Below are 137,500 nucleotides of genomic sequence, written 5' to 3'. Positions count from 1 at the left end.
TGACTGGGACAGTTTCCCCATGACTGGGACAGTCTCCCTGTGACAGGGACAGTCTCCCCGTGACTGGGACTGTCTCCCCGTGACTGGGACTGTCTCCCCGTGACAGGGACGGTCTCCCCGTGACTGGGACTGTCTCCCCGTGACAGGGACTGTCTCCCCGTGACCTGGACGGTCTCCCCGTGACTGGGACGGTCTCCCCGTGACTGGGACACTCTCCCCGTGACTGGGACAGTCTCCCCGTGACTGGGACAGTTTCTCCGTGACTGGGACAGTCTCCCTGTGACAGGGACAGTCTCCCCGTGACTGGGACAGTTTCCCCGTGACTGGGACAGTCTCCCTGTGACAGGGACAGTCTCCCCGTGACTGGGACTGTCTCCCCGTGACAGGGACGGTCTCCCCGTGACTGGGACGGTCTCCCCGTGACTGGGACAGTCTCCCTGTGACTGGGACAGTCTCCCCGTGACTGAGACAGTCTCCCCATGACAGGGACAGTCTCCCCATGACACGGACGGTCTCCCTGTGACTGGGACTGTCTCCCCGTGACTGGGACTGTCTCCCCGTGACAGGGACAGACTCCCCGTGACTGGGACAATCTCCCCGTGACTGGGTCAGTCTCCCCGTGACAGGGACGGACTCCACGTGACTGGGCAATCTCCCCGTGACTGGGACAATCTCCCCGTGACTGGGACAGTCTCCCTGTGACAGTGACAGTCTCCCCTTGACAGGGACGGACTCCCCGTGACAGGGACGGACTCCCCGTGACTGGGCAATCTCCCCGTGACTGGGACAATCTCCCCGTGACTGGGACAGTCTCCCCGTGACAGGGACGGACTCCCCGTGACTGGTACAGTCTCCCCGTGACAGTGACAATCTCCCCTTGACAGGGACAGTCACCAAGTGGCAAAGATTAGTGGGAGACTAGAGGATTGGGAAATCTTTAGGGGGTAACAGAAAGCTACTAAAAAAGCTATAAATGAAATGAAATGAAAATCACTTATTGTTACGAGTAGGCTTCAATGAAGTTACTGTGAAAAGCCCCTAGTCGCCACATTCCGGCGCCTGTCCGTGGAGGCTGGTAAAGAAGAGTAAAATAGATTATGAGAGTAAACTTGCTCAGAATATAAAAACAGATAGTAAAACTTTCTACAGATATATAAAACAAAAAAGAGTGACTAAGATAAATATTGGTCCTTTAGAGGATGAGAAGGGAGATTTAATAATCGGAGATTAGGAAATGGCTGAGGAACTGAACAGGTTTTTTGGGTCGGTCTTCACAGTGGGAGACACAAATAACATACCAGTGACTGATAGAAATGAGGCTATGACAGGTGAGGACCTTGAGAGGATTGTTATCACTGAGGAGGTAGTGATGGGCAAGCTAATGGGGCTAAAGGTAGACAAGTCTCCTGGCCCTGATGGAATGCATCCCAGAGTGCTAAAAGAGATGGCTAGGGAAATTGCAAATGCACTGGTGATAATTTACCGAAATTCACTAGACTCTGGGGTGGTCCCAGCGGATTGGAAATTAGCAAACGTGACACCACTGTTTAAAAAAGGAGGTAGGCAGAAAGCGGGTAATTATAGGCCAGTGAGCTTAACTTCGGTAATAGGGAAGATGCTGGAATCTATCATCAAGGAAGAAATTGCGAGGCATCTGGATCGAAATTGTCCCATTGGGCAGACGCAGCATGAGTTCATAAAGGGCAGGTATTGCCTAACTAATTTAGTGGAATTTTTTGAGGACATTACCAGTGCAGTAGATAACGGGGAGCCAATGGATGTGGTATATCTGGATTTCCAGAAAGCCTTTGACAAGGTGCCACACAAAAGGTTGCTGCATAAGATAAAGATGCATGGCATTAAGGGTAAAGTAGTAGCATGGATAGAGGATTGGTTAATTAATAGAAAGCAAAGGGTGAGGATTAATGGGTGTTTCTCTGGTTGGCAATCAGTAGCTAGTGGTGTCCCTCAGGGATCAGTGTTGGGCCCACAATTGTTCACAATTTACATAGATGATTTGGAGTTGGGGACCAAGGGCAATGTGTCCAAGTTTGCAGACGACAATAAGATGAGTGGTAAAGCAAAAAGTGCAGAGGATACCGGAAGTCTGCAGAGGGATTTGGATAGGTTAAGTGAATGGGCTAAGGTCTGGCAGATGGAATACAATGTTGACAAATGTGAGGTTATACCCATTTTGGTAGGAATAACAGTAAAAGGGATTATTATTTAAACGATAAAATATTAAAACATGTTGCTGTGCAGAGAAACCTGGGCATGCTCGCGCATGAGTCACAGAAAGTTGGTTTACAGGTGCAACATGTGATTAGGAAGGTAAATGGAATTTTGTCCTTCATTGCTAGAGGGATGGAGTTTAAGACTAGGGAGGTTATGCTGAAATTGTATAAGGTGAGGCCACACCTGGAGTATTGTGTTCAGTTTTGGTCTCCTTACTTGAGAAAGGACATACTGGCTCTGGAGGGTGTGCAGAGGAGATTCACTAGGTTAATCCCAGAGCCGAAGGGGTTGGATTATGAGGAGAGATTGAGTAAACTGGGACTGTACTCATTGGATTTTAAAAGGATGAGGGGGGATCTTATAGATACATATAAAATTATTAAGGGAATAGATAGGATAGATGTGGGCAGGTTGTTTCCACTGGCGGGTGAAAGCAGAACTAGGGGACATAGTCTCAAAATTAGGGGAAGTAGATTTAGGACTGAGTTTAGGAGGAACTTCTTCACCCAAAGGATTGTGAATCTATGGAATTCCTTGCCCAGTGAAGCAGTTGAGGCTCCTTCATTAAATGTTTTTAAGGTAAAGATAGATAGTTTTTTGAAGAATAAAGGGATTAAGGGTTGTGGTGTTCGGGCGGGAAAGTGGAGCTGAGTCCACAAAAGATCAGCCATGATCGCATTGAATGGTGGAGCAGGCTCGAGGGGCCAGATGGCCGACTCCTGCTCCTAGTTCTTATGTTCTCATCATCCTCACCCCCACACCACCCTCACCCCCACTCAACCATCACCCCCCACACCACCATCACCCCACACTACCCTCAACCCCCACACCACCCTGGCCCCCACACCACCCTCACCCCCACACTACCCTCAATCCCCACACCACCCTCACCCCCACATCACCCTGACCCCCACACTACCCTCAACCCCCACACCACCCCCACCCCCACACCACCCTCACCCCCTGCACCACCCTCACTCCCACCCTCACCACCACTCCCACCCTCACCCCCACAGCACCCTCACCCCCACACAAACAGAAAAGGGGCAGTTGTATACCTGGCCTCCACCCAGACACCAGAAAGCGAGGCGCTCCACCATCCCGTTCAGGCCGCAGACGTGGGCGTGGTCACACATCCCTGTGGTGACACATCGGAGCCTCCGGATCCACCTGAAACTCAGTAAAGCACCGAACACAGGGGACAGATCAGAACCAATCTTCAGACCACACGGTGCTGACTAGCACTAAACCTCCAAACACAGCGTACTGACCAGCACTAAACCTCCCAACACAGCGTACTGATTAGCACTAAACCTCCCAACACAGCGTACTGACTAGCACTAAACCTCCAAACACAGGGTGCTGACTAGCACTAAACCTCCCAACACAGCGTACTGATTAGCACTAAACCTCCCAACACAGCGTACTGACCAGCACTAAACCTCCAAACACAGCGTACTGACCAGCACTAAACCTCCAAACACAGGGTACTGACCAGCACTAAACCTCCCAACACAGCGTACTGACTAGCACTAAACCTCCCAACACAGGGTGCTGACTAGCACTAAACCTCCCAACACAGCGTACTGACTAGCACTAAACCTCCCAACACAGGGTACTGACCAGCACTAAACCTCCCAACACAGCGTACTGACCAGCACTAAACCTCCCAACACAGCGTACTGATTAGCACTAAACCTCCCAACACAGCGTACTGACTAGCACTAAACCTCCCAACACAGGGTGCTGACCAGCACTAAACATCCAAACACAGGGTACTGACCAGCACTAAACCTCCCAACACAGGGTACTGACCAGCACTAAACCTCCCAACACAGGGTGCTGACCAGCACTAAACCGCCAAATACAGCGAACTGACCAGCACTAAACCTCTCAACACAGGGTGATGACCAGCACTAAACATCCAAACACAGCGTACTGACCAGCACTAAACCTCCAAACACAGGGTACTGACCAGCACTAAACCTCCCAACACAGGGTGCTGACTAGCACTAAACCTCCAAACACAGGGTACTGACCAGCACTAAACCTCCAAACACAGGGTACTGACCAGCACTAAACCATCAAACACAGCGTGCTGACCAGCACTAAACATCCAAACACAGGGTACTGACCAGCACTAAACCTCCAAACACAGGGTACTGACCAGCACTAAACCTCCCAACACAACGTACTGACCAGCACTAAACCTCCCAACACAGGGTACTGACCAGCACTAAACCTCCCAACACAGCGTGCTGACCAGCACTAAACATCCAAACACAGGGTACTGACCAGCACTAAACCGCCAAATACAGCGAACTGACTAGCACTAAACCTCCCAACACAGCGTGCTGACCAGCACTAAACCTCCCAACACAGCGTACTGACCAGCACTAAACCTCCAAACACAGGGTACTGACCAGCACTAAACCTCCAAACACAGGGTACTGACCAGCACTAAACCATCAAACACAGCGTGCTGACCAGCACTAAACCTCCAAACACAGGGTACTGACTAGCACTAAACCTCCCAACACAGGGTGCTGACCAGCACTAAACCTCCCAACACAGCGTACTGACCAGCACTAAACCTCCCAACGCAGCGTACTGACCAGCACTAAACCTCCCAACACAGCGTACTGACCAGCACTAAACCTCCCAACACAGCGTACTGACCAGCACTAAACCTCCCAACACAGCGTACTGACCAGCACTAAACCTCCCAACACAGCGTGCTGACCAGCACTAAACCTCCCAACACAGCGTACTGACTAGCACTGAACCTCCCAACACAGGGTACTGACCAGCACTAAACCATCAAACACAGCGTGCTGACCAGCACTAAACCTCCCAACACAGGGTACTGACCAGCACTAAACCTCCCAACGCAGGGTACTGACCAGCACTAAACCTCCCAACGCAGGGTACTGACCAGCACTAAACCTCCAAACACAGCGTACTGACCAGCACTAAACCTCCCAACACAGCGTACTGACCAGCACTAAACCTCCCAACACAGGGTGCTGACCAGGACTAAACCTCCCAACACAGCGTGCTGACCAGCACTAAACCTCCCAACACAGCGTGCTGACCAGCACTAAACCTCCAAACACAGGGTACTGACCAGCACTAAACCTCCAAACACAGGGTACTGACCAGCACTAAACCTCCCAACACAGAGTACTGACTAGCACTAAACCTCCCAACACAGGGTGCAACCAGCACTAAACCTCCAAACACAGGGTGCTCACCAGCACTAAACCTCCAAACACAGGGTGCTGACTAGCACTAAACCTCCAAACACAGGGTGCTGACCAGCACTAAACCTCCCAACACAGCTTACTGACCAGCACTAAACCTCCCAACACAGCGTACTGACCAGCACTAAACCTCCCAACACAGGGTGCTGACCAGCACTAAACCTCCAAACACAGGGTACTGACTAGCACTAAACCGCCCAACGCAGCGTGCTGACCAGCACTAAACCTCCCAACACAGCGTACTGACTAGCACTAAACCTCCCAACACAGGGTGCTGACTAGCACTAAACCTCCAAACACAGGGTGCTGACGAGCACTAAACCTCCCAACACAGCGTACTGACCAGCACTAAACCTCCCAACACAGCGTACTGACCAGCACTAAACCTCCCAACACAGCGTACTGACCAGCACTAAACCTCCAAACACAGGGTGCTGACCAGCACTAAACCTCCAAACACAGCGTACTGACCAGCACTAAACCTCCCAACACAGCGTACTGACCAGCACTAAACCTCCAAACACAGGGTGCTGACCAGCACTAAACCTCCAAACACAGCGTACTGACCAGCACTAAACCTCCAAACACAGCGTACTGACCAGCACTAAACCTCCCAACACAGCGTGCTGACTAGCACTAAACCTCCCAACACAGCGTACTGACTAGCACTAAACCTCCCAACACAGGGTGCTGACGAGCACTAAACCTCCAAACACAGCGTACTGACCAGCACTAAACCTCCGAGCACAGAGTGCTGACTAGCACTAAACCTCCCAACACAGCGTACTGACCAGCACTAAACCTCCCAACACAGCGTACTGACCAGCACTAAACCTCCAAACACAGCGTACTGACCAGCACTAAACCTCCAAACACAGCGTACTGACCAGCACTAAACCTCCGAGCACAGAGTGCTGACTAGCACTAAACCTCCCAACACAGCGTACTGACTAGCACAAAACCTCCCAACACAGGGTGCTGACCAGCACTAAACCTCCCAACACAGGGTGCTGACTAGCACTAAACCTCCCAACACAGGGTACTGACCAGCACTAAACCTCCCAACACAGGGTGCTGACCAGAACTAAACCTCCCAACACAGGGTGCTGACTAGCACTAAACCTCCCAACACAGGGTGCTGACTAGCACTATACCTCCCAACACAGCGTACTGACCAGCACTAAACCTCCAAACACAGGGTGCTGACCAGCACTAAACCTCCAAACACAGGGTGCTGACTAGCACTAAACCTCCAAACACAGGGTGCTGACCAGCACTAAACCTCCAAACACAGGGTACTGACCAGCACTAAACCTCCAAACACAGGGTACTGACCAGCACTAAACCTCCAAACACAGGGTGCTGACTAGCACTAAACCTCCAAACACAGCGTACTGACCAGCACTAAACCTCCCAACACAGCGTGCTGACCAGGACTAAACCTCCCAACACAGCGTGCTGACCAGCACTAAACCTCCCAACACAGCGTGCTGACCAGCACTAAACCTCCAAACACAGGGTACTGACCAGCACTAAACCTCCAAACACAGGGTACTGACCAGCACTAAACCTCCCAACACAGAGTACTGACTAGCACTAAACCTCCCAACACAGGGTGCAACCAGCACTAAACCTCCAAACACAGGGTGCTCACCAGCACTAAACCTCCAAACACAGGGTGCTGACTAGCACTAAACCTCCAAACACAGGGTGCTGACCAGCACTAAACCTCCCAACACAGCTTACTGACCAGCACTAAACCTCCCAACACAGCGTACTGACCAGCACTAAACCTCCCAACACAGGGTGCTGACCAGCACTAAACCTCCAAACACAGGGTACTGACTAGCACTAAACCGCCCAACGCAGCGTGCTGACCAGCACTAAACCTCCCAACACAGCGTACTGACTAGCACTAAACCTCCCAACACAGGGTGCTGACTAGCACTAAACCTCCAAACACAGGGTGCTGACGAGCACTAAACCTCCCAACACAGCGTACTGACCAGCACTAAACCTCCCAACACAGCGTACTGACCAGCACTAAACCTCCCAACACAGCGTACTGACCAGCACTAAACCTCCAAACACAGGGTGCTGACCAGCACTAAACCTCCAAACACAGCGTACTGACCAGCACTAAACCTCCCAACACAGCGTGCTGACCAGCACTAAACCTCCAAACCCAGGGTGCTGACCAGCACTAAACCTCCAAACACAGCGTACTGACCAGCACTAAACCTCCCAACACAGCGTGCTGACTAGCACTAAACCTCCCAACACAGCGTACTGACTAGCACTAAACCTCCCAACACAGGGTGCTGACTAGCACTAAACCTCCAAACACAGCGTACTGACCAGCACTAAACCTCCGAGCACAGAGTGCTGACTAGCACTAAACCTCCCAACACAGCGTACTGACCAGCACTAAACCTCCCAACACAGCGTACTGACCAGCACTAAACCTCCAAACACAGCGTACTGACCAGCACTAAACCTCCAAACACAGCGTACTGACCAGCACTAAACCTCCGAGCACAGAGTGCTGACTAGCACTAAACCTCCCAACACAGCGTACTGACTAGCACAAAACCTCCCAACACAGGGTGCTGACCAGCACTAAACCTCCCAACACAGGGTGCTGACTAGCACTAAACCTCCCAACACAGGGTACTGACCAGCACTAAACCTCCCAACACAGGGTGCTGACCAGAACTAAACCTCCCAACACAGGGTGCTGACTAGCACTAAACCTCCCAACACAGGGTGCTGACTAGCACTATACCTCCCAACACAGCGTACTGACAAGCACTAAACCTCCAAACACAGGGTGCTGACCAGCACTAAACCTCCAAACACAGGGTGCTGACTAGCACTAAACCTCCAAACACAGGGTGCTGACCAGCACTAAACCTCCAAACACAGGGTACTGACCAGCACTAAACCTCCAAACACAGGGTACTGACCAGCACTAAACCTCCAAACACAGGGTGCTGACTAGCACTAAACCTCCAAACACAGCGTACTGACCAGCACTAAACCTCCCAACACAGCGTGCTGACCAGCACTAAACCTCCCAACACAGCGTACTGACCAGCACTAAACCTCCCAACACAGGGTGCTGACCAGCACTAAACCTCCAAACACAGGGTACTGACCAGCACTAAACCTCCAAACACAGGGTGCTGACTAGCACTAAACCTCCAAACACAGGGTACTGACCAGCACTAAACCTCCCAACACAGGGTACTGACCAGCACTAAACCTCCCAACACAGGGTACTGACCAGCACTAAACCTCCCAACACAGGGTGCTGACCAGCACTAAACCTCCCAACACAGCGTACTGACCAGCACTAAACCTCCAAACACAGCGTACTGACCAGCACTAAACCTCCAAACACAGGGTGCTGACTAGCACTATACCTCCAAACACAGCGTGCTGACCAGCACTAAACCTCCCAACACAGCGTACTGACCAGCACTAAACCTCCAAACACAGGGTACTGACTAGCACTAAACCTCCCAACACAGGGTGCTGACCAGAACTAAACCTCCCAACTCAGCGTACTGACCAGCACTAAACCTCCAAACACAGCGTGCTGACTAGCACTAAACCTCCCAACGCAGCGTACTGACTAGCACTAAACCTCCAAACACAGCGTACTGACTAGCACTAAACCTCCAAACACAGGGTGCTGACCAGCACTAAACCTCCAAACACAGGGTACTGACCAGCACTAAACCTCCAAACACAGGGTACTGACCAGCACTAAACCATCAAACACAGCGTGCTGACCAGCACTAAACCTCCAAACACAGGGTGCTGACCAGCACTAAACCTCCAAACACAGGGTACTGACCAGCACTAAACCTCCAAACACAGGGTACTGACCAGCACTAAACCTCCCAACACAGCGTACTGACTAGCACTAAACCTCCAAACACAACGTACTGACCAGCACTAAACCTCCAAACACAGCGTGCTGACCAGCACTAAACCTCCCAACACAGCGTACTGACTAGCACTAAACCTCCCAACACAGCGTACTGACCAGCACTAAACCTCCCAACACAGCGTACTGACCAGCACTAAACCTCCCAACACAGGGTGCTGACCAGCACTAAACCTCCCAACACAGCGTACTGACTAGCACTAAACCTCCCAACACAGCGTACTGACCAGCACTAAACCTCCCAACACAGCGTACTGACTAGCACTAAACCTCCCAACACAGGGTACTGACCAGCACTAAACCTCCCAACACAGGGTACTGACCAGCACTAAACCTCCAAACACAGCGTACTGACCAGCACTAAACCTCCCAACACAGGGTACTGACCAGCACTAAACCTCCCAACACAGCGTGCTGACCAGCACTAAACCTCCCAACACAGCGTACTGACCAGCACTAAACCTCCCAACACAGCGTACTGACCAGCACTAAACTTCCCAACACAGCGTACTGACCAGCACTAAACCTCCCAACACAGCGTACTGACTAGCACTAAACCTCCCAACACAGCGTACTGACCAGCACTAAACCTCCGAGCACAGCGTACTGACCAGCACTAAACCTCCCAACACAGCGTACTGACCAGCACTAAACCTCCAAACACAGGGTACTGACCAGCACTAAACCTCCAAACACAGGGTGCTGACCAGCACTAAACCTCCCAACACAGCGTACTGACTAGCACTAAACCTCCCAACACAGCGTACTGACCAGCACTAAACCTCCCAACACAGCGTACTGACCAGCACTAAACCTCCCAACACAGCGTACTGACTAGCACTAAACCTCCAAACACAGGGTGCTGACTAGCACTAAACCTCCCAACACAGCGTACTGACTAGCACTAAACCTCCAAACACAGCGTACTGACCAGCACTAAACCTCCAAACACAGGGTACTGACTAGCACTAAACCTCCCAACACAGCGTACTGACCAGCACTATACCTCCCAACACAGCGTACTGATTAGCACTAAACCTCCCAACACAGCGTACTGACTAGCACTAAACCTCCCAACACAGCGTACTGACTAGCACTAAACCTCCCAACACAGGGTGCTGACGAGCACTAAACCTCCCAACACAGCGTACTGACCAGCACTAAACCTCCAAACACAGCGTACTGACTAGCACTAAACCTCCCAACACAGGGTACTGACCAGCACTAAACCTCCCAACACAGCGTACTGACCAGCACTAAACCTCCCAACACAGCGTACTGACCAGCACTAAACCTCCGAACACAGGGTGCTGACCAGCACTAAACCTCCAAACACAACGTACTGACCAGCACTAAACCTCCAAACACAGCGTGCTGACTAGCACTAAACCTCCCAACACAGCGTGCTGACCAGCACTAAACCTCCCAACACAGGGTACTGACCAGCACTAAACCTCCCAACACAGCGTACTGACCAGCACTAAACCTCCCAACACAGGGTACTGACCAGCACTAAACCTCCCAACACAGGGTACTGACCAGCACTAAACCTCCAAACACAGGGTACTGACCAGCACTAAACCTCCCAACACAGGGTACTGACCAGCACTAAACCTCCCAACACAGCGTACTGACTAGCACTAAACCTCCGAACACAGGGTGCTGACCAGCACTAAACCTCCAAACACAGCGTGCTGACCAGAACTAAACCTCCAAACACAGGGTGCTGACTAGCACTAAACCTCCAAACACAGGGTGCTGACTAGCACTAAACCTCCAAACACAGGGTGCTGACTAGCACTAAACCTCCAAACACAGGGTGCTGACCAGCACTAAACCTCCAAACACAGGGTACTGACCAGCACTAAACCTCCCAACACAGCGTACTGACTAGCACTAAACCTCCCAACACAGGGTACTGACCAGCACTAAACCTCCAAACACAGCGTACTGACCAGCACTAAACCTCCAAACACAGGGTGCTGACCAGCACTAAACCTCCAAACACAGCTTGCTGACTAGCACTAAACCTCCCAACACAGCTTGCTGACTAGCACTAAACCTCCCAACACAGCGTACTGACCAGCACTAAACCTCCCAACACAGCGTACTGACCAGCACTAAACCTCCAAACACAGGGTGCTAACCAACACTAAACCTCCAAACACAGGGTGCTGACCAGCACTAAACCTCCAAACACAGCGTGCTGACTAGCACTAAACCTCCAAACACAGGGTGCTGACCAGCACTAAACCTCCCGACACAGAGTACTGACTAGCACTAAACCTCCCAACACAGCGTACTGACTAGCACTAAACCTCCAAACACAGGGTGCTGACCAGCACTAAACCTCCCAACACAGCGTACTGACCAGCACTAAACCTCCCAAACACAGCGTACTGACTAGCACTAAACCTCCAAACACAGCGTACTGACTAGCACTAAACCTCCCAACACAGCGTACTGACTAGCACTAAACCTCCCAACACAGCGTACTGACCAGCACTAAACCTCCCAACACAGGGTGCTGACCAGCACTAAACTTCCCAACACAGAGTACTGACTAGCACTAAACCTCCAAACACAGCGTACTGACCAGCACTAAACCTCCCAACACAGCGTACTGACCAACTCTAAACCAGAGGCTGCCAAACATCAACTCAAACACAAAACACTTTGTAAACCCATTGGCAGTACAAGAAGAAGATTGATGAGAAGTCTGGGAGAGCTAACTCATCCCAGCACCAAACCAGAGACTAAAGAAACAGCGAGAAGCAGGGTCGACACAAGAAGGGGAAAAGTTTGCGGGTGACACTAAAATAGATGGTATTGTAGAGAGTGAAGAAGGTTATCAAAAATTGCAGCAGGATCTTGATCAGCTGGGAAAGTGGGCCGAGAAATGGCAAATGGAGTTCAATACAGTGTGAGGTGTTGCATTTTGGAAAGTCAAATCAATGTAGGACTTTCATGGTGAATGGTCGGACCGTAAGGAGTATCGTGGAACAGAGGGCCTTAGTTAGGCCTCATCTCATTTGGAATATTGTGTACAATTCTGGTCACCACAAAACCAGAAGGATGTGGATGCTGCGGAGAGGGTACAGAAGTGGTTTACTTTGAAGTTTCCTGAGATAAACACGGTCTGTTCTCACAGCAACGACGGAGGTTGTGAGGCGGCCTGATAGAGGTCGACAAGATTGAGTGGAATGGACAGAGTGGATAGTCAGATGCTCTTTCCTGGGGTAGGAGAGTCAAGTACGAAGGGACAAAGGTTCAAAGTGCGTGGGGAAAAGTTTAGAACAGATGTGCGAGGCAAGGTTTTTACACAGAGGGTGGTAAATATATGGAACGCGCTGCCTGGGGAGATGGTTGAAGCAGGTATGATAGCGGCATTTAAGGGACAACTAGACAATATATGAATAGGGTGGGAATGGAAGGATACAGACTCCATATACAGAGGGATATGGGCTGAATGCAGACAAATGGGGTTCGCTGAGATGGGCTTTTTGGTTGGAATGGATCAGTAGGGGCCCAAGGGCCTATCTCCGGGCCTGTCTCCGTTTCTACCTAAAAGGAAGGAGCTGATGAAGGAGCTCTGAGATCACGGACAGGTCCCCACTCGGCCCCTGGAAGGACCCCATAGCATAGATGGTCAGGGAAACCGTCACCTTGACGGCTACCAGGTATCCTCCCCCATATCCCCAAGGAGCCAGGTTTGCCTTCATCTGACAGATATGCCGTACGGTCCGGTCCCGCTGCTCAGCTGGAGTCTCCAGCGGCCGTCCAGCCCGGCAGGTCCTTGAATGACAGGCGCTGACGGTACACACACGCCCTCATGTGGCACCTCCTTTGTACCTTCTCCTCCTCCACCTCGTCCTCGGCCTGTTGAGCGGCCGGCTGTCCATCTTCACTGGCTGCCTGCTGTTCCTCTGGGGCAGGACTCACTGCTACAGGCTCCTCCTCCTCGAGCAGCTCCAGCTCATACCACAGGGCACCCATCATTGGTAGGAGGAAGGCCACCATTGCTGGTTGTATTCCATATCCATTGTCTGCAGGGGGTGAAATGCCAACATGTCAGCATGGTGCGAACCCCCTTGCTCAACTAGGTCCGCCGTTCCCATCGGTGGGATTTCTGATCCCACTGACAGTGGGGCGGAGGGTGTGAATAATGGGAAACCCCATTGGCTGTGATTGGACTGACAGATCCTGCCGCTGGCCAATGGCCTGTGCAGCCACAAAACAGGCTGCAGGGGGGGTGAGGAAAGTCCTGCCCCGTGTCCTGTACCGTCTTTGTCAGATTGTCACAGTTACACAGATCACCGTGCGGCCCGACAAGACCTTTATCAGGACTGTTATCCCCCAATCCACATCAACTCATAAACAACAACAGCTGTCAATTAGAAACTGGTTTCCATCAGCTTTCGATTTGTGGTTGCCATCTGCTCGGTCAGGGTGATTAAACTGGGTGTGAATGTGATTGTGAAACTGGGAAAGCAGCACTCCACGTCAGAAACCGGGATTGGGAGTGACAGGAATAAATAGAAATACACAATGCAGACACACCGTACAGGGGACACCATCACGTCTGCACCATCTGCCTCACTGTTGGGTGAACTTTGTCCGGGTCCAATCCTTATAAGTAGACAGAGGCTGTCATGGAATGTGTTCAACACTGAGCAACAAGCAATCTGAGTGAACCTCCTCCAGCTGACACGGCAACACCTCCTGAGGCTCCGGTAAGCAGTCAGGTATGAATTAGACGCTGAGAAGGTTGTCACTGTTTTTAAACATTCGCTCAGGTTTTTGTAACTCCAGTCCCGATACAGATCTCATTAATGAGCTGTGTCTGTGAGGAGACTCGAAATGCATCTGGAGGATTTACTCCATAGAATTTACAGTGCAGAAGGAGGCCATTCAGCCCATCGAGTCTGCACCGGCTCTTGGAAAGAGCACCCTACCCAAGGTCAACACCTCCACCCTATTCCATAACCCAGTAACTCCACCCAACACTAAGGACAATTTTGGATACTAAGGGCAATTTATCATGGCCAATCCACCTAACCTGCACATCTTTGGACTGTGGGAGGAAACCGGAGCACCCGGAGGAAACCCACGCAGTATGTGCAGACTCTGCGCAGACAGTGACCCAAGCCGAAATAGAACCTGGGACCCTGGAGCTGTGAAGCAATCGTGCTAACCACTATGCTACCGTGCTGCCCCTACTCAGCAAGTCACAAATCAAACACGGTTTAATTATTGGTGTGGGGAAGGGGAGGAGTGGGCTTGTGGTTTGAACCAAGAAACATGAACATGTTGGGGTCAAAGTATAATAAGAACGTATGAACATAAGAACTAGGAACAGGAGTAGGCCATCTGGCCCCTCGAGCCTGCTCCACCATTCAATGAGATCATGGTTGATCTTTGGTGGACTCAGCTCCACTTTCCGGCCCGAACACCATAACCCTTAATCCCTTTATTCTTCAAAAAACTATCTATCTTTATCTTAAAAACATTTAATGAAGGAGCCTCAACTGCTTCACTGGGCAAGGAATTCCATAGATTCACAATCCTTTGGGTGAAGAAGTTCCTCCTAAACTCAGTCCTAAATCTACTTCCCCTTATTTTGAGGCTATGGCCCCTAGTTTTACTTTCACCCGCCAGTGGAAATGACCTGCCCACATCTATCCTATCTATTCCCTTTATAATGTCATATGGTTTTATAAGATCCCCCCTCATTCTTCTAAATTCCAATGAGTACAGTCCCAGTCTACTCAACCTCTCCTCGTAATCCAACCCCTTCAGATCGGGGATCAGCCTCGTGAATCTCCTCTGCACACCCTCCAGCGCCAGTTTGTCCTTACTGTAGCGACATGTATGACCGACTGGTAGAAAGGGACGACACCGTACTGGACGCAACAAGAAAGAAATGGGGATTGAGATAGGGTGGGGACTCTGGAGCGAAGCACTGCATAGGGTCAACTCCACCTCCACGTGCGCAAGGCTCAGCCTGACGCAACTGAAAGTGGTACATAGAGCCCACTTAACAAGAAACCGTATGAGTAGGTTCTTCCCGGAGGTGGAGGACAGATGTGAACGGTGCCAAAGAGGCCCGACCAACCACGCCCACATGTTCTGGACTTGCCCCAGACTTGTGGAGTACTGGACAGCCTTCTTCGAGGCTATGTCCAAAGTGGTGGGGGTGAGGGTGGAGCCATGCCCGATAGTGGTTGTCTTCGAGGTTTCAGACCAGCCAGATCTATTCCTGGGGAGGAGGGCGGACGCCCTTGCCTTTGCCTCCCTGATCGCCCGCCGTAGAATCCTGTTTGGCTGGCGGTCAGCAGCACCGCCCAGAGCTGCAGACTGGCTGTCCGACCTCTCGGAATCTCTCCAAATGGAGAAAATCAAATTCGCCATCCGAGGGTCGGACGACGGCTTCCACAGAACGTGGGAGCCATTCATGCAATTGTTCCGGGACCTGTTTGTGGCCAACGAACAAGAGGAAGAATAGTCGGGTGGCCAAGAATCAGGGGAAAATAGACGGGAATCGGGGGAAGGTAGCCGGGGTGGGGAGGAGGGCTACGGGTTCGTTATGGGGGTTTGTTTGCATGGTTTTACGCTTATTTATTTTTCTTGTTAATTTATTGTTTTTGTATTGGAGGGGAGGGGTTTCTGTTTTTCTCTGTTGTGATAAAATTTGTTGTTGAAAACTTGAATAAAAATTATTCCAAAAAAAAGGAAGGACAAAGCGGCAAGCGACAGTCTGATGGCAAGCTAAGGCCCAAAACCAAATTGTAAATAAATGCCTATAAACATGTGCCTCGGCCATATTGGGGAATGTAAAATATGTATGCCGGTTAAAGGGGGTGGCCACAGTTGATATTATGAAGATGCTTACCTGTAAATATACATGTTAATTTTTGCGTGTTTCTTTTCCCTAATAATTTGTAATTTGTTGGATATAAAATATGAAAACTCAATAAAAAACATTTCCAAAAAAAAATTCCCACTCTTTGCTTTCTGTTAATTAACCAATCCTCTATCCATGCTACTACTTTACCCATAATGCCATGCATCTTTATCTTCTACAGCAACCTTTTTTGTGGCACCTTGTCAAAGGCTTTCTGGAAATCCAGATATAGCACGTCCATTGGCTCCCCGTTATCTACCGCACTGGTAATGTCCTCAAAAAATTCCACTAAATTAGTTAGGGATGACCTGCCCTTTATGAACCCTTACCCCGTCTGCCCAATGGGACAATTTCCATCCAGATGCCTCGCTCTTCCCGTGCCTGTTTCGGGCCGTCGCATTTCACGACGGTGTGAACACTTTGCTCCATTTTGGGAATCGCCCCCAATTTCTACTATCTGACTCCCAGAGAGAGAGAGACTTCACTTACTACAGATAGACAAACTCAAGGTTTACTATCCCACTCCCAGGGAGATAGACTTCACTTTCTATAGGTAAATAAACTCAATGTCTACGATCCCACTCTCAGAGAGAGAGACTTCACTTACTACAGATAGATAAACTCAAGGTTTACTATCCCACTCCCAGGGAGATAGACTTCACTTTCTATAGGTAAATAAACTCAATTTCTACGATCTCACACCCAGAGAGAGAGACTTCACTCTCTTTAGGGAAATGATCTCAATGTTTACTATCCCACTCCCAGAGAGAGAAATTTCACTCTCTATACGTAAATAAACTCAATGTCTACTATCCCACTCACTATTTCACATTCTCTATTATTTTCCCATCTCCGGGATTGTCTCTAATATGGATTGTCCATTTTCAATTTTAGAATATCACTGAGAGATGAAGACGTTGTTGTTGATTCTGGGCTATCTGAGTAAGTAACTTTCATTCAGGACACCAAATACAATTGTGTTCATTCAGTATCATTCCCGGAAAATAGATGGAGTAGAGAGGAAGAGACATTTTCCCTTGCTGGAGTGATCAATGACCAGGGGGCAGAGATTTCAGGGAAGAACAAGAACAAAGAACAAAGAAAAGTACAGCACAGGAACAGGCCCTTCGGCCCTCCAAACCTGTGCCGACCATACTGCCCGTCTAAACTAAAATCTTCTGCACATCCCTGGGTCCGTATCCCTCTATTCCCATCCTATTCATGTATTTGTCAAGATGCCCCTCAAATGTCACTCTTGTCCCTGCTTCCACCACCTCCTCTGGCAGCGAGTTCCAGGCACCCACTACCCTCTGTGTAAAAAACTTGCCTCGTACATCTCCTCTAAACCTTGCCCCTCGCACCTTAAACCTATGCTCCCTAGTAATTGACCCCTCTACCCTGGGCAAAAAGCCTCTGACTATCCACTCTGTCTATGCCCCTCATAATTTTGTAGACCTCGATCATGTCGCCCCTCAACCTCCGTCATTCCAGTGAGAACAAACCAAATTTATTCAACCGCTCCTCATAGTTAATGCCCTCCATACCAGGCAACATCCTGATAAATCTCTTCTGCACCCTTTCTAAAGCCTCCACATCCTTCTGGTAGTGTGGCGACCAGAATTGAACATTATACTCCAAGTGTGGCCTAACTAAGGCTTTATACAGCTGCAACATGACTTGCCAATTTTTATACTCAATGCCCCGGCCAATGAAGGCAAGCAAGCCATATGCCTTCTTGACTACCTTCTTCACCTGTGTTGCCCCTTTCAGTGACCTGGATCTCTCTGACAGTCAATACTCTTGAGGGTTCTACCATTCGCTGTATATTCCCTACCTGTATTAGACTTTCCAAAATGTATTACCTCATATTTGTCCAGATTAATCTCCGTCTGCCATCTCTTCGCCCAAGTCTCCAAACGATCTAAATCCTGCTGTATCTTCTGACAGTCCTCATTGCTATCCGCAATTCCACGAACCTTTCTGTCATCTGCAAACTTACTAATCAGACCAGTTACATTTTCTTCCAAATCAGTTATACATACTACGAACAGCAAAGGTCCCAGCACTGATCCCTGCAGAACACCACTAGTCACAGCCCTCCAATCAGAAAAGCACCTTTCCATTGCTACTCTCTGCCTTCTATAACCTAGCCAGTTCTGTATCCATCTTGCCAGCTCACCCCTGATCCCGTGTGACTTCAGCTTTTGTACCAGTTTGTCATGAGGGGCCTTGTCAAAGGCCTTACTGAAGTCCATATAAACAACAGCCACTGCCCTACCTGCATCAAACATCCTTGTGACCTCTTTGAAAAACTCTATCAAGTTAGTGAGACATGACATCCCCTTTACAAAACCACGCTGCCTCTCGCTAATACGTCCATTTGCTTCCAAATGGGAGTAGATCCTGTCACGAAGAATTCTCTCCAGTAATTTCCCTACCACTGACGTAAGGCTCACCGGCCTGTAGATCCCTGCCCCCTTGTGAGGAAATGTGAGGGAAACCTTTCCACCCAGAGGGTGGTGGGAGTTTGGAACTCGCTGCCTGAAAGGGAGGTGGAGGCAGAGACCCTCATAACATTTGAGAAGTATTTAGATGTGCGCTTGTGATCCCAGGGCAGACACGGCTATGGGCAAGTGCCTGGTAATGGGATTGGAATAGTTAGCTGGTTGTTTTTGACCGGCACAGACCCGATGGGCCGAAGGGCCTTTTCTGTGCAATGTGACTCTGACTCTAACAGCTCTTGATATTCGGCTCAAAGATCTGATCAAAGAACTGCATTTTTATCAGAGAAAGAGTTTTTTGAAAAAGTGAAAATCGCTTATTGTCACGAGTCGGCTTCAATTAAGTTACTGTGAAAAGCCCCCAAGTCGCCACATTCCGGCACCTGTCCGGGGAGGCTGGTACGGGAATCGAACCATGCTGCTGGCCTGCTTGGTCTGCTTTAAAAGCCAGCGATTAGTCCAGTGAGCTAAACCAGCCCCAGCCTTTGGAGAGGTTTTATTGAAGGATGTGTATTTAGGAGGGAGTTCAGGAACGAGAGGAAGGTGGGGTGACTGAGAGTTTTCGGGAAGTCATTCCTCAGCTGGAATGTTAGGATGAGGTTCTGGCCTCCAGTGATTGGGTGGAGGGAATGGGTGTTGTGATGGGGGTGGAGGGATGGAGCCTGAGGATCAGGGACATGGATTGGGGGTGGAGGGGATGGAGTTTGAGGATCAGGGACATGGATTGGGGGCGGAGGGGATGGAGTTTGAGAATCAGGGATATGGATTGGGGGCGGAGGGGATGGAGTTTGAGGATCAGGGACATGGATTGGGGGCGGAGAGGGTGGAGTTTGAGAATCAGGGATATGGATTGGGAATGGAGGGATGGAGTTTGAGGATCAGGGACATGGATTGGGGGCGGAGAGGGTGGAGTTTGAGAATCAGGGATATGGATTGGGAATGGAGGGATGGAGTTTGAGGATCAGGGACATGGATTGGGGGCGGAGGGGATGGAGTTTGAGAATCAGGGATATGGATTGGGGGCGGAGGGGATGGAGTTTGAGGATCAGGGACATGGATTGGGGGCGGAGGGGGTGGAGTTTGAGGATCAGGGTTATGGATTGGGAATGGAGGGATGGAGTTTGAGGATCAGGGACATGGATTGGGGGCGGAGGGGGTGGAGTTTGAGGATCAGGTACATGGATTGTATGGCCAGAGGAGATTGGGACAAAACGTATGGTCTGAGAGGATTTGAGTTTGAGGATGGCCGGGGGAGTTCACACAATGACCTCAGTCAGAGAGTTTGCCGTCGGAGCTGGCAGCTTTGTTTATCTGAGGGACAATGTTGAAAAAACAAACGCTCTTTATTCTGTTTCCATTCTCTCCCGTCTCTGTTCAGGCTATCTTCTACTGCGGGGACAAAGAGAGGGAATTATGAGCTGCTCACTGAGGTTCATGGAGTGGGGGGGGTTTGGGGTGGGGTGGGGGGGCAGGTTGGGGTGGAATCTGTGGGAAACACTGCGAGACATAAAGGGGTTGTGCTGCTGGGTGCCAGGGGATTCTGAGGAACATGCTTGAAGGTGAGATGTGGGGATTTGGAGAGGGTGTGCTGTGCCAGCAAGTGGATTTGGAGGGGGGGGGGGGGGGGGCAGTGGGGAGGGAACTTGAGGGGTTTCAGAACTGGTGCCAGGAGAGAGGTGGTAACTTACCCTTGTAGCTCGTTAGAGGTTGTTCATCTTCCTCCGACATTGGACACCACCTCCTGGTCATGCTGCCCACACTGGCAGCCTCTGCCACCACCTCCCAGGCTGACCCTGCAGCTGGTCCTCCGACCCCCTCCGGAGACCAGCGTGCCCGCCTCTCATCAGCAGCGAGAGATCCCTTGTCAGGTCGGCATCGCCAAAGCGAGGGGCAGGTCTGCGTGCTGCCCTGCTTGTGTATTGACTGGGAGTGAGTCCTGAGGGAGCAGCACTGTACAGCACGGACTGTAAAAGCAGCGTCCCCTTGTTAGCAGCGAGATGCTGCGGCACGAGTTGGACGAATCAGACGGCGAGACAGCCACTGATGTTGAGATTCTCGTCGTGATCTCACCAACATGGACGCCACAAAACACACACCAAACACACCCAAAAGTGGAATTTAACATTTGTCCTCTGAATCGGACCCCCTAACTCTCCCCACAGATGCTGCCAGACCCGCTGAGTTTACCCAGCATTCTTTGTTTTTAATTCAGAATTCTCCCAAACTCAGCATTGAGTCAATGCAATGAGCCAATCTCAGCACTTTCTGCGGAATAGAATCTAACAGACTAACCACACTCTGAGAAAAATAATGTCTCCTCCTCCCCAGCATCAAATGAGCATGGCTCATTCTCAAACTGTGCTCCTTGTTTGAGTCTTCCTCACCAGCGGAAACATCCTCCTGGTGTTCATCCAATCAAATCCCCTCAGAATCTGACTCGGTTCAATGAGATCCACTCTCACTGAGGAGAATCCCAGTGGATTTCTGAATGATGTGTTCACATCCTGAACATTAGTCAGACCAATGGGGCAGGGATTGAATACAGGGAAAGGGAGGATGTTGGTTCTACAGAGTAAACCACTGGACACCACAGACAGCAAGTGTCCCAGGGAGAGATCAAGGAAGGGGGGCAGGGTGAAATCCCAAGAAGAGGAACAGAAATTCAAGCTCCAAGTTAGAGAAAGGGTACGGGGAAGATACTTCAATAGAATATGTTTCAGTGAGATTGGTTTACTCTGTGTGATTAATTTCTAAGTGGGTTGTTGAGAAATCCGTGGAATCTGCTTTGGTCACACCTGTTATTTATTGCACATGAAGTTTGTCTGATAACATTTGCATGAATATTGATTCACAGGTACCTCTTACTTAGCATGAATGTTCGAGTATGAGAAATATTTTGTAAATTGTTTTACCTTTCTGACTTTCTATGATGTTATTGTTCCCTAACGGGATTCAACCAGCAGTGTGGGCTATTGCCAATGATTGTAAAATACCTGAGCAGCATTTGCATTATTTAACTTTTGTACAGTAAAACTTTGGTTTTAAATGTGATTCTTTCACTGAATTACCAGGAGTTTCAATTTATCTTTAAAAGCTAATAGCCTCCCTTTTCATCCGAACATTCTGTTGGTGGGAAACTCTGGCTCTGTGTGATGAATATAGAAATTGTAACATATTATATTTTATATCGTGTTTCAGTAATGTTATTAAAAATCGTGCAATAATATACATACAGGGCATGTCTACTAAATCTGTAATTAAAGAGTCATAAAAGGTGAGGTATTCATTAATTCCAACCACTTGGATACAGTTGAAGGGCTAATGGAATAATGCTGTGATTGATGGAGATTCCCTGGAGTGTCGATAATTAATGAGGGAGTGTATTTTTTCTTGGCTAAGCAGGTCATGGAACTGAGTGGGATATAGATGATGGTATTAATGGGAGGAGCCAGGTATGCTTGTAGTTTTGTAGTCTGTTTGAGGATTTTAAGTTGAACTGCAGTTTTGCCAACTGCTGTTAGGTTGAGCAGACGTTTACTGGATCTGTCCTTGAAAGGATCTCTCTCCAAATGTCTCCACACAGAGAAGCAAGTAAACCCGTTTTATTAACTTAATTTATCAGTGGCATTTGATAAATGTCTTGGGTTGTTGAATTGGAATTAGTAGCAGGTATAGATCGTAAGTTAAAGTTTTTTCTTTTGTTTAAGAACTGTTTAACTGATAGATGTAAAGTTATTTCTTTGATGTTAATGTGATTAATTCTGTGTTTAACGTAAACTTTGTTTAAACATAAAAGATACCTTTTGGTCAGAGTGACCACTCCTGGAGTGAAGTGTCCTTTCCTCACAGTTTTACACATTGAAAATTATTTGGGGGTCTTGTCTGGTATCTGCGATGTCCACAGTTTGTGTTGAGCTGCAGATCCAGTGTTGGGTTCTACATGCTCCATCCCCAGGGTCACAGATCCCCAGAGACGGAGCTGGGAAATGAGCAGTAAACTGGTTTGGAGAAGGAGCAGAGATTCCAGCTTCCATTTCAGGGATTGATAGCAGAGCAGTGGTTGAAAATGAGGTTGTTTCAATGCAGACGATTCAATGTGTAATATTTCCCAATCTTTATTCTAACAATAAACATCTTTCTGTCATTCAGCTGCCGTCTCCGTATCTGTCGACCCGTGTGTGAATCACAAAGTTCTGGACCAGCCATGGAGGAGCGTAAAGTGTCTGAATCAAAACTGTTCTGATTGGCAATGTGACAGCGGTATTGTCGCTGGATGGTACAGATTCAATGGGTAAGACCCAGGGTAAAACAAGATTAAACTCATCAGAGAACCTGGGATTGTTATTCAGAGCAGTGGGGCAGGGAGGGAATACCGGGAAAGGGAAGATGTGGCTTCTACAGAGTGAAACATGGGAGATTCCCAGGGAAATAGAGCAGAGATAGAGGGCTGATCTTTCCCAGATGCAGTGGAGTTGCAGCATGAGGGCCTGGGGCCGCTCCCAGGGAGGAGGCCATCGAGCTGGGGCACTGACCCACCAGGGGAGACGGTAACAGCTCTGCTCAGTGCCAAGAGCCTGCAGAGTAGGACAGGTACCCAGCGCCGGAAAGGGTGAGTTACCATTTCCGTTCTGCCAGGGTACGTCACTCCTCCCATCACGCGCGCACTCACATACTCACCGCACCTCTACAGGGAGCTCACTCACTGACACCACCAATCACTCTCCCACGCACATCTGCATCTCCCCCCTGCATCTCAAAGACCAATACAGCACAGGAACAGGCCCTCCAAGCCTGCGCCGACCATGGTACCTGGCTAAACTAAAACAGTATGCACTTACGGTGTCCGTATCTTTCCATTCCCACCCTATTCATATCTTTGCCTCGTTGCCCCTTAAATGTCGCTATCGCACCTGCTCCCACCACCTCCCCAGGCAGTGTGTTCCATATATATACCACCCCTTGTGGAAAAAACATCCCTCGCACATCAGATCTAAACTTTTCCCCACGCACTTTAAACCTATGCCCCCTAGTACTTGACTCTGATGTTAAATAAAATCGTGTTGCATCTCATCAAGTGTTGGAAGTCTGTCTCTCGCTACACTGCATCAAACGCAGTCCATATAGACCCAGCCTACCCAACACATCAAAGGTCACAGGTCATTAAGGAGGACGTTCGATCAGGAGAGGTGAAATGCTTCACAAGAACGCCATAATAGGAACATTGGCCATTGAGAGAGAGAGCATAGAACAGTACAGCACAGAACAGGCCCTTCGGCCCTCGATGTTGTGCGGAGCAATGATCACCCTATTCAAACCCACGTATCCACCCTATACCCATAACCCAACAACCCCCCCCCCCCTCCTTAACCTTACTTTTTAGGACACTACGGGCAATTTAGCATGGCCAATCCACCTAACCCGCACATCTTTGGACTGTGTGAAGAAACCGGAGCACCCGGAGGAAACCCACGCACACACGGGGAGGACGTGCAGACTCCGCACAGACAGTGACCCAGCCGGGAATCGAACCTGGGACCCTGGTCCCAGGGTGTAGGAGAAGCCCCATGTCCATAACTTCTGACAGGAGGGGCTTATTTCTGGTATATTTCTTAGCTTAGAGAGAGCAGCCATTAGCCAATCAGGAGTCTTTGAAGGTATCTGCACTGTCCTCACTGCCAATCATCATCATCCTCTTGGAATGTAGTGTCTCTGGGCAACCGTTTCCTCTCCATCCCACGAGCTTGACTGTCAGACAGAGAGCAATGCTAATAGAGGGGAGGTCAGGGTGGTGGGATGTACCCAGTACTTTATCTCATCTCCATCCATCAATGGGGCGGCTATGAGTGTGTCCCGAACTTCTCTACCCTATCTGGTCTTCGACTTCATGGCGGACCACCTCACCCTCCAGGACCTCCTTTTCTTCGTCCACCTCGCCATCTTCCTCATCCGAGGAAATGTGCTGCTCCTCCATCTCCTCCTCAGGCAGTTCCCCGCTCCTTTGGGGCGCCAGGCTGTGCAGAGTAGGAACAGGCGAGCAGCGCCCTCTGCAGACTGTACTGCAGTCCTTCACCAGACCAGTCCAGGCTCCACAACCTTAAATTCAGCATCCCTCTGGTCTCACATGAGTGTTGTTGCATCTGGTCTGTACTGCGCTCTGTGACCTCTGCACTGACACCATCAGCCACGCCCTCAGTGGGTAACCCCCATCTCAGTGGAGCCAGAGCTCCGCACTGACACCATCAGCCACGCCCTCAGTGGGTAACCCCCATCTCAGTGGAGCCAGTCCTGTAGCCACTGTGGACCCACAAACCTGCCAGAGATGGAAGAGTGGCTCCAGATGTATGATTCGTGCAGACTCCCAGTGAACCCACACACACCTGGAGCATTCACTTGGTGTGGTAGCAGACGAGCTGAACATTGAGGGAGTGAAAGTCCTGGTGATTCGCAAACTGCATTTTTGATGCATGGGGATCTGGGTGCTACATCAATGCAGTCGATGACATCCTGCATCTGTGGAAAGGCAGAAATCTGGGCCAATCCCACAGCTCTTGCCTGGTCCTGGTTGGAATGCAGGTCGCTGGGTTTCCTCACAAACAGTGTGACCATCACCTCCTGCATGCTCTTTGTGTGGAAACCTGTGAGATGCTGCAAAAATCACACATGGAGCCCTGGACGGTGCAAGTCACAGAATAGGTGAGGACGGCTGTGATTTCCAACGCCACCGGCAGTGCATGCTCTCTAAGCCCTGGCCGCACAAACGTCTGTAGAAGGGGCATTAGCGAGAAACCATATCCCTGGACAGGCAAATTCTTCAGCAGCACTGGCTGTCATTCATCTGCGGGATGGTCAGGCTCCATCTGTGCACTCCGGCCAATAGAAGCCCTCTCTGAGAGGCTGCTCTCTGCGCATCTGTCCTGTGACAGGCCCTTCCTCCTCAGCGTTCTGATCCTGCCTCTGGATGCAGCAGAGTAATGATAGCCAGTTCCACAGGCTGCACCTTCCCACTGTGCTCGTCACTGCAAAGGTAAACACTCGATGTATATCTTTTGTCTCCACGGAAACAATATTTGCCCAAAGACAATCGGTAGCCATGTCTCAATGGCAACTGACTAACATGCTGGCCTCCAAACTGAGTACCTGCAACTCAACAGCTCCCAAGGCCCCTTCACCAGTTCACCCCCTCACCCCCTCACCCCCTCACCACGCGGCCCCTTCACCAGTTCACCCCCTCACCCCCTCACCCCCTCACCACGCGGCCCCTTCACCAGTTCACCCCCTCACCACGCGGCCCCTTCACCAGTTCACCCCCTCACCACGCGGCCCCTTCACCAGTTCACCCCCTCACCACGCGGCCCCTTCACCAGTTCACCCCCTCACCACGCGGCCCCTTCACCAGTTCACCCCCTCACCACGCAGCCCCTTCACCAGTTCACCCCCCTCACCACGCGGCCCCTTCACCAGTTCACCCCCTCACCACGCGGCCCCTTCACCAGTTCACCCCCTCACCCTAAGGCACCATGCCATTTAATCCGGCAATAATGGGAGATTTCCAGGAAAATGGAGCAGAGGTACAGAATAAAGACTTCCTGGAATGAGGGAGATATATGTAAACATAGAAAGATTCACAATGCAGAACGAGGTCATTCGATCCATTGCATCTATTCTGGTTGAAAATCAGAGCGCCCCCTTCTGGCTCAGTCAGACTGTGCAGTTCACATTGTTCTGTGGGTGAAAAGATTCATCCTCATCTCCCCATAATATGTGTCCACTTTCTAAAGGGTGCTAAACACGGTAATATGCCCTCCCTCACTGAATTTATCTCATTATATTCAGGAGGACGTGTGTGAAGTGTACAATGTGAAATGATAACAGAACATTCTGGAACTACTCAGCAGCTCAGACAGCTTCTGTGGAGAGAATCAGAGTTAATGTTTGAACATAGAACATAGAACAGTACAGCACAGAACAGGCCCTTCGGCCCTCGATGTTGTGCCGAGCAATGATCACCCTACTTAAACCCACGTAACCCGTATACCCGTAACCCAACAATCCCCCCATTAACCTTACACGACGGGCAATTTAGCATGGCCAATCCACCTAACCCGCACATCTTTGGACTGTGGGAGGAAACCGGAGCACCCGGAGGAAACCCACGCACACACGGGGAGGACGTGCAGACTCCACACAGACAGTGACCCAGCCGGGAATCGAACCTGGGACCACTGGAGCTGTGAAGCATTGATGCTAACCACCATGCTACCAGCTTTGGTGCTGTGATAACTCCCCTGTCCTGATGAAGGATCATCAATCTTCCAAAAATTACTTCCAATCTTTGCTGCTGGTTATTGACCTCTCTGCTGATATACATTGGTTCTTCCCAATCACTCCAGATTCCTCCCCATTTTATACATCACAATTAAATCTCCCCTCAGCCTCCTCTGTTCAAAGGTAAACAACTCCAGCCAATCCAATCTCTCCTCCTGATTACAATTTCCCATTCTTGGCAATATCCTCATTAATATCTCTCTCCTTTCTCAAGTCTGATCGCATTCTTCCTGTCCTGTGGTGACCAGAACTGTACACAGTCCGCGAGTTCAGGTCTAACAATTGTTTTATACAATTAGAGAAACACTTCCTTCCTCTTCCACACAAGGCCTTGACCAATACGGGAACGTCTCCAAAACACTATATTGAGCACCTTATTTCTCTGTCCTGCTATTATCAGGAATCAGTGGATATAAACTCGGAGATCCCTCTGCTCCACCATATATCTCAATATCCAGCCCTCATTGTGTGGTCGGTCCCATTGCAGAGATTGGCCTCCCAAAACCCATTTCCTCACACTTCCCCACATGGAGTTGTGTTGCTCACATATCCAGCCACCTGACCAGTCCATTGATATCTTGCTGCAGTTTCCAGCTTTCCTCCTCACTCTCAACCACAGCAACAAGTTTCATTTCTGCTGCAAGACATTTAATCATGTCCACAATTCCATGTCATTGACACATACCACAAGAATAAAGGAACCCAGTCCGATACCTCAGGAATGTCACTGGAAACAACCTTCCAATCTCAGTAACACTACTCCGAAATCTTTGCTCTGACAGTGATCCAATTGGGATCCAGTTCACCACTTTGTTTGGATCTCATCAGCTTCCAGTTCCCTGATCTGCCCGTCTTGTTGGACCTTGTGAAAACTCTTGCTAAACCCCATGTAGACAACATCATGCACCTTACCCTCATCAACTCTCCATGTTACTTCCTCAATGTAATCAAATTAATCAAACTTGACTTGCCCTGAACAAATCTGTCCTGACTCTGATGAATTTATGTCTTTCTAAATCATGATTTATATCATTTCACGCAATTATTTCACATAATCTACCCACCACAGGCATTTGGCGGACTGTTCTGTAATTAGTCACACTGTCTCTTCATCCTGCTTTTATCAATGTTATTAGTCCTCTAGTCTCCAGCGCCACATCTATAGCTACGGTCAATGGGTGAAGATGCTTTGAGTCTTCGTTACATCTTCGCTTGTTTTCCTCAGCAGCCTGGGGTACATTTTGTCTCTTTCAGGGGTAATGTCCACTTTCCAGGATGCTAAACACGGTAATATTTCCTCCCTCACTGAGTTTATCTCATTGCACATTTCACACACATCCTCCAGAATACAATGTTAAATGAAAACAGAACATTCTGGAAATACTCAGCAGCTCAGACAGCTTCTGTGGAGAGAATCAGAGTTAATGTTTGGTATTGTGATAACTCCCCTGTCCTGATGAAAGGTCATCACAAACAGAAAGGTTAATTCTGTTCCTCTCCACACAGGCTGCCTGACCAGCTGAGTAATTCCAGCTACATTTTATTTTGATTTCCCCAGTACAGCGACTGACTGTGTGATTGTTCTTTCAGTTCTGGTGGATCGATCATTCCTGAGACTGTTGTCCCAATCAATCACTGCTCCACACACGCTACAGGCTGGTTAAACGGTAATTTCAGACTCTATTATCTCATATTTATATTGACTGTCCAACAGTATTCACACTGGATACACTATTCACTCTTTCTATTCCTCATTTCAGGTTCTCATCCCACTCCGGGTGATGGGGAGGTGACGAGGAGAGTGTGTTTCCACTGGAGTGGAAATATCTGTCAATGGACTCAGGAAATAAAGATCAAACGCTGCAGCGATTACTTTGTTTATGACTTGCAGGAGACACCCACCTGCAGCCTCGCTTACTGCACAGGTACGTTGGGGGTTTTAAATGGAGTAAACGGGTAAATCTGGGATGTCCCAGGTCAGCAGCAGCAATGACAAAGTTCTATCAGACCTTCCTGCTGTCAGGGACTGAAACCCAAAGTGTAATTTCCAGCGATGGGAACTGAAACAGACACTGTGATAGCTCCTTTGTAACCCTTTCCCAACTCAGTAACCTTGCTGCAGCCGGAGGGGAAACACTCCAATCAGTTCCAAAGGATGTGAGAAATGGACACTTGGATAATTGGATTGGATTTATTTATTGTTAAATGTACCGAGGTGCAGTGAAAAGTATTTTTCTGCGAGCAGCTCAAACAGATCATTTAGTACAGGAAAAGAAAAGAAAAGTAAATACATAATAGGGCAACGCAAGGTCCACATTGTAACAACATAGCACTGGCATCGGATGAAGCATAAAGGGGTGTAGTATTAATCCGGTCAGTCCATAAGAGAATTGTTAAGGAGTCTGGTAACAGCGAGGAAGAAGCTATTTTTGAATCTGTTCGTGCATGTTCACTCCTCGGGTCTGTGCTTGGAGTAGGCCCGGTCGGGCCTCCACGTGGATTCTTCTTTCATCAATCCTCCGGTAAGCCGGGTCGCTGGGCGGGGCCACTCCGGGTCGCTGGGCGGGGCCTCTCCGGGTCAGGTCACTGGGCGGGGCCTCTCCGGGTCGCTGGGCGGGGCCACTCCGGGTCAGGTCACTGGGCGGGGCCTCTCCGGGTCGCTGGGCGGGTCCTCTCCGGGTGAGGTCACTGGGCGGGGCCACTCCGCGTCGCTGGGCGGGGCCTTTCCGGGTCGGGTTGCTGGGCGGGGCCTCTCCGGGTTGGGTTGCTGGGCGGGGCCTCTCTGGGTCGGGTTGCTGGGCGGGGCCTCTCTGGATCGGGTCGCTGGGCGGGGCCTCTCCGGGTCTGGTCGCTGGGCGGGGCCTCTCTGGGTCGGGTTGCTGGACGGGGCCTCTCTGGGTCGCTGGGCGGGGCCTCTCTGGGTCGGGTCGCTGGGCGGGGCCTCTCCGGGTCAGGGCGCTGGGCGGGGCCTCTCCGGGTCGGGTCGCTGGGCGGGGCCTCCCTGGGTCGGGTCGCTGGGCGGGGCCTCTCCGGGTCGGGTCGCTGGGCGGGGCCTCTCCGGGTCGGGTCGCTGGGCGGGGCCTCTCCGGGTCGGGGCGCTGGGCGGGGCCTCTCTGGGTCGGGTCGCTGGGCGGGGCCTCTCTGGGTCGGGTCGCTGGGCGGGGCCTCTCCGGGTCAGGTCACTGGGCGGGGCCTCTTCGGGTCAGGTCACTGGGCGGGGACTTGCTGGGTCGGGTCGCTGGGCGGGGCCTCCCCGGGTCACTGGGCGGGGCCTCTCCGGGTCGCTGGGCGGGGCCTCTCCGGGTCGGGTTGCTGGGCGGGGCCTCTCCGAGTCGGGTCGCTGGGTGGGGCCTCTCCGGGTAAGGTCACAGGGCGGGGCCTCTCCGGGTCAGGTCGCTGGGCGGGGCCTCTCCGGGTCGGGTCACTGGGCGGGGCCTCACTGGGTCAGGTCGCTGGGCGGGGCCTCTCCGGGTTGGGTCGCTGGGCGGGGCCTCTCCGGGTCGGGTTGCTGGGTGGGGCCTCTCCGGGTCGGGTCGCTGGGCGGGGCCTCTCCGGGTCGGGTCACTGGGCGTGGCCTCTCCTTGGGTCACTGGGCGGGGCCTCTCCAGGTCAGGTTGCTGGGCGGGGCCTCTCCGGGTCAGGTCGCTGGGCGGGGCCTCTCCGGGTCGGGGCTCTGGACGGGGCCTCTCCGGGTCGGGTCACTGGGCGGGGCCTCTCCGGGTCAGGTCGCTGGGTCGGGCCTCTCCGGGTCGGGTCACTGGGCGGGGCCTCTCCGGGTCAGGTCGCTGGGCGGGGCCTCTCCGGGTCGGGGCTCTGGGCGGGGCCTCTCCGGGTCGGGTCACTGGGCGGGGCCTCTCCGGGTCAGGTCGCTGGGCGGGGTCTCTCCGGGTCGGGTCACTGGGCGGGGCCTCTCTGGGTCAGGTCGCTGGGCGGGGCCTCTCCAGGCCAGGTCACTGGGCGGGGCGCCTCCGGGTAGGGTCGCTGGGCGGGGCCTCTCTGGGTCGGGTCGCAGGGCGGGCCTCACTGGGTCGCTGGGTGGGGCCTCTCCGGGTCGGGTTGCTGGGCAGGGCCTCTCCGGGTGAGGTCACTGGGCGGGGCCTCTCCGGGTCAGGTCACTGGGCGGGGGCTCTCTGGGTCGCTGGGCGGGGCCTCTCCGGGTCGGGTTGCTGGACAGGGCCTCTCCGGGTCGGGTTGCTGGGCGGGGCCTCTCCGGGTGACGTCACTGGGCGGGGCCTCTCCGGGTCAGGTCACTGGGCGGGGGCTCTCTGGGTCGCTGGGCGGGGCCTCTCCGGGTCGGGTCGCTGGGCGGGGCCTCTCTGGGTCGGGTCGCTGGGCGGGGCCTCTCTGGTGAGGTCACTGGGCGGGGCCACTCCGCGTCGCTGGGCGGGGCCTTTCCGGGTCGGGTTGCTGGGCGGGGCCTCTCCGGGTTTGGTTGCTGGGCGGGGCCTCACTGGGTCGGGTTGCTGGGCGGGGCCTCTCTGGGTCGGGTCGCTGGGCGGGGCCTCTCCGGGTCTGGTCGCTGGGCGGGGCCTCTCTGGGTCGGGTTGCTGGACGGGGCCTCTCTGGGTCGCTGGGCGGGGCCTCTCTGGGTCGGGTCACTGGGCGGGGCCTCTCCGGGTCAGGTCGCTAGGCGGGGCCTCTCCGGGTCGGGTCGCTGGGCGGGGCCTCTCTGGGTCGGGTCGCTGGGCGGGGCCTCTCCGGGTCGGGTCGCTGGGCGGGGCCTCTCCGGGTCGGGTCGCTGGGCGGGGCCTCTCCGGGTCAGGTCGCTGGGCGGGGCCTCTCTGGGTCGCTGGGCGGGGCCTCTCTGGGTCGGGTCGCTGGGCGGGGCCTCTCCGGGTCAGGTCACTGGGCGGGGCCTCTTCGGTCAGGTCACTGGGCGGGGACTTTCTGGGTCGGGTCGCTGGGCGGGGCCTTCCCGGGTCACTGGGCGGGGCCTCTCCGGGTCGCTGGGCGGGGCCTCTCCGGGTCGGGTTGCTGGGCGGGGCCTCTCCGAGTCGGGTCGCTGGGCGGGGCCTCTCCGGGTCGGGTCACTGGGCGGGGCCTCACTGGGTCAGGTCGCTGGGCGGGGCCTCTCCGGGTTGGGTCGCTGGGCGGGGCCTCTCCGGGTCGGGTTGCTGGGTGGGGCCTCTCCGGGTCGGGTCGCTGGGCGGGGCCTCTCCGGGTCGGGTTGCTGGGCGGGGCCTCTCCGGGTGAGGTCACTGGGCGGGGCCTCTCCGGGTCAGGTCACTGGGCGGGGGCTCTCTGGGTCGCTGGGTGGGGCCTCTCCGGGTCGGGTTGCTGGGCAGGGCCTCTCCGGGTCGGGTTGCTGGGCGGGGCCTCTCCGAGTCGGGTTGCTGGGCGGGGCCTCTCCGGGTGAGGTCACTGGGCGGGGCCTCTCCGGGTCAGGTCACTGGGCGGGGGCTCTCTGGGTCGCTGGGCGGGGCCTCTCCGGGTCGGGTTGCTGGACAGGGCCTCTCCGGGTCGGGTTGCTGGGCGGGGCCTCTCCGAGTCGGGTTGCTGGGCGGGGCCTCTCCGGGTGAGGTCACTGGGCGGGGCCTCTCCGGGTGAGGTCACTGGGCGGGGGCTCTCTGGGTCGCTGGGCGGGGCCTCTCCGGGTCGGGTTGCTGGACAGGGCCTCTCCGGGTCGGGTTGCTGGGCGGGGCCTCTCCGGGTCGGGTTGCTGGGCAGGGCCTCTCCGGGTCGGTTTGCTGGGCGGGGCCTCTCCGGGTGACGTCACTGGACGGGGCCTCTCCGGGTCAGGTCACTGGGCGGGGGCTCTCTGGGTCGCTGGGCGGGGCCTCTCCGGGTCGGGTCGCTGGGCGGGGCCTCTCTGGGTCGGGTCGCTGGGCGGGGCCTCTCTGGGTCAGGTCACTGGGCGGGGACTCTCCGGGTCAGGTCACTGGGCGGGGCTTCTCTGGGTCGGGTCGCTGGGCGGGGCCTCTCCGGGTCGGGTTGCTGGGCGGGGCCTCTCCGGGTCAGGTCGCTGGGCGGGGCCTCTCCTGGTTGGGTCGCTGGGCGGGGCCTCTCCGGGTCAGGTCGCTGGGTGGGGCCTCTCCGGGTGAGGTCACTGGGCGGGGGCCTCTCCGGGTCGGGTCACTGGGCGGGGCCTCTCCGGGTCGGGTTGCTGTGCGGGGCCTCTCCAGGTCAGGTCACTGGGCGGGGCCTCTCTGGGTCGGGTCACTGGGTGGGGCCTCTCCGGGTCAGGTCACTGTGCGGGGCCTCTCCGGGTCGGGTCACTGGGCGGTGACTCTCCGGGTTGGGTGGCTGGGCGGGGTCTCTCTGGGTTGGGTTGCTGGGCGGGGCCTCTCCGGGTCGGGTCACTGGGCGGGGCCTCTCCGGGTTGGGTTGCTGGGCGGGGCCTCTCCGGGTTGGGTCGCTGGGCGGGGCCTCTCCTGGTCGGGTTGCTGGGCGGGTCCTCTCCGGGTCAGATCACTGGGCGGGGCCTCTCCGGGCCGGGTTGCTGGGTGGGGCCTCTCCGGGTCGGGTCGCTGGGCGGGGCCTCTCCGGGTCGGGTCACTGGGCATGGCGTCTCCAGGGGTCACTGGGCGGGGCCTCTCCAGGTCAGGTTGCTGGGCGAGGCCTCTCCGGGTCAGGTCGCTGGGCGGGGCCTCTCCGGGTCGGGGCACTGGGCGGGGCCTCTCCGGGTCGGGGCTCTGGGCGGGGCCTCTCCGGGTCGGGTCACTGGGCGGGGCCTCTCCGCGTCAGGTCGCTGGGTGGGGTCTCTCCGGGTCAGGTCGCTGGGCGGGGCCTGTCCGGGTCAGGTCGCTGGGCGGGGCCTCTCCAGGCCAGGTCACTGGGCGGGGCGTCTCCGGGTAGGGTCGCTGGGCGGGGCCTCTGTGGGTCGGGTCGCAGGGCGGGGCCTCACTGGGTCGCTGGATGGGGCCTCTCCGGGTCGGGTTGCTGGGCAGGGCCTCTCCGGGTCGGGTTGCTGGGCGGGCCCTCTCCGGGTCAGATCACTGGGCGGGGCCTCTCCGGGCCGGGTCGCTGGGCGGAGCCTCTCCGGGTCGGGTCGCTGGGCGGGGCCTCTCCGGGTCGGGTTGCTGGGCGGGGCCTCTCCGGGTTGGGTCGCTGGGCGGGGCCTCTCTGGGTCGGGTTGCTGGGCGGGGCCTCTCCGGGTCGGGTCACTGGGCGCGGCCTCTCCGGGTCGGGTCACTGGGCGCGGCCTCTCCGGGTCGGGTTGCTGGGCGGGGCCTCTCCGGGTCGGGTTGCTGGGCGGGGCCTCTCTGGGTTGGGTCGCTGGGTGGGGTCTCTCTGGGTCGGGTTGCTGGGCGGGGCCTCTCTGGGTTGGGTTGCTGGGCGGGGCCTCTCCGGGTCGGGTCGCTGGGCGGTGCCTCTCCGGGTTGGGTTGCTGGGCGGGGCCTCTCCGGGTTGGGTTGCTGGGCGGGGCCTCTCCGGGTCAGGTCGCTGGGTGGGGCCTCTCCGGGCCGGGTCGCTGGGCGGGGCCTCTCCGGGTTGAGTTGCTGGGCGGGGCCTCTCCGGGTTGAGTTGCTGGGCGGGGCCTCTCCGGGTCGGGTCGCTGGGCGGGGCCTCTCCGGGTCGGGTCGCTGGGCGGGGCCTCTCCGGATTGAGTTGCTGGGCGGGGCCTCTCCGGGTTGAGTTGCTGGGCGGGGCCTCTCCGGGTCGGGTCGCTGGGCGGGGCCTCTCCGGGCCGGGTCGCTGGGCGGGGCCTCTCCGGGTCAGGTCGCTGGGCGGGGCCTCTCTGGGTTGGGTCGCTGAGCGGGGCCTCTCCGGGTCAGGTCGCTGGGTGGGGCCTCTCCGGGTCGGGTCACTGGGCGGGGCCTCTCCGGGTTGGGTTGCTGGGCGGGGCCTCTCCGGGCCGGGTCGCTGGGTGGGGCCTCTCCGGGTTGGGTTGCTGGGCAGGGCGTCTCCGGGTCAGGTTGCTGGGCGGGGCCTCTCCGGGTTGGGTCGCTGGGTGGGGCCTCTCCGGGTTGGGTCGCTGGGCGGGGCCTCTCCGGGTCGGGTCGCTGGGCGGGGCCTCTCCCGGTCGGGTTGCTGGGCGGGGCCTCTCCGGGTCAGGTCGCTGGGCGGGGCCTCTCCGGGTTGGGTCGCTTGGTGGGGCCTCTCCGGGTTGGGGTCGCTGGGCGGGGCCTCTCCGGGTCGGGTCGCTGGGCGGGGCCTCTCCGGGTCGGGTTGCTGGGCGGGGCCTCTCCGGGTCGCGTTGCTTGGCGGGGCCTCTCCTGGTCGGGTTGCTGGGTGGGGCCTCTCCGGGACGGGTTGCTGGGTGGGGCCTCTCTTGGTCGGGTTGCTGGGCGGGGCCTCTCCTGGTCGGGTTGCTGGGCGGGGCCTCTCCGGGTCGGGTTGCTGGGCGGGGCCTCTCTGGGTCGGGTTGCTGGGCGGGGCCTCTCCGGGTCGGGTCGCTGGGCGGGGCCTCTCTGGGTCGGTGGTCCGGGGGCTGGATTCGGTACCTAGGCCGGGTCGGGCTCTCCGAGGTCCGGGTCGGGTCCAAATCGAGATCGGGGCTGCACCTCCGGATTGGGCCACATGAGCTTCCAGGCAGGGTCGGGTCATCAGGCGAGCAGCCAGGTCAGGTCGAGTCTGGTCAAAAGGGCGCCTCGAAGGATCTTCAAACCTGCAAGGGAAGATAAAAGAGAAAGGGTGATAATTTTAAAAGATATTTTTATTCTGTTTTTTCACATTTTCTCCCAAATTTACACCCATCGACAATAAACAATAAGCAGTAACGAATATAATGTCATTCCCCACATCAACAACAACAATCCCGTTCTCCCACCAAACCCCCAAATGCCCGCATGTTCACATCAACAAATGATAAAAAGGAATAATTTGTGGATAGCACAATTGCTTCACAGCTCCAGGGTCCCAGATTCGATTCCGGCTTGGGTCACTGTCTGTGCGGAGTCTGCACATCCTCCCCGTGTGTGCGTGGGTTTCCTGCGGGTGCTCACAGTCCAAAGATGTGCAGGTTACGTGGATTGGCCATGATAAAACGCCCTTAGAGTCCAAAATTGCCCTTAGTGTTGGGTGGGGTTACTGGGTTATGGGGATAGGGTGGAGGTGTTGACATTGGGAAAGGGTGCGCTTTCCAAGAGCCGGTGCAGACTCGATGGGCCGAATGGCCTCCATCTGCACTGTAAATTCTATGAAATTCTATGAATCAGGAATCACCCATCGTCACCATTAACACACACAATCCTCCACCCGCCCGCAATTAATGTTCGGTGTTATCCAATTCTCAAAAGTGCGTAATGAATAATACCCATGAATTGTATAACCCCTCCATCCTTCCCCTCAGTTCAAACTCAACCTTCTCAACAGTCATGAATTCCAGCAGGTCCCCCCCCCCCCACCACGCCAGGGCACAGGGTGGAGAGGTTGATCTCCACCCTAACATATCCGCTTTCGGGTGATCAATGAGGCGAAGGCTACAACATCTGCCTCCGAACCCGTTTGCAACCCCGGCTTGTCCGACACCCTGAATATGGCCTCCCGAGGGCCCGGGTCCAGTTTCCTGTGCACCACTTTAGAGATTATCGCAAAAACCTCCTTCCAGTAATCCTCCAGCTTTGGACAGGACCAAAACATATGAACGTGATTTGCAGGGCCCCCCTGTAACGTTAACACACATCTTCTATCCCCTCAAAGAGCCGGCTCATCCTTGCCCTTGTGAGGTGTGCTCTAGATACACCACCTTCAGCTGTATCAGCCCCGATCTCACGCACGAGGTGGAGGCATTCACTCTCCAGAGGAACTCACACCAGACCCCCTCCTCCATACCCTCTCCCAACTCTTCCTCCCACTTTGCTTTGATCCCTTCCAGTGGTGCCTTCTCCTCTTCCAAAATAGCCGCGTTTACCAACAGTACCCCCTTCTCCAGTCCCCCTGTCGTCAGCATCTCCTCCAGCAACGTGGAGGCCGGCTCCACCAGGAAGCTCTGTATCTCCTTTCTGGCAAAATCTGAAACCTTCATGTATTGAAACAGTTCCCCATGCTCCAGCCCATACTTCGATCCTAGCTCCTTCAATCCTGCAAACCAAACACCAAGAAACAAATGTTTTAGTGCCTTAATCCACTTCTCCTTCCATTTCCAAAAATTTACGTCCCACTTCTCTGGCTCAAATCTGTCATTCCCTCAAATCGGCATTTCCCTTGACCCAGTCCCCAACCCAAAGTGTTGGCGAAACTGCCTCCAAATTATCAATGAAGCTATTATTACCGGCCTCCCTGAGTATTTTGAGAAAGGTTAATAATAATATTAATCTCAGTATTAAAGTTTAAAATATTAGTATGATTACAGGAGATGTAAAACAAGGATCGGTTTGAGAGAGCTTGCAGAGAGTTTCCACGCTCCGGCGCCAGCTTGGATCAATAATGATCAGATTGGACAGAGTCCACATGGATTAATGTGGGGGAAGATGTTTGATGAACATGGAGGTTTTTGAGGATGTTACTGACAGAATTGATCAAGGGGGATGTAAAGTTCCCGCATTTTCAAAAGGCTTTGGATAAAGTTACCAACAGGAGGTTGATCAACAAATTAAAGCAATGGGATAGGAGGCAAGGTATTGGCAAAGATTAAGGATTGGTTCAAAAGCAGAAAACAGAGAGTGGGAATAAAGGGGTGACTCTCACATTGACAGCCTCACATTGACAGCCTCACATTGACAGCCTCACACTGACAGCCTCACACTGACAGCCTCACACTGACAGCCTCACACTGACAGCCTCACATTGACAGCCTCACATTGACAGCCTCACATTGACAGCCTCACATTGACAGCCTGACACTGACAGCCTCACACTGACAGCCTGACATTGACAGCCTGACACTGACAGCCTCACACTGACAGCCTGACACTGACAGCCTCACACTGACAGCCTCACACTGACAGCCTCACACTGACAGCCTGACACTGACAGCCTCACACTGACAGCCTGACACTGACAGCCTCACACTGACAGCCTCACACTGACAGCCTCACACTGACAGCCTGACATTGACAGCCTGACACTGACAGCCTGACACTGACAGCCTCACACTGACAGCCTGACACTGACAGCCTCACACTGACAGCCTGACACTGACAGCCTCACACTGACAGCCTCACACTGACAGCCTCACACTGACAGCCTCACACTGACAGCCTGACATTGACAGCCTGACACTGACAGCCTGACACTGACAGCCTCACACTGACAGCCTCACACTGACAGCCTGACATTGACAGCCTGACACTGACAGCCTGACACTGACAGCCTCACACTGACAGCCTCACACTGACAGCCTCACACTGACAGTCTCACACTGACAGCCTCACATTGACAGCCTCACACTGACAGCCTCACACTGACAGCCTGACACTGACAGCCTCACACTGACAGCCTCACACTGACAGCCTCACACTGACAGCCTGACACTGACAGCCTCACACTGACAGCCACACACTGACAGCCTCACATTGACTGACAGCCTCACACTGACAGCCTGACACTGACAGCCTCAAATTTACAGCCTCACACTGACAGCCTGACACTGACAGCCTCAAATTTACAGCCTCACACTGACAGCCTCACACTGACAGCCTCACACTGACAGCCTCACACTGACAGCCTGACACTGACAGCCTCACACTGACAGCCTCACATTGACAGCCTCACACTGACAGCCTCACACTGACAGCCTCACACTGACAGCCTCAAATTTACAGCCTCACACTGACAGCCTCACACTGACAGCCTCACACTGACAGCCTCACACTGACAGCCTGACACTGACAGCCTGACACTGACAGCCTCACATTGACAGCCTCACACTGACAGCCTCACACTGACAGCCTGACACTGACAGCCTCACACTGACAGCCTCACACTGACAGCCTCACACTGACAGCCTCACACTGACAGCCTCACACTGACAGCCTCACACTGACAGCCTGACACTGACAGCCTGACACTGACAGCCTCACATTGACAGCCTCACACTGACAGCCTCACACTGACAGCCTGACACTGACAGCCTCACACTGACAGCCTCACACTGACAGCCTCACACTGACAGCCTCACACTGACAGCCTGACACTGACAGCCTGACACTGACAGCCTCACACTGACAGCCTCACACTGACAGCCTCACACTGACAGCCTCACACTGACAGCCTGACACTGACAGCCTCACACTGACAGCCTCACATTGACAGCCTGACACTGACAGCCTGACACTGACAGCCTGACACTGACAGCCTGACACTGACAGCCTCACACTGACAGCCTCACACTGACAGCCTGACACTGACAGCCTCACACTGACAGCCTCACACTGACAGCCTGACACTGACAGCCTCACACTGACAGCCTCACACTGACAGCCTCACACTGACAGCCTCACACTGACAGCCTGACACTGACAGCCTCACACTGACAGCCTGACACTGACAGCCTGACACTGACAGCCTGACACTGACAGCCTCACACTGACAGCCTGACACTGACAGCCTCACATTGACAGCCTCACACTGACAGCCTGACACTGACAGCCTCACACTGACAGCCTGACACTGACAGCCTCACACTGACAGCCTCACACTGACAGCCTCACATTGACAGCCTCACACTGACAGCCTGACACTGACAGCCTGACACTGACAGCCTCACACTGACAGCCTGACACTGACAGCCTGACACTGACAGCCTCACACTGACAGCCTCACACTGACAGCCTCACACTGACAGCCTCACACTGACAGCCTCACACTGACAGCCTGACACTGACAGCCTCAAATTGACAGCCTCACACTGACAGCCTCACACTGACAGCCTCACACTGACAGCCTCACACTGACAGCCTCACACTGACAGCCTCACACTGACAGCCTCACACTGACAGCCTGACACTGACAGCCTCAAATTGACAGCCTCACACTGACAGCCTCACACTGACAGCCTCACACTGACAGCCTCACACTGACAGCCTGACACTGACAGCCTGACACTGACAGCCTCACACTGACAGCCTCACACTGACAGCCTCACATTGACAGCCTCACACTGACAGCCTGACACTGACAGCCTCACACTGACAGCCTCACATTGACAGCCTCACACTGACAGCCTCAAATTGACAGCCTCACACTGACAGCCTCACACTGACAGCCTCACACTGACAGCCTCACACTGACAGCCTCACACTGACAGCCTCACACTGACAGCCTGACATTGACAGCCTGACACTGACAGCCTGACACTGACAGCCTCACACTGACAGCCTCACACTGACAGCCCCACACTGACAGCCTCACACTGACAGCCTCACACTGACAGCCTGACACTGACAGCCTGACACTGACAGCCTGACACTGACAGCCTCAAATTGACAGCCTCACACTGACAGCCTCACACTGACAGCCTCACACTGACAGCCTCACACTGACAGCCTCACACTGACAGCCTCACACTGACAGCCTCACACTGACAGCCTCACACTGACAGCCTCACACTGACAGCCTCACACTGACAGCCTCACACTGACAGCCTCACACTGACAGCCTCACACTGACAGCCTCACACTGACAGCCTCACATTGACAGCCTCACACTGACAGCCTCACACTGACAGCCTCACACTGACAGCCTCACACTGACAGCCTGACACTGACAGCCTCACACTGACAGCCTCACACTGACAGCCTGACACTGACAGCCTCAGACTGACAGCCTCACACTGACAGCCTGACACTGACAGCCTCACACTGACAGCCTCACACTGACAGCCTGACACTGACAGCCTCACACTGACAGCCTCACACTGACAGCCTGACACTGACAGCCTCACACTGACAGCCTCACACTGACAGCCTCACACTGACAGCCTCACACTGACAGCCTCACATTGACAGCCTCACACTGACAGCCTGACATTGACAGCCTCACACTGACAGCCTCACATTGACAGCCTCACACTGACAGCCTCACACTGACAGCCTCACACTGACAGCCTCACACTGACAGCCTCACACTGACAGCCTCACACTGACAGCCTCACACTGACAGCCTCACACTGACAGCCTCACACTGACAGCGCACACTGACAGCCTCACACTGACAGCCTGACACTGACAGCCTGACACTGACAGCCTCACACTGACAGCCTGACACTGACAGCCTGACACTGACAGCCTGACACTGACAGCCTCACACTGACAGCCTGACACTGACAGCCTCACACTGACAGCCTCACACTGACAGCGCACACTGACAGCCTCACACTGACAGCCTGACACTGACAGCCTGACACTGACAGCCTCACACTGACAGCCTGACACTGACAGCCTGACACTGACAGCCTGACACTGACAGCCTCACACTGACAGCCTGACACTGACAGCCTCACACTGACAGCCTGACACTGACAGCCTGACACTGACAGCCTGACACTGACAGCCTGACACTGACAGCCTCACACTGACAGCCTCACACTGACAGCCTCACACTGACAGCCTCACACTGACAGCCTCACACTGACAGCCTCACACTGACAGCGCACACTGACAGCCTCACACTGACAGCCTGACACTGACAGCCTGACACTGACAGCCTCACACTGACAGCCTGACACTGACAGCCTGACGCTGACAGCCTCACACTGACAGCCTCAAATTGACAGCCTGACACTGACAGCCTCACACTGACAGCCTGACACTGACAGCCTCACACTGACAGCCTCACACTGACAGGTTGACACTGACAGCCTCACACTGACAGCCTCACACTGACAGCCTGACACTGACAGCCTCACACTGACAGCCTCACACTGACAGCCTCACACTGACAGCCTCACACTGACAGCCTGACACTGACAGCCTCACACTGACAGCCTCACACTGACAGCCTCACACTGACAGCCTCACACTGACAGCCTCACACTGACAGCCTGACACTGACAGCCTCACACTGACAGCCTCACACTGACAGCCTCACACTGACAGCCTCACACTGACAGCCTCACACTGACAGCCTGACACTGACAGCCTCACATTGACAGCCTCACACTGACAGCCTCACACTGACAGCCTGACACTGACAGCCTGACACTGACAGCCTGACACTGACAGCCTGACACTGACAGCCTGACACTGACAGCCTGACACTGACAGCCTCACACTGACAGCCTGACACTGACAGCCTCACACTGACAGCCTGACACTGACAGCCTGACACTGACAGCCTGACACTGACAGCCTGACACTGACAGCCTCACACTGACAGCCTCACACTGACAGCCTCACACTGACAGCCTCACACTGACAGCCTCACACTGACAGCCTCACACTGACAGCGCACACTGACAGCCTCACACTGACAGCCTGACACTGACAGCCTGACACTGACAGCCTCACACTGACAGCCTGACACTGACAGCCTGACGCTGACAGCCTCACACTGACAGCCTCAAATTGACAGCCTGACACTGACAGCCTCACACTGACAGCCTGACACTGACAGCCTCACACTGACAGCCTCACACTGACAGGTTGACACTGACAGCCTCACACTGACAGCCTCACACTGACAGCCTGACACTGACAGCCTCACACTGACAGCCTCACACTGACAGCCTCACACTGACAGCCTCACACTGACAGCCTGACACTGACAGCCTCACACTGACAGCCTCACACTGACAGCCTCACACTGACAGCCTCACACTGACAGCCTCACACTGACAGCCTGACACTGACAGCCTCACACTGACAGCCTCACACTGACAGCCTCACACTGACAGCCTCACACTGACAGCCTCACATTGACAGCCTGACACTGACAGCCTCACACTGACAGCCTCACATTGACAGCCTCACACTGACAGCCTCACACTGACAGCCTGACACTGACAGCCTCACACTGACAGCCTGACACTGACAGCCTCACACTGACAGCCTCACACTGACAGCCTGACACTGACAGCCTCACACTGACAGCCTCACACTGACAGCCTCACACTGACAGCCTCACACTGACAGCCTGACACTGACAGCCTCACATTGACAGCCTCACACTGACAGCCTCACACTGACAGCCTCACACTGACAGCCTCACACTGACAGCCTCACACTGACAGCCTCACACTGACAGCCTCACACTGACAGCCTCACACTGACAGCCTCACACTGACAGCCTGACACTGACAGCCTCACATTGACAGCCTCACACTGACAGCCTGACACTGACAGCCTCACACTGACAGCCTCACACTGACAGCCTGACACTGACAGCCTGACACTGACAGCCTGACACTGACAGCCTCACATTGACAGCCTCACACTGACAGCCTCACACTGACAGCCTCACACTGACAGCCTGACACTGACAGCCTGACACTGACAGCCTCACACTGACAGCCTCACACTGACAGCCTCACACTGACAGCCTCACACTGACAGCCTGACACTGACAGCCTGACACTGACAGCCTGACACTGACAGCCTCACATTGACAGCCTCACACTGACAGCCTCACACTGACAGCCTCACACTGACAGCCTCACACTGACAGCCTCACATTGACAGCCTCACACTGACAGCCTCACACTGACAGCCTCACACTGACAGCCTCACACTGACAGCCTGACACTGACAGCCTCACACTGACAGCCTCACACTGACAGCCTCACACTGACAGCCTGACACTGACAGCCTCACACTGACAGCCTCACATTGACAGCCTCACACTGACAGCCTCACACTGACAGCCTCACACTGACAGCCTGACACTGACAGCCTCACACTGACAGCCTCACACTGACAGCCTGACACTGACAGCCTGACACTGACAGCCTCACACTGACAGCCTCACATTGACAGCCTCACACTGACAGCCTCACACTGACAGCCTGACACTGACAGCCTGACACTGACAGCCTGACACTGACAGCCTCACACTGACAGCCTGACACTGACAGCCTCACACTGACAGCCTGACACTGACAGCCTCACACTGACAGCCTGACACTGACAGCCTCACACTGACAGCCTCACATTGACAGCCTCACACTGACAGCCTGACACTGACAGCCTGACACTGACAGCCTGACACTGACAGCCTCACACTGACAGCCTCACACTGACAGCCTGACACTGACAGCCTGACACTGACAGCCTCACACTGACAGCCTCACACTGACAGCCTGACACTGACAGCCTGACACTGACAGCCTCACACTGACAGCCTGACACTGACAGCCTCACACTGACAGCCTCACACTGACAGCCTCACACTGACAGCCTGACACTGACAGCCTCACACTGACAGCCTCACACTGACAGCCTCACACTGACAGCCTCACACTGACAGCCTGACACTGACAGCCTGACACTGACAGCCTGACACTGACAGCCTCACACTGACAGCCTGACACTGACAGCCTCACACTGACAGCCTCACACTGACAGCCTGACACTGACAGCCTGACACTGACAGCCTCACACTGACAGCCTGACACTGACAGCCTCACACTGACAGCCTCACACTGACAGCCTCACACTGACAGCCTCACACTGACAGCCTGACACTGACAGCCTGACACTGACAGCCTCACACTGACAGCCTCACACTGACAGCCTCACATTGACAGCCTCACACTGACAGCCTCACACTGACAGCCTCACACTGACAGCCTCACACTGACAGCCTCACACTGACAGCCTGACACTGACAGCCTGACACTGACAGCCTCACATTGACAGCCTGACACTGACAGCCTCACACTGACAGCCTCACACTGACAGCCTGACACTGACAGCCTGACACTGACAGCCTGACACTGACAGCCTCACACTGACAGCCTCACACTGACAGCCTCACACTGACAGCCTGACACTGACAGCCTGACACTGACAGCCTCACACTGACAGCCTCACACTGACAGCCTCACACTGACAGCCTGACACTGACAGCCTGACACTGACAGCCTCACACTGACAGCCTCACACTGACAGCCTCACACTGACAGCCTCACACTGACAGCCTGACACTGACAGCCTCACACTGACAGCCTCACACTGACAGCCTCACACTGACAGCCTGACACTGACAGCCTCACACTGACAGCCTCACACTGACAGCCTGACACTGACAGCCTCACACTGACAGCCTGACACTGACAGCCTCACACTGACAGCCTCACATTGACTGACAGCCTCACACTGACAGCCTCACACTGACAGCCTGACACTGACAGCCTCACACTGACAGCCTCACACTGACAGCCTCACATTGACAGCCTGACACTGACAGCCTCACACTGACAGCCTCACACTGACAGCCTGACACTGACAGCCTGACACTGACAGCCTCACACTGACAGCCTCACACTGACAGCCTGACACTGACAGCCTGACATTGACAGCCTGACACTGACAGCCTCACACTGACAGCCTCACACTGACAGCCTCACACTGACAGCCTCACACTGACAGCCTAAAGGATGTGAGGCAACCCGGCCCTACCACCCTCCCAGCCAGAGCGTTCCAGACCATCACCACCCTCTGGGTAAAAACTGTTTTCCTCAAATCCCCTTATTACCTGAGGAAGGATATTATTCCCATTTCTGGAGTTTACCGAAGGTTCACCGGACTTGTTTATGGAGTACCTGGTCTGTCTTATAAAGAGAGATTGAAGAACTCAGACATGTATTTTCTCAGGATGATATAGACGGGCTGGTTAGAGGGCCAGAACAGCAACAAGTGGAATTTACCCTGAAAAGTGTGAGGTGATGCATTTTGGGAGGACGAACAAGACCAGGGAATGCACAATGAACGGTAGGAAAGGAGGAAGCACAGAGGGCCGAGGGATCTTGGGGTTCATGTCCACAGATCCCTGAAGGCAGTGGGACAGGTAGATAAGGTGGTTAAGAAGCATATGGGATACTTGCCATGGCATAGAATATAAAATCAGAGAGGTTATGATGGAGCTGTATAAAACACTGCTTCGACCCTGGCTGGCATACTGTGTACGGTTCTGGTCACCACACTATCGGAAGGATGTGATTGTACATCCTTGGTCTGCAGGGGATTTGCGGAAAAGCTTTTCCACCCAGAGGGAGGTGGGAATCTGGAACTCGCTGCCTGAAAGGGTGGTGGAGGCAGGAACCCTCACAACATTTAAGTTGCATTTAGCACTTGAAATGCCCAAGCAAACAGACCATGTGCTGAGAAATGGGATTAGAATAGATAGGTGTTTGATCGCCAGCACCGACCCAATGGGCTGAATGGCCTCCTTCTGTGCTGTGAAACTCCCTGACCCTATAAACTCTCACTGAAATCTAAAACATACTTAATGCAGAAACAGGGTGGGTGTGGCTTAGGGTGGGTGTGGCTTAGGGTGGGGCTCCGTGTGGGTGTGGATCGGGGTGGGTGTGGCTCAGGGTGGGTGTGGGTCGGGGTGGGTGTGGCTCAGGGTGGGTGTGGCTCGGGGTGTGTGGCTCAGGGTGTGGCTAGGGGTGGGGGTGGCTCAGGGTGGGTGTGGCTCAGGATGGGTGTGGCTCAGGGTGGGAGTGGCTCGGGGTGGATGTGGCTCAGGGTGGGTGTGGCTCAGGGTGGATGTGGCTCGGGGTGGGTGTGGCTCGGGGTGGGTGGGGCTCAGGGTGGGTGTGGCTCAGGGTGGGTGTGGCTCAGGGTGGATGTGGCTCGGGGTGGGGGTGGCTCAGGGTGGGGGTGGCTCAGGGTGGGGGTGGCTCAGGGTGGGTGTGGCTCAGGATGGGTGTGGCTCAGGGTGGGTGTGGCTCAGGGTGGGGCTCAGGGTGGGTGGCTCAGGGTGGGTGTGGCTCAGGGTGGGGGTGGCTCAGGGTGGGGGTGGCTCAGGGTGGGGGTGGCTCAGGGTGGGTGTGGCTCAGGGTGGGTGTGGCTCAGGGTGGGTGTGGCTCAGGGTGGGGCTCAGGGTGGGGCTCAGGGTGGGTGTGGCTCAGGGTGGGGGTGGCTCGGGGTGGGTGTGGCTCGGGGTGGGTGTGGCTCGGGGTGGGTGTGACTCAGGGTGGGAGTGGCTCGGGGTGGGGCTCAGGGTGGGTGTGGCTCAGGGTGGGTGTGGCTCAGGGTGGGAGTGGCTCAGCTTTTCCCAGGATTTGGGAGTCTGGATCCACGGGTCACAAATTCAAAATACGGGGAAGCCAATTAGGGCCGAGAGGGAGGGAAAATTTAGAAAATGCTAAAATGACAGGGTTGTGACTGTTTGGGATTCTCTACCCCAGAGGCCAGTTGGTTCGGGTCGAGGTTTATTGTGCAGGGTGGGGTGGGTGGGGTGGATTGTGCAGGCTGTGGTGGGTGGGGTGGGGTGTGCAGGCTGCGGTGGGTGCGGTGTCGGGTCAGTGGTTGTGGAAGGGGCAGAGAATCTTGTGTAGGTGGGGTTGGGTTTGAGGGATTCCTTGGGGGTTGCTTACTGATGGGTGGAGGGGTCCATTATGGGGTCAGGAGTATGTGGACTGACCCATGTGGGGTCCAGACTGGGTAGGAGTCTGTCTGATTGTGGAGGTTGTTCCTCCTCCTCTCTCTCATTTGCTGAATTATTGCTTCGATGTTGTGATTTTGTCCTCACTCATTCTCATCGTATCCCTTATTTCCAGGTGAAGCTGTCGTTCCAACTCCACCACCCAGGCCACAGACTACTCTGCCACCCAGGCCACAGACTACTCCACCACCCAGGCCACAGACTACTCTGCCACCCAGGCCACAGACTACTCTGCCACCCAGGCCACAGACTACTCCGCCACCCAGGCCACAGACTACTCCAACACCCAGGCCCCAGACTACTCTGCCACCCAGGCCACAGACTACTCTGCCACCCAGGCCACAGACTACTCTGCCACCCAGGCCACAGACCACTCTGCCACCCAGGCCACAGACCACTCGGTCACACATTGCATCTTCAACGACTGTCCCAAATGCTACATCATCATCAGGTACCAGTATTTAAACTCAAACTTGACCCGGAAAACTCCCGGAGCCATCAACAAATCGCCAACTGAGGGAGTGGCTTTTAATACTTTGCAAGGAGTGAGTGAGGGGAGTGGGATGGAGTGAGTGAGGGGAGTGGGATGGAGTGAGTGAGGGGAGTTGGAGATGGAAGCAAAGGCTCCCCGAGAGGCAGCAGGGTAGCATGGTGGTTAGCATAAATGCTTCACAGCTCCAGGGTCCCAGGTTCGATTCCCGGCTGGGTCACTGTCTGTGTGGAGTCTGCACGTCCTCCCCCTGTGTGCGTGGGTTTCCTCCGGGTGCTCCGGTTTCCTCCCACAGTCCAAAGATGTGCGGGTTAGGTGGATTGGCCATGCTAAATTGCCCGTAGTGTCCTAATAAAAATGTAAGGTTAAGGGGGGGGGGGGTTGTTGGGTTACGGGTATAGGGTGGATATGTGGGTTTGAGTAGGGTGATCATGGCTCGGCACAACATTGAGGGCCGAAGGGCCTGTTCTGTGCTGTACTGTTCTATGAGAGGCCAGACTGATCTGATCCAATCCGTTCCGCTCCACTTCCTGAAATGCTTCCAGGTTGGTGTTATATCCTGTGGGGAGTTCCTCCAATTGGGACAGAGCTCCACCTCCTAGTCACCTGAACAGTTCACACTGAGGTGAACCTCAGGCTTGTCACATGCAGGCTGTTTCTCTGTGAGCTGCTGCTGTTTCTGGCTGTAACTCCGCTCCCGGATCTGGTCTGTTATTCTAGCTGCCTCTCCGGACCTTGAAGCCTGGACTGCGGCAAGGGAGAGCAGTGATAGGAGTGGCTGGATGGAATGCAACAGGATCATGTTGCAGGGGAGAGAGAGAGGATAGAGTTTGTCTGCCTGCAGTTGCCAGGCCTGGGACCTGTACTTGTCACTGGCTGCCTTTTGGTTGGCTGTCTGGGAGCGGAGCACGGGGCGGTTTTGATTGGCCCACTGCCGGGCTGAAAGTGGAGGAGAACGGACTCACTTTTGCAGTTTTGGACTGGATGGTGTCTGGAGACCGGATGCCGGAACTGTGAGAGCAGCAGGGCGGTGGCCTAATTGACTATGAGCATTTCTGTACTAATGTTGGGTTTGTTTTATCGTTGAGGGATTGCACGATTATTACTGTATTTTTATTCTGTATTGTAACTTTGGGCTTAGCGGCTGGGGGATCGCCAGTTGCGGCCCTCCTGCTTCTGTGCTCTGGGGATTGAGAGGTCCTTCCTGGTGTGAGTCAGGGGGAGGGGTATTCTCACTCTCCTCACTGTGCACTGTCTGTCCTTTCCCGGTGGACTGGGGGGGGGTTGGGGTGGGGGGTGGGGGGGGGGGGGGGTGGAGGGTTGGGGGCTGGGGGGGTGGGTTGGGGGCTGTGGAGTGGCGGGGGGGTTGGGGACTGGGGGGGTTGGGGGCTGGGGTGGTTGGGGGCTGGGGGGGTGGGTTGGGGGGGTTGGGGGGTTGGGGCTGTGAAAGTGGCGGGGGGGTTGGGGGGTGGGTTGGGGGGGCTGGGGTGGGTTGGGGGGTTTGGTGGGGGTTGGGGGCTGGTTGGGGGCTGGGGTTGGGGGGGGGCTGGGGTGGTTGGGGGCCGGGGGGGGTGAGTTGGGGGGGTTGGGGGGTTGGGGGGGTGGCGGAGGGGTTGGGGGCTGGGGGTGAGTTGGGGGGCTGGGGGTTTGGGGGGGTTGGGGGCTGGGGCTGGGGGGGGTTGGGGGGGGGCGGGGGGCTGAGGGAGGGGCTGGGGGGTGCTGGGGGGTGTTGGGGGCTGGGGGGTGCTTGGGGGGGTGTTTGGGGCTGGGGGAGCTGGGGGGGAGGGCTGCGGGGGGGTTGGGGCTGGGCTGGGGGGAGGGGCTGGGGGGCTTCGACCGGGGAGTTGGGGCTGGGGGGGTGGGCTGGGGGGAGGGGCTGGGGGCTTCGGCCTGCGGCGGCGGCCATCTTGTGACTCTGGGCGGCCATTTTGTGAATTCGACTCTGACGGCCCGCAACTAGGAGCGATCACACTCGATCAATCGCGGCCAAAGCACCTGCGGAACTCGATGATGCGGTTTCAAGTCAACGGCCACGACACTCCCTGCCCATTGAACTCCGGGAGCACGGAGAGCTTTATCCATCCAGACACGGTAAGGCGCTGCTCCCTGCGCACCCACCCCGACTCCCAAACTATCGCCCTCGCTTCGGGGTCCCACTCGGTATTGTGTCGCTGACCTCACAATTCGAGGCGCTGAATACACCCGATTTAAACTCTTCATCCTCCCTCACCTCTGCGCCCCCCCCCCCCCCCCCCCCCCCCCCCCCCGCTGCTCGGTCTGGACTTTCAGTGCAGCCACCGGAGCCTGACATTGAAGTTCGGCGGGCCCCTGCCCCCACCACGGTCTGCAGCCTGGCGACACTCAAAGTTGCGCCACCCTCCCTCTTCGCGAACCTCACTCCCGACTGTAAGCCCGTCGCCACCAGGAGTCGCTGGTACTGTACCCAAGACATGACCTTCATCAAGTCAGAGGTTCAGCGGCTACTAAAAGAGGGGGTCATAGAGGCCAGCAACAGCCCTTGGAGGGCTCAAGTATTGGTAGTCCGCTCCGGGGAAAAGCAGCGAATGGTCGTGGATTATAGCCAGACCATAAACCGCTTTACGCAACTCGATGCGTATCCACTTCCGCGCATAGCAGAAATGGTGACCCAAATCGGCCAGAATCGGAAGCAGCCGGTTGGCTGTTTCACTTCCTCAGGGTCCCTTTTGGCGTCACAAACGGAGTCTCCGTTTTCCAGAGGGCGATGGATCTTATGGTGGATCAGTATGGCTTACGGGCCACCTTCCCGTACTTGGACAACGTCACCATCTGCGGCCATGATCAGCAGGACCACGACGCAAACCTGAGGAGGCTCCTCCAGACTGCCCGGGCCCTCAACCTCACGTACAACAAAGAGAAATGCGTGTTTCACACAACCCGGCTAGCCATCCTCAGCTGTGTCGTGGACAATGGGGTCCTAGGCCCAGACCCCGACTGCATGCATCCCCTTAAGGAATTTCCCCTTCTCCATAGCCTCAAGGCACTCAAACGGTGCTTGGGGCTTTTCTCCTATTACGCCCAGTGGGTCCCCAGATATGCGGACAAAAGACCACGATTTTCCCCTGACGGCTGAGGCCCAGTCGGCTTTCAGCCGTATCAAGGCCGACATCATCAAGGCCGCCATGCACGCGGTGGACGAAGCCATCCCCTTCCAAGTAGAAAGCGACGCATCAGACGTCGCCCTGGCTGCTACCCTCAACCAAGCGGGCAGGCCAGTAGCGTTCTTCTCCCGAACCCTCACCGCCTCGGAAATTCGACACTCTGCAGTCGAGAAGGAGGCACAAGCCATAGTGGAGGCCGTGCGACACTGGAGGCACTACCTAGCTGGTAGGAGGTTCACCCTCGTCACCGACCAACGGTCGGTCACCTTTATGTTCGATAACGCACAACGGGGCAAAATAAAGAATGACAAAATTCTGAGGTGGAGAATAGAGCTCTCCACCTATACGTACGATATTAAATATCGCCCGGGGAAGCTCAACGAGTCCCTAGATGCCCTGTACCGTGGCACGTGCGCCAACGCGCAATTGGACCACCTGAGATCCATCCACGATGACCTCTGCCACCCGGGGGTCACCCGCCTTGCCCACTTCATCAAGTCCCGCAACCTGCCCTACTCCACAGGGGAGGTCAAGGCCATGACTAAGACGTGCCAGATCTGTGCAGAATGCAAACTGCAATTCTATCGACCAGAGAAGGCCCGCCTGATAAAGGCCTCTGGGCCCTTTGAGCGTCTAAGCGTGGACTTCAAAGGGCCCCTCCCGTCCACCAACCGCAACATCTATTTCCTCACCGTTATCGATGAGTTCTCCCGCTTCCCTTTTGCTGTCCCCTGCCCCGATATGACCTCGGCCTCCGTGATCAAGGCACTGCGCACTGTTTGGTTTCCCCGTTTATATCCACGGCGACCGGGGTACATCGTTCATGAGTGATGACCTGCTCAGCAAGGGCATCGCCTCGAGCAGGACGACAAGCTATAACCCGCGGGGAAACGGGCAGGTGGAGAGGGCGAACGCGACAGTTTGTAAGGCCGTCCTTCTAGCCCTACGGTCAAGGAGTCTCCCTATCGCCCGCTGGCAGGAGGTCCTACCCGATGCCCTGCACTCCATTAGGTCGCTCCTCTGTACGGCCGCGAACGAGACCCCTCACAATCGTTTGTTTGTCTTCCCCAGGAAGTCCATCTCTGGAGTCTCACTTCCACCCTGACTGACGACTCTGGGTCCAGTCCTACTCCGGAGACACGTGAGGAGCCAGAAAACGGATCCAATAGTCTCCCTGCGAGACCTGGCACCCGCTGGCTCTCCCACCGACCCCACCGACTCTCCCACCGACCCCGACGTTTTCCCCACCGACCCCACCGACTCTCCCACTGACCCCGACGTTTTCCCCACCGACCCCCCCTTCTACCGATGCTCCCCGCCCCACACCGACCGCCGACTCCGACAGCGCCCCCCCATAGCGCCCCCTGCCCCCCGGCCGGCGCCGGCACTGATCACCCTAATCACCCCTGATACCCCCCCAGCCTCCAAGGCGGGCAAAGGCTCAGTCAACCATGCTCCCGGATATACCACCATTGGAACCGACCGCATCCACGGTGCCACCAACGGAGCAGCGAAGGTCAGCACGGACGATCAGACCACCACAAAGGCTGAACTTATAATTCCACTTCACCCCCGACGGACTATGTGTTTTTTTTTAAACAGGGGGTGAATGTGATGAACAGTATTAATAACTGCTGTATACGGTACCTGACCTTTAATGCCTTGCCCCTTTAAGATGCGTGGAACCCTGGGGGACTCCGCCTCTGGCTACACCCCCAGGAAACGGTATATAGGATGAGGCTCCATGTGGTGAGCACACTTCTCTCGGATGCTGTTCAGTTCTCTGTAGATTAAAGCCTTTTGATTACCGACCTCGCTCTCACATCGTAATTGAGGGTGCCTCACACACACATTCTCTCTATCTTGCTGTCACTCTCTCTCTCTCACACACAGACATTCTTCCTATCTTGCTGTCTCTCTCCTTCTCACACACACACATTCTCTCTATCTTGTTGTCTGTCCCTCTCAGTTGTCTCTCCCTCTCACTTGCACATTCTCTCTATCTTGCTGTCTCTGTCACTCACATTCTCTCTATCTTGCTGTCTCTGTCACTCACACATTCTCTCTATCTTGCTGTCTCTGTCACTCACACATTCTCTCTATCAATGAACAAAGAGAAATACAACACAGGAACAGGCCCATCGACCCTCCAAGCCTACACTGACCTGCTTCCACCACCTCCTCCGGCAGCGAGTTGCAGGCACCCATTAACCTCTGTGTAAAAAAAACTTGCCTCGTACATCTCCTCTAAACTTTGGCCCTCGCACCTTAAACCTATGCCCCCTAGTAATTGACCCCTCTACCCTGGGAAAAAGCCTCTGACTATCCACTCTGTCTATGCCACTCATAATTTTTTAGATCTCTATCAACCTCAATCTACCTTTGGGTAGCACGGTAGCATGGTGGTTAGCATCAATGCTTCACAGCTCCAGGGTCCCAGGTTCGATTCCCGGCTGGGTCACTGTCTGTGCGGAGTCTGCACGTCCTCCCCCTGTGTGCGTGGGTTTCCTCCGGGTGCTCCGGTTTCCTCCCACAGTCCAAAGATGTGCGGGTTAGGTGGATTGGCCAGGCTAAATTGCCCTTAGTGTCCTAAAAAAATAAAATAAGGTTAATGGGGGTTGTTGGGTTACTAGTATAGGGTGGATACGTGGGCTTGAGTAGGGTGATCATTGCTCGGCACAACATCGAGGGCCGAAGGGCCTGTTCTGTGCTGTACTGTTCTAATTCAACCTCTGTCGATCCAGTGAGAACAAACCGAGTTTATTCAACCGCTCCTCATAAGCTAATGCCCTCCATACCAGGCAGCATCCTGGGAAATCGCTTCTGCACCCGCTCTAAAGCCTCCACACACTTCTTCTGGTAGATTGGCAACCAGAATTGAACACTTTACTTCAAGTGTGGCCTAACTAAGTTTCTATACAGCCGCAACATGACTTGCCAATTTTTATACTCAATTCCCCGGCCAATGAAGGCAAGCATTTCTTGACTACCTTCTCCACCTGTGTTGCCCCTTTCAGTGTCCTGTGGACCTGTACACCTAGATCTCTCTGACTTTCAATACTCTTGAGGGTTCTACCATTCACTGTATATTCGCCACCTGCATTAGACCTTGCAAAATACATTACCTCAAATTTGTCCAGATTAAACTCCATCTGCCATCTCTCCGACCAAGTCTCCAAACGATCTTATTCCTGCTATGTCCTCTGACAGTCCTCATCACTATTCGCAATTCCACCAACCTTTGTGTCATCTGCAAACTTGCTAATCAGACACAATCAGTTACATTTTTCTCCAAATCATTTACACTACGAACAGCAAAGGTGCCAGTACTGATCCCTGCAGAACACCATGAGTCACAGCCCTCAAATCAGAAAAGCACCCTTCCATTGCTACTCTCTGCCTTCTATAACCTTGCCAGCTCACCCCTGATCCCTTGTGACTTCACCTTTTGTACCAGTCCGCCGAGGGACCTTGTCAAAGGCCTTACTGAAGTCCATATAGACAACATCCACTGCCCTACCTGCATCAATCATCTTTGTGACCTCCTCGAAATTCCTTTCAACTGACATTTGAAAGCCTCCCAATGTCAGATGTTGATTTACCTTCAAACATCCTCCCCCAATCTAGGTTCTTCAGTTCCCGCCTAATATTGTTATAATTAGCCTTCCCCCAATTTAGCACATTCACCCTCGGACTACTCTTATTCTTGTCCACCAGCAATTTAAAACTTACTGAATTGTGGTCACTGTTCCCGAAATGCTTCCCTCCTGAAACTTCTACCTTCTGGCCTGGCTTATTCCCCAATACCAGGTCCAGTACATTTCTTCACAAGTTGGACTATCTACATATTGTTTTAAGAAGCCCTCCTGGATGCTCCTTACAAACTCTGCCCCGTCCAAGCCCTGAACACTAAGTGAGTCCCAGTCAATATTGGGGAAATTAAAGTCTCCCATCACAACAACCTTGTTGCTTTTGCTCCTTTCCAAAATCTGTCCACGTATCTTCTCATCTATCTCCTGCTAGCTGTTGGGTGGCCTGTCGTAAACACCTGACATTGTGACTGCACCCTTCTTATTCCTGCTCTCTCCCCATATAGCCTCGCTGCCCTCTGAGGTGTCCTCCCGCAGTACAGCTGCGATATTCTCTCTAACCAGTAGCGCAACTCATCCACCCATTTTACATCCCCCTCTATCCCCCCTGAAACATCTAAATCCTGGAACGTTTAGCTGCCAATCCTGTGCTTCCCTCAACCAGGTCTCTGTAATGGCAACAACATCATAGTTTCAAGTACTGTTCTGTATAGTGATTCAATGGTGTATCTTGCTGTCTCTCTCTCTCTCACACACACACACACACACATTCTACAAACAAACCTGTTGGACTTTAACCAGATGATGTCATTATTCTTGCTGTGGACACACATTCTGAGCTGTGATTAGTGTGTTTAACATTCTCATGCTCTGATTGTTGTCTTTAGGAGTTAACGGCAAACAGTTCAAACTGGTGATCAAATTAATGGGAGACTTTGATGTTGAATCGATTCAGAAAATTATTCTGGAGGTGAGAAATTGTTTTGCGGTTAAATATTGACACCAACACCTGCCTCTCACTGTCTGAATTCAGAGATCAGGACCCTCCACGTCACACACAGCAGCTCCACTCCCCCTCTGGTCACCCTCATATTACCCAGACAGCCCTCCTATCCCATGGAACAGTTTGATGGGCTGAGTGGCCTCCTCCTGTTGCTGTAGAACATAGAACATAGAACAGTACAGCACAGAACAGGCCCTTCGGCCCTCGATGTTGTGCCGAGCAATGATCACCCTACTCAAACCCACGTATCCACCCTATACCCGTAACCCAACAACCCCCCCCCCCATTAACCTTACTTTAATTAGGACACTACGGGCCATTTAGCATGGCCAATCCACCTAACCCGCACATCTTTGGACTGTGGGAGGAAACCGGAGCACCCGGAGGAAACCCACGCACACAGGGGGAGGACGTGCAGACTCCACACAGACAGTGACCCAGCCGGGAATCGAACCTGGGACCCTGGAGCTGTGAAGCATTTATGCTAACCACCATGCTACCCTGCTGCCCCTGCCCTGTGTTGGTGTCTGAGCCTCGACAGTGTAACTAAAGCAGGGGCTTTGGCACAGTCAGTCCCATTGGGCTGATCTATTCAAACAACAAGGGGCAGAATGAGGTGTGAAGCAGTCCCACATTGCACTGCTGACCCCGGGGTCACCCCCCCCCCCCCCACCCCCCCCCCCACCCCCCCCCCCCCCCCCCCCCCCCCCACCCCTCTCTCTCTCTCTCTCTCTCACTCTCTCTCTCTCTCATTCTCTGGCTCTGCATCTTTCCCTCCCTCCCTCTCTCCCCCTCTGTCTATCTCTGTTGCTGTCTCACACTCTGTCTGTCCTCTGTGTGTGTGTATCTCTCTCTCTTTCTCTTTCTCAATCTCTTGCTTTGTCTCCATCTGCCCATCTATTACTTTCTGTTATATATCAGGGTAACAGCATTGGTTGGTGTAATATAACAATCGAATCCCTCGAATCCCGACAGTGCAGAGGGAGGCCATTCAGCCCGTCATGTCTGCACCCTGGGGATGAGCTCCCTATCTCGGCCCACTCCCCTGCCCTATCCCTGTAACCCCATCTAACCTGCACATCTTTGGACTGTGGTAGGAAACCACAGTACCCGGAGGAATCCCACGCAGACATGAGGAGAAAGTGCAAACTCCACACAGTCACCCGAATCTGGAATTGAACCCGGGTCCCTGGTGCTGTGAGGTAGCAGTGCTAACCACTGCGCCGCCTTGTTACCCACGTGTTAATGTCACGTGTTACGCAATGACATAATCCGAACGCTCTGTGGGCATTTGTGGAGTTCACCAGAGTGTCCGGTTTGAGCAGCATTTTGTTAATAAACCCCTTGCACCGTGTGTCACCTCTGATTCTCTCTCTTTGGGGCTACAACAAAAAATATAACACCTTCTCTCTCTCTGCTCCTGTCTGCCCCACGCTCGCTCTCTCCTTCCTTCTTTCCACTCCAGTATCTCTCTCTGCCTCATCCTGTCCCCACTTTCTCTATTACTCTCACACTCTCTTCCACACTGTCTCTCCCTGAATTAATTTCTCCCTCTGATGTGTCCAATACAAATATTAGCAGCAATTTGCCCCGTTCCTTACAGCCTGTGCCATTCCAGCCAGTCATTGGCAGTGAAGGTGGCTTTTTGTCCCCAAACTCTACCCCACATTTCCCCCCACTCTCCCTGCAATATTAACCATTTCTCCTGTCTGTGATGTAGCTGAAGCTGTCGATCAAGGATCGATTCCCGGACCTGGACATTCATTTGAGTGTCGGAGACGATTAGATCTCGGCTGTGGCTTCTCCAGAAGATTGAGGATGATGAATTGTACCAGTCAGCACCTGGTGACCTGTGTGTTCACAGCTTCGCTCAGTAATAGCTTTCCAATGTTAAGCAGCGAGCAAAGGGTTAAAGGCTCGCTGTGTTAATGTTACATCGTGATTGATTCTTCTTCATATTGGGGAATGTGGGAACTTTTAGTTTTTGCTTTGTGAAATAGGGAAGTATAACCTCCATTTGGAAGTCCTGACCACTGGGCTGTGGGACAGTGACTGACCCCAAATGACCCTTTTTAACCTTCTGCTCAATGAGAGGATTTAATAAAGATCTGAGTCCCCATCCTGAATTCCGAGATTTGTCAGCAGCGAGAATGGGTATCCAGACAACAATTAATCCCAGCACAATCTCTGGGTAGATGTCATCCTTTTCCTCTGGGTTCCTCGAGAATGGTGTTGTTGGGACAGAATAAAATCCAGGATTCTTGTTGTCTTTACAAAAACCTCATTCTGTTGAGCAAAGTGAAATATTTGATATCTGACCCCAGGAGCCCAATGAAACAAGGGAGGGAATCAGCTTTTCTGATATGTGGTGGGTCCAATCAGATCCTCCTTATCTGGAGGAGCGATATTCCTGACGGAGCAGAGAGCAATGTGTTCCCACCTTCACTCATGTCATCAATAGACCCGGTGAAACTGTCCTGTTGGTCACATCTCTGCAGCCTGAAGCTGGGAAACTGCTGGTGTGAGCAAGACATGATCAGGACTAATATCAGGGAAAACTCCTGCAGAGGCTGAACTCTCAGCCAGTCAGGCAGCGGCTGTGGAGAAAGAGTTTCCTGTTTCAGCTCAATGCTTTAGCTCCTGACCCTGAAACAGTAACTGTGATTCTCTCCACAGTTACTGTCTGACCGGCTCAGCATTTACAGCTCGGTGGTTTTTCTCTTGTTTCTCTGACACAATCCGGTCTGTGAGCTTCCCATTAATGGCCTCTCACAGACACGAACCTGGGGTCAGAAAGGTCTCGAATGAAGCAGTCGACTGTCCTGAGGATTTGGATTGTGGAGAGTTTGTTTCACTGAATATTCAGCTGAGAAGTGTAAGATGTTCGAATCCCTCACCATCACATGTGGGCTGATCGGTTAAGCGGGTGTTTCAATGTTATTGCATGAAATGTGTGCTCAATAAATCTATAAATGCTTGACCACAATGTGTGAAAGGTGTTTCTTTTGGAGAAATGTACAGATGATCTGATTAGGAGTGAAAACCATCCTGGTCCAGATTGAAACTCATTCTGACGCTGAGACTGACGTTTGGCTTGTTCCTCCCAGTGGGATCTTTCTGTGCCTCTGTCCTCCACCTGCTTCATTTTCCTCTCTCTGCTTCAGCCTGGCCATTTTGCCAGGTTTTCTGCCAATGAAAGCTCGCTGTTCGTAAGAATACAAGGGATAGGAGCAGGAGGAGACCATTCGGCCCCTCGAGACTGCTCTGCCGTTCAAAACCATCATGGCCAACGTTGGGCTTCACCTCCACTTTCCCGGGCACTCCGAACAAAGAACAAATAACAAAGCAAAGTACAGCACAGGGACAGGCCCTTCGGCCCTCCAAGCCAAACATGCTGCCCGTCTAATCTAAAACCGTGCACACTTCCGGGGTCCGTTTCCCTCTATTTCCATCCAGTACATGTGAAGATGCCGCTTAAACATCACTATCGTCCCCGCTTCGACCACCCCCTCCAGCAGCTCCTGGCATCCACTACCCTCTGTGTAGAAACTTCCCCCACACATCCCTTAATTTGGAGACCAACAATCTGTCTCTCCCAGCCTGAAATGTCTTCAATGGTGGAGCTTCCACAACTCTCTGGAGTGGAGATCTTCAAAGATTCACAACACTTGAATTTCTCCTCATCTCAGCCCCAAATGATCATAGAATCTGTACTGACCCTCTGAACGAGGACCCTACCTGTGCGCAATCCCCCCGTGCTATCCCTGTAACCCCACTAAACCTGTTGGTCAGTATAGGAGAATTGACGCTGGCTAACCCAGCTAACCTGCACATCTATGGACTGTGGGAGCAACCAGAGCACCCGGAGGAAACCCACGCAGACACGGGGAGAACGTGCAGACTCCACACACAAAGTTGGAGTGGAACCCGGGTCGCTGGCGCTGTGATGGTTGGGGGGGTGGTTTCAGATGGTTTGGAGTAGGGTAGCAGAAGGGTTGGTGATGCTGTATGATCTGAAATAGTGATCAGGTTTGGTTTCGGATCCAATGCTTCATGTGGTCAAGTCTGGTGGTGGATCACTAACCTTGTCCCTCCCTCGGCATCGCTTACATTGAGTGAGCTGAGGTGAGCTGCCAGGTGATGACCATCTCCAATAATTTATATTCGATACCATTGCTCAAACCTTCACTATCGACATCCAGTGAACTGCCATTGACCAGAAACAGCACTAGGCTAGTCAGAGAGATACTGTGACAGCAAGATCAAGTCAAAGACTGAGAATTGAGGCCATTATCTCATTTCCTAACTTTCCCAATTGACAGTGTGGTGAAAGTACTCTAAACCTGCCTGGAGGCACCATCCAGGAGAAAAGTCCTCTTGATCTGCACCTGATCCACCAAATGAAGCATCATTCCATCCACCACTGACACAATGGCAGCGTATGGTCCATCACCCAAGATGCATTGCAGCAACTCACCAAGACACCTTCAGACTGAAGCCAAAAACTGTGATTGAACCTGAATCCTGGGTGCTGTGAGGCAGCAGTGCTAACCACGGTGCCACCGTGCCACTCCAATGTTTTTTCAATCAGGTTCCCCCCTCAGCCTTCTGTGTTCCCGGGAAAACAACCCCAGCCTAACCAGCTACTCTTGACAGCTGAAACGCTCCAGCCCAGGCAACATCCTGGTAAATCCCCTCTGCTCCCTCTCCAGAGCAATCACTTCCTTTATAGTGTGGGGGCCAGAACTGCACACACTGCTCCAACTGGGGTCTGACTAGCGTCTAATACAGCTCCATCATATCCACCCTACTCTTGTACTCTATGCCTCGGTTAATAAATGCAAGAATCCCATTGGCCCTCTGAACTACATTGCCTACTTGTCCTGTCATGGATCTGTGATTCTACACAGCAAGGTCACTCTGATCCTCTGATCCCGAGACTGTGTCCCGTGATTTAGATTCCGAGACCAATGGAAACAATTTCTCAGTCTCCACTTTGTCAAATCCTCTGGGAATCTTGTATGTTTCTTTCTCTGAACTTGGGTGAATATCGACAGTTTTACGCTGCCTGTAATCTCAGGATCAATCTGTCCATCTTCACTGTTTCACCTCCAGTACAAGTACATCCGGGTTTGAATATGGAGACTGAGTCAGGAACGTTTCCAGAATTTGGCTGAGTGCGATGGTGAGATGCAAAAGCAGCATTTATCCCATTTGTGGTGATGGTGGGAAAAGCAATCTTTATCCCACTGACAGTAATGGGAAAAGCAATGTTTATCCCACTGACAGTGATGGGAAAAGCAGTGTTTATCCCACTGACGGTGATGGGAAAAGCAGTGTTTATCCCATTTGTGGTGATGGTGGGAAAAGCAGTGTTTATCCCACTGACGGTGATGGGAAAAGCAGTGTTTATCCCACTCACGGTGATGGGAAAAGCAGTGTTTATCCCACTGACGGTGATGGGAAAAGCAGTGTTTACCCCACTGACGGTGATGGTGGGAAAAGCAGTGTTTATCCCACTGACGGTGATGGTGGGAAAAGCAGTGTTTATCCCATTTGTGGTGATGGTGGGTAAAGCAGTGTTTATCCCACTGACGGTGATGGGAAAAGCAGTGTTTATCCCACTGACGGTGATGGTGGGAAAAGCAGTGTTTACCCCACTGACGGTGATGGGAAAAGCAGTGTTTACCCAACTGACGGTGATGGTGGGAAAAGCAGTGTTTATCCCACTCATGGTGATGGTGGGAAAAACAGTGTTTGTCTCACTCCAAACCACGTTTATTCAAAGAATGTAGTTACCATATATACATAAACACAGCAATAATTTTTTATCAATTAAAAACATAACGACAACACAATAGCTGCAGTAATCTACGTAGACAGCACTTAATGAATCTCCCCTTAACTGTTCCAATTCAATAACAAAATCCAATAAACAAAACCCCTTTCAAGAGCGTGGCCCAGCACACTATAGTCTCACTTGAAATGGACTGGTCTTTTCCCTGAAATTCTGATCCAGTTCCAACCAGCAGTTTCAAACTCCTTCTGGAAAGCAACTCTATCTTTAAAGGCTGATGGACTTGAGGTTGTTTTCGTTAGAGAGAAGAAGGTTAAGAGGTGACTTAATAGAGGCATACAAAATGATCAGAGGGTTAGATAGGGTGGACAGCGAGAGCCTTCTCCCGCGGATGGGGGTGGCTAGCACGAGGGGACATAGCCTTAAATTGAGGGGTAATAGATATAGGACAGAGGTCAGAGGTGGGTTTTTTACGCAAAGAGTGGTGAGGCCGTGGAATGCCCTACCTGCAACAGTAGTGAACTCACCAACATTGAGGGCATTTAAAAATTTATTGGATAAGCATATGGATGATAAGGGCATAGTGTAGGTTAGATGGCCTTTAGTTTTTTTTTTCCATGACGGTGCAACATCGAGGGCCGAAGGGCCTGTACTGCGCTGTATCGTTCTATGTTCTATGTTCTATGTTCTAAAGCTACCAAGGCAGTTTGCCACACTCAATGTGCTTTTCACTGAAACAGATTTTAAAATTGAAACAGAAAAAAACAGGGAAACACTCCTTTCTCCCTCTGCAGTCCCAAGCAACCAAAACCAAAATGGAAACCCCACCCAAAAAACCCTCTCACCTGACAGCCACAGCACAGCTCCACCCAGAAAATGACATCACTGAAGCCGTGCGACAAGTCACATGGGAAGAGACCAAACATTTCTTTAACGAAAGAGAAAATGCTGGAAAATCTCAGCAAGTCTTCCAGCATCTGTAGGTGGAGAAAATAGCTAATGTTAGCTCTTTTCTCTCCCTACAGATGCTGCCAGACTTGCTGAGATTTTCCAGCATTTTCCCTTTCGTTTTAGATTCCAGCATCTGCAGTAATTTGCTTTTAAACATTTCTTAAAGAGACACTCACATGACAGTGCTGGTTGAGTTTATCGATGCTGGTTTATTTTATTGATGTTAGTTCAGTGTATTAGTGCTGGTTGAGTTTATCGATCCTGGTTTATTTTATTGTTATTTCAGTGTCTTAGTGCTGATAGAGAGAGAGAGGCAGAGAGAGAGAGAGGGACAGAGATAGACAGAGAGAGAGGGACACAGAGAGAGGGAGGGAGGGACAGAGAGAGAGAGAGGGACAGAGAGAGAGAGAGGGACAGAGAGAGAGAGAGAGAGAGGGACAGAGAGAGAGAGAGAGGGACAGAGAGAGAAAGAGAGAGAGAGAGGGACAGAGAGAGAGAGAGAGAGAGGGACAGAGTGAGAGAGGGAGAGAGGGGAACAGAGAGAGAGGGGGACAGAGAGAGAGAGAGAGGGACAGAGAGAGAGAGAGGGACGGAGAGAGAGAGAGAGAGTGGGACAAAGAGAGAGAGAGAGAGAGAGAGAGAGAGGGACAGAGAGATAGAGGGAGAGAGGGAAACTGAGAGAGAGAGAGGGACAGAGAGAGAGGGACAGAGAGAGAGAGGGAGAGAGGGAAACTGAGAGAGAGAGAGGGACAGAGAGAGAGGGAGAGGGGGGACAGAGAGTGAGAGAGAGAGAGGGACAGAGAGAGAGAGAGGGACAGAGAAAGAGAGAGAGAGGGGGGACAGAGAGAGAGAGGGAGAGAGGGAAACAGAGAGAGAGAGAGGGACAGAGCGAGAGGGAGAGGGGGGACAGAGAGTGAGAGAGAGACAGAGAGAGAGACAGAGAGAGAGAGAGGGACAGAGAGAGAGGGACAGAGAGAGAGAGAGGGACAGAGAGAGAGAGAGAGGGACAGAGAGGGAGAGAGACAGAGAGAGAGAGGGAAAGAGAGAGAGAGAGACACACAGAATGAGAGAGATACGCATAGAGAGAGGGACACAGAGAGAGAGGGAGAGAGAGAGAGAGAGAGGGGGCGAGAGAGAGGGAGAGAGAGGGGGGGAGAGAGAGGGAGAGAGACAGAGAGTGAGAGACAGAGAGTGAGAGACAGAGCGAGATAGAGAGAGCGAGAGAGACACAGAGAGAGAGACAGAGATAGAGACAGTGGGAGAGGCAGGGAGAGAGACAGAGACAGAGACAGAGAGACAGACAGAGACAGAGAGAGGGAGAGACATACAGAAGAACATACCATCCGAATGTAAGAGCTAGGAGCAGGATTAGGCCATCTGCTCCTTCGAGCCTGCTCCGCCATTCAATGAGTTCATGGCTCAGCTCCACCTTCCGGCCCCAACACCAGAACCATTTATTCTTCAAAAAACTATCTATCTTTATCTTAAAAACATTTAATGAAGGAGCCTCAACTGCTTCACTGGCAAGGAATTCCATATATTCACAACCCTTTGGGTGAGGAAGTTCCGCCTAATCTCAGTTTTAAATTGACTTCCCCTTATTTTGAGGCTGTGCCCCCTAGTTCTGCTTTCACCCGCCAGTAGAAACAACCTGTCCACATCTATCCTATCTATTCCCTTCATAATTTTATATGTTTCCATAAGATCCCCCCACATCCTTCTAAAGTCCTTTCTCAGGTAAGGAGACCAAAACTGAACACAATACTCCAGGTGTGGCCTCACTAACACCTTATACAGTTGCAGCATAACCTGCCTGGTCTTAAACTCCATCCCTCTAGCAATGAAGGACAAAATTCCATTTGCCTTCTCAATCACTTGTTGCTCATGTGAACCAACTTTTTGTAACACATGCACTAGGACACCCAGGTCCCTTTGCACAGCATCATGTTTTAATATTTTATCATTTAAATAATAATCCCTTTTGCTGTTTTTCCTACCAAAATGGATAACCTCACATTTGTCAACATTGCATTCCACCTGCCAGACCCTAGCCCATTCACTGAACCAATCCAAATCCCTCTGCAGACTTCCGGTATCCTCTGCACTTTTCGCTTTACCACTCATCTTAGTGACGTCTGCAAACTTGGACACATTGCCCTTGGTCCCCAACTCCAAATCATCTCTGTAAATTGTGAACAATTGTGAGCCCAACACTGATCCCTGAGGGATACCACTAGCTACTGATTGCCAACCAGAGAAACACCCATTAATCCCCACAATATGCTTTCTATTAATTAACCAATCCTCTATCTGAAAATGAAAAAAATGAAAATTGCTTATTGTCACGAGTAGGCTTCAATGAAGTTACTGTGAAAAGCCCCTAGTCGCCACATTCCGGCGCCTGTCCGGGGAGGCTGGTACGGTAATCGAACCATGCTGCTGGCCTGCTTGGTCTGCTTTAAAAGCCAGTTGTTTAGCTCAGTGAGCTAAACCAGCCCCGGACTTTGCTACTACTTGCCCTTAACGCCATGCATCATTATCCTATGCAGCAAACATTTGTGTGGCACCTTGTCAAAAGCTTTCTGGAAATCCAGATATACCACATCCATTGGCTCCCCGTTATCCTCCGCACTGGTAATGTCCTCAAAAACTCCACTAAGTTAGTTAGGCACAACCTGCCCTTTATGAACCCATGCTGCGTCTGTCCAATGGGACAATTTCCATCCAGATGCCTCGCTATTTCTTCCTTGATGATAGATTCCAGCATTTTCCCTACGACCAAAGTTAAGCTCACTGGCCTATAATTACCCACTTTTTATCTGCCTCCTTTTTTAAACAGTGGTGTCACGTTTGCTAATTTCCAATCCGGTGGGATCACCCCAGAGTCTAAGGAATTTCGGTAAATTATCACCAGTGCATTTGCAATTTCCCTAGCCATCACTTTTAGCACTCTGGGATGCATTCCATCAGGGCCAGGAGACTTGTCTACCTTTAGCCCCATTAGCTTGCCCATCACTACCTCCTCAGTGAAAACAATCATCTCAATGTCTTCATCTGTCATAGCCTCATTTCCATCAGTCGCTGGCATGTTATTTGTGTCTCCCACTGTGAAGACCGACCCAAAAAACTTGTTCAGTTCCTCAACCATTTCCTCATCTCCGATTATTGAATCTCCCTTCCTGTCCTCTATAGGACCAATATTTACCTTAGCCACTCTTTTTTGTTTCATATATTTGCAGACACTTTGACTGTCTGTTTTTATATTCTGAGCATGTTTACTTTGATAATCTATCTTACTCTTCTTTAAATCTTTTTTAGAGGGCAACAGAAAGCTACTAAAAATTTCCCAATTCTCTTGTCTCCCACTAACCTTTGCCATTTTGTATGCTTTTTCCTTCAATTTGATACTCTCCCTTATTTCCTTAGATATCAACTGTCAATTTTCCCTTTTCTACCATCCTTCCTTTTTGTTGGTATGAACATTTGCTGAGCACTGTGAAAAATTGCTTGGAAGGTTCTCCGCTGTTCCTCAACTGTCCCACCATAAAGTCTTTGCTCCCAGTCTACCTCTTCTCTCATCCCATTGTAATTTCCTTTGTTTAAGCACAAAACACTAGTGTTTGATTTTACCTTCTCACCCTCCATCTGTATTTTTAATTCCACCATATTGTGATTGCTCCTTTTGAGAGGATTCCTAACCATGAAATCATTAATCAGTCCTGTCTCATTACACAGGACCAGATCGAGGCTGGCATTTTCCCTCCGAGGTTCCATTTCATTCTGTTCTCAGAAACTATCGCGGGTAGTTTGATGACTGAGGGAGTGCTGAACTTGGTGCATTTGATGTGGAGATGCCGGCGTTGGACTGGGGTGAGCACAGTAAGAAGTCTTACAACACCAGGTTAAAGTCCAACATGTTTGATTCAAACACGAGCTTTCGGAGCGCAGCTCCTTCCTCCTTCCTCCTTCCTTCCTCCTTCCTCCTTCACCTGAGGAAGGAGCTGTGCTCCGAAAGCTCGTGTTTGAATCAAACCTGTTGGACTTTACTTTGGTGCATTTGAGTGCTATAGTGAGAGTTTGGTGACTGAGGGAGTGCTGAATTTGATGCATTTGAGTGCTATAGTGAGAGTTTGGTGACTGAGGGAGTGCTGAATTTGGGTGCAGTTGAGTGCTGTAGTGAGAGTTTGGTGACTGAGGGAGTTAGGTGAGGAGGGAGCAAGGTGCTCCTTTCATTTCATTTCCTCAAAGAGCGAGAAGAGAGCCAGGAGTTTACAGAGAGTGCAGCTGACTGGGAACAGAGTCGGAGGGCGGAGGTCCAGTTGGTCCACAGGGCAGCTATATTCTGTAAGGTAAGAGGGGTTGGAGGCTGGGGCAGTTGCATGCTCCTCCTGTAGCATGTGGGTGATGAGGGATACCACCGGTGTCCCCGCTGACTATACCTGCGGGAAATGCACCCAACTCCAGCTCCTCAGAGACCCTGTTGGGGAACTGGAGATGGAGCTGGATGAACTTCAGATCATCCAGGAGGCAGAGGGGGTTATGAAAAAGAGGTACAGGGAGGTAGCCACACCCAAGGTACTGGACAAGAGTAGCTGGGTTACAGTCAGGGGAAAGAAAACTAACGGGCAGACTGTGCAGGGATCCCTCGTGGCCGTTCCCCTTCAAAACAAGTATACCATTTTGGATGCTGTTGGGGGGGGATGACCTTCGGGGGAACGCCCTAGCGGCCAGGTCTCTGGCACTGAGTCTGGCTCTGGGGCTCAGAAGGGAAGGTGGGAGAATAGAAAAGCAATAGTAATAGGAGATTCAATGGTTAGGGGAATAGAGAGGAGATTCTGTGGTCGCGAGCGAGACTCCCGGAAGGTATGTTGCCTCCCGGCTGCCAGGGCCAGGGATGTCTCGGATCGTGTCTTCAGGATCCCGAAGGGGGAGGGTGAGCAGCCAGAAGTCGTGGTGCACATTGGTACCAACGACGTAGGTAGGACAATGGGTGTGGAGGTAATAAACAAGTTTAGGGAGTTAGGCTGTAAGTTAAAGGCCAGGACAGACAGAGTTGTCATCTCTGGTTTGTTACCGGTTCCACGTGGCTGGAATAGGGAGAGAGTGCAGTTGAACACGTGGCTGCAGGAATGGTGTAGGAGGGAGGGCTTCAGGTATTTGGATAATTGGAGAGCATTCTGGGGAAGGTGGGACCTGTACAAACAGGACGGGTTGCATCTAAACCAGAGGGGCACCAATATCCTGGGAGGGAGGTTTTCTAGTACTCTTCGGGAGGGTTTAAACAAATTTGGCAGGGGAATGGGAAACGGATTTGTAGTCCAGCAACTAAGGAAGCCGATATTCAGCTCACCAAAGCGTGTAGTGACGCAGTGGGGAAGGTAACACTGACAAAGGAGAGTACTTGCAGGCACGGAGATGGGTTGAAGTGTGTATACTTCAACGCAAGAAGCATCAGGAATAAGGTGGGTGAACTTAAGGTATGGATCGGTACTTGGGACTAGGATGTGGTTGCTATCATGGAGGGGCAGAAATGGTTGTTGGATGTTCCTGGTTATAGATGTTTTGATAAGAATAGAGAGGGTGGTAAAAGAAGTGGGCAGGTGGGGTTGCATTGTAAATTAGAGATAGTATAACAGCTGCAGAAAGGCAGTTCGAGGAGGATCAGCCTACTGAGGTAGTATGGGTTTAAGTCAGAAATAGGAAAGGAGCAGTCACCTTGTTGGGAGTTTTCTATAGGCCCCCAAATAGCAGCAGAGATGTGGAGGAACAGATTGGGAAACAGATTCTGGAAAGGTGCAGAAGTCACAGGGTAGTAGTCATGGGCGACTTCAACTTCCCAAATATTGAGTGGAAACTCTTTAGATCAAATAGTTTGGATGGGGTGGTGTTTGTGCAGTATGTCCAGGAAGCTTTTCTAACACAGTATGTAGATTGTCCGACCAGAGGGGAGGCCATAATGGATTTGGTACTTGGTATTTGGGCCTCACGGTAGCATGGTGGTTAGCATCAATGCTTCACAGCTCCAGGGTCCCAGGTTCGATTCCCGGCTGGGTCACTGTCTGTGTGGAGTCTGCACGTCCTCCCTGTGTGTGCGTGGGTTTCCTCCGGGTGCTCCGGTTTCCTCCCACAGTCCAAAGATGTGCGGGTTAGGTGGATTGGCCATGCTAAATTGCCCGTAGTGTAAGGTTAATGGGGGGATTGTTGGGTTACGGGTATACAGGTTACGTGGGTTTAAGTAGGGTGATCATTGCTCGGCACAACATCGAGGGCCGAAGGGCCTGTTCTGTGCTGTACTGTTCTATAGTTCTATAAGGAACCAGGGCAGGTGAAAGATGTGTTAGTGGGGGAGCATTTTGGAGGTAGTGACCACAATTCTGGGACTATAACTTTAGTAATGGAGAGGGATAGGTGCATGCAACAGGGCAAGGTTTACAATTGGGGGAAGGGTAAATACGATGCTGTCAGACAGGAATTGAAGTGCATAAATTGGGAACATAGGCTGTCAGGGAAGTTCACAAGGGGCTGGTTTAGCACAGGGCTAAATCGTTGGCTTTGAAAGCAGATTGAGGCAGGCCAGCAGCACGGTTCAATTCCCGTACTCACCGCCCCGAACAGGCGCCGGAATGTGGTAACTAGAGGCTTTTCACAGTAACTTCATTTGAAGCTAACTTGTGACAATAAGCAATTTTCATTTTCATTTTCAAGTGAAATGTGGAACTTGTTCAAGGAACAGGTACTGCGTGTCTTTGATATGTATGTCCCTTTCAGGCAGGGAAGAGATGGTCAAGTGAGGGAACCGTGGTTGACAAGAGAGGTTGAATGTCTTGTTAAGAGGAAGAAGGAGACTTATGTCAGGCTGAGAAAACAAGGTTCAGACAGGGTGCTGGAGGAATACAAGATAGCCAGGAGGGAACTGAAGAAAGGGATTTAGAGAGCTAAGAGAGGGCATGAAAAATCTTTGGTTGGTGGGATCAAGGAAAACCCCAAGGCCTTTTACACATATGTGAGAAATATGAGAATGACTAGAGCGAGGGTGGGTCCGATCAAGGGCAGTAGCGGGAGATTGTGTATTGAGTCTGATGAGATAGGCGAGGTCTTGAACGAGTACTGTTCTTCAGTATTTACAAACGAGAGGCCATATTGTTGGAGAGGACAGTGTGAAACAGACTGGTAAGCTCGAGGAGATACTTGTTAGGAAGGAAGATGTGTTGGGCGTTATGAAAAACTTGAGGAAAGACAAGTCCCCCGGGCCTGACGGGATATATCCAAGGATTCTATGGGAAGCAAGAGATGAAATTGCAGAGCCGTTGGCAATGAACTTTTTGTCCTCACTTTCAAAAGGGGTGGTACCAGGGGATTGGAGAGTGGTGAATGTCGTGCCCCTGTTCAAAAAAGGGATTAGGGATAACCCTGAGAATTACAGGCCAGTTAGTCTTACTTCAGTGGTAGGCAAAGTAATGGAAAAGGGACTGAGGGATAGGATTTCTGAGCATCTGGAAAGACACTGCTTGAACATAGAACAGTACAGCGCAGAACAGGCCCTTCGGCCCTCGATGTTGTGCCGAGCCATGATCACCCTACTCAAACCCACGTATCCACCCTATACCCGTAACCCAACAACCCCTCCCCCTTAACCTTACTTTTTTTTAGGACACTACGGGCAATTTAGCATGGCCAATCCACCTAACCCGCACATCTTTGGACAGTGGGAGGAAACCGGAGCACCGGGAGGAAACCCACGCACACACGGGGAGGACGTGCAGACTCCGCACAGACAGTGACCCAGCCGGGAATCGAACCTGGGACCCTGGAGCTGAGAAGCATTTATGCTAACCACCATGCTACCGTGCTGCCCTTGATTAGGGATAGTCAGCACGGATTTGTGAGGGGTAGGTCTTGCCTTACAAGTCTCATTGACTTCTTTGAGGAGGTGACCAAGCATGTGGATGAAGGTAAAGCAGTGGATGTAGTGTACATGGATTTTTAGTAAGGCATTTGATAAGTTTCCCCATGGTAGGCTTATGCAGGAAGTAAGGAGGCATGGGATAGTGGGAAATTTCGCCAGTTGGTTAACGAACTGGCTAACCGATAGAGAGTGGTGGTGGATGGCAAATATTCAGCCTGGAGCCCAGTTACCAGTGGCGTACCGCAGGGTTCTGGGTCCTCTGCTGTTTGTGATTTTCATTAATGACTTGGATGAGGGAGTTGAAGGGTGGGTCAGTAAATTTGCAGATGATACAAAGATTTGTGGAGTTGTGGATAGTGAGGAGGGCTGTTGTCGGCTGCAAAGAGACATAGATAGGATGCACAGCTGGGCTGAGAAGTGGCAGATGGAGTCTAACCCTGACAAGTGTGATGTTGTCCATTTTGGAAGGACAAATATGAATGCGGAATACAGGGTTAACGGTAGGGATCTTGGCAATGTCGAGGAGCAGAGAGATCTTGGGGTCTATGTTCATAGATCTTTGAAAGTTGCCACTCAAGTGGATAGAGCTGTGAAGAAGGCCTATGGTGTGCTAGCATTCATTAGCAGAGGGATTGAATTTAAGAGCCGTAAGGTGATGATGCAGCTGTACAAAACCTTGGTAAGGCCACATTTGGAGTACTGTGTGCAGTTCTGGTCACCTCATTTTAGGAAGGATGTGGAAACTTTGGAAAAGGTGCAAAGGAGATTTACCAGGATGTTGCCTGGAATGGAAAGTAGGTCTTACGAGGAAAGGTTGAGTGTGCTAGGCCTTTTCTCATTAGAACGGAGAAGGATGAGGGGTGACTTGATAGAGGTTTATAAGATGATCTGGGGAATAGATAGAGTAGACAGTCAGAGACTTTTTCCCTGGGTGGAACAAACTATTACAAGGGGACTTAAATTTAAGGTAAATGGTGGAAGATATAGGGGGGATGTCAGAGGTCGGTTCTTTACCCAGAGAGTAGTGGGGGCATGGAATGCACTGCCTGTGGAAGTAGTTGAGTCGGAAACATTAGGGACCTTCAAGCAGCTATTGGATTATGGTAGAATAATGGAGTGTAGATTAATTTGTTCTTAAGGGCAGTACGGTAGCATTGTAGATAGCACAATTGCTTCACAGCTCCAGGGTCCCTGCTTGGGTCACTGTCTGTGTGGAGTCTGCACATCCTCCCCGTGTGTGTGTGGGTTTCCTCCGGGTGCTCCGTTTTCCTCCCACAGTCCAAAGATGTGCGGGTTGGGTGGATTGGCCATGATAAATTGCCCTTAGTATCCAAAATTCTATGATCTATGATTAACTTATGACAAAGGTTCAGCACAACATCGTGGGCCGAAGGGCCTGTTCTGTGCTGTATTTCTCTATGTTCTATGTAACTCGCCCATGTTCGGAGTTGCTAAAACAGATGGCAATTAAACAGATTAGTCATTGATTGCACAAAGTTAAACAAATACACTGAGCTGAATGCAGCTCAGCAGACAGACATCCAGCAAATGGTCAGTCAGATAGTTTGGAAAAAGTACAAATCTTGTATAGACTTAGCAAACAGCTTCTGGCCACACACTGTCAATAGGTGTGATTACTGCACCGATTGACAATCAATCCGTTTGGACCCAGCTTCCACAGGAACTCACCACAAATCTTTTCAATGAGAGTAATGTAAATATTATCAGACTTATCTCCAGGAACTAGTTACGTAGATTATATCTACCTAACCACAAATGATTATTTAGACCAACACTTCTAACTCTTTGATAACGTTTTAAATGACTCCGCGATAATGGTTATTTGATTAATCTAAAAAAAATCTGTTTCTGGTCCAATCCATTGAATTCTGGTCCAATCCATTTGCTTTATAAGTAGACACAGGCTGTCACGGACTGTGTTCAACGCTGGAACAAGCAATCTGAGTGAACCTCCTCCAGCTCACAGGGCAACACCTCCTGAGGTTCCGGTAAGCAGGTAGGTATGAATTAGACGCTGAGAAGGTTTAATGATAATAATCGCTTATTGTCACAAGTAGGCTTCAATGAAGTTACTGTGAAAAGCCTCTAGTTGCCACATTCCAGTGCCTGTTTGGGGAGGTCGGTCCAGGAATTGAACCCACGGTGCTGGCCTTGTTCTGCATTACAAGCCAGCTGTAAACTGGTTTAGCCCACTGTGCTAAACCAGCACGTGGTTTTGGCTGTTTTCAAACATTCGCTCAGGTTTTTGTAACTCCAGTCCCGATACAGATCTCATTAATGAGCTGTGTCAGCAGGAGACAGAAATGAATTGAAAATCGCTTATTGTCACGAGTAGGCTTCAATGAAGTTACTGTGAAAAGCCCCTAGTCGCCACATTCCGGCGCCTGTCCGGGGAGGCTGGTACGGGAATCGAACCGTGCTGCTGGCCTGCTTGGTCTGCTTTTTTTAAAAAAGCCAATGATTTAGCCCAGTGAGCTAAACCAGACTGGAGATGGATCTGGAGGATCAGCTAGTCACAACCCAAACATGGTTTAATCATTGGTGTGGTGGAGGGGAGGAGTGGGCTTGTGAATTGAACCAAGAAATATGAACATGTTGGGGTCAAAGTATAACGGGTGGGATTCTCCATTTCAGATTCTCCATTTCAGAGCCGAAGTGCTGACGCCGGCACTGAATCGGTGATGTTCTACAACCACGAAAGAGGCACCGGTCCCGGAGGAATTCAGGATGGGTTAATGGGCCAGCTCCCTGCCTTGTGGAACGAGAGCAATTCCACAGAGAGAGAGACTTCTCTCACTATAGATAGATAAACTAAATGTCTACTATCCCACTCACTATTTCACATTTTCTATTATTTCCCATCTCCGGGATTGTCTCTAATATGGATTGTCCATTTTCAATTTTAGAATATCACTGAGAGAGATGAAGACGTTGTTGTTGATTCTGGGCTATCTGAGTAAGTAACTTTCATTCAGGACACCAAATACAATTGTGTTCATTCAGTATCATTCCCGGAAAATAGACGGAGTAGAGAGGAAGAGACATTTCCCCTTGCTGGAGGGATCAATGACCAGGGGCAGAGATTTAAGGTGAGGGGCAGGAGGTTTCCAGGGGATGTGAGGGAAACCTTTTCACCCAGAGGGTGGTGGGAGTTTGGAACTCGCTGCCTGAAAGGGAGGTGGAGGCAGAGACCCTCATAACATTTGAGAAGTATTTAGATGTGCGCTTGTGTTCCCAGGGCAGACACGGCTATGGGCAAGTGCCTGGAATGGGATAGGAATAGTTAGGTGGTTGTTTTTGACCGGCACAGACCCGATGGGCCGAAGGGCCTTTTCTGTGCAATGTGACTCTGACTCTAACAGCTCTTGATATTTGGCTCAAAGATCTGATCAAAGAACTGCATTTTTATCAGAGAAAGAGTTTTTTGGAGAGGTTTTATTGAAGGATGTGTATTTAGGAAAGAGTTCAGGAACGAGAGGAAGGTGGGGTGACTGAGAGTTTTCGGAAAGTCATTCCCCAGCTGGAATGTAAGAATGAGATTGTGGCCTCCAGTGATTGGGTGGAGGGAATGGGTGTTGTGATGGGGGCGGATGGGATGGAGTTTGAGGATCAGGGACATGGATTGGGAGCGGAGGGGATGGAGTTTGAGGATCAGGGACATGGATTGGGAGCGGAGGGGATGGAGTTTGAGGATCAGGGACATGGATTGGGTGTGGAGGGGATGGAGTTTGAGGATCAGGGACATGGATTGGGTGTGGAGGGGATGGAATTTTAGGATCAGGGACATGGATTGTGGGCGAATGGGGATGGAATTTTCGGATCAGGTACATGGATTGTACGGCCAGAGGAGATTGGGACATAACATATGGTCAGAGAGGATTTGAGTTTGAGGATGGCCAGGGGAGTTTACACAATGACCTCAGTCAGAGAGTTTGCTGTCGGAGCTGACAGCTTTGTTTACCTGAGGGACAATGTCGAAAAAACAAACGCTCTTTATTTGTTTTCCTTTCTCCCCAGTCTCTCTTGTGTCTCTGAACTAAGAGATTAATGGGCAGCACGGTAGCATTGTGGATAGCACAATTGCTTCACAGCTCCAGGGTCCCAGATTTGATTCCGGCTTGGGTCACTGTCTGTGTGGAGTCTGCACGTTCTCCCCGTGTGTGAGTGGGTTTCCTCCGGGTGCTCCGGTTTCCTCCCACAGTCCAAAAATCTGCAGGTTAGATTGATTGGCCATGATAAATTGCCCTTAGTGTCCAAAATTGCCCTTAGTGTTGGGTGGGGTTACTGGGATTTGGGGATAGGGTGGAGGTGTTGACCTTGGGTAGGGTGCTCTTTCCAAGAACCGGTGCAGACTCGATGGGCCGAATTGCCTCCTTCTGCACGGTAAATTCAATGGTTCTATGAAAACTTGCCGTTAGTTGATAAATTAGCTAGCTGTTTGACTTCTCAAATGAGTCAGTCAATTTGGACGGACATGTGCTGGAGTGATGTGAGGCACTGGAGGGAGCTCAGGCACTGGGCGGAGTGATATTGTGGAGGGAAGCTATACCCTGGGGAGAGGTGGGACCCTGCAGGGAGGTGAGGTGTGGGAGAGGCTGCAGGGAGGTGAGGTGTGGGAGAGGGCGAGGCAGGGAGGTGAGGTGTGGGAGAGGCTGCAGGGAGGTGAGGTGTGGGGGAGGGCGAGGCAGGGAGGTGAGGTGTGGGAGAGGGCGAGGCAGGGAGGTGAGGTGTGGGAGAGGGCGAGGCAGGGAGGTGAGGTGTGGGAGAGGGCGAGGCAGGGAGGTGAGGTGTGGGAGCGGGCGAGGCAAGGAGGTGAGGTGTGGGAGAGGGCGAGGCAGGGAGGTGAGGTGTGGGAGAGGGCGAGGCAGGGAGGTGAGGTGTAGGAGAGGGCGAGGCAGGGAGGTGAAGTGTGGGAGAGGGGGAGAGGCAGGGAGGTGAGGTGAGGGAGAGGGCGAGGCAGGGAGGTGAGGTGTGGGAGAGGGCGAGGCAGTGAGGTGAGGTGAGGGAGAGGGGAGAGGCTGCAGGGAGGTGAGGTGTGGGAGAGGGCGAGGCAGGGAGGTGAGGTGTGGGAGAGGGCAAGGCAGGGAGGTGAGGTATGGGAGAGGGCGAGGCAGGGCGGTGAGGTGTGGGAGAGGGCGAGGCAGGAAGGTGAGGTGTGGGAGAGGGCGAGGCAGGGAGGTGAGGTGTAGGAGAGGGCGAGGCAGGGAGGTGAGGTGTGGGAGAGGGCGAGGCAGGGAGGTGAGGTGTGGGAGAGGCTGCAGGGAGGTGAGGTGTGGGAGAGGGCGAGGCAGGGAGGTGAGGTGTGGGAGAGGGAGAGAGGCTGCTGGGAGGTGTGGGAGTGGGAGAGGGCTGCAGGGAGGGTTTGAGTGGTGGGAGGGGAGATGTACTGGTCGGTGATGGAGGGAGAGTTTGGGTGGAGGGAGGATTTGAGTGGAGAGGTAGGAGTGGCGGCGGAGGGCTTGGCAAGGGGTATCAAGGGAAACAGGAGGGTTTAGGGTGGGAGAGTTTGATTGAAATGAGGGTCTGGAGGGAAGATCTGGGGAAGGATAGTTTGGATTGGGAGTGTTTCGAGATGGAGGGAGTGTTTGCAGAGGAAGGCATTGGAGTGGAGAGTTTGGGTGGAGCAAGCGTTTGGCGGGAGTGAGGGTTTCAGGAAGGTTGGGGAGTGGAGTAGGGTTTTGGGGAGTGGGGGGTTGGGGAGGGAATGTTCATGAATGGAGGGAATGGGGAGTGGGGGGTTTTGGGGAGTGTGGGTTTTTGGGGAGTGGGGGGTTTGGGGAGTGGGAGGTTTTGGGGAGTGGGGTTTTTTTGGGGAGTGGGGGGTTTCGGGGAGTGGGGGGTTTTGGGGAGTGGGGGTTTTTGGGGTGGGGGGTTGGGGAGGGAATGTTTGTGCATTGAGGGAATGGGGAGTGGGGGGTTTTGGGGAGTGGGGGGTTTTGGGGAGTGGGGGGTTTGGGGAGTGGGGGGTTTGGAGAGTGGGGGGTTTTGGGGAGTGGGGGTTTGGGGAGTGGGGGTTGGGGGAGTGGGGGGTTTGGGGAGTGGGGTGTTTTGGGGAGTGGGGGATTTTGGGGAGTGGGGGATTTTGGGGAGCGGGGGGTTTGGGGAGTGGGGAGTTTTGGGGAGTGGGGGATTTTGGAGAGTGGGGTGTTTGGGGAGTGGGGGGTTTGGGGAGTGGGGAGTTTTGGGGAGTGTGGGTTTTTGGGGAGTGGGGTGGTTGGGGAGTGGGAGGTTTTGGGGAGTGGGGGTTTTTGGGGAGTGGGGGGTTTTGGGGAGTGTGGGTTTTTTGGGGAGTGGGGGGTTGGGGAGGGAATGTTTGTGCATTGAGGGAATGGGGAGTGGGGGGTTTTGGTGCGTGGGGGGTTTTGGGGAGTGGGGGGTTTGGGGAGTGGGGGGTTTGGGGAGTGGGGGGTTTTGGGGAGCGGGGGGTTTGGGGAGTGGGGGTTTAGGGTGGGGGTTTTTGGGGAGTGGGGGGTTTGGGGAGTGGGGGTTTGGGGAGTGGGGGGTTTGGGGAGTGGGGGGTTTTGGGGAGTGGGGGATTTTGGGGAGTGGGGGATTTTGGGGAGTGGGGGGTTTGGGGAGTGGGAAGTTTTGGGGAGTGGGGTGTTTGGGGAGTGGGGGGTTTGGGGAGTGGAGAGTTTTGGGGAGTGGGGGGTTTTGGGGAGTGGGGGTTTGGGGAGTGGGGGTTTGGGGAGTGGGGGGTTTGGGGAGTGGGGGGTTTTGGGGAGTGGGGGTTTTGGGGAGTGGGGGGTTTTGGGAGTGGGGGTTTGGGGAGTGGGGGGGTTTCGGGAGTGGGGGGTTTTGGGGAGTGGGGGTTTGGGGAGTGGGGGGTTTGGGGAGTGGGGGGTTTTGGGGAGTGGGGGTTTGGGGAGTGGGGGTTTGGGGAGGGGGGGTTTTGGGGAGTGGGGGTTTTGGGGAGTGGGGGTTTGGGGAGTGGGGGTTTGGGGAGTGGGGGGTTTTGGGGAATGGGGGGTTTTGGGGAGTGGGGGGTTTTGGGGAATGGGGGGTTTTGTGGTGTGGGGAGTTTTGGGGAGTGGGGGTTTTGGGGAGTGGGGGTTTTTGGGGAGTGGGGAGTTTTGGGGAGTGGGGGTTTGGGGAGTGGGGGTTTGGGGAGTGGGGGGTTTTGGGTAGAGGGGGGTTTTGGGTCGTGGGGGGTTTTGGGGAGTGGGGAGTTTTGGGTAGTGGGGGGTTTTGGGGAATGGGGTGTTGGGGAGGGAATGTTCGTGCATTGAGGAAATGGGGAGTGGGGGGTTTTGGGGAGTGGGGGTTGGGGAGGGAATGTTCGTGCATTGAGGGAATGGGGAGTGGGGGGGTTTTGGGGAGTGGAGGTTTGGGGAGTGGGGGGTTTGGGGAGTGGGGGTTTGGGGAGTGGGAGTTTGGGGCGGGGGGGACAAAGAACTATACAGCACAGGAACAGGCCCTTTGGTCCTCCAAGCCTGCTCCAACCATGCTCCCAGCCGAAACTAATACTGCCTACACTTAGGGATTCCGTATCCTTCCATTCCCACCCTATTCATACATTTGTCGAGATGCCCCTTAAATGCCACTATTGTACCTCCCAGGCAGCACGTTCCAAATAATTACCACGAGCCGTGTGAAAAACGTGCCTCGCACATCTGTTCTGAACTTTTCCCCCCACGGACTTTAAACCTATGCATCCTAATACTTGACTCTCCTACCCGAGGAAAGACCATCTGACTGTCCAATCTGTCCATGCTATGGAACAACTGTGGCAACCATTGTGCTACCATAGAGCCCTCAGATTCTGACTGGGTTTAATGAGATCCGCTCTCACTGAGGAGAATCCCAGTGGATTTCTGAATGATGCGTTCACATCTGGAACATTAGTCAGACCAATGGGGCAGTGATTGAATACAGAGAAAGGGAGGATGTGGATTCTACAGAGTAAACCATGGGGAATATCGGGAGAATCCCAGGAGAAGTGAAGGCAGCATCCTGGAATGTATTGGAGAATCCTGGGTAAGAAATTCAGTGGAACAAGGAGTGTGTTTTTGAGATATTAAAGCAGACAGAACGAGTGTTCGAAAATACAAAGTGCGACATGTCCTTATGTTCTTATAAAGATAGATAGTTTTTTTTTGAAGAATAAAGGGATTAACGGTTATGGAGTTCGGGCTGGAAAATGGAGCTGAATCCACAAAGGATCACCCATGATCTCATTGAATGGCTTGAGGGGCCAGATGGCCTATTCTTCCTCCTAGTTCTTATGTTCTTATGTCACAGAACCCAATCATCTTAATCTTTAGCACCGAGATCGGGAACGCCAAGTCTCGACAAACCTTGGAACTTCTGCATAGGCACAGGATGCATTCTCTGGATTGAGGACTTTCCCCGTGCATTGGGGAAGAAGAGCAATGGTGTAACATCCCGTCAGGTGACAAGCTACTGTGCGCCACAGACTGGGAGAAAAGAAGGAAGGGGGGCAAGCAGTGGGGCAGCACGGTGGCGCAGTGGTTAGCACTGCTGTCTCTCGGCACCGAAGTCCCAGATTCGAAGCCTGCTCTTGGTCACTGTCCGTGTGGATTTTGCACATTCTCCCCGTGTTTGCGTGGGTTTCACCCCCACAACCCAAAAATGTGCAGGGTAGGTGGATTGGCCACGCTAAATTGCCCCTTAATTTGGAAAAAATGCATTTGCCACTCTAAATCTATTTTAACAAAATTTATTAGCCAATGTTGCTCGTTTTACTGGAGTGTGATTAACACGCCTCCGTTTAAAGGCCGTGTGCTTAACACTACTATGGCTCTGTATGTGTAATTATGCTCGGAGTCGCCAGGTGCCGTATTGAGACACCGTCACAAGTATATCAAGGTCAGGTTCAAAGTAATAAATCCGTACACCGATTAGTAAGTCCAAACAATTGGTGTTTATTATAACAAATATAATAAATACACATGCATACGCTAAAGAGACTAACTTACTTCTAATACTAAACAACTAAATACTTATCTAGACAGGAACAGGCACGGTCAGGGAACAAGGCCTTTGTCCCGTTCTTGGTCTGCAACTTTCTGATTCTTAAAGTTGTCAGGATCTAGCAAGGTCTGGATCACGTAGCGATCATTGTATTGGCACTTACAGTTCGATGGCTGAGGCTCAACGGCTGGTGATGAACTGGAGTCAGGATGCGATGTAACAAGTCTGGGCCGGAGCAAGCAAGCAGACTTGGGCCGGAGCAAGCAAGCAGACCGAACCATGTGCGGGGTCTACTCTTATAGGTCCTAGAAGTCCGTGCCCCCTTGGGGCGGTTCTTTCACCTGCCAGGTATCGATTGGGTCTCTCCCAATCGATATCTTCCAAACTCCCCAATCTGAGGGTCATTCCTCGATGGGTGGGGCGGTCCCTACGGCTTTGTGTTGGTTGCTGTGGCGCCATTCTGTCTGGGCGTCTACGGAAAAGTATCCATTGATACTTAAATGTTTCTATTGTGCGGGGTCTGGATCTGGATCACCTCATTACTATGCAGATCTGTTTCCATTTGCACCTTTGGCTGAAACTCTGCACCTGGCCAGAAACTGGTTTCTGTACGTGCAGAATGCAAATTAGTCTTCTGCAAGCTGTTTGTCCTCACTAAGACTGTTTTTCCCTGCAGCCTTAGCAGTTCTCCATTTTGTAGCCCAGTGTCCATCTTAGATGGCTACACCAGTACCTTGAATCTCAAACTCTGCCTTCTTTAATCAAACTGTTCATGTTCCCTAACTGGATCCCACCAGCAGTGTGGCTGTGGCCATTGATTGTAAAACATCTGAGTAGCATTTGCTTTCTTGACTCCAGCAGAATAAAAGTTTTTGTTTCAAATGTGAAACATTGTCACATGATTTTTTTCAGTGAATAACATGAGTTTGAATTCATCTTTCAAATTTAAGAGCCTCCCTTTTGATACTAGCATTCTGTTAGTGGAACTATATCCCTGTGTGCTGAAGATGTAAAATTGTTATATAGTATATTTTATATGCTCTTTCAGTAATGCTATTGAAATCCCTGGTATAAAATACATACATAGACATAGAACAGTACAGGCCCTTCGGCCCTCGATGTTGTGCCGAGCAATGATCACCCTACTCAAACCCACGTATTCACCCTATACCCATAACCCAACAACCACCCCCCCCTTAACCTTACTTTTTTAGGACACTACGGGAAATTTAGCCTGGCCAATCCATCTAACCTGCACATCTTTGGATTGTGGGAGGAAACCGGAGCACCCGGAGGAAACCCACGCACACACGGGAAGGACGTGCAGGCTCCACACAGACAGTGACCCAGCCGGGAATCGAACCTGGGAAGCATTTATGCTAACCACCATGCTACCGTGTTGCCCCATACAGTTTATACAGGCAATGCAGCAACTAAATCTGTAATTCAAGAGTCTTAAAATGTCTGGTAATCTTTCATTCCAACAACTTATTTGGTTACAGTTAAAGGGCTATGGAATAATGTTTTGATTGCTGTAGACTCACTGGAGTGTACATAATGTATGAGGGAGTGTCTTTGCTCTTGGCTAAGAAAGTCATGGAACTAAGTGGGATATAGATGACGGTATTAATGGCTCAGGTATGCCTGTAGTTTTGTCATCTGTTTCAGGATTTTAAGTTGAACTGCAGGTTTGCCAAATGCTATTAGGTTGAGCTGACGTTTACTGGATCTGTCCTTGAAAGGATCTCTCTCCAAATGTCTCCACACAGAAAAGCAAGTAAACCTGTTTCATTAACTTGCTAAAAAACTGGCATTTGATCTGTCTTGGGTTGTTGAATTGGAGTTAGTAGCAGGTATAGATAGTAAGTTAAAGTTTTTCCTTTTGTTTAAGAACTGTTTGATAGATGTAAAGTTATTTCTTTGATGTTAATGCGGTTAATTCTGTGTTTAAATTACACTTTGTTTTGACATAAAATATACCTATTGGTCAGAGTGACCACGACGAGGGTGAAGTGTCCTTTCCTCACAGTTTGACACATCGCAAATTGTTTGGGGGTCTTGTCTGGTATCTCTTTGTACATGCATTTTATTACAAAGATGTATCAAAACATGGCACAGCAAACAAACACCCCGGAAAACTTACTTCCCAAGAATCAACTCTACACATTTTTCCCCTTTTTCACCCCCACTCCCCCCCCCCCCCTTGCCCCGCAATGACCAGCTCCTCAAACACATTCACAACCATCCCCCACCTTTTCACAAACCCCCCCTGAACAGTCTCTTAACTCATCTTCATCTTCTCTAATCGCAGGAAATTGGACGGGTCACCTAACCATGCCATTACCCCCAGTGGTGATGCCGACCAACATTCCAGCAAAATTTGCTGCCGTATAATTGGAGAGACTTCGGCCTTCCTCCTCTCCATGAGCTCCGGCTTCTCTGAGACCTCAAATATCACCACCAAAGGGTCCAGGTCCACTCCCTCCTCCACCATCCTGGCCAAGACCGCGAACACTCCTGCCCAGAATCTTCCCAATTTTTCGCAATCCCAAAACATGTGCGTGTGATTCGCTGGCCCCCACCCACACCTCAAACTCAGCTGCGACCCCCTGAAAGAACCCACTCATTCTCACCTGAGTCCAATGCACCCTGTGCACCACCTTAAACTGTATCAGGCTCATCCTTGCACAAGAGGAGGTCCCGTGTACCCTACAGAGTGCCTCACTCCATACTCCCCAATTGATCTCCCCTCCCAACTCTGTTTATCATTTCCTCTCGATGTTCACCACCCGCTTGCCCCCCACTTGTGTATAAATATCCCCAATTCTGCCCTCCCCATCCACATCTGGAAGCTGCAGCTGCTCCAGCAGAGTATATCCGGCAACTTGGGGAACCTTCTCCAGACCTTCACCGCAAAGTCCCTCAGCTGCAGATACTTGAACTCACTCCCCCTCAGCAGCTTTACACTCTCCCTTATCTCCTCCAGATTGGCGAACCCTTCCTCCAAATACCGATCCCTCACCTTGACCAGCCCCACTTCCTTCCACCTCCTGCATACACTATTCATCCCCCCCCCCCACCACCCCACGATTCTCGCACAGCGGCATTAGCTCTTCCCTCCATCCCTTCCACCCTAAACTGCCTCCTCAACTGATTCCATATCTTCACCATGGACTGCACCACTGGGCTCCCTGAATACCAACTCAAAGCCATTGGCAATGCTGCCATCACCATAGCCCTCAAACTGGACCCCTTGAATGATTCCTCCTCCATTCTACCCCTTCTCCATCCCACCACAGCTGCACCATGTCCCCATTCACCGCCCAATAATAATGAAGCAAGTTCGGCAACGCCAACCCACCCTGCTGCCTCTGTAGCAAGGTCTCTACCCACCCACACATATTCAAAAAAGATGCTGTCCACTTTCCGAAAAAAGGCCTTTGGTATAATGGTCGGTTAGAGCTTGAAAGAACCTCAGCAGAATATTCATTTTCACCACTTGGACCCTCCCCGCCAGTTTGAAGTGCAGTGTATCCCACCTCTTAAGATCCTCCCTTGCCTCCTCCACCAGCTTTGTTAAGTTCCACTTGTGGGGCCCCGTCCATTCCCTCGCTACCTGAACACTCAAATACCTAAACCCATCCCTCGCTACGGTGATTGGCATCCTCCCTAAATTAGCCTGCTGTGCCAGCACATTTACCGGGAATACCACTTTTTCCCTACATTCAGCTTGTACCCTGAGAATCCTCCAAACCTCCCCAACAAGCCCATAATCTTTCCCATACTCTCCAGCGGATCTGAAACATACAGCAAGAGGTCATCGGCACAGAGCGACACCCGATGCTCCCTCTGTCCCCTCATAATACCCTGCCACGCTGCCGACCCCCTGAGAGCCATTGCCAATGGCTCTATGGCCAGCGCAACAGCAGCTGTGACAGCCGGCACCCCTGCCTCGAACCACTTTCTACAACAAAGCTTCGTGAGCTCATATCATTCGCCCTCACCCTCGCCCTTGGTGCCACAAACAGCAACCGTACCCATGCCACAAATCTCGGACAAAACCCAAACATTCCCAAAATCTTGAACAAGTGCCACCAATTCACTCGATCAAATGCCTTCTCCGTGTCCATGGACACCACCCCATCCGGTGCGAGAGCCTGCGATGGATTCATCACCACATTCAACAGCTGTCTTATATTACTCACGAGCTGCCTGTCCTTCACAAAGCCTGTTTTATATTCTGCTGCCACCCCGGGGACACAATCCTCCATCCTCCCCGCCAACAACTTACCCAATACTTTCACATCTGTGTTCCATAATGATATGGGCCTATACGACCCACATTCCACCGGGTCCTTCCCCTTTTTCGGGATTAGCATGATTACTGCCTGCGTCCTCGTCTCCGGCAACTCGCCCTTCTCCAGTGCTTCATTAAAAACCCCCAACAGATGTGGTGCCAGGTCCGTCGCAAATCCCTTATAAAATTCCGCTGGGTACCCATCCGGACCAGGGGCCTTCCCCGACTTCATACCCCTGATACTATCCAGCACCTCCTTCAGTCCCAGGGGCTCCTCCAATGCCTGCCTCTTTGCTTCTTCCACCTGGGGAAATTCCAGCTCGTCCAGAAACCGCCCCATGACCCCTCCTCTCCTCCCGAAATGCCTCATTTATCTTCCCCGGCTCCGACACCACATCCCCAGCCCCAGTCCATATCTTCAATATTTCCCTGGATGCAGATTGCCTCTGCAGCTGGTGTGCCAGCATGCGACTCGCCTTCTCCCCACACCCATATTGCACCCCTCTTGCCCAACACAGTTGCCCTACCGCACTCCCTGTTGTCAGCCTGTCAAACTGCCCCGGCAACTTTTTCCTCCTCGCCAATCCCTCGACGGTGGGCAGCCTCGAATATTCCCTGTCCACCTCCACTATCTCGCTCACGAGATGGTCATTTTCCTCCTCCTTTCCCTACTCGTGTGAGCCTTAAACAAAATAATTTCCCCTCGGACCACTGCCTTCAGTGCTTCCCAAACAATGGCCGCCGACACCTCCACATTCTGATTCAACTCCACATACATCTTCTCACACTTTATCACAAAAACCTGCATCTGTAACAACCCCGAGTCAAACCTCCACCCCGGCCTCTGCTCTCGTCCCGTACCGAATATCCAGCCAGTGGGGCGCATGGTCCGAGATAACTATCCCCACAAACTCTGCCCCCTCCACCCAAACCAAAATCTCCCGACTCACTACAAAGTAATCAATCCTCGAATAGCAGCTTATAGACGTGTGAAAAGGAATACTCCCTTCCCCCGGTTTCTAAAAGTGCCATGGATCCACCAAACCCATCCTCTCCATAACCCCCCCACCCCACCCCTCCCCACCAGCTCCCTTGCCATTCGTACCCTACCCATCGACCTGGGGCTCGACCTATCCAGCCCCGGCTCTAGGACACAGTTAAAATCTCCTCCCATGATCAACTGGTGCGTGTCCACATCTGGGATTGCTGCCAGCAACCCCCTCATAAAACCCACATCATCCCAATTTTTCTTTTTTAATAGATAGAATTTACAGTGCAGAAGGAGGCCATTCAACCCATCGACTCTGCACCGGCTCTTGGAAAGAGCAACCTACCCAAGGTCAACACCTCCACCCTATCCCCAGAACCCAGTAACCCCACCCAACACTAAGAGCAATTTTGGTCACTAAGGGCAATTTATCATGGCCAATCCACCTAACCTGCACATCTTTGGACTGTGGGAGAAAACCGGAGCACCCGGAGGAAATCCACGCAGACACGGGGAAGATGTGCAGACTACGCACAGACAGTGACCCAAGCCGGAATCGAACCTGGGATCCTGGAGCTGTGAAGCGATTGTGCTATCCACAATGCTATCATGCTGCCAATTTGCCAATTTGGGGCATACATATTTACCAACACTACCGGTTTCCCTTCCAAATCCCCACTCACAATCACATATCTCCCACCCGAATTGCTCACCTCCTTCGCACTCACAAATCATATTTTTTTGCTCATTAAAATCCACTGAGTGGAAAAACCTGCCCGACCCAACCCCTTCCTGAACCTAATCTTCATATGGAGGTGAATCTACTGCAGAAAGACCACCCCCGCTTTCAAGCTCCTGAGGTGCGCAAACACCCACGACCTTTTAATGAGCCCAATCAGTCTCCGGACGTTCAACATTCCCTCTACCATCCGTCATCTGCCCCACTTAACTCCGTCCATTAAATCCACCCTGTACCTAGCCCATTCCAGGTGGCCCCTTTCTCCGCCCATGACCATGTTATCTCCATCCCCAGCCACGTGTGCCTTGTCTGGAATCTTAACACCTGCAATGTCCACAGTTTGTGTTGAGCTGCAGATCCAGTGTTGGGTTCTACATGCTGCATCCCCAGGGTCACAGATCCCCAGAGAAGGAGCTGGGAGATGAGCAGTAAACTGGTTTGGTGAAGGAGCAGAGATTCCAGCTTCCATTTCAGGGATTTGATAGCAGAGCAGTGGTTGAAAATGAGGTTGTTACAATGCAGACGATTCAATGTGTAATATTTCCCAATCTTTATTCTAACAATAAACAGGTTGCTGTCATTCAGCTGCCATCTCCGTATCTGTCGACCCGTGTGTGAATCACAAAGTTCTGGACCAGCCATGGAGGAGCGTAAAGTGTCTGAATCAAAACTGTTCCGCTGATTGGCAATGTGACAGAAATCTTGTCGCTGGATGGTACAGATTCAACGGGTAAGATCCAGAGGAAAACAAGTTTAAACTCAGAGGAACTGCAGATAATCTGCGATCGTTATTCAGAGCAGTGGGGCAGGGAGGGAATACCGGGAAAGGGAAGATGTGAATTCTACAGAGTGGGACTTCCGGTAGCGGCAATGACCAGCTGAGCCGCACGTTCTGAGGCTCCCGAAAAAAACAGGCTTCGGGGCTTTTTTAAAGGCCCCTAACGGAGCTTAAGAGGCAAATCCCAACGGGGGAAGAGGCCAGGAGTTTCCCCAGAGGTCCCATGGTGCAGACCAGGAGCGGAGCAGGGAGAGAATCGGGAGGAAAAACTTTTGAAAAAATCGGGACCCGCAGGACAAAATGGCGGCCGGCGAAAGTTTTGATAAACTGAAGAAGTGGGTCCAGACGACTCTGCTGAGCCTCTTCCAGGATCTGAAAGTGGAGCTGCTGGAGTCTATCAAGGTAACCAACAGGGAACTGATGGAGACCCAGACGGCCCAGACGGCTGCGATCCGGGAGCTGCAGCAGCAAGCCGCCGGGAGGGAGGACGAGGTCGTGGCCGTGGTGGGGAAGGTGGAGGTGCACGAGGCGCTCCATAAAAGATGGCAGGAGCGGTTCGAGGAGTTGGACAACCGGTCGAGGAGGAAGAATTTACGGATCCTGGGCCTCACGGAGGGGCTGAAGGGGTCGGACCAAGCGGCCTATGTGGTGACGATGCTGAACACGTTGATGGGGGCTGGGTCCTTCCAGGGGCCCCTGGAGTTGGAGGAGGCCCACAGAATTCTGGCTAGGAGGCCCAAGCCGAACGAGCCGCCGCGGGCGGTGTTGGTAAGGTTCCACCGGTTTGTGGATCGTGAGTGTGTGCTCCGGTGGGCCAAGAAGGAGCGGAGCAGCAAATGGGAGAACACGGAGGTGCGGATCTTCCAGGACTGGAGTGCGGAGGTGGCGAGGCGGAGGGCCGGGTTTAACCGGACGAAGGCGGTGCTCCACAGACGGAAGGTGAAGTTTGGAATGCTGCAGCCGGCGCGTCTGTGGGTCACCTACCACGATCGGCACCACTATTGTGAGTCCCCGGAGGAGGCGTGGGCCTTCGTGCAAGCCGAGAAACTGGACACAAACTGAGGGTCCCCCGGATGGGGGATGCTATGGAATACTGTATTTATTTATACTGTATGTGTATCTGCGGGGTTTAGGGTATGATGTGGGGTGGCCGTAGGGTGGGTGGGGTGATGCCGTACGGGTGTTTTCTTTATGGGTTTTCTAGCAGGAGTTGGGTGGACGGGTTTGGACTGAGGGGTAAACGGGGTGTTTGGGGAGCTGGTGGGGGGGACTGACAATGGGAGTGGCCCTGGAGGAGGCGGGGCCCGGCAGGGCGAAAGCGCGGGCTTTCTGCGGGGTCCCCGCGCTGGGAGAGGGAGGAGGCGGGGTTTTCTTTTCCCGTGCAGGAGCGGGGGAGGGTGGACTGGTTGATGGGCACTATGGGGGAGGGGCAGTGCCACGTTGGGAGGAGCCGAAAGTAGGGCGGGAGCCGCCGGGGTCAGCAGAAGATAGCTGGCTCACGGGAGTGCTGTAGAGGGGGGGGGGGGCGCGGCTAGGAGGGGTCCTAGCCTGGGGGGGGAGGGTGGGGGGGTTGCCGGGTTGCTGCTGAAACGGTCAGGAAGGAGCTGGAGGACGCAGGGAGTGCTGGAGGGGGGAGGTGCTGCCGTGGGAAACTGGCAGAACGTGGGCCGCTGGCCGGGGGTGGGCAAGGGATGGGGTATGGCTAATCGGCAGGGGAAGGGGGCAGGGAGCCCTCGGATCCGGCTGATAACCTGGAATGTGAGGGGGCTGAATGGGCCGGTCAAAAGGGCCCGAGTAGTTGGGCACCTGAAGGGACTGAAGGCGGATGTGGCCATGCTCCAGGAGACACACCTGAGAGTGGTGGACCAGGTCCGGCTGAGAAAGGGGTGGGTGGGGCAGGTATTCCACTCAGGGCTGGACGAGAAGAGTAAAGGGGTGGCAATCCTGGTGGGGAAGAAGGTGTCGTTTGAGGCGTTGAAGGTGGTGGCTGACAGTGGCGGGAGGTACGTGATGGTGAGTGGCAAGCTGCAGGGGGAGCGGGTAGTGTTGGTGAATGTTTATGCCCCAAATTGGGACGATGCGGGGTTCATGCGGCGTATGCTGGGCCGCATTCCGGACCTGGAGGTGGGGGGCCTGATCATGGGGGGAGACTAACACTGTGCTGGATCCCCCATTGGATCGATCCAAGTCCCGGACGGGTAAGAGGTCGGCGGCGGCTAAGGTGCTGAGGGGATTTATGGACCAGATTGGGGGGGGGGGGGGGGGGGGGTGGACCCTTGGAGGTTTGAGAGGCCAAGGGCCAGGGGATACTCGTTTTTCTCCCATGTACATAAGGCCTACTCGAGGATTGACTTTTTTGTCCTGAGCAGGGGGTTGGTGTAGAGGGTGGAGGATGTGGAATACTCCGCCATTGCCATTTCGGACCATGCCCCGCACTGGATGAACCTCGGGCTGGAGGAAGAGAGGGACCAACGTCCGCTCTGGCGCATGGAGGTGGGGCTGCTGGCAGAGGAGGAGGTGGCCGGGAGGGTCCGGGGGTGTATTGAGAGATACCTCGAGCCAATGATAACGGGGAGGTTCGGGTGGGGACGGTCTGGGAGGCATTGAAGGCGGTGATGAGGGGGGAATTGATCTCCATCCGAGCCCATAGGGAGAGGGGGGAGCAGAGGGAAAGGGAAAGACTGATAGGGGAGATGGTGCAGGTGGATAGGAGATATGCGGAGGCCCCGGAGGAGGGATTGCTGGGGGAGAGGCGTAGCCTTCAGGCCAGATTTGACCTACTGACGACCAGAAAGGCGGAAGCCCAGTGGAGGAAAGCACAGGGGGCGGTGTATGAACACGGGGAGAAGGCGAGCAGGATGCTGGCGCATCTGCTCCGGAAGCGAGACGCGGCCAGGGAGATTGGGGGAGTGAGGGATAGCGCTGGGAAGGTGGTGCGGAGTGGGGTAGAGGTCAATGGGGTCTTCAGGGACTTTTATGGGGAACTGTACTGCTCTGCGCCCCCGGTGGAGGAGGGTGGAATGGGGCGCTTCCTGGACAGGTTGCGTTTCCCGAGGGTGGAAGAGGAGCGGGTGGAGGGACTAGGGGCACCGATCGAGTTGGAGGAGGTTGTCAAAGGGATAGGGAGCATGCAGTCGGGGAAGGCACCGGGGCCGGATGGGTTTCCGGCGGAATTTTATAAAAAGTATTTGGACCTGTTGGGCCCCCTGTTGGTTCGGACCTTTAACGAGGCAAAGGAGGGGGGGGCTTTGCCCCCAACTATGTCGCGGGCGCTGATTTCCTTGATCCTGAAGCGGGACAAGGACCCTCTGCAGTGTGGATCATATAGGCCGATTTTGTTGCTGAACGCCGATGCCAAGCTGCTGGCAAAGATCCTGGCCACTAGAATAGAGGATTGTGTGCCGGGGGTCATACATGAGGACCAGACGGGGTTTGTGAAGGGAAGGCAGCTGAACACAAATGTGCGAAGACTCCTCAATGTCATTATGATGCCGGCGGTGGAAGGGGAGGCGGAGATAGTGGTGGCGTTGGACGCGGAGAAGGCCTTCGATAGGGTGGAGTGGGAGTACTTGTGGGAGGTGTTGGAGAGGTTTGGGTTTGGGGAGGGGTTTATTCGGTGGGTGAGGCTGCTCTACGAGGCCCCGATGGCGAGTGTAGCCACGAATAGGAGGAGGTCGGAGTACTTTCGGCTGCATCGGGGGACGAGACAGGGGTGCCCTCTGTCCCCCTTGCTCTTCGCGTTGGCAATTGAGCCCCTGGCCATGGCATTGAGGGAGTCAGGGAACTGGAGGGGCATGGTGAGGGGTGGGGAGGAGCATCGAGTGTCACTGTACGCGGACGACCTGCTGCTGTATGTGGCGGACCCAGTGGGGGGGATGCCGGAGGTGATGAGGATCCTTGGGGAATTCGGGGGTTTCTCGGGGTATAAGCTGAACCTGGGCAAGAGCGAGGTGTTTGTGGTGCATCCGGGGGAGCAAGAGGAGGGGATTGGTACGCACCCACTGAAGCAGGCAGGGAAGAGCTTCAGGTACCTAGGGGTCCAGGTGGGCTGGGAGTTGGGGGGCCCTGCACAAGCTCAACCTCACAAGGTTGGTGGAGCAGATGGAGGAGGAGTTTAAGAGGTGGGATATGTTACCGCTGTCACTGGCGGGGAGGGTGCAGTCCGTTAAGATGACGGTGCTCCCGAGGTTTTTGTTCTTGTTCCAGTGCCTCCCCATCTTTATCCCAAAGGCCTTTTTCAGGAGGGTCAACAGCAGTATCACGGGTTTTGTGTGGGCGCATAGGACTCCAAGGGTTCGAAGAGTGTTCCTGGAACAAGGCAGGGATAGGGGGGGGGCTGGTGTTGCCCAACCTCTGTGGGTACTACTGGGCGGCCAACGCAGCGATGGTGCGTACGTGGGTAATGGATGAGGAGGGGGCAGCGTGGAAGAGGATGGAGTCGGCGTCTTGTGTGGGCACGAGCCTGGAAGCGCTAGTAACGGCGCCATTGCCGCTCCCTCCAATGAGGTATACCATGAGCCGGGTGGTGGCGGCTACCCTCAAAATTTGGGGGCAATGGAGACGGCATAGGGGAGAAATGGGGGGCTCGATGGAGGCCCCGATACGGGGGAACCATCGGTTCGCCCCAGGGAGCATTGATGGCGGATTTCTGGGCTGGCACAGGGCAGGGGTTAGGAGGTTGAGGGACCTGTTTGTGGAGGGGAGGTTCACGAGCTTGGGGGAGTTAGAGGGGAAATTTGGGCTCCCCCCGGGGAACATGTTTAGGTACATCCAGGTGAGGGCGTTTGCAAGGCAGCAGGTGGAGGGGTTCCCCTTGCTGCCCCCACGAGGGGTGCGGGATAGGGTGCTCTCGGGGGTGTGGGTCGGAGGAGGGAGGATCTCGGACATATACCGGGTAATGCAGGAGGTAGACGAGGCCTCGGTGGAGGAACTGAAGGGGAAGTGGGAAGAGGAGCTGGAGGAGGAGATTGAGGAGGGGACGTGGGCGGATGCCCTGGAGAGAGTGAATTCCTCCTCTTCCTGTGCGAGGCTTAGCCTCATACAGTTCAAGGTGCTGCAGAGGGCCCACATGACTGGGACATGGATGAGTAGGTTTTTCGGGGGCGAGGACAAGTGTGCTAGGTGCTCAGGGAGCCCAGCGAACCACGCCCATATGTTTTGGGCGTGCCCAGTGTTGGGGGAGTTTTGGAAGGGGGTAGTAAAGATGGTGTCGAGGGTGGTGGGGTCCAGGGTCGAGCCAGGCTGGGGACTCGCGATATTTGGCGTTGCAGTGGAGCCGGGAGTGCAGGAGGCGATAGAGGCCGGGGTCCTGGCCTTTGCGTCCCTAGTAGCCCGGCGGAGGATCTTGCTCCAATGGAAGGATGCGAAGGGGGCCCCAAGCGTGGAGGCCTGGATCTCGGATATGGCCGGGTTCATTAAATTGGAGAGGGTGAAATTTGCCCTAAGGGGATCAGTACAAGGGTTTTTCAGGCGGTGGCAGCCCTTTCTGGACTTCCTGGCGGAACGGTAGGGAAACAGGCCGACAGCAGCAGCAACCCGGGGGGGGGGGGGGGGGGGGGGGGGGGGGGGGGGTAAGGATTGGGGCTAATGATTGAAAGCCGGAACTGAAGAGCCCGAATGCTTCTATCTGAGGAGATCATACCGACACCGCGGCCCAACCAGGTCAACACAGCAAGATGGTGGCCACTGTGAAGATCTTCGTTGGAGCATCGGTGCAGGACACACTCCGTGGTGAGGGACACACTCCCCGTGGTGCAGGACACACTCCCCGTGGTGAGGGACACACTCCCCGTGGTGCAGGACACACTCTCCGTGGTGAGGGACATACTCTCCGTGGGGAAGGACACACTCCCCGTGGTGAGGGACACACTCTCCGTGGTGAGGGACATACTCTCCGTGGGGAAGGACACACTCCCCGTGGTGAGGGACACACTCTCCGTGGTGAGGGACACACTCTCCATGGTGAGGGACACACTCTCCGTGGAGAAGGACACACTCTGTGTGGTGAGGGACACACTCTCCGTGGTGAGGGACACACTCTGTGTGGTGAGGGACACACTCTCCGTGGAGAAGGACACACTCTGTGTTGTGAGGGACACACTCTGTGTGGTGAGGGACACTGTGTGTGGTGAGGGACACACTCTCCGTGGTGAGGGACACACTCTCCGTGGATAAGGACACACTCTGTGTGGTGAGGGACACACTCTGTGTGGTGAGGGACACACTCTGTGTGGTGAGGGACACACTCTGTGTGGTGAGGGACACACTCTCCGTGGAGAAGGACACACTCTGTGTGGTGAGGGACACACTCTGTGTGGTGAGGGACACACTCTCCGTGGTGAGGGACACACTCTCCGTGGTGAGGGAGACAATCTCAATAACTACCCAGAAACCTTAGCTTCTGACAAAGAGCCAATTGAGATCCAGCCACCACTTTGTTTGGATCTCATCAGCTTCCAGTTCCCTGATCTGTCCGTCTTGTTGGATCTTGTCAAAACTCTTGCTAAAACCCATGTAGACTACATCAAGCACATTACCCTCATCAACTCTTCACGTTAATTCCTCAATGAAATCAAATTAATCAAACTTGCGTTACCCTCAACAAATCTGTCCTGACTCTCTCTGATTAATTTATGTTTTTCTAAACCATGGTTTATATAATGTCACTATTATTTCCCATAACTTACCCACAACAGACATTCGGCAAAGTGGTCTACCTTTAGTGTGGCTGTCTCTTCATCCTGTTTTTATCAATGTTATTAGGTATCCGGATCTACAGCTCCACACCAATAGCTACGGTCGATGGGTGAAGATGCTTTGAGTCTTCGTTACACTTTCCCTTGTTTTCCTCAGCAGCCTGGGGTACATTTTGTCTCTTTCAGGGGTAATGTCCACTTTCCAGGGTGCTAAACACGGTAAATATTTCCTCCCTCACTGAGTTTATCTCATTGCACATTTCACACACATCCTCCAGAATACAATGTGAAATGAAAACAGAACATTCTGGAAACACTCAGCAGCTCAGACAGCTTCTGTGGAGAGAATCAGAGTTAATGTTTGGTGTTGTGATAACTCCCCTGTCCTGATGAAGGGTCATCACAAACAGAAAGGTTAATTCTGTTCCTCTCTACACAGGCTGCCTGACCAGCTGAGTAATTCCAGCTACATTTTATTTTGATTTCCCCAGTACAGCGACTGACTGTGTGATTGTTCTTTCAGTTCTGGTGGATCGATCATTCCTGAGACTGTTGTCCCAATCAATCAGTGCTCCACACAGGCCACAGGCTGGTTAAACGGTAATTTCAGTCTCCATTATCTCATATTTATATTGACTGTCCAACAGTATTCACACTGGATACACTATTCACTCTTTCTATTCCTCATTTCAGGTTCTCATCCCACTCCGGGTGATGGGGAGGTGACGAGGAGAGTGTGTTTCCACTGGAGTGGAAATATCTGTCAATGGACTCAGGAAATAAAGATCAAACGCTGCAGCGATTACTTTGTTTATGACTTGCAGGAGACAACAAATTGTAACCTCGCTTACTGCACAGGTACGTTGGGGGTTTTAAATGGAGTAAACGGGTAAATCTGGGATGTCCCAGGTCAGCAGCAGCAATGACAAAGTTCTATCAGACCTTCCTGCTGTCAGGGACTGAAACCCAAAGTGTAATTTCCAGCGATGGGAACTGAAACAGACACTGTTATAGCTCCTTTGTAACCCTTTCCCAACTCAGTAACCTTGCTGCAGCCGGAGGGGAAACACTCCAATCAGTTCCAAAGGATGTGAGAAATGGACACTTGGATAATGATGATCTGATTGGACACAGTCCTCATAGGTTAATTTGGGGGAAAATGTTTGATGAGTATGTTGGAAGTTTTTGGGGATGTTACTGACAGAATTGATAAAGGGGATGTAGAGTTCCTGTATTTTCCGAAGGCATTTAATAAAGTTCGCAACAGGAGCTTGGTCAACAAACTAAAGCAATGGGATTGGAGGCAAGATATTGGCAAAGGTTATGTCCTGGTTCACAAGCAGATAACAGAGAGTGGGAATAAAGGGGCGTCTCTCACACTGACAGCCTCACACTGACAGCCTCACACTGACAGCCTCACACTGACAGCCTCACACTGACAGCCTGACACTGACAGCCTCACACTGACAGCCTCACACTGACAGCCTCACACTGACAGCCTCACACTGACAGCCTCACACTGACAGCCTGACACTGACAGCCTCACACTGACAGCCTCACACTGACAGCCTCACACTGACAGCCTGACACTGACAGCCTCACACTGACAGCCTCACACTGACAGCCTCACACTGACAGCCTCACACTGACAGCCTGACACTGACAGCCTCACACTGACAGCCTCACACTGACAGCCTCACACTGACAGCCTCACACTGACAGCCTCACACTGACAGCCTCACACTGACAGCCTCACACTGACAGCCTCACACTGACAGCCTCACACTGACAGCCTCACACTGACAGCCTCACACTGACAGCCTCACACTGACAGCCTCACACTGACAGCCTCACACTGACAGCCTGACACTGACAGCCTCACACTGACAGCCTCACACTGACAGCCTCACACTGACAGCCTCACACTGACAGCCTCACACTGACAGCCTCACACTGACAGCCTCACACTGACAGCCTGACACTGACAGCCTCACACTGACAGCCTCACACTGACAGCCTCACACTGACAGCCTGACACTGACAGCCTCACACTGACAGCCTCACACTGACAGCCTCACACTGACAGCCTCACACTGACAGCCTGACACTGACAGCCTCACACTGACAGCCTCACATGACAGCCTCACACTGACAGCCTGCACACTGACAGCCTCGACACTGACAGCCTGACACTGACAGCCTCACACTGACAGCCTACACTGACAGCCTGACACTGACAGCCTCACACTGACAGCCTCACACTGACAGCCTCCACTGACAGCCTCACACTGACAGCCTCACACTGACAGCCTGCACACTGACAGCCTGACACTGACAGCCTCACACTGACAGCCTGACACTGACAGCCTGCACACTGACAGCCTCACACTGACAGCCTCACACTGACAGCCTGACACTGACAGCCTCACACTGACAGCCTCACACTGACAGCTGACACTGACAGCCTCACATGACAGCCTCACACTGACAGCCTCACACTGACAGCCTCACACTGACAGCCTCACACTGACAGCCTCACACTGACAGCCTCACACTGACAGCCTCACACTGACAGCCTCACACTGACAGCCTCACACTGACAGCCTCACACTGACAGCCTCACACTGACAGCCTGACACTGACAGCCTCACACTGACAGCCTCACACTGACAGCCTCACACTGACAGCCTCACACTGACAGCCTCACACTGACAGCCTCACACTGACAGCCTCACACTGACAGCCTCACACTGACAGCCTCACACTGACAGCCTGACACTGACAGCCTCACACTGACAGCCTCACACTGACAGCCTCACACTGACAGCCTGACACTGACAGCCTCACACTGACAGCCTCACACTGACAGCCTCACACTGACAGCCTCACACTGACAGCCTGACACTGACAGCCTCACACTGACAGCCTCACACTGACAGCCTGACACTGACAGCCTCACACTGACAGCCTCACACTGACAGCCTCACACTGACAGCCTCACACTGACAGCCTCACACTGACAGCCTGACACTGACAGCCTCACACTGACAGCCTCACACTGACAGCCTCACACTGACAGCCTCACACTGACAGCCTCACACTGACAGCCTCACACTGACAGCCTCACACTGACAGCCTCACACTGACAGCCTGACACTGACAGCCTCACACTGACAGCCTCACACTGACAGCCTGACACTGACAGCCTCACACTGACAGCCTCACACTGACAGCCTCACACTGACAGCCTCACACTGACAGCCTCGACACTGACAGCCTGACACTGACAGCCTCACACTGACAGCCTCACACTGACAGCCTCACACTGACAGCCTCACACTGACAGCCTCACACTGACAGCCTCACACTGACAGCCTCACACTGACAGCCTCACACTGACAGCCTCACACTGACAGCCTCACACTGACAGCCTCACACTGACAGCCTCACACTGACAGCCTCACACTGACAGCCTCACACTGACAGCCTCACACTGACAGCCTCACACTGACAGCCTGACACTGACAGCCTCACACTGACAGCCTCACACTGACAGCCTCACACTGACAGCCTCACACTGACAGCCTCACACTGACAGCCTGACACTGACAGCCTCACACTGACAGCCTCACACTGACAGCCTCACACTGACAGCCTCACACTGACAGCCTCACACTGACAGCCTCACACTGACAGCCTCACACTGACAGCCTCACACTGACAGCCTCACACTGACAGCCTCACACTGACAGCCTGACACTGACAGCCTGACACTGACAGCCTCACACTGACAGCCTCACACTGACAGCCTCACACTGACAGCCTCACACTGACAGCCTCACACTGACAGCCTGACACTGACAGCCTCACACTGACAGCCTCACACTGACAGCCTGACACTGACAGCCTGACACTGACAGCCTCACACTGACAGCCTCACACTGACAGCCTCACACTGACAGCCTCACACTGACAGCCTCACACTGACAGCCTCACACTGACAGCCTGACACTGACAGCCTCACACTGACAGCCTCACACTGACAGCCTCACACTGACAGCCTCACACTGACAGCCTCACACTGACAGCCTCACACTGACAGCCTCACACTGACAGCCTCACACTGACAGCCTCACACTGACAGCCTCACACTGACAGCCTCACACTGACAGCCTCACACTGACAGCCTCACACTGACAGCCTCACACTGACAGCCTCACACTGACAGCCTCACACTGACAGCCTCACACTGACAGCCTCACACTGACAGCCTCACACTGACAGCCTCACACTGACAGCCTCACACTGACAGCCTGCACACTGACAGCCTGCACACTGACAGCCTCACATGACAGCCTCACACTGACAGCCTCACACTGACAGCCTCACACTGACAGCCTCACACTGACAGCCTCACACTGACAGCCTCACACTGACAGCCTCACACTGACAGCCTCACACTGACAGCCTCACACTGACAGCCTGCACACTGACAGCCTCACACTGACAGCCTCACACTGACAGCCTACACTGACAGCCTCACACTGACAGCCTCACACTGACAGCCTCACACTGACAGCCTCACACTGACAGCCTCACACTGACAGCCTCACACTGACAGCCTCACACTGACAGCCTCACACTGACAGCCTGACACTGACAGCCTCACACTGACAGCCTCACACTGACAGCCTGACACTGACAGCCTGACACTGACAGCCTACACTGACAGCCTGACACTGACAGCCTCACACTGACAGCCTGACACTGACAGCCTGACACTGACAGCCTCACACTGACAGCCTCACATTGACAGCCTCACACTGACAGCCTGACACTGACAGCCTCACACTGACAGCCTCACACTGACAGCCTCACACTGACAGCCTGACACTGACAGCCTCACACTGACAGCCTGACACTGACAGCCTCACACTGACAGCCTCACACTGACAGCCTGACACTGACAGCCTCACACTGACAGCCTCACACTGACAGCCTCACACTGACAGCCTGACACTGACAGCCTCACACTGACAGCCTGACACTGACAGCCTCACACTGACAGCCTCACACTGACAGCCTCACACTGACAGCCTCACACTGACAGCCTCACACTGACAGCCTGACACTGACAGCCTCACACTGACAGCCTCACACTGACAGCCTCACACTGACAGCCACCTGACAGCCTCACACTGACAGCCTCACACTGACAGCCTGACACTGACAGCCTCACACTGCCAGCCTGACACTGACAGCCTCACACTGACAGCCTCACACTGACAGCCTCACACTGACAGCCTCACACTGACAGCCTCACATGACTGACAGCCTACACTGACAGCCTCACACTGACAGCCTCACACTGACAGCCTGACACTGACAGCCTCACACTGACAGCCTCACACTGACAGCCTACACTGACAGCCTACACTGACAGCCTCACACTGACAGCCTCACACTGACAGCCTCACACTGACAGCCCGACACTGACAGCCTCACACTGACAGCCTGACACTGACAGCCTCACACTGACAGCCTCACACTGACAGCCTCACACTGACAGCCTCACACTGACAGCCTCACACTGACAGCCTCACACTGACAGCCTCACACTGACAGCCTCACACTGACAGCCTCACACTGACAGCCTCACACTGACAGCCTCACACTGACAGCCTACACTGACAGCCTCACACTGACAGCCTGACACTGACAGCCTCACACTGACAGCCTCACACTGACAGCCTGACACTGACAGCCTGACACTGACAGCCTCACACTGACAGCCTCACACTGACAGCCTGACACTGACAGCCTGACACTGACAGCCTCACACTGACAGCCTCACACTGACAGCCTGACACTGACAGCCTCACACTGACAGCCTCACACTGACAGCCTCACACTGAACAGCCTCACACTGACAGCCTCACACTGACAGCCTCACACTGACAGCCTGACACTGACAGCCTGACACTGACAGCCTCACACTGACAGCCTCACACTGACAGCCTCACACTGACAGCCTGACACTGACAGCCTCACACTGACAGCCTCACACTGACAGCCTCACACTGACAGCCTGACACTGACAGCCTCACACTGACAGCCTCACACTGACAGCCTCACACTGACAGCCTGACACTGACAGCCTCACACTGACAGCCTCACACTGACAGCCTCACACTGACAGCCTCACACTGACAAAGCCTCACACTGACAGCCTCACACTGACAGCCTGACACTGACAGCCTCACACTGACAGCCTCACACTGACAGCCTGACACTGACAGCCTCACACTGACAGCCTCACACTGACAGCCTCACACTGACAGCCATCACACTGACAGCCTCACACTGACAGCCTCACACTGACAGCCTCACACTGACAGCCTGACACTGACAGCCTACACTGACAGCCTCACACTGACAGCCTACACTGACAGCCTCACACTGACAGCCTCACACTGACAGCCTGACACTGACAGCCTGACACTGACAGCCTCACACTGACAGCCTCACACTGACAGCCTCACACTGACAGCCTCACACTGACAGCCTCACACTGACAGCCTCACACTGACAGCCTCACACTGACAGCCTCACACTGACAGCCTCACACTGACAGCCTGACACTGACAGCCTCACACTGACAGCCTCACACTGACAGCCTCACACTGACAGCCGCACTGACAGCCTCACATGACAGCCTCACACTGACAGCCTCACACTGACAGCCTCACACTGACAGCCTCACACTGACAGCCTCACACTGACAGCCTCACACTGACAGCCTGACACTGACAGCCTCACACTGACAGCCTCACACTGACAGCCTGACACTGACAGCCTCACACTGACAGCCTCACACTGACAGCCTCACACTGACAGCCTGACACTGACAGCCTCACACTGACAGCCTCACACTGACAGCCTCACACTGACAGCCTCACACTGACAGCCTCACACTGACAGCCTGACACTGACAGCCTCACACTGACAGCCTCACACTGACAGCCTCACACTGACAGCCTCACACTGACAGCCTGACACTGACAGCCTGACACTGACAGCCTCACACTGACAGCCTCACACTGACAGCCTCACACTGACAGCCTCACACTGACAGCCTCACACTGACAGCCTCACACTGACAGCCTGACACTGACAGCCTGACACTGACAGCCTGACACTGACAGCCTCACACTGACAGCCTCACACTGACAGCCTCACACTGACAGCCTCACACTGACAGCCTCACACTGACAGCCTACACTGACAGCCTCACACTGACAGCCTCACACTGACAGCCTGACACTGACAGCCTCACACTGACAGCCTCACACTGACAGCCTGACACTGACAGCCTCACACTGACAGCCTCACACTGACAGCCTGACACTGACAGCCTGACACTGACAGCCTCACACTGACAGCCTGACACTGACAGCCTACACTGACAGCCTCACACTGACAGCCTCACACTGACAGCCTCACACTGACAGCCTCACACTGACAGCCTGACACTGACAGCCTCACACTGACAGCCTGACACTGACAGCCTCACACTGACAGCCTGACACTGACAGCCTCACACTGACAGCCTCACACTGACAGCCTGACACTGACAGCCTGACACTGACAGCCTGACACTGACAGCCTCACACTGACAGCCTCACACTGACAGCCTCACACTGACAGCCTCACACTGACAGCCTCACACTGACAGCCTCACACTGACAGCCTGACACTGACAGCCTCACACTGACAGCCTCACACTGACAGCCTCACACTGACAGCCTCACACTGACAGCCTCACACTGACAGCCTCACACTGACAGCCTCACACTGACAGCCTCACACTGACAGCCTCACACTGACAGCCTCACACTGACAGCCTCACACTGACAGCCTCACACTGACAGCCTCACACTGACAGCCTCACACTGACAGCCTCACACTGACAGCCTCACACTGACAGCCTCACACTGACAGCCTGACACTGACAGCCTCACACTGACAGCCTCACACTGACAGCCTCACACTGACAGCCTCACACTGACAGCCTCACACTGACAGCCTGACACTGACAGCCTCACACTGACAGCCTCACACTGACAGCCTCACACTGACAGCCTCACACTGACAGCCTGACACTGACAGCCTCACATGACAGCCTCACACTGACAGCCTCACACTGACAGCCTCACACTGACAGCCTCACACTGACAGCCTCACACTGACAGCCTGCACACTGACAGCCTCACACTGACAGCCTCACACTGACAGCCTCACACTGACAGCCTCACACTGACAGCCTCACACTGACAGCCTCACACTGACAGCCTCACACTGACAGCCTCACACTGACAGCCTCACACTGACAGCCTGACACTGACAGCCTCACACTGACAGCCTCACACTGACAGCCTCACACTGACAGCCTCACACTGACAGCCTCACACTGACAGCCTCACACTGACAGCCTCACACTGACAGCCTCACACTGACAGCCTCACACTGACAGCCTCACATTGACAGCCTCACACTGACAGCCTCACACTGACAGCCTCACACTGACAGCCTCACACTGACAGCCTCACACTGACAGCCTGACACTGACAGCCTCACACTTGACAGCCTCACACTGACAGCCTCACACTGACAGCCTCACACTGACAGCCTGACACTGACAGCCTCACACTGACAGCCTCACACTGACAGCCTCACACTGACAGCCTCACCCTGACAGCCTCACACTGACAGCCTCACACTGACAGCCTCACACTGACAGCCTCACACTGACAGCCTACACTGACAGCCTCACACTGACAGCCTCACATCGACAGCCTGACACTGACAGCCTCACACTGACAGCCTGCACACTGACAGCCTCACATTGACAGCCTGACACGACAGCCTACACTGACAGCCTCACACTGACAGCCTCACACTGACAGCCTCACACTGACAGCCTCACACTGACAGCCTCACACTGACAGCCTCACACTGACAGCCTGACACTGACAGCCTCACACTGACAGCCTGACACTGACAGCCTCACACTGACAGCCTCACATGACAGCCTCACACTGAACAGCCTGACACTGACAGCCTGACACTGACAGCCTCACACTGACAGCCTGACACTGACAGCCTCACACTGACAGCCTCACACTGACAGCCTGACACTGACAGCCTCACACTGACAGCCTGACACTGACAGCCTGACACTGACAGCCTCACACTGACAGCCTGACACTGACAGCCTGACACTGACAGCCTCACACTGACAGCCTCACACTGACAGCCTCACACTGACAGCCTCACACTGACAGCCTCACACTGACAGCCTCACACTGACAGCCTCACACTGACAGCCTGACACTGACAGCCTCACATTGACAGCCTGACACTGACAGCCTCACACTGACAGCCTGACACTGACAGCCTCACACTGACAGCCTGACACTGACAGCCTCACACTGACAGCCTCACACTGACAGCCTCACACTGACAGCCTGACACTGACAGCCTCACACTGACAGCCTCACACTGACAGCCTGACACTGACAGCCTCACACTGACAGCCTCACACTGACAGCCTCACACTGACAGCCTCACACTGACAGCCTCACACTGACAGCCTGACACTGACAGCCTCACATTGACAGCCTCACACTGACAGCCTCACACTGACAGCCTCACACTGACAGCCTCACACTGACAGCCTCACACTGACAGCCTCACACTGACAGCCTCACACTGACAGCCTCACACTGACAGCCTGACACTGACAGCCTGACACTGACAGCCTCACACTGACAGCCTCACACTGACAGCCTGACACTGACAGCCTCACACTGACAGCCTCACACTGACAGCCTCACACTGACAGCCTGACACTGACAGCCTCACATTGACAGCCTCACACTGACAGCCTGACACTGACAGCCTGACACTGACAGCCTCACACTGACAGCCTGACACTGACAGCCTCACACTGACAGCCTCACACTGACAGCCTCACACTGACAGCCTCACACTGACAGCCTCACACTGACAGCCTCACATTGACAGCCTCACACTGACAGCCTCACACTGACAGCCTGACACTGACAGCCTGACACTGACAGCCTCACACTGACAGCCTGACACTGACAGCCTGACACTGACAGCCTGACACTGACAGCCTCACACTGACAGCCTCACACTGACAGCCTCACACTGACAGCCTCACACTGACAGCCTCACATTGACAGCCTCACACTGACAGCCTCACCTGACAGCCTCACACTGACAGCCTCACACTGACAGCCTCACACTGACAGCCTCACACTGACAGCCTGACACTGACAGCCTCACACTGACAGCCTGACACTGACAGCCTGACACTGACAGCCTCACACTGACAGCCTCACATTGACAGCTCACACTGACAGCCTCACACTGACAGCCTGACACTGACAGCCTGACACTGACAGCCTCACACTGACAGCCTGACACTGACAGCCTCACACTGACAGCCTGACACTGACAGCCTGACACTGACAGCCTGACACTGACAGCCTGACACTGACAGCCTCACACTGACAGCCTCACACTGACAGCCTCACACTGACAGCCTCACACTGACAGCCTCACACTGACAGCCTCACACTGACAGCCTCACACTGACAGCCTCACACTGACAGCCTGCACACTGACAGCCTCACACTGACAGCCTCACACTGACAGCCTCACACTGACAGCCTACACTGACAGCCTCACATTGACAGCCTCACACTGACAGCCTGCACACTGACAGCCTGACACTGACAGCCTCACACTGACAGCCTCACACTGACAGCCTCACACTGACAGCCTCACACTGACAGCCTCACACTGACAGCCTGACACTGACAGCCTCACACTGACAGCCTCACACTGACAGCCTCACACTGACAGCCTGACACTGACAGCCTGACACTGACAGCCTCACACTGACAGCCTACACTGACAGCCTCACACTGACAGCCTCACACTGACAGCCTCACACTGACAGCCTCACACTGACAGCCTCACACTGACAGCCTCACACTGACAGCCTCACTTGACAGCCTGACACTGACAGCCTCACACTGACAGCCTGACACTGACAGCCTCACACTGACAGCCTCACACTGACAGCCTCACACTGACAGCCTGACACTGACAGCCTCACACTGACAGCCTCACACTGACAGCCTCACACTGACAGCCTGACATTGACAGCCTCACACTGACAGCCTCACACTGACAGCCTCACACTGACAGCCTCACACTGACAGCCTCACACTGACAGCCTCACACTGACAGCCTCACACTGACAGCCTCACACTGACAGCCTCACACTGACAGCCTGACACTGACAGCCTCACACTGACAGCCTCACACTGACAGCCTCACACTGACAGCCTCACACTGACAGCCTCACACTGACAGCCTCACACTGACAGCCTCACACTGACAGCCTGACACTGACAGCCTCACACTGACAGCCTCACACTGACAGCCTCACACTGACAGCCTCACACTGACAGCCTCACACTGACAGCCTCACACTGACAGCCTCACACTGACAGCCTGACACTGACAGCCTCACACTGACAGCCTCACACTGACAGCCTCACACTGACAGCCTCACACTGACAGCCTCACACTGACAGCCTCACACTGACAGCCTCACACTGACAGCCTCACACTGACAGCCTCACACTGACAGCCTAACACTGACAGCCTCACACTGACAGCCTGACACTGACAGCCTCACACTGACAGCCTCACACTGACAGCCTCACACTGACAGCCTGACACTGACAGCCTCACACTGACAGCCTCACACTGACAGCCTCACACTGACAGCCTGACACTGACAGCCTGACACTGACAGCCTGACACTGACAGCCTGACACTGACAGCCTGACACTGACAGCCTCACACTGACAGCCTCACACTGACAGCCTCACACTGACAGCCTGACACTGACAGCCTCACACTGACAGCCTGACACTGACAGCCTCACACTGACAGCCTGACACTGACAGCCTCACACTGACAGCCTCACACTGACAGCCTGACACTGACAGCCTCACACTGACAGCCTGACACTGACAGCCTCACACTGACAGCCTCACACTGACAGCCTCACACTGACAGCCTCACACTGACAGCCTGACACTGACAGCCTCACACTGACAGCCTGACACTGACAGCCTCACACTGACAGCCTCACACTGACAGCCTGACACTGACAGCCTCACACTGACAGCCTGACACTGACAGCCTGACACTGACAGCCTCACACTGACAGCCTCACACTGACAGCCTCACACTGACAGCCTCACACTGACAGCCTCACATTGACAGCCTACACTGACAGCCTCACACTGACAGCCTCACACTGACAGCCTGACACTGACAGCCTCACACTGACAGCCTCACACTGACAGCCTGACACTGACAGCCTCACACTGACAGCCTCACACTGACAGCCTCACACTGACAGCCTCACACTGACAGCCTGACACTGACAGCCTCACACTGACAGCCTCACACTGACAGCCTCACACTGACAGCCTGACACTGACAGCCTCACACTGACAGCCTCACACTGACAGCCTCACACTGACAGCCTCACACTGACAGCCTCACACTGACAGCCTGACACTGACAGCCTCACACTGACAGCCTGACACTGACAGCCTGACACTGACAGCCTCACACTGACAGCCTGACACTGACAGCCTCACACTGACAGCCTCACACTGACAGCCTCACACTGACAGCCTCACACTGACAGCCTGACACTGACAGCCTGACACTGACAGCCTCACACTGACAGCCTCACACTGACAGCCTGACACTGACAGCCTCACACTGACAGCCTGACACTGACAGCCTGACACTGACAGCCTGACACTGACAGCCTCACACTGACAGCCTCACACTGACCGCCTGACACTGACAGCCTCACACTGACAGCCTGACACTGACAGCCTGACACTGACAGCCTGACACTGACAGCCTCACATTGACAGCCTCACACTGACAGCCTCACACTGACAGCCTCACACTGACAGCCTCACACTGACAGCCTCACATTGACAGCCTGACACTGACAGCCTCACATTGACAGCCTCACACTGACAGCCTCACACTGACAGCCTGACACTGACAGCCTCACATTGACAGCCTCACATTGACAGCCTGACACTGACAGCCTCACACTGACAGCCTCACACTGACAGCCTGACACTGACAGCCTGACACTGACAGCCTCACACTGACAGCCTCACACTGACAGCCTCACACTGACAGCCTCACACTGACAGCCTCACACTGACAGCCTCACACTGACAGCCTCATACTGACAGCCTCACACTGACAGCCTCACACTGACAGCCTCACACTGACAGCCTCACACTGACAGCCTCACACTGACAGCCTCACACTGACAGCCTCACACTGACAGCCTCACATTGACAGCCTCACATTGACAGCCTCACACTGACAGCCTGACACTGACAGCCTGACACTGACAGCCTCACATTGACAGCCTGACACTGACAGCCTCACACTGACAGCCTCACACTGACAGCCTCACACTGACAGCCTCACACTGACAGCCTCACACTGACAGCCTCACACTGACAGCCTCACACTGACAGCCTCACACTGACAGCCTGACACTGACAGCCTCACACTGACAGCCTCACACTGACAGCCTCACACTGACAGCCTGACACTGACAGCCTCACACTGACAGCCTCACACTGACAGCCTCACACTGACAGCCTCACACTGACAGCCTGACACTGACAGCCTCACACTGACAGCCTCACATTGACAGCCTCACACTGACAGCCTCACACTGACAGCCTGACACTGACAGCCTCACACTGACAGCCTCACATTGACAGCCTCACACTGACAGCCTCACATTGACAGCCTCACACTGACAGCCTCACACTGACAGCCTCACATTGACAGCCTGACACTGACAGCCTGACACTGACAGCCTCACACTGACAGCCTGACACTGACAGCCTCACACTGACAGCCTCACATTGACAGCCTGACACTGACAGCCTGACACTGACAGCCTGACACTGACAGCCTCACACTGACAGCCTGACACTGACAGCCTGACACTGACAGCCTCACACTGACAGCCTCACACTGACAGCCTGACACTGACAGCCTCACACTGACAGCCTGACACTGACAGCCTCACACTGACAGCCTGACACTGACAGCCTCACATTGACAGCCTCACACTGACAGCCTCACACTGACAGCCTCACACTGACAGCCTCACACTGACAGCCTCACACTGACAGCCTGACACTGACAGCCTGACTACTGACAGCCTTACACTGACATGCCTCACATACTGACAGCCTGACACTGACAGCTACACTGACACCTCACACTGGACAGCCTACACTGACGCCTCACACTGACAAGCCTCACTACTGACAGCCTCACACTGGACAGCCTCACACTGACAGCCTCACACTGACAGCCTCACACTGACAGCCTGACACTGACAGCCTCACACTGACAGCCTGACACTGACAGCCTGACACTGACAGCCTGACACTGACAGCCTGACACTGACAGCCCACACTGACAGCCTCACAATGACAGCCTCACACTGACCGCCTACACCTGACAGCCTCACACTGACAGCCTCGACACTGACAGCCTCACACTGACAGCCTGCACACTGACAGCCTCACACTGACAGCCTCACACTGACAGCTCACACTGACAGCCTACACTGACAGCTCCTACACTGACAGCCTCACACTGACAGCCTCACACTGACAGCCTCACACTGAAGCAGACACGAAGCTACCTGACAGCCTCACACTGACAGCCTCACACTGACAGCCTACACTGACAGCCTCACACTGACAGCCTGACACTGACAGCCTCACACTGACAGCCTCACACTTGACAGCCTCACACTGACAGCCTCACACTGACAGCCTCACACTGACAGCCTCACACTGACAGCCTCACACTGACAGCCTCACACTGACAGCCTGACACTGACAGCCTCACACTGACAGCCTCACACTGACAGCCTGACACTGACAGCCTCACACTGACAGCCTCACACTGACAGCCTCACACTGACAGCCTCACACTGACAGCCTCACACTGACAGCCTCACACTGACAGCCTCACACTGACAGCCTCACACTGACAGCCTCACACTGACAGCCTGACACTGACAGCCTCACACTGACAGCCTCGACACTGACAGCCTCACACTGACAGCCTGCACACTGACAGCCTGACACTGACAGCCTCACACTGACAGCCTCACACTGACAGCCTCACACTGACAGCCTGACACTGACAGCCTGACACTGACAGCCTCACACTGACAGCCTGACACTGACAGCCTCACACTGACAGCCTGACACTGACAGCCTCACACTGACAGCCTCACACTGACAGCCTCACACTGACAGCCTCACACTGACAGCCTGACATTGACAGCCTGACACTGACAGCCTGACACTGACAGCCTCACACTGACAGCCTCACACTGACAGCCTGACATTGACAGCCTGACACTGACAGCCTCACACTGACAGCCTGACATTGACAGCCTGACACTGACAGCCTCACACTGACAGCCTCACACTGACAGCCTGACATTGACAGCCTGACACTGACAGCCTGACACTGACAGCCTCACACTGACAGCCTCACACTGACAGCCTGACATTGACAGCCTGACACTGACAGCCTGACACTGACAGCCTCACACTGACAGCCTCACACTGACAGCCTGACATTGACAGCCTGACACTGACAGCCTGACACTGACAGCCTCACACTGACAGCCTCACACTGACAGCCTGACATTGACAGCCTGACACTGACAGCCTGACACTGACAGCCTCACACTGACAGCCTCACACTGACAGCCTCACACTGACAGCCTCACACTGACAGCCTCACACTGACAGCCTGACATTGACAGCCTGACACTGACAGCCTCACACTGACAGCCTCACACTGACAGCCTCGCACTGACAGCCTCACATTGACAGCCTCACACTGACAGCCTCACACTGACAGCCTGACATTGACAGCCTGACACTGACAGCCTGACACTGACAGCCTGACACTGACAGCCTCACACTGACAGCCTCACACTGACAGCCTCTGACGAGTGGGTACCACAAGGCTCAGCTCTCCGGACCTCCCCAGCTGTTATTTATCAATGGTGTGAACGTTGGGACCAAATGTAATCTTTCCAAGATTGTGAAAGGTGCAACGTGGGTGGGAATGTGAATTGTGAGGAAGATATAAAAAGTCTTCACGGAGATTTGGACAGATTTAGCGAGTGGACAAGAACATGGGAGATGGAAGATAACATCGAAAATGTGACATCATCACTTTGGTGGGAGGAACAGTTGTGCAGATTATTTCTCATATGGTGAGAGATTAGAAAGTGTAAACGTACAAAGGGAGGCTGGGAGTCCTCATCAATAAGTCACTGAGAGCCAGCATGCATTTACAATGAGCAGTTAGGAAGTGAATGGTATGTTAGCCTTTCTCACCAGAGAATTGGAGTACAGTAGCGGCAAAACCTTGCTGCAAATTTATAGACCTCTGATCAGACCACACCTGGAGTGGTTTGTGTCGATTTGGTTCCTTATAGAATCACACAGTGCAGAAGAGGCCTTTCGGCCCATCGAGTCTGCACTGCCACTTGAGACACACCTGACCTGCCCACCTAATCCCATTTGCCAGCATTTGACCCATAGCCTTGAACGTTCAGACGTGCCCAGCGCTCATCCAGGTACTTTTTAAAGGATGTGAGGCAACCTGCCTCTCCCACCCTCCCAGCCAGAGCGTTCCAGACCGTCACCACCCTCTGGGTAAAAACTGTTTTCCTCAAATCCCCTTATTACATGAGGAAGGATATTATTCCCATTGCTGGAGTTTACCAAAGATTCACCGGACGTGTTCATGGGGTATCTGGTCTGTCTTATAAAGAGTTTGAAGAACTCAGACATGTATTCTCTCAGGATGATATAGACGGGCTGGTTAGAGGGCCAGAACAGCAACAAGTGGAATTTACCCTGAAAAGTGTGAGGTGATGCATTTTGGGAGGACGAACAAGACCAGGGAATGCACAATGAACGGTAGGAAAGGAGGAAGCACAGAGGGCCAAGGGATCTTGGGGTTCATGTCCACAGATCCCTGAAGGCAGTGGGACAGGTAGATAAGGTGGTTAAGAAGCATATGGGATACTTGCCATGGCATAGAATATAAAATCAGAGAGGTTATGATGGAGCTGTATAAAACACTGCTTCGACCCTGGCTGGGATACTGTGTACGGTTCTGGTCACCACACTATCGGAAGGATGTGATTGCATTGGAGAGGGTGCAGAGAACCAGGATCTAACCTGGGCTGGAGCATTTCCGCTCTAATAACAATAATGTTTATTGTCACAAGTAGGCTGACATTAACAGGGCAATGAAGTTATTGTGAAAATCCCCCAGTCGCTACATTCCAGCGCCTGTTCGGGTACACGGAGGGAGAATTCAGAATGTCCAAATTATCAAACAGCATATCTTACAGGACTTGTGGGAGGAAACAAAAGCACCTGGAGTAAACTCACACAGACAAGGGGGAGAACGTGTAGGCTACGCAAAGACAATAACCCGACCGGGAATCAAACCTGGGACCCTGGAGCTGTGAAACAACAGAGCTACCCACTGTGCTACTGTGCTACCCTGGTTGGGCTGTGGTTGTTTTCCTTGGAGCAGAGAGGGCCGAGGGGGGACCTGAGTGAGTTGTAAACAATTATGAGCGACATGGATAGAGTGGACAGGAATAACCTTTCTCCTCAGTTGAAGGGTCAATAACCAGGGGGCACAGATTTCAGATCAGGGGCAGGAGATATGGCGGGGATTTGCGGAAAAGCTTTTCCACCCAGAGGGAGGTGGGAATCTGGAACTCGCTGCCTGAAAGGGTGGTGGAGGCAGGAACCCTCACAACATTTAAGTCGCATTTAGCACTTGAAATGCCCAAGCAAACAGACCAAGTGCTGGGAAATGGGATTAGAATAGATAGGTGTTTGATGGCCAGCACCGACCCAATGGGCTGAATGGCCTCTTTCTGTGCTGTGAAACTCCCTGACCCGATGAACTCTCATTGAAATCTAAAACATACTTAATGCAGAGACAGGGTGGGTGGGGCTCGGGGTGGGTGTGGCTTAGGGTGGGGCTCAGGGTGGGTGTGGCTCAGGGTGGGCTCGGAGTGGGTGTGGCTCGGGGTGGGGCTCAGGATGGGTGGAGGTGTCTGTTATGGGGTCAGGACTATGTGGACTGAGCCATGTGGGGTCTGGGTAGGAGTCTGTCTGATTGTAGAGGCTGTTCCGCCTCCTCTCTCTCATTTGCTGAATTATTGCTGGGGTTTGAAATGGAGTTTGGTGATTGTGGAGAAGAATCTACAATACTCAGCTTGTCTGGCACTGTCTGTAGACAGGAACAGACTTCACCTTGTCGGTTACTGTCCCTCAGCCAAAAACACTTTCTCAATCTGCAAGGCTCTCTGTTCCTCACTCCGCAGATGCTGCCAGATGTGCTTCGTCTTTCCAGAAGCTTCTGTAATGACTTCAGATTGCCGGCACTTTCTTTATTTAGTTTTGATGTTGGGATTTGGTCCTCACTCAGTCTCTCTCTCTCTTTGTGTCCCTTATTTCCAGCTGAAGCTGTGATTCCAACGCTGCCACCCAGGCCACAGACTGCGACATCATCAGCATCAGGTACAAACATCCGGAGGGATTTCCCACTCAAACTTCACCCGGAAACCCCCGGAGCAATTGTCAAATCCCCAACTGAGAGAATGGCATTTATTATTCTGCACAGTGTGAATGAGGGAAGTGAGGGGAGTGGGATGGAGTGAGTGAGGGGAGGGGGAGGGAGTGAGTGAGGGGAGTGGGATGGAGTGAGTGAGGGGAGGGGGATGGAGTGAGTGAGGGGAGGGGGAGGGAGTGAGTGAGGGGAGGGGGATGGAGTGAGTGAGGGGAGGGGGAGGGAGTATGTGAGGGGAGTGGGATGGAGTGAGTGAGGGGAGTGGGATGGAGTGAGTGAGGGGAGGGGGAGGGAGTGAGTGAGGGGAGGGGAGGGAGTGAGTGAGGGGAGGGGGAGGGAGTGAGTGAGGGGAGTGGGGTGGAGTGAGTGATTGGCTCATTGCAGGGCTGAAAGTGGAGGAGAACGGACTCACCTTTGCAGTTTTGGGCTGGATGGTGTCCGGAGACCCGATGCTGGAACTGTGAAAGCAGGGGCTTTGACAACAGGCCATCTGGACTCGAAATGTTGGCTTTCTTCTCCCTACAGATGCTGCCGACCTGCTGAGAGTTTCCAGCATTTTCTCTTTGGGACCAATGCACTATGTGCACTGTTTGTACATAATGGTTTTAGTTTTGTTTTATTGTTGGGGGATTGCATGGTTATTATTATATTTATAGTCCGTATTGTTACTTTGGGCTTAGCGTCTGGGTGCTGTCCAGTTGTGGCCCTCGTGTTTCTGTGCACTGGGGGTTGAGGGCTTCTTCCTGGTGCTAGTGAGGGGGAGGGGTATTCTCACTCTCCTCACTGTGCGCTGTCTGTCCTTTCCCGGTGGTCTGTGCTGCGTGCGGGAGCCTCTCCACCAATGTGGGGTTGTTGCTGGCGTCTGGGGGGTGGGGGGTTGGGGGCTGGGGTTGGGGTGCGTGAACTGACTTGAGTGCTGGCGGCTTTGCCTTGTACCGAATTGTTTGCTGTGTTTGTTGCGGTATTTTGTTTTGTGTTTTTGCACAGGAAGTTCTCTCTTTCTCTCCCCGTCTGTCCCTCTCTCTCACACAAACACGCTCTCTCTATCTTGCTGTGTCTTTCTCTCAACACACATTCTCTCTATTTCACTCTCTCAATGACACACACACTCTCTCTATCTTGTGTCTCTCTCTCTGTCACACATTCTCTCTATTTTGCTTCTCTCACACACATTCTCTCTATATTGCTCTCTCTCACATACATTTTTTTTACCTTGCTCTCTTTCTCTCTCTCACACACACACACGCATTCTCTCTATCTTCCTGTCTCACTCTCTCTCACACACACACTCACACACTCTGGGCGGGATTCTCCAACCACCGCCGGGTCGGAAAGTTGCCGGGGGGGGGGGGGGGGGGGGGGGGGGGTGGCGTGAATCCCGCACCGATGCCGGCTGCCGAATTCTGCGGCACCGGGATTTTGGCAGGGGCGGGTGTCGGGCTGCGCCGGTCGGCGGCCTCTGGTAGTGGCTCGCCCCCCAACGATTCTCTGCCCCGCGATGGGCCGAGCGGCTGCCCATTTGCGGCTGGACCCGCCGGCGTAAATCAAACCAGGTCCGTACTGGCGGAACCTGGCTCTGCGGGCGGCCTGCGGGGTCCTCGGGGTAGGCGGGGGGGAGGGGGTCTGGCCCTGGGGGCTGCTCCCGTGCCAGTGTGGCCCACGATCGGGGCCGACAGTTCCGCGGGCAGGCCTGTACCGTGGGGGCACTCTTTCCCTTCGCACTGGCTGCTGTAATGGTCCGCCATGGCCGGCACGGTAAAGAACCGCCCTGTGCATGCGCTGGGATCACGCCAGCACGCTGGTGCTCCCGCGTGTGTGCCAGATTTCACTGGCTGGCGGTGGCTCTTCAGTGCCGTTTGGCATAGTGCCATACACTCCAGCACCAGCCTAGCCCCCGAAGGTGTGGAGGATGTCATAATATACATCTATGTACATAATGGAGTGCAGACAGGCAGTGATTGACACACAGGATGACCAATGAGCACACAGAACACAGCAGCCAATCACCAGCCAGGACACGGCCACTATAAAGCCAGAGGGAACCAGGTTTCCCGCTCTCTCTGGACCCAGCCACAGAGACAGTCAGAGCTGCTGAGCATAGCCATTGCAAACAGCATGCGGTAGCTAGTCAGTCTGGTCAGGCTAACACTAGGTCAAGTCAGCATAGTGTCAACCCACAGTTGAACATGTATATTAGTTAAGACGTTAAATAAAATCATCTTGCATCTCATCAAGTGTTGGAGGTCTGTCTCTCGCTAAACTGCATCAAACGCAGTCCACATCGACCCAGCCCGCCCAACACATTAGAGGATTCCGCACCATCGGGGCCGCCCGACGCCGGAGTGGTTCTCGCCGCTCCATCACACCGGTACCGCCCGCCCCGCCGGTGAGCGGAGAATCTCTCTCTCTCTCTCTCTCTCTCTCCCTCATACACACATTCCCTCTATCTTGCTGCCTCTCTCTCTCTCTCTCTCTCTCTCTCTCTCTCATACACACATAGAACATAGAACATTAGAACATAGAACACTACAGCGCAGTACGGGCCCTTCGGCCTTCGATGTTGTGCCGACCTGTGAAACCATCTGAAGCCTATCTGACCTACACTATTCCATTTTCATCCATATGTCTATCCAGTGACCACTTAAATGCCCTTAAAGTTGGTGAGTCTACTACTGTTGCAGGCAGGGCGTTCCACACCCCTACTACTCTCTGAGTAAAGAAACTGCCTCTGACATCTGTCCTATATCTACCACCCCTCAATTTAAAGCTATGTCCCCTCGTGTTGGTCATCACCATCTGAGGAAAGAGACTCTCACTGTCCACTCTATCTAACCCTCTGACTATCTTATATGCCTCTATTAAGTCACCTCTCAGCCTTCTCCTCTCTAACGAAAACAACCTCAAATCCCTGAGCCTTTCCTCGTAAGACCTTCCCTCCATACCAGGCAACATCCTAGTAAATCTCCTCTGAACCCTTTACAAAGCTTCCACATCCTTCCTATAATGTGGTGACCAGAACTGCACACAGTACTCCAGGAGCGGCCGCACCAGAGTTATGTACAGCTGCAGCATGACCTTGTGGCTCCGAAACTCAATCCCCCTACTGATAAAGGCTAGCACACCATATGCCTTCTTAACAGCCCTATTAACCTGGGTGCAACTTTCAGGGATTTATGTGCCTGGATGCCGAGATCTCTCTGTTCATCTACACTACCAAGAATCTTGCCATTAGCCCAGTACTCTGCATTCCTGTTACTCCTTCCAAAGTGAACCACCTCACTCTTTTCCGCATTAAACTCCATCTGCCACCTCTCAGCCCAGCTCTGCAGCTTAATCTATGTCCCTCTGTATCCTATAACATCCTTCAGCACTATCCACAACTCCACTGACCTTCGTGTCATCTGCAAATTTACTAACCCATCCTTCTACACCATCTTCCAGGTCATTTATAAAAATGACAAACAGCAGTGGCCCCAAAACAGATCCTTGCGGTACATCACTAGTAACTGAACTCCAGGATGAACATTTGCCATCAATCACTTATTTTCTGCAATAGCCTACCGTGTGGAACCTTATCAAACACCAGGGCAATGTGTCCAAGTTTGCAGATGACACTAAGATGAGTAGTAAAGTGAAAAGTGCAGAGGATACTGGAAGTCTGCAGAGGGATTTGGATAGGTTAAGTGAATGGGCTCGGGTCTGGCAGATGGAATACAATGCTGACAAATGTGAGGTTATCCATTTTGGTAGGAATAACAGCAAACGGGATTATTATTTAAACGATAAAATATTAAAGCATGCCGCTGTTCAGAGAGACTTGGGTGTGCTAGTGCATGAGTCACAGAATGTTGGTTTACAAGTGCAACAGGTGATTAAGAAGGCAAATGGAATTTTGTCCTTCATTGCTAGAGGGATGGAGTTTAAGACTAGGGAGGTTATGTTGCAATTGTATAAGGTGTTAGTGCGGCCACACCTGGAGTATTGTGTTCAGTTTTGGTCTCCTTTCTTGAGAAAGGACGTACTGGCGCTGGAGGGTGTGCAGAGGAGATTCACTAGGTTAATCCCAGAGCTGAAGGGGTTGGATTATGAGGAGAGGTTGAGTAGACTGGGACTGTACTCGTTGGAATTTAGAAGGATGAGGGGGGATCTTATAGAAACATTTAAAATTATGCAGGGAATAGATAGGATAGATGCGGGCAGGTTGTTTCCACTGGCGAGTGACAGCAGAACGAGGGGACATAGCCTCAAAATAAGGGGAAGTGGATTTAGGACTGAGTTTAGGAGGAACTTCTTCACCCAAAGGGTTGTGAATCTATGGAATTCCTTGCCCAGTGAAGCAGTTGAGGCTCCTTCATTACATGTTTTTAAGGTAAAGATAGATAGTTTTTTGAAGAATAAAGGGATTAAGGGTTATGGTGTTCGGGCCAGAAAGTGGAGCTGAGTCCACAAAAGATCAGATGGCCTACTCCTGCTCCTAGTTCTTATGTTCTTATGTTCTTATGTTCTTACTGAAATCCATATACACCACATCAACCGCTTTACCCTCATCCACCTGTTTGGTCACCTTCTCAAAAAACTCAATAAGGTTTGTGAGGCATGACCTACCCTTCACAAAACCGTGTTGACTATCGCTAATCAACTTGTTTTTTTCAAGATGATTATAAACCCTATCTCTTATAACCTTTTCCAACATTTTACTCACAACCGAAGTAAGGCTCACAGGTCTATAATTACCAGGGTTGTCTCTACTCCCCTTCTTGATTGGCTGTTCCGGGGAGATTTGCATACGTGCAGTGCGGTCAGTGTAAGTTGAAGGTGGTTTGTGAAAGGGTTGTTCTCGAGTGACAGCTTTACCCGAAATACTACTTACGTAGTGTCTCCCACCCATCCTCCTCCTCTAACCAAAAAAAAAAGTTCTGTCCGTTGGATTGCTAAACTAACAAGTTTTTTATTTTTATTTTTCAGTAGTTGGGAAGTTAGTTCAGTGGGAATGGAGGCTAGGGCAGTTGAATGTTCCTCCTGCAGAATGTGGGAGGAAAGGGTCACCTCTAGTGTCCCTTCTGACTACATCTGCGGGAAGTACACCCAACTCCAGCTCCTCGAGAGCCGCGTTAGGGACCTGGAGCTGGACCTGGATGAACTTCGGATCATTCGGGAGGCGGAGGAGGTTATTGAGAGGAGTTATAGGGAGGTAGTCACACCTCAGGTAAAAGAAGAAGGTAGATGGGTTACCGTCAGGGGAGGGAGAGGGAACCGGCAGGCAGTGCAGGGATCCCCTGTGGTCGTTCCCCTCTATAACAAGTATACCGTTTTGGATACTGTTGCGGGGGACGACTTACCAGGGGTAAGCAATAGGGCACAGGTCTCTGGCACAGAGTCTGTCCCTGTTGCTCAGAAGGGAAGGGATAAGAGGAACAGAGCACTTGTCATTGGGGACTCCATAGTTAGAGGAACAGACAGGAGGTTCTGTGGGAACGAAAGAGACTCACGGTTGGTGTGTTGCCTCCCAGGTGCCAGGGTTCGTGATGTCTCTGATCGTGTTTTTGGGATCCTTAAGGGGGAGGGAGAGCAGCTCCAAGTCGTGGTCCACATAGGTACCAACGACATAGGTAGGAAGAGAGATGGGGATTTGAGACAGAAATTCAGGGAGCTAGGGTGGAAGCTGAGAGCTAGAACAAACAGAGTTGTTATCTCTGGGTTGTTACCCGTGCCACGTGCTAGCGAAGTGAGAAATAAGGAGAGAGAGGAGTTGAACACGTGGCTACAGGGATGGTGCAGGAGGGAGGGTTTTGGTTTCCTGGATAATTGGGGCTCATTCTGGGGTAGGTGGGACCTCTACAAACAGGATGGTCTTCACCTGAACCAGAGGGGTACCAATATCCTGAGGGGGTGATTTGCTAGTGCTCTTCGGGGGGGTTTAAACTAATTCAGCAGGGGGATGGGAACCTAGATTGTAGTCCCAGTGTACAGGATGTTGAGAGTAGTGAGGTCAGGGATAGGGTTAAAAGTTCGAAAGAGGGCACCGGCAAGCAGGAAGCTGGTTTGAAGTGTGTCTACTTCAACGCCAGGAGCATCCGGAATAAGATGGGTGAGCTTGCAGCATGGGTTGGTACCTGGGATCTCGATGTTGTGGCGATTTCGGAGACATGGGTAGAGCAGGGACAGGAATGGTTGTTGCAGGTTCCAGGATTTAGATGTTTCTGTAAGAACAGAGAAGATGGTAAAAGAGGGGGGGGGGGGGGGGGGGGGGGGGGGTGGCACTGTTAATCAATGAAAGTATTACGGCGGTAGAAAGGACGCTTGAGGACTCGTCTACTGAGGTAGTATGGGCCGAGGTTAGGAACAGTAGAGGAGAGGTCACCCTGTTGGGAGTTGTCTATAGACCTCCGAATAGTTCCAGAGATGTAGAGGAAAGAATTGCAAAGATGATTCTTGACAGGAGCGAGAGTAACAGGGTAGTTGTTATGGGGGACTTTAACTTTCCAAACATTGACTGGAAATACTATAGTTCGAGTACTATAGATGGGTCAGTTTTTGTGCAGTGTGTGCAGGAGGGTTTTCTGACACAGTATGTAGACAGGCCAACAAGGGGCGAGGCCACATTGGATTTGGTACTGGGTAATGAACCCGGCCAGGTGTTAGATTTGGATGTAGGTGAGCACTTTGGTGATAGTGATCACAACTCGGTTATGTTTACTTTAGCAATGGGCAGGGATAGGTATATACCGCAAGGCAAGAAGTAGACGAGTCCTCAAACGTCCTTTCTACCGCCGTAATACTTTCCTTGATTAACAATGCCACACCCCCCCCTCTTTTACCATCTTCTCTGTTCTTACAGAAACATCTAAATCCTGGAACCTGCAACAACCATTCCTGTCCCTGCTCTACCCATGTCTCTGAAATCGACACAACACTTTCCCTCTATCTTGCAGTCTCTCTCTCTCTCTCTCTAACACACACACATTCCCTCTATCTTGCAGTCTCTCTCTCTCTCTCTCTAACACACACACACATTCCCTCTATCTTGCTGTCTCTCTCTCTCTCTCTCTCTCTCTAACACACACATTCTCGCTATCTTGCTGTCTCTCTCTCTATCTCTCTCTAACACACACATTCTCGCTATCTTGCTGTTTCTCTCTCTCTCTCTCTCTCCAACACACACATTCTCCAAACAAACCTGTTGGACTTTAACCAGATGATGTCAGACTTCTTGCTGTGGACACACATTCTGAGCTGTGATTAGTGTGTTTAACATTCTCATGCTCTGATTGTTGTCTTTAGGAGTTAACGGCAAACAGTTCAAACTGGAGATCACATTAATGGGAGACTTTGATGTTGAATCGATTCAGAAAATTATTCTGGAGGTGAGAAATTGTTTTGCGGTTAAATATTGACACCAACACCTGCCTCTCACTGTCTGAATTCAGAGATCAGGACCCTCCACGTCACACACAGCAGCTCCACTCCCCCTCTGGTCACCCTCATATTACCCAGACAGCCCTCCTATCCCATGGAACAGGTTTGATGGGCTGAGTGGCCTCCTCCTGTTGCTGTGTTGGTGTCTGAGCCTCGACAGTGTAACTAAAGCAGGGGCTTTGGCACAGTCAGTCTCATTGGGCTGATCTACTCACACAACAAGGGGCAGAATGAGGTGTGAAGCAGTCCCCTCTCTCTCTCTCTCTCATTCTCTGGCTCTGCCTCTTTCCCCCCCTCTCTCTATCCCCCTCTGTCTATCTCTGTTGCTGCCGCACTCTCTGTCTGTCCTCGCTCTCTTTCACCCTCTATCTCAATCTCTTGCTTTGTCTCCATCTGGCCATCTTTTGCTTTGTGTTATGTGTCATGGTAACAGCATTGGTTGGTGTAATATGACCATCGAATCGCCCGAATCCTGATAGTGCCGAGGAATGCCATTCAGCCCATCAAGTCTGAACCGACCCTCGGATAGGCCCACTCTCCTGCCCTATCCCAGTAGCCCATAACTCCATCTAACCTGCACATCTTTGGACTGTGGTAGGAAACCGGAGCACCTGGAGGATTTCCAACCAGACATGAGGAGAAAGTGCAAACTCCACACAGCCAGTCACCCGAGGCCGGAATTGAACCTGGGTCCTTGGTGCTGTGAGGCAGCAGTGCTAACCACTGCGCCGCCTTGTTACCCACGTGTTAATGTCACGTTTTACGTAATGACATAATCCGAACGCTCTGTGGGCTTTTGTGGAGTTTACCAGTGTGTCCTGTTTGAGCAGCATTTTGTTAATAAACCCCTTGCACCGTGTGTCACCTCTGATTCTCTCTCTTTGGGGCTACAAACAAAGAATATAACACCTTCTCTCTCTCCACTCCTGTCTGCCCCACGCTCGCTCTCTCCTTCCTTCTTTTCACTCCAGTATCTCTCTCTGCCTCATCCTGTCCCCACTTTCTCTATTACTCTCACACTCTCTTCCACACTGTCTCTCCCTGAATTCATTTCTCCCTCTGATGTGTCCAATACAAATATTGGCAGCAATTTGCCCCGTTCCTTACAGCCTGTGCCATTCCAGCCAGTCATTGGCAGTGAAGGTGGCTTTTTGTCCCCAAACTCTACCCCACATTCCCCCCCACCCTCCCTGCAATATTAACCATTTCTCCTGTCTGTGATGTAGCTGAAGCTGTCGCTCAAGGATCGATTCCCGGACCTGGACATTCATTTGAGTGTCGGAGACGATTAGATCTCGGCTGTGGCTTCTCCAGAAGATTGAGGATGATGAATTGTACCAGTCAGCACCTGGTGACCTGTGTGTTCACAGCTTCGCTCAGTAATAGCTTTCCAATGTTAAGCAGCGAGCAAAGGGTTAAAGGCTCGCTGTGTTAATGTTACATCGTGATTGATTCTTCTTCATATTGGGGAATGTGGGAACTTTTAGTTTTTGCTTTGTGAAATAGGGAAGTATAACCTCCATTTGGAAGTCCTGACCACTGGCCTGTGGGACAGTGACTGACCCCAAATGACCCTTCTTAACCTTCTGCTCAATGAGAGGATTTTATAAAGATCTGAGTCCCAATCCTGAATTCCGAGATTTGTCAGCAGCGAGAATGGGTATCCAGACAACAATTAATCCCAGCACAATCTCTGGGTAGATGTCATCCTTTTCCTCTGGGTTCCTCGAGAATGGTGTTGTTGGGACAGAATAAAATCCAGGATTCTTGTTGTCTTCACAGAAACCTCATTCTGTTGAGCAAAGTGAAATATTTGATAACTGACCCCAGGAGCCCAATGAAACAAGGGAGGGAATCAGCTTTTCTGATATGTGGTGGGTCCAATCAGATCCTCCTTATCTGGAGGAGCGATATTCCTGACGGAGCAGAGAGCAATGTGTTCCCACCTTCACTCATGTCATCAATAGACCCGGTGAAACTGTCCTGTTGGTCACATCTCTGCAGCCTGAAGCTGGGAAACTGCTGGTGTGAGCAAGACATGATCAGGACTAATATCAGGGAAAACTCCTGCAGACACTGAACTCTCAGCCAGTCAGGCAGCGGCTGTGGAGAAAGAGTTTCCTGTTTCAGCTCAATGCTTTAGCTCCTGACCCTGAAACAGTAACTGTGATTCTCTCCACAGTTACTGTCTGACCGGCTCAGCATTTACAGCTCGGTGGTTTTTCTCTTGTTTCTCTGACACAATCCGGTCTGTGAGCTTCCCATTAATGGACTTTCACAGACACGAACCTGGGGTCAGAAAGGTCTCGAATGAAGCAGTCGGCTGTCCTGAGGATTTGGATTGTGGAGAGTTTGTTTCACTGAATATTCAGCTGAGAAGTGTAAGATGTTCGAATCCCTCACCATCACATGTGGGCTGATCGGTTAAGCGGGTGTTTCAATGTTATTGCATGAAATGTGTGCTCAATAAATCTATAAATGCTTGACCACAATGTGTGAAAGGTGTTTCTTTTGGAGAAATGTACAGATGATAAGCTGCAGAGCTGGGCTGAGAGGTGGCAAATTGAGTTTAATGTGAAGTGTGAGGTGATTCACTTTGGAAAGAATAACAGGAATGCGGAATATTTGGCTAATGGTAAAATTCTTGGTCATGTGGATGAGCAGAGGGATCTCGGTGTCCATGTACATAGATCCCTGAAAGTTGCCACCCAGGTTGATAGGGTTGTGACGAAGGTATATGGGCAGCACGGTAGCATGGTGGTTAGCATAAATGCTTCACAGCTCCAGGGTCCCAGGTTCGATTCCCGTCTGGGTCACTGTCTGTGCGGAGTCTGCACGTCCTCCCCGTGTGTGCGTGGGTTTCCTCCGGGTGCTCCGGTTTCCTCCCACAGTCCAAAGATGTGCAGGATAGGTGGATTGGCCATGCTAAATTGCCCATAGTGTCCTAAAAAGTAAGGTTAAGGGGGGGGGTTGTTTGGTTATGGGTATAGGGTGGATATGTGGGTTTGAGTAGGGTGATCATTGCTCGGCACAACATCGAGGGCCGAAGGGCCTGTTCTGTGCTGTACTGTTCTATGTTCTATGGTGTGTTGGCCTTTATTAGTAGAGGGATTGAGTTCCGGAGCCATGAGGTCATGTTGCAGTTGTACAAAACTCTAGTACGGCCGCATTTGGAGTATTGCATACAGTTCTGGTCGCCTCATTATAGGAAGGACGTGGAAGCTTTGGAACGGGTGCAGAGGAGATTTACCAGGATGTTGCCTGGTATGGAGGGAAAATCTTATGAGGAAAGGCTGATGGACTTGAGGTTGTTTTCGTTAGAGAGAAGAAGGTTAAGAGGTGACTTAATAGAGGCATACAAAATGATCAGAGGGTTAGATAGGGTGGACAGCGAGAGCTTTCTCCCGCGGATGGAGGTGGCTAGCACGAGGGGACATAGCCTTAAATTGAGGGGTAATAGATATAGGACAGAGGTCAGAGGTGGGTTTTTTACGCAAAGAGTGGTGAGGCCATGGAATGCCCTACCTGCAACAGTAGTGAACTCGCCAACATTGAGGGCATTTAAAAGTTTATTGGATAAGCATATGGATGATAAGGGCATAGTGTAGGTTAGATGGCCTTTAGTTTTTTCCATGTCGGTGCAACATCGAGGGCCGAAGGGCCTGTACTGCGCTGTATCGTTCTATGTTCTATGCTCTATGATCTGATTGGGAGTGAAAACCATCCTGGTCCAGATTGAAACTCATTCTGACGCTGAGACTGACGTTTGGCTTTTTCCTCCCAGTGGGATCTTTCTGTGCCTCTGTCCTCCACCTGCTTCATCTTCCTCTCTCTGCTTCAGCCTGGCCATTTTGCCAGGTTTTCTGCCAATGAAAGCTCGCTGTTCTTAAGAATACAAGGGACATCAGGCGCCTGCTGAACGTGATAATGACCCCCTCCGGGGAGAGAACACAAGAGGTGATCGTCTCCCTGGACGCAGAAAAGGCCTTCGACAGAGTCGAATGGAAATACCTCATAGAGGTACTGGAGCGGTTCGGGCTTGGAACAGGGTTCACCGCGTGGGTAAAACTCCTATACAACGCCCCCATGGCGAGTGTACGGACCAACAATACCAACTCCCAATACTTCCAGCTGCACAGGGTCACCAGACAAGGATGCCCACTTTTAGTTGCGTCAGGCTGAGCCTTGCGCACGTGGAGGTGGAGTTGACCCTATGCAGTGCTTCGCTCCAGAGTCCCCACCCTATCTCCATCCTCAGGTCGTCCTCCCATTTCCTTCTTGTTGCGTCCAGTACGGTGTCGTTAATAGATGCTATTGATGCTATGAACGCTGCTGTTCGCACTAGCAATCGAACCGCTAGCAATCGCGCTCAGGGCAGCAAAAAATTGGAGGGGGATCCGAAGGGGAGGCAGAGAGCACAGAGTCTCACTCTATGCAGATGATCTGCTCCTCTACATCTCGGACCCACAAAGCAGCATGGACGGAATCATCGCGCTCCTGAAAGAGTTTGGAGCCTTCTCGGGCTACAAACTCAACATGAGCAAAAGCGAGATCTTCCCAGTACACCAGCAAGGGGAGGGGGGGGGGGGGGGGGGGGGGCAGCACTAAAGGGGCTGCCGTTCAAACAAGCCCGAAATAAATTCCGCTACCTCGGGATCCAAATAGCCCATGACTGGAAAGGGATCCACAAATGGAACCTCACCAGCCTGACGGAGGAAGTAAAAAAGGACCTGCAAAGATGGAACACACTCCCGCTCTCCCTCGCGGGGAAAGTCCAGACGATCAAAATAAACGTATTGCCCAGGTTCCTCTTCCTGTTTAGATCCATTCCGATCTACATCCCCAAGGCCTTCTTCAAAGCGCTGGACAAACTTATCATGGCATTCGTATGGGGGGGTAAAAATGCTAGGATCCCAAAGAAGGTCCTACAAAAAACAAAATCCAGGGGGGGGGGGGGGGGGGGGGGCTAGCCCTCCCGAATCTACAATTCTACCACTGGGCGGCAACAGCCGAGCGAGTAAGGAGATGGATCCAGGAGCCAGAAGCCGGGTGGGTGCATGCGGAGGAGGCCTCCTGCATGGGGACCTCCCTCCGGGCCCTCGCACTCCCATCCCCACCCAAAAAACACTCCAGCAGCCCAGTGGTGACAGCCACCCTCCAATCCTGGAACCAACTGCGGCAGCAATTTGGCCTGAACAAAATGTCGGACAAGGCTCCTATCTGCAACAACCATAGGTTCAAACCAGCACTGACTGACGCCACCTTCAAAAGGTGGAGACAGGACGGGGGGACACTGACAGTCAGGGACCTATACACGGACGACAGGATCGCAACACTGGACGAACTGACAGAGAAATTTCGGCTAGCTGGGGGGAACGAGCTACGGTACCTGCAGCTCAAAAACTTCCTACGAAAGGAGACAAGGACGTACCCACAACCGCCACGACAGACACTACTGGAAGACCTACTGGACGCAAGTATCCTAGAGAAAGGGAACTGTAGCGACATGTATGACCGACTGGTAGAAAGGGACGACACCGTACTGGACGCAACAAGAAGGAAATGGGAGGACGACCTGAGGATGGAGATAGGGTGGGGACTCTGGAGCGAAGCACTGCATAGGGTCAACTCCACCTCCACGTGCGCAAGGCTCAGCCTGACGCAACTAAAAGTGGTACATAGAGCCCACTTAACGAGAAACCGTATGAGTAGGTTCTTCCCGGAGGTGGAGGACAGATGTGAACGGTGCCAAAGAGGCCCGGCCAACCACGCCCACATGTTCTGGTCTTGCCCCAGACTTGTGGAGTACTGGACAGCCTTCTTCGAGGCTATGTCCAAAGTGGTGGGGGTGAGGGTGGAGCCATGCCCGATAGTGGCGGTCTTCGGGGTTTCAGACCAGCCAGATCTATTCCTGGGGAGGAGGGCGGACGCCCTTGCCTTTGCCTCCCTGATCGCCCGCCGTAGAATCCTGTTTGGCTGGCGGTCAGCAGCACCGCCCAGAGCTGCAGACTGGCTGTCCGACCTCTCGGAATCTCTCCAAATGGAGAAAATAAAATTCGCCATCCGAGGGTCAGACGACGGCTTCCACAGAACGTGGGAGCCGTTCACCCAATTGTTCCGGGACCTGTTTGTGGCCACCGAACAAGAGGAAGAATAGCCAGGTAGCCAAGAACCAGGGGAAATTAGTCAAGAATCAAGGGAAAATGGACGGGAATCGGGGGAAGGTAGCCGGGGGGGGGGGGGGGGGGGGGGGGGGGGGGTTCGTTACGGGGGTTTGATGGCTAGCTAAGGCCCAAAACCAAACTATAAATAAATGCCTATAAACATGTGCCTCGGCCATATTGGGGAATGTAAAATATGTATGCCGGCTAAAGTGGGGAGGCCACAGTTATTATTACGAAGATGCTTACCTGTAAATATATATGATAATTTTTGCGTGTTCTTTTTTTTTCTCTCTCTCTAACAATTTGTAATTTGTTCAATATAAAACATGAAAACTGAATAAAAAACATTTATATTAAAAAAAAGAATACAAGGGATAGGAGCAGGAGGAGACCATTCGGCCCCTCGAGCCTGTTCATGGCCGACCTTGGGCTTCATCTCCACTTTCCCGGGCACTCCGAACAAAGAACAAATAACAAAGAAAAGTACAGCACAGGAACAGACCCTTCGGCCCTCCAAGTCTGTGCAGACCATGCTCCCCATCTGACCTAAAAACGTCTACACTTCCGGTGTCTGTATCCCTCTTTTCTCATCCTGTACATGTATTTGTCAATGTGCCTCTTAAACGTCACTATCGTACCCGCTTCCACCACCCCCTCTGGCAGCTCCTGGCACCCACTACCCTCTGTGTAAAAACTTACCAGGTGCAGGATAGGTCTTATAAGGAAAGGTTGAGGGAGCTAGGACTTTTCTCTTTGGAGCGGAGGAGGATGAGAGACGACTTAATCGAGGTTTATAAGATGATGAGGGGGATTGATAGAGTGGACTTTCAGAGACCATTTCCTCGGGTGTATGTAGCTGGTACAAGGGGGCAGAACTATAAGATTCAGGGTGGGAGATAGAGGAAGGATGTCCGAGGTAGGTTCTTTACTCAGAGAGTGGTTAGGGTGTGGAATGGACTGCCTGCTGTGATAGTGGAGTCGGACACTTTAGGAACTTTCAAGCGGTTATTGGATAGAGACATGGAGCACACCAGAATGACAGGGAGTGGGATAGCTTGATCTTGGTTTCGTACAATGCTGGGCACAACATCGAGGGCCGAAGGTCCTGTTCTGTGCTGTACTGTTCTATGTTCCCTCACACATACCTTAATTTGGAGACCAACAATCTGTCTCTCCCCAGCCTGTAACGTCTTCAATGATGGAACTTCCACAACTCTCTGGAGTGGAGATCTTCAAAGATTCACAACACTTGAATTTCTCCTCATCTCAGCCCCAAATGATCATAGAATCTGTACTGACCCTCTGAACGAGGACCCTACCTGTGCGCAATCCCCCCGTGCTATCCCTGTAACCCCACTAAACCTGTTGGTCAGTATAGGAGAATTGACGCTGGCTAACCCAGCTAACCTGCACATCTATGGACTGTGGGAGCAACCAGAGCACCCGGAGGAAACCCACGCACACACGGGGAGAACGTGCAGACTCCACACACAAAGTTGGAGTGGAACCCGGGTCGCTGGCGCTGTGATGGTTGGGGGGGGGGGGGGGGGGTTCAGATGGTTTGGAGGGTAGCAGAAGGGTTGGTGATGCTGTATGATCTGAAATAGTGATCAGGTTTGGTATCTGATCCAATGCTTCATGTGGTCAAGTCTGGTGGTGGATCACTAACCTTGTCCCTCCCTCGGCATCGCTTACATTGAGTGAGCTGAGGTGAGCTGCCAGGTGATGACCATCTCCAATAATTTATAATCGATATACCATTGCTCAAACCTTCACTATCGACATCCAGTGAACTGCCATTGACCAGAAACAGGACTAGGCTAGTCAGAGAGATACTGTGACAGCAAGATCAAGTCAAAGACTGAGAATTGAGGCAATTATCTCATTTCCTAACTTTCCCAATTGACAGTGTGGTGAAATTACTCTCCACCTGCCTGGAGGCACCATCCAGGAGAAAAGTCCTCTTGATCTGCACCTGATCCACCAAATGAAGCATCATTCCATCCACCACTGACACAATGGCAGCGTGTGGTCCATCACCCAAGATGCATTGCAGCAACTCACCAAGACACCTTCAGACTGAAGCCAAAAACTGTGATTGAACCTGAATCCTGGGTGCTGTGAGGCAGCAGTGCTAACCACGGTGCCACTCCAAACTTTTTTCAATCAGGTCCCCCTCAGCCTTCTGTGTTCCCGGGAAAACAATCCCAGCCTAACCAGCCTCTCTTAAAAGAACAAAGTAAATTACAGCACAGGAACAGGCCCTTCAGCCCTCCCAGCCTGCGCCGATCCAGATCCTTTACCTAATTTTCCAAGGATCTCCATCCCCCTGTTCCCGCCCATTCATATACCCGTCTAGATGCCTCTTAAATGACACTATCGTGCTCACCTCTACCACCTCCGCTGGCAAAGCATTCCAGGCACCCACCACCCTCTGCGTAAAAATCTTTCCACGCACATCTCCCTTAAACTTTCCCCCTCTCACCTTGAAATCGTGACCCCTTGTAATTGACACCCCCACTCTTGGAAAAAGCTTGTTGCTATCCACCCTGTCCATACCTCTCATAATTTTGTAGACAACTTTCTTGTAATTTTCTTGACAGCTGAAACGCTCCAGCCCAGGCAACATCCTGGTAAATCCCCTCTGCACCCTCTCCAGAGTAATCACTTCCTTCAGACAGAACCAAGAACAAAGAACAAACAAAAATACAGCCACAGGAACACTCCCTTTGGCCTTCCAAGCCTGTGCTTGCATACTGCCCGTCTAAACTGTGCTCCGGTTTCCTCCACAGTCCAAAGATGTGCGGGTTAGGTGGATTGGCCATGCTAAATTGCTCGTAGTGTCCTAAAAAGTAAGGTTAAGGGGTGGGGGGGGTTGTTGGGTTACGGGTATAGGGTGGATACGTGGGTTTGAGTAGGGTGATCATTGCTCGGCACAACATCGAGGGCTGAAGCGCCTGTTCTGTGCTGTACTGTTCTATGTTCTATGTTCTATTCATGTATTTGTCAAGATGCCCCTTAAACGTCACGATCGTCCCTGCTTCCACCACCTCCTCTTGTAGCGAGTTCCAGGCACACTGTGTAAAAAACGTGCCTCATACATCTCCTCTAAATTTTGCCCCTCGCACCTTAAACCTATGCCCCATAGTAATTGACCTCTCTACCCTGGGAAAAAGCCTCTGACTACCCACTCTGTCTGTGCCCCTCATTATTTTGTAGACCTCCATCAGGTCGCGTCTCAACTTCCGTCATTCCAGTGAGAACAATCCGAGTTTATTCAACCTCTCCTCATAGCTAACAATCTCCATACCAGGAAACATCCTGGGAAATCGCTTCTGCACCCTCTCTAAAGCCTCCACATCCTTCTGGTAGTGTGGCGACCAGAATTGAAAACTATACTCCAAGTGTGGCCTCAGGTTCTATACAGCTGCAACATGACTTACCAATTTTTATACTCAATACCCCGGCCAATGAAGGTAAGCATGCCGTATGCCTTCTTGACTACCTTCTCCACCTGTGTTGCCCCTTTCAGTGACCTGTGGGCCTGTACACCTAGATCTCTCTGACTGTCAATACTCTTGAGGGTTCTACCATTCACTGTATATTCCCTCCCTGCATTACACCTTCCAAATTGCATTACCTCACATTTGTCCAGATTAAACTCCACCTGCCATCTCTCCGCCCAAGTCTCCAAATAATCTAAATCCTGCTGTATCCTCTGACAGTCCTCATCGCTATCCGCAATTCCACCAACCTTTGTGTCGTCTGCAAACTTAATCAGACCAGCTACATTTTCCTCCAAATCATTTATATATACTACAAACAGCAAAGGTCCCAGCACTGATCCCTGCGGAACACCACTAGTCACAACCCTCCAATCAGAAAAGCATCCTTCTATTGCTACTCTCTGCCTTCTATGACCTAGCTAGTGCTGTATCCATCTTGCCAGCTCACTGCTGATCCCGTGTGACTTCACCTTTTGCATCAGTCCTCCATGAGGGACCTTGTCAAAGGCTTTACTGATATAGACAACATCCACTGCCCTACCTGCATCAATCATCTTTGTGACCTCCTCGAAAAACTCTATCAAGTTAATGAGACGCAACGTCCCCTTCACAAAACCGTGCTGCCTCTCATCCATTTGCTTCCAAATGGGAGTAGATCCTGTCTCGAAGAATTCTCTCCAGTAATTTCCCTACCACTGACGTAAGGCTCACTGGCCTGTAGTTCCCTGGATTATCCTTGCTACCCTTCTTAAACAAAGGAGCAACATTGGCTATTCTCCAGTCCCCCGGGATATCACCTGAAGACAGTGAGGATCCAAAGATTTCTGTCAAGGCCTTAGCAATTTCCTCTCTTGCCTTCTTCAATATTCTGGGGTAGGTCCCATCAGGCCCTGGGGACTTACCTACCTTAATATTTTTCAAGACGCCCAACCACTCGTCGTTTTGGATCTCAATGTGACCCAGGCTATTTACACACCCTTCTCCAGACTCAACATCCACCAATTCCTTCTCTTTGGTGAATATTGATGCAAAGTATTCAATTTGTATCTCGCCCATTTCCTCTGGCTCCACACATAGATTCCCTTGCCTATCCTTCAGTGGCCCAACTCTTTCACTGGCTACCCTCTTGCTTTTTATATACATGTAAAAAGCCTTGGGATTTTCCTTAACCCTATTTGCCAATGACTTTTCGTGACTGCTTTCATCCCTCTTGACTCCTTGCTTAAGTTCCTTCCTACTTTCCTTATGTTGCACACAGGCTTCGTCTGTTCCCAGCATTCTCGCCCTGACAAATGCCTCCTTTTTCTTTCGGACAAGGCCAACAATATCTGTCGATATCTAACTTTCCCGAAATTTGCCGTATCTATCCTTCTTCCTCACAGGAACATGCCGGTCCTGAATTCCTTTCAACTGACATTTGAAAGCCTCCCACATGTCAGATGTTGATTTACCCTCAAATATCCGCCCCCAATCTAGGTTTTTCAGTTCCCGTCTAATATTGTTATAATTAGCCTTCCCCCAATTTAGCACATTCACCCTAGGACCACTCTTATCCTTGTCCACCAGCACTTTAAAACTTACTGAATTGTGATCACTGTTCCCGAAATGCTCCCCTACTAAAACTTCTACCACCTGGCAGGTCTCATTCCACAATACCAGGTCCAATATGGCCCCTTCCTAGTTGGACTGTCTACATATTGATTTAAGAAGCCCTCCTGGATGCCCCTGACAAACTCTGCCCCGTCTAAGCCCCTAGCACTAACTGAGTCCCTGTCAATATTGGGAAAATTGAAGTCTCCCAACACAAGAACCTTGTTGCTTTTACTCCTTTCCAAAATCTGTCTACCGATCTGCTCCTCTATCTCCCGCTGGCTGTTGGGAGGCCTGTAGTAAACCCCCAACATTGTGACTGAACCCTTCTTATTCCTGATCTCTCCCCATATAGCCTCGCTGCCCTCTGAGGTGTCCTCCTACAGTACAGCTGTGATATTCTCCCTAACCAGTAGCGCAACTCCTCCACCCCTTTTACATCCCCCTCTATCCCGCCTGAGACATATAAATCCTGGAACGTTTAGCTGCCAATCCTGTCCTTCCCTCAACCAGGTCTCTGTAATGGCAACAACATCATAGTTCCAAGTACTAATCCAAGCTCTAAATTCATCTGCCTTGCCCGTTATACTTCTTGCATTAAAACATGTGCACTTCAAGCCACCAGTCCCACTGTTCTGCTCTTCTTCAGAGCTATACTGACCCTTTTCCCTAGTTCTCCCTCAATTTCCTAACCTTCTGACCTATTGCTCTGGTGCCCACCCCCCTGCCATACTAGTTTAAACCCTCCCGTGTGGCAAGAGCAAACCTCGCGGACAGGATTTTTATGCCTCTCCAGTTTAGATGCAACCTGGTCCTTCTTATACAGGTCACACCTGCCCCAGAGCTCCCAGTGGTCCAGATAATGGAAACCTTCCCTCCATAACCAGCTGTTTAGCCATGTGTTTAGCTGCTCTATCTTCCTATTTCTAGCCTCACTGGCACATGGCACAGGGGGTATTCCAGAGATTACAACCCGAGAGGTCCTGTATTTTAAATTTCTGCCTGGCTCCCTGAACTCCTGCTGCAGGACCTCATGTCCCTTCCTGCCTATGTCGTTAGTACCAATATGTACAACAACCTCTGCCTGTTTTCCCTCCCCCTTCAGGATGCCCGCTACCTGTTCAGAGACATCCTGGACCCTGGCACCAGGGAAGCAACATACCATCCTGGAGTCTCTTTCACGTCCACAGAAGCATCTATCTGTGCCCTTGACTATAGAGTCCCCAATGACTGTTACTCTTCGGCGCTTTGACCCTCCCTGCCGAATATCAGAGCCTGTCGTGTTGCCACTGCTCTGGCTGCTGCTGATTTCCCCTGACAGGCTACCCCCCACCCCCCCCCCCCCCCCCCACCCTGCCCTTGTACTCTATGCCTCGGTTAATAAATGCAAGAATCCCATTGGCCCTCTGAACTACATCGTCTACTTGTCCTGTCACAGATCTGTGATTCTACACAGCAAGGTCACTCTGATCCTCTGATCCCGAGACTGTGTCCCGTGATTTAGATTCCAAGACCAATGGAAACAATTTCTCAGTCTCCACTTTGTCAAATCCTCTCGGAATCTTGTATGTTTCTTTCTCTGAACTTGCGTGAATATCGACAGTTTTACTATGCCTGTAATCTCAGGATCAATCTGTCCATCTTCACTGTTTCACCTCCAGTACAAGTACATCCGGGTTTGAATATGGAGACTGAGGCAGGAACGTTTCCAGAATTTGGCTGAGTGCGATGGTGAGATGCAAAAGCAGCATTTATCCCATTTGTGGTGATGGTGGGAAAAGCAATCTTTATCCCACTGACAGTAATGGGAAAAGCAATGTTTATCCCACTGACAGTGATGGGAAAAGCAGTGTTTATCCCACTGACGGTGATGGGAAAAGCAATGTTTATCCGACTGACGGTGATGGGAAAAGCAGTGTTTATCCCACTGATGGTGATGCTGGGAAAAGCAGTGTTTACCCCACTGACGGTGATGGGAAAAGCAGTGTTTATCCCACTGACGGTGATGGTGGGAAACACAGTGTTTTTCCCACTGGCGGTGTTGGGAAAAGCAGTGTTTATACCACTGACGGTGATGGTGGGAAAAGCAGTGTAAACCGCACTGACGGTGATGATGGGAAACGCAGTGTTTTTCCCACTGACGGTGATGGGAAAAGCAGTGTTTACCCCACTGACGGTGATGGGAAAAGCAGTGTTTACCCCACTGACGGTGATGGGAAAAGCAGTGTTTATCCCACTGACGGGGATGGGAAAAGCAGTGTTTATCCCACTGACGGTGATGGGAAAAGCAGGGTTTTCCCCACTGACGGTGATGGGAAAAGCCGTGTTTATCCCACTGACGGTGATGGTGGGAAAAGCAGTGTTTATCCCACTCACGGTGATGGTGGGAAAAGCAGTGTTTATCCCACTGACGGTGATGGGAAAAGCAGTGTTTACCCCACTGACGGTGATGGGAAAAGCAGTGTTTACCCCACTGACGGTGATGGGAAAAGCAGTGTTTATCCCACTCACGGTGATGGTGGGAAAAGCAGTGTTTATCCCACTCACGGTGATGGTGGGAAAAGCAGTGTTTACCCCACTGACAGTGATGGGAAAAGCAGTGTTTATCACACTGATGCCGATGGTGGGAAAAGCAGTGTTTACCCCAGAGACGGTGATGGGAAAAGCAGTGTTTACCCCACTGACGGTGATGGGAAAAGCAGTGTTTATCACACTCACGGTGATGGTGGGAAAAGCAGTGTTTATCCCACTGACGGTGATGGGAAAAGCAGTGTTTATCCCACTGACGGTGATGGGAAAAGCAGTGTTTATCACACTCACGGTGATGGTGGGAAAAGCAGTGTTTACCCCACTGACGGTGATGGGAAAAGCAGTGTTTATCACACTCACGGTGATGGTGGGAAAAGCAGTGTTTATCCCACTGAAGGTGATGGGAAAAGCAGTGTTTATCCCACTCACGGTGATGGGAAAAGCAGTGTTTACCCACTGACGGTGATGGTGGGAAAAGCAGTGTTTATCCCACTGACGGTGATGGTGGGAAAAGCAGTGTTTATCCCACTGACGGTGGTGGTGGGAAAAGCAGTGTTTATCCCACTGACTTTGATGGGAAAAGCAGTGTTTATCCCACTGACGGTGATGGGAAAAGCAGTGTTTACCCCACTCACGGTGATGGGAAAAGCCGTGTTTATCCCACTGATGGTGATGGGAAAAGCAGTGTATACCCCACTGACGGTGATGGTGGGAAACGCAGTGTTTATCCCACTGACGGTGATGGGAAAAGCAGTGTTTATCCCACTGACGGTGATGGGAAAAGCAGTGTGTACCCCAGTGACGGTGATGGGAAAAGCAGTGTTTATCCCACTGACGGTGATGGGAAAAGCAGTGTTTACCCCAGTGACGGTGATGGGAAAAGCAGTGTTTACCCCACTGACGGTGATGGGAAAAGCAGTGTTTATCCCACTGACGGGGATGGGAAAAGCAGTGTTTACGCCAATGATGGTGACGTTGGGAAAAGCAGTGTTTACCCCACTGACGGTGATGGGAATAGCAGTGTCTATCCCACTGACGGTGATGGTGGGAAAAGCAGTGATTACCCCACAGAAGGTGATGGGAAAAACAGTGTTTATCCCACTGACAGTGATGGGAAAAGCAGTGGTTATTCCACTGACGGTGATGGTGGGAAAAGCAGTGTTTATCGCACTGACGGGGATGGGAAAAGCAGTGTTTATCCCACAGATGGTGATGGGAAAAGCAGTGTTTATCCCACTGACGGGGATGGGAAAAGCAGTGTTTATCCCACTGACGGTGATGGTGGGAAAAGCAGTGTTTATCCCACTGACGGTGGTGGTGGGAAAAGCACTGTTTATCCCACTGCCGGTGATGGGAAAAGCAGTGTTTTGCCCACTGACAGTAATGGGAAAAGCAGTGTTTATCCCACTGACGGTGATGGGAAAAGCAGTGTTTATCCCACTCACGGTGATGGTGGGAAAAGCAGTGTTTGCCTCACTGACAGTGATGGGAAAAGCAGTGTTTATCACACTGATGCCAATGGTGGGAAAAGCAGTGTTTACCACAGAGACGGTGATGGGAAAAGCAGTGTTTACCCCACTGACGGTGATGGGAAAAGCAGTGTTTATCACACTCACGGTGATGGTGGGAAAAGCAGTGTTTATCCCACTGACGGTGATGGGAAAAGCAGTGTTTATCCCACTGACGGTGATGGGAAAAGCAGTGTTTATCACACTCACGGTGATGGTGGGAAAAGCAGTGTTTACCCCACTGACGGTGATGGGAAAAGCAGTGTTTATCACACTCACGGTGATGGTGGGAAAAGCAGTGTTTATCCCACTGAAGGTGATGGGAAAAGCAGTGTTTATCCCACTCACGGTGATGGGAAAAGCAGTGTTTACCCACTGACGGTGATGGTGGAAAAAGCAGTGTTTATCCCACTGACGGTGATGGTGGGAAACGCAGTGTTTATCCCACTGACGGTGATGGGAAAAGCAGTGTTTATCCCACTGACGGTGATGGGAAAAGCAGTGTGTACCCCAGTGACGGTGATGGGAAAAGCAGTGTTTATCCCACTGACGGTGATGGGAAAAGCAGTGTTTACCCCAGTGACGGTGATGGGAAAAGCAGTGTTTACCCCACTGACGGTGATGGGAAAAGCAGTGTTTATCCCACTGACGGGGATGGGAAAAGCAATGTTTACGCCAATGACGGTGACGTTGGGAAAAGCAGTGTTTACCCCACTGACGGTGATGGGAATAGCAGTGTTTATCCCACTGACGGTGATGGTGGGAAAAGCAGTGATTACCCCACTGACGGTGATGGGAAAAACAGTGTTTATCCCACTGACAGTGATGGGAAAAGCAGTGTTTATTCCACTGACGGTGATGGTGGGAAAAGCAGTGTTTATCGCACTGACGGGGATGGGAAAAGCAGTGTTTATCCCACAGATGGTGATGGGAAAAGCAGTGTTTATCCCACTGACGGGGATGGGAAAAGCAGTGTTTATCCCACTGACGGTGATGGTGGGAAAAGCAGTGTTTATCCCACTGACGGTGGTGGTGGGAAAAGCACTATTTATCCCACTGCCGGTGATGGGAAAAGCAGTGTTTTGCCCACTGACAGTAATGGGAAAAGCAGTGTTTATCCCACTGACGGTGATGGGAAAAGCAGTGTTTATCCCACTGACGGTGATGGGAAAAGCAGTGTTTACCCCACTGACGGTGATGGGAAAAGCCGTGTTTATCCCACTGACGGCGATGGTGGGAAAAGCAGTGTTTATCACACTCACGGTGATGGTGGGAAAAGCAGTGTTTATCCCACTGACGATGATGGGAAAAGCAGTGTTTACCCCACTGACGGTGATGGGAAAAGCAGTGTTTACCCCACTGACGGTGATGGGAAAAGCAGTGTTTACCCCTCTGACGATGATGGTGGGAATAGCAGTGTTTATCCCACTGACGGTGTGATGGGAAAAGCTGTGTTTATCCCACTGACGGTGATGGTGGGAAAAGCAATGTTTATCCCACTGACGGTGATGGGAAAAGCAGTGTTTAGCCCACTGACAGTAATGGGAAAAGCAGTGTTTATCCCACTGACGGTGATGGTGGGAAAAGGAGTGTTTACCCCACTTACAGTGATGGGAAAAGCAGTGTTTATCCCACTGACTGTGATGGGAAAAGCAGTGATTATCCCACTTACTGTGATGGGAAAAGCAGTGTTTACCCCACAGACGGTGATGGTGGGAAAAGCAGTGTTTACCCCACTCACGGTGATGGTGGGAAAAGCAGTGTTTATCCCACTGACGGTGATGTTGGGAAAAGCAGTGTTTACCCCACTCACGGTGATGGTGGGAAAAGCAGTGTTTACCCCACTCACGGTGATGGTGGGAAAAGCAGTGTTTACCCAACTCACGGTGATGGTGGGAAAAGCAGTGTTTATCCCAATGACTGTGATGGGAAAAGCAGTGTTTATCCCACTGACGGTGATGGGAAAAGCAGTGTTTACCCCACTGACGGTGATGGGAAAAGCAAAGTTTACCCCACTGACGGTGATGGGAAAAGCAGTGTTTACCCCACTGACGGTGATGGTGGGAAAAGCAGTGTTTACCCCACTGACGGTGATGGGAAAAGCAGTGTTTACCCCACTCACGGTGATGGGAAAAGCAGTGTTTACCCCACTGACAGTGATGGGAAAAGCAGTGTTTACCCCACTCACGGTGATGGGAAAAGCAGTGTTTACCCCACTCACGGTGATGGGAAAAGCAGTGTTTACCCCACTCACGGTGATGGGAAAAAGCAGTGTTTACCCCACTGACGGTGATGGGAAAAGCAGTGTTTATCACACTCACGGTGATGGTGGGAAAAGCAGTGTTTACCCCACTGACGGTGATGGGAAAAGCAGTGTTTATCCACGAACGGTGATGGTGGGAGAAGCAGCGTTTATCCCACTGACGGTGATGGTGGGAAAAGCAGTGTTTATCCCACTGACGGTGATGGGAAAAGCAGTGTTTACCCCACTGACGGTGATGGGAAAAGCAAAGTTTACCCCACTGACGGTGATGGCAAAAGCAGTGTTTATCCCACTGACGGTGATGGGAAAAGCAGTGTTTACCCCACTGACGGTGATGGGAAAAGCATTGTTTACCCCACTGACGGTGATGGGAAATGCAGTGTTTACCCCACTCACGGTGATGGGAAAAGCAGTGTTTATCCCACTCACGGTGATGGAAAAAGCAGTGTTTACCCCACTCACGGTGATGGGAAATGCAGTGTTTATCCCACTGACGGTGAAGGGAAAAGCAGTGTTTATCCCACTAACGGTGATGGTGGGAAAAGCAGTGTTTACCCCACTCACGGTGAAGGTGGGAAAAGCAGTGTTTACCTCACTGATGGTGATGGTGGGAAAAGCCGTGTTTACCACACTGACGGTGATGGGAAAAGCAGTGTTTACCCCACTGATGGTGATGGGAAAAGCAGTGTTTATCCCACTGGCG

The 137,500-nt window shown here is 52.7% G+C and overlaps 2 protein-coding genes and 1 long non-coding RNA gene across 3 annotated transcripts; all 3 read left to right on the top strand.

Moving 5' to 3' along the window:
• The first annotated feature begins 23,012 nt into the window (after nucleotides 1–23,012).
• LOC119957991 lies at nucleotides 23,013–29,080 on the top strand. Its single transcript, XR_005458953.1, has 3 exons — nucleotides 23,013–23,149; nucleotides 28,774–28,850; nucleotides 28,944–29,080. It is a non-coding gene; the product is annotated as an uncharacterized LOC119957991 (long non-coding RNA).
• Nucleotides 29,081–45,925: 16,845 nt separating this feature from the next.
• Nucleotides 45,926–58,817, top strand: LOC119957681 (anther-specific proline-rich protein APG-like). The gene is made up of 4 exons (XM_038785756.1): nucleotides 45,926–45,932; nucleotides 47,729–48,064; nucleotides 55,721–55,803; nucleotides 57,557–58,817. The coding sequence occupies exons 1-4, from the start codon at nucleotides 45,926–45,928 to the stop codon at nucleotides 57,620–57,622; spliced, it is 492 nt and encodes a 163-aa protein (XP_038641684.1). The 3' UTR covers nucleotides 57,623–58,817.
• Nucleotides 58,818–72,413: 13,596 nt separating this feature from the next.
• On the top strand, nucleotides 72,414–121,726 carry LOC119957938 (pancreatic secretory granule membrane major glycoprotein GP2-like). Its single transcript, XM_038786156.1, has 8 exons — nucleotides 72,414–72,507; nucleotides 73,418–73,467; nucleotides 86,040–86,199; nucleotides 93,466–93,542; nucleotides 93,636–93,800; nucleotides 111,713–111,772; nucleotides 119,103–119,185; nucleotides 120,464–121,726. The coding sequence occupies exons 2-8, from the start codon at nucleotides 73,434–73,436 to the stop codon at nucleotides 120,527–120,529; spliced, it is 645 nt and encodes a 214-aa protein (XP_038642084.1). The 5' UTR covers nucleotides 72,414–72,507; nucleotides 73,418–73,433; the 3' UTR covers nucleotides 120,530–121,726.
• The last annotated feature ends 15,774 nt before the right edge of the window (nucleotides 121,727–137,500 follow it).

The sequence above is a fragment of the Scyliorhinus canicula genome, chromosome 27, assembly GCF_902713615.1.
Source record: "Scyliorhinus canicula chromosome 27, sScyCan1.1, whole genome shotgun sequence".
Lineage (NCBI taxonomy): Eukaryota > Metazoa > Chordata > Chondrichthyes > Carcharhiniformes > Scyliorhinidae > Scyliorhinus > Scyliorhinus canicula.
This window is presented reverse-complemented; position numbering and strand designations above follow the sequence as displayed.

What these genes read in the sequence shown, in the direction of transcription:
- LOC119957681 (XM_038785756.1), top strand. An exon ending in AAATGCTACATCATCATCAG is followed by an intron (nt 48,065 to 55,720) that starts GTACCAGTATTT and finishes TGTTGTCTTTAG; the next exon opens with GAGTTAACGGCAAACAGTTC. An exon ending in TTCAGAAAATTATTCTGGAG is followed by an intron (nt 55,804 to 57,556) that starts GTGAGAAATTGT and finishes TCTGTGATGTAG; the next exon opens with CTGAAGCTGTCGATCAAGGA.
- LOC119957938 (XM_038786156.1), top strand. Translation starts at nt 73,434, where the DNA reads ATGAAGACGTTGTTGTTGATTCTGGGCTATCTGA. An exon ending in GTTGATTCTGGGCTATCTGA is followed by an intron (nt 73,468 to 86,039) that starts GTAAGTAACTTT and finishes AACAATAAACAG; the next exon opens with GTTGCTGTCATTCAGCTGCC. An exon ending in TAACCTCGCTTACTGCACAG is followed by an intron (nt 93,801 to 111,712) that starts GTACGTTGGGGG and finishes CCTTATTTCCAG; the next exon opens with CTGAAGCTGTGATTCCAACG.